Raw genomic sequence first — 124,456 nt, 5'->3', positions numbered from 1 at the left:
ATGTTCATCTGCTCAGGTCCACAAAACATTTTGACAGCGCTCTTTAAAAAAGAAAATTGACAGTTTTGGAAATATCTGCCATGGCAGAATGAGCGCCATGGAATTAAATAACGGGTTTAATTAGCAACGAGAATTGGCTTCAAATTAATAAACTGAATGAAGTGAAGTTGGTTGGAGTTTGAGGCCCCAACTTAGTTGGTCAACTGTTGGCTCACTTCTTATCAAATTTATGTTTAAGTGCCGTTTAAGGCAAAAAGAATCAATTCAGCGGTCAGAGTCTCAAGAAAAGTCCATTAAAATAAAAGGAAATAGTTAATTAGCAGCAAAAACTGGTAACTAATTGAGAAAAGAGTTAAAATGAAAACTTGCAGCCATATTAGCTCTCCAGGAGTGGAGTTGGAGACCCCTGGTCTATAAGGTTCTGATCTGCCTACTCTCAAGTACTGAGTAACTGTGTCTCTGAGGCTGTGTCCCTGCACTCAACATCTGCCTAGATGTTCTACCCTCCCCCTTCATGTTTTTCCAAGTGACAGGCTTTGTCTTTTATATAAATCATTTAGTAGGGATTTGATTAGCAGTGATCTCATTGCTACTGAACAGGCTTTTTTTGTCACTGTGAAGCCTTCTCGGGGGCTAGTCAGCTGCATCTGCTATGCCTTTGGTATTTAGTATTTACTGATGGATGCATTATCTTTGCCAAAAGCACAGTTATAATGAATATGGTCTAAAGTATATATGAATTATATTTGGGAAATTAAAAAGGTGTATGTGGCTCATAAATCGGAAACTACTTCAAATACACTATAGTGTAGTTATTCTGAGATTCAGTTTAGTTTAACATGTCTAAGGCATTTAATTCTTTTGTGGTTGGTAGAATTGTGCTGTGCCTTGGGATTTTATTGGGTTACAAAAACATGCTAGCACAGAAATTGTTACCTACACCTTTGCGTCTGGCACCCTAAAAAAACTCTGTAGGTGCTGTCTCGCTTAAAAACTAACACTGTGCATTATGTAGATGGTTATGCAGCGTTGTTTGCATAAAAGGACACTGTAAACTTGAACATGGGTAGGGATACTCATTACACGTCTGTTTTGTACAATTTTGTCATTATATTAGGAGTACTCAGCACTGTAAACTGGCTGGCAGACTGGTGAGTTAAATACAGAAATACTAGTGACTTATTTTGGTTTTAGGGCCACTCAAAGATAACTTATTTAGCACTTATATGATGTGACATTGAACTGATCATCTTACAGAAACATTAAATAATAAAAAAGTGTTATTTTTACCTTTGGAACTTTTCTCTAGCAATTACATCAGGAGTGCCATAACTTTCCTCTCACTTTCCTGCACCCATGTCAGTGTGTATAAATCAAGAAAATGGAACACCAGTGCTATGTATTACCAGGTGGCATATCGTTGTGAACCCTGTAATATGAAGTGTTAAACCTATAAATATAAATTTTATAGTAAAAAATTTTAAAGGTAGCATATAAATATGGTACTGGATGTGTATGCTATTCTATAGGTAAACACTAAACTTTTATTTTGTATTGTTTCATAATATTAAAAAATATAAATTACATGAAGATGCCACCCTGACCAAAAAACTGTCTGACGCGATCGCCTCATTGCCAGCCTTGGATGTGACAATATATATATATATATTTTGAACACATTAAACACCTTCCCAGCCTACTTTAAAATAAATGTAATTTTTCGTGTAGGATAAATGCAGTGTTTTATCTTACAATTACATATTTGATAGTTTTTCATATTTTAAATGCAGTTACATTTGAATTTCCCTTTGGGGATTAACAATGAATATTTAATCTACCATTTTGTTTTTTTTATTTATTTAATGATATTGTTATTTAATTAAATGAGTAAACAAATATGACTCAAAAGAAAGGAAAATGGGAATTTTCAAAGCAGTGTGTAACAGTAGGGGGCACTATCGCTCCCTTGAACCCTCAGGTACCACGCCAAACACCCGGTAAAAGTCCAATAATTATTTTTATTATAATAATTACGTGCACCAAGCACCCTCCACTCCACACTACTCATTAATTAATAACAAGACTACAATAAACAATCCTCCAACTCCAACTGAAATACACAAATTGATCATTTTGCTGATAGCAAGGATCCTGTAACCTGAGTGAAATAAATGATAAAGGGATCTCTGACTAGTGAGAATTACAGGGTTGCGAAGTCCTATAGGAGACTCCCTTAATTAACCACTATAGCTCCTGCTCTGAACTAATAAAGGCTCCATGTACAAAGTGCTTGTCCTGTTTTTGTGTTATTTTTATAATAATCACCATATTCCATTTTTAAAATACAACTTTTCAAATCTACAGAATGAATTATAAAACCCAGGAACCATGCCATTTCTTCACCCTATGTGCTATGGAATACAGTCAATGCCTTTACACTCCTCAAATGACTACTTTAAAATGGTGAATTTTATTTATCAGGTTTTTATTGGAACAACTAGCAGAATACCCGCGCTTCGCAGCGGAGAAGTAGTGTGTTAAAGAAGTTATGAAAAAGAAAAGGAAAATTTTTAAAAATAACGTAACATGATTATTAATGTAATTGTTTTGTCACTGATATGAGTGTTGTTCTCATATCTATATATATATATATATATATATATATATATATATATATATATATATATATATATATATATATACACTGTATAGCAAAATACCCACGCTTGGCAGCGGAGAAGTAAAAAGAAAAGGAAACATTTTAATAATAACGTAACATGATTGACAATGTCATTGTCATGAGTGTTGCTGGCATATATATATATATATATATATATACACACATGTGTACATACTGTATATACACACACACATATACTATGGGTTGCCAAACAGGCAAATAAATTGATTTTGTAAATATATAAAGTCGGCGTCAGAATATATAAAGTCAAAACTTGAATATATAAAGTCATTCCCGAATATATAAAGTCAAAACTTGAATATATAAAGTCAGCGTCGGTATACATAAAGTCAAAACTTTTTTCTGAATATATAAAGTCAGCGTCGGAATTTATAAAGTCATTCCTGAATATGTAAAGTCAAAATCTATTGATTGAAACGACTCTGAACTGAACTAAGTGAACAAAAACGTATTCAGAAAAATAAATTAAAAAAACACTGTTCGGTTAATGTTTTGAAAATGATGCATGTGCCCTGCCCAAGATTGGTTCCTGCCTTGCGCCCAGTGTTGGCTGGGATTGGCTCCAGCAGACCCCCGTGACCCTGTGGTCGGATTCAACGGGTTGGGAAATGGATGGATATTCCAGCGCTTACTTTATATATTCAGGATTTGACTTTATATATTCTAGCGCTTACTTTATATATTCTGAAATATTCCAACGCTGTCTTTATATACTCAGGTTTTGACTTTATATATTTGGGAATGACTTTATATATTCAAGTTTTGACTTTATTTATTCCGACAGTGACTTTATATAATCAAGTTTTGACTTTATATAGTTAAATGTAGTCATCATTGCATAACTTTTTCTTTACCATAGAAATTTAAAGACTAAATTCAACTTCCATTCCTAACAAAGATATTTCTGGTGACTAAATAGAACCTACTTATATCCAAATTCGGGCTATTGAGCTGTCGCCTGCCTGCCTGAATAAGTCACCCTCGCTTCGCTCTTACTTTTTTACCGTTCATTTAATCATGGCTAGTGACGGAAAAATTATAAAATGGAAGGAGGATTACACTGAGTATGGCTTTACCAAAACAATTATTGATGGCGAATCGATTATTCATAAAGCTTCAATTGGTGATCTGTTTTTCTTGTGAACCTCATATTTTTTCATACTTCTTCTCAAACTAAGGTGGTGGGAGGGTAAAATGAATCGGGGAAACGCTGATCAATGTAATCGGTGTACCAGGAAATCATGCATTGACATAAGTTCCCCTTTTCTTGTATTGCAAAGTGTGATTAAATGCGTGATTTTTTAACGCGTTATGGAGCACATGCATCGAAGCTTCTCAGCTGTGCTTGTGCTAAGAAAAGGAAACATTTTAAAAATAACATAACATGATTGTCAATGTAACCTTTTGTAAGTAGTGCCTGGAGGATTCAGTGTGGAGAAACTCTAGAGACAGCGTGTGTATTAACTTGTGGATTTTTCTGTGAGTATTTGGTGGCAGCGTCACAAAGTTGCTTCCGTAACACTGCGTGTGTTAGCTGCGGAGCTCAGCTCAGAGCGAAATGAGGTGAATGGGAGGGGAGATGATGACGTGACTCCCCCACCCGCCTTGACTGTCAATCCCCCCACAAACACAGTCTCTTGGAATTTGCATAAGCACAGCCCTTCACGTGCAATTTTAACTTAGTTGCAAAGTGATCAAAACTCTCGTTTATATCCTGCGTCCTCTCATTAAAGTTGTATCCCGCATTACCCGTGGGCAAGACAAACGCCAGCGGCAGCCTGTCTATGAACTTAATTTAAACTTTAGGTTTACACCTTGCTTTGTTTCCGAATAGCAGCACTCATAAATATGGTTGTATATGTCATTCGCTCGCTTCTTATTGTTTCGCTGCCTTCTCAATTGTATAATGCATGTTTTCTTGAGCGCTTTTTGGAGCTCTTCCTGGTTTTCTACGCCCTGCATTGACAGTCAGTTCATGTGATTACGTGGGAGGCGTGATGATGTCACACGAAACTCCTCCCCCCCACGGCTTTCGAGCTAAACTCCATTACAGTAAATGGAGAAAAATAGCTTCCAGTTATGACCATTACGCGTAGAATTTCGAAATGAAACCTGCTTAACTTTTCTAAGGAAGCTGTAAGGAATGAGCCTGCCAAATTTCAGCCTTCTACCTACACGGGAACTTGGAGAATTAGTGATGAGTCAGTGAGTGATCAGTGAGGGCTTTGCCTTTTATTAGTATAGATTCCTTACCACATTATAGATGCTTAGCTCCAAACTCAATCATTATTTTAATCTTCTCACTGCTGTTTCCTCACAGAGAACAGTGAAATTGCTCTTAGTCTGAACAGTTAGCACAAGGAAAACAACATGAGCAGTACAGCAACGAAATCAAGTAGAGTTTGCCTGTAATCAAGTATCCTCAATTTTGCACAGAACCTCTGACTGCTTGTGGGAATTTGACTCTTGATGTTGTCTTCAACTGAACCAGATTCAATTGATATAACAAAATTTGACTTCTCACTATGAAATCTTGAACTATTGTGTGTGTGTATATATATTATTGTGGAACGTGGCCCGGACACAGACAGGCGGACAGCGATGGTTCAACCCACACACGTTTATTATACATAATTATTTACACAAGTGCACACAAACCCCAAATTCCAAGCCTCACACTCAATGCCTCTTTCTCTTCAGGCCGCCTCCACTCCTCTCCTCCAAGACCTCGTCCTTCTTCCACCCGACTCAAGCCCACGAACGGAGGGAGGCGGCCCCTTTTATCCACACATGGACGAGCTCCAGGTTCTTCCTGAGAAGCCTCTGCAGACACTCCCCACTGTGGCGGAAGTACCAGTTGCGTACCCTGAAGCACTCCAGGTGTCCCTGGTCTTCATCCCCCTAAGGGCCAAGGGCTCTTCATGCATTGGGGCACCCCCCTAGCGGTGACCACAGGCCCCTATAGGGTTGAGCTTCCAAGTTCAGGTCCCGTGGTCCCCAAAGCCACCAGGGCGGTTGCCCCCTCATGGTCTAAAGGAGGCGCAAGCCCTACTCCGGTTCTCCTGTGCATCCCGGCTGGGTAGCAGCCCCAGCCACTCTCCTATATATATATATATATATATATATATATATATATATATATATTGTCACACACGCCGCATGGGAGGCAGCTAAAGGGCTCGAGTGAAGGCAGTTCTGAGCCATGCCGGGATGTGGCAGAGCGCACTAACTCTCTTTCTCACTTCCCTGTAGACCTAACCCGGGAGGTTCCACCTGTCTCTCTGGACGTCACTTCTGGGACCGAGCCAATGGAGACAGACCTTGCCAGCTCCGCCCCTGATGTCACATCCGGGACTAAACCAATGAACAATGAACACGTGCCCGACCCTTATGACCTCACTTCCTGTCTCCCCTTTAAAAGCCTTCCCTTTTCCCTTCTGTGTCAGTCTTGTTTTGGACTCTGTTGTAAGCACTTCAGTGCTGGTATTTGAAAGAAAGCGAAGTTGCAGCCAGGATACCAAATTACATGGGTGGCTGCCCCAAACCTTTTCTGTCTTTGACTCGTTTTGTGACAGTGGCGTAGTCGGCAGGATGGAGAAGTCCCAGAAGAGAAGGGGACAGGACCTGCAAAACACCCAGGTGGGAGCGTACCGGGGCCGAGTATTCAGGCGGGAGGGTGCCCGTGGTTGGCGAGACCGGTGCGGGCTCCGCTCCCAGCACGCAGAACTAGGCCGCCTAGAGAGGCCAGGGAGTGTGCGGGTGGGGCTCACCAATTGGGCTGCCCTGGAGGGGGGAGACAAGAGGGACTCAGTATGCTCTCTTGGGGGAGAGTGCCTGCCCCCCAGTGAAACCACAGCCCCTTTTACCACCTTGGGGTGCCCCAGACTGGCAGGTGAGTAAAATAACGAAGTGGAGGTTGGACCCTGAGAGGCCGACCAGTAAACAAGCCTGGTCCTTATGGGCAAAAGTATGGCAGTGGCTACGGCCCTTGGAAAACAAGCCCCACCAGGTCATTGAGCAGGTAGCGTGCTATCTGCTCCTGAAAGCACTTCCCCAGGGCTTCACCCAGCCGGTCTGGGGCGTGCAGTTTAAGAACATGTCTGAGCTCATAGAGCTTCTGGAAACACAGAGGGCGGCCTCACACTCTGGGAGAGCAGAACCGCCCTTCTGCCAAACTCAGCCGGGTATGTCCCAAGACCTAGCCCCTCCCTGTATAACCCGGAGCTTGCATCGGCGTCCGGCGCGCTGGCACGCAAAACCGCTTGGAGGCGAGGAGGAATGCAGGTGGAGGGGAGGAGGGCTTGGTGTGCTCTGACAAACCCGTTGGACGGTCCCGCATACAGGCGTGGTGATCGTTAACGGGTTTAAAACTTCCGCTCTGCTCGATTCCCGCAGCAACATTTCCATTGTTGCCCGCCGCTTTGTGCTACGCGACAATGGCTAAAATTCAAGACCAGTATAACCTGTGTCCACGGGAAACCGCTGGTACAGCACCGCCGCTTGTGTCATTAGCTACGGAGGATCAGTCCAGAAAGTAACCGTGGCAATCCTTCCTGATCCTCCGCACCCGGTGATACTAGGGCGGGACTGGTCTGACATTAAAAGCGGTGAGACACATACCACTCCGGGGTTAAGTTGGGCCTCGTTATGGACGGAGATGAACCGTCTCAAGCTGCCTCCACGCCGTGTAATCAGCCGGCAGAGAGGTGAAGCAGCCGTCCTGGCTGGCGTGGCAACTCCCGGCCGTCGCAGGCTGACCGTCATCCACCAACGCCCGCGGAGCGGGAGGAAACCACGCCCATTGAGGTCGGCGCTGACCCTCTCTCCGTGTTGCGGTTTCAATTTAAAAGACGCCGGCTTCTTTCAAAGGGAGCAATGGAATGACGACTCCCTGAAGTTTGTAAAAAATGCAGTGGTCCTTGTCAATGGCCAGCGCACTAGTCAGTCGATGCCACAGGGCCCCTACTTTGTGTTAGATAATGACCTCCTTTACCGTGTAGCAATGCATGACGGGCAGGAGACGAGGCTGCTGCTAGTGCCGCGTACCTTCCGGCGGCAGGTCTGCGAGCTAGCACACGCCCACCTCCTAGGTGGCCACCTGGGCACCGAAAAAACTCTGGAGCGGATCAAGCTCCGTTTTACTGGCCAGGAATTAATGAGGAGGTTCGTCGCTTTTGCGCTTCCTGCCCGGAGTGTCAACTGCGACAGATTCCTAGGAGGGACCGTGCTCCTCTTGTTCCTATTCCCTTGATTGACGTTCCCTTCCACAGAATCGGGGTCGACCTGGTGGGACCTCTAGAGCCCTCAGCCCGAGGACACAAGTACATTTTAGTCCTCGTGGATTATGCTACACGATACCCCGAAGCTGTTCCGTTGCGCTCAGCTACCTCTAAAGCCATCACGGGAATTACTAGGGGTATTGGCGTGGGGATCCCCAAAGAAGTCTTGACAGACCAGGGGACCCCTTCACCTCGGAGACGTTCAAGGAGACTGCCAGATTACTGAAAATAAAGCATTTAAAACCTCGTGTATCATCCTCAAACCGACGGATTAGTAGAGAGGTTTAATCAAACTCTCAAGCAAATGCTACGTAAGGTGGTCAGCGAGGATGGAAGGAACTGGGATCAGCTCCTCCCCCTCGTCCTTTTTGCCTATCGGAAGTCCCACAAGCCTCCACGGGTTCTCCCCTTTGAACTACTGTATGGGCGACAACCTCGGGCATATTGGATATTTTGAAAGAAGGCTGGGAAGAAGAGGCTCTTCCCACCACTAACATACTGGAGTATATCGCGCAGTTACGATAGATTTGGAAAGATTCGCCTGTCCTTAAAAGTCACATGGAGGAGGCTCAAGCAGCACAGGTTCGCTACTACAACCGCGGCACGTCTCTTCGGGAGTTCCACCCGGGAGATCGGGTCATGGTCCTAGTGCCTACCTCCCACTCTAAGTTGCTTGCCCACTGGCAGGGCCCCTACGAAGTTAAGGAGAGGAAGGGACTGGTCGACTATTTGGTGAGTCAACCCAATCGCGGCCAAAGGAGCGGTATATCATGTGAACCTGCTGAAACCGTGGAAGGACAGGGACCCTGATCCCTCCTCCGGCCAGCCCGCTCACTCTTCGCTCACACACACGACCTTAACTTTGGCGCAGACTTGAGACCCAGGCAACGGCAGGAGCTGGAAACAGTTATCCGGACCGCTCGAGAGGTAGTCAGTGAACACCCCGGAAGGACCTCTCTGATTGAGCACAACATTGTGACAGAGCCCGGGGTTGTTGTCCGAGAACGCCCGTACCGTCTTCCCGAGGCAAAAAAGGCTGAAGTGGAACTGGAGATCAAGCGCATGCTGGAACTAGGTGTAATTGAGGAGAGTTATAGTCCCTGGTCCAGCCCCATTGTGCTCGTCGGTAAGCCTGACGGAGTTGGAGGTTCTGCAATGACTTCCGTCGGCTTAACCAAGTCTCCCAATTTGATGCCTATCCAATGCCACGTGGGCGACCTCCTCGAGAGGCTTGGACAGGCTCAATACCTGACCACACTTGACATGACAAAGGGTACTGGCAGGTTCCTTTAACGGACTCCGAAGGAAAAACGCGCTTAGTACCCCTAGCGGACACTGGCAGTATCGTGTCCTTCCATTTGGGTTACACGGGCTCCAGCAACCTTTCAGCGTCTGGTGGACAAAGTGCTTCGGCCTCATAACTCATACAGTGCTGCCTACCTAGATGACGTGGTCATCTATTCCAGCACATGGAAGGAACACCTACAGCATGTCCAAGCGGTATTACGGACACTTGGTGAGGCCGGGCTCCGGATTAATCCCAAGAAATGTTTCTTTGGATTAAGCGAGGCCAAATATTTAGGCTACCTGGTGGGTCGGGTACCGTAAGGCCACAGTGCTCCAAAATTGATGCCATTCTGAAATGGCCCGTCCATGAACCAAGCGGCAGGTCCAAGCCTTTCGGGTTAGCGGGTACTACCGCCGGTTTGTACCCGGTTTTCGGAGAAAGCGCCTTGACTGATTTAACAAAGAAGAGGGCCCGAACATTGTGGTATGGACTGCAAAACAGACGCTGCATTTGGTGACTTGAAGAAGGCCCTTACGTCCGCACCTATTTTGATGGCACCTAACTTTTCTTTGCCTTTCATCCTCCAGACGGACGCCGGACACAGGCCTGGGAGCCGTGCTGAGCCAAAGTGTCGATGGTGTGAACACCCGTCATGTTCCTGAGCCGGAAACTGTTGGACCGGGAGACCAGGTATGCGGCGGTGGAGAGGGAGGCTCTGGCGATTAAATGGGCGATCACTCAGCTGAGGTACTACCTGTTGGGCCGTGAGTTCACCCTTGTCACGGACCATGCACCTCTACAGTGGATGGCCCTGCACAAGGAGTCGAATCCGCGGGTCACCCGGTGGTTTCTTGACCTGCAGCCGTACAAGTTTTCGCTCGTTCATCGCCGGGTGCTCTCCATGCCAACGCCGATGCTCTCTCGGGTTTACGACCTCTCGGTTAAGGTCGCCCGACCCGACGGGTCTGGGCTGAGGGGGGGGCCTTGTCACACACGCGCGCATGGGAGGCAGCTAAAGGGCTCGAGTGAAGGCAGTTCTGAGCCATGCCGGGATGTGGCAGAGCGCACTAACTCTCTTTCTCACTTCCCTGTAGACCTAACCCGGGAGGTTCCACCTGTCTCTCTGGACGTCACTTCTGGGACCGAGCCAATGGAGACAGACCTTGCCAGCTCCGGCCCCCCTGATGTCACATCCGGGACTAAACCAATGAACAATGAACACGTGCCCGACCCTTATGACCTCACTTCCTGTCTCCCCCTTTAAAAGCCTTCCCTTTTCCCTTCTGTGTCAGTCTTGTTTTGGACTCTGTTGTAAGCACTTCAGTGCTGGTATTGGAAAGAAAACGAAGTTGCAGCCAGGATACCAAATTACATGGGTGGCTGCCCCAAACCTTCTTCTGTCTTTGACTCGTTTTGTGACAATATATATATATATACACACACACACACACACAGTAGACCCTTGACATACGACCCACCTGACATGCGAACAACTTGATTTACGACCAAAATTTTTGCTTTGATTTACAACCAACATCTTGCGTTACGACCAGAATGCGGTCACGTGTATCCGCTTGTGCGATTGTAAACAAACAGCCGAGAGCGTTCGTAAGCGTCAGTCGGAGCCCAGATACATGCGTTTGTGGACGTAATTTTGTATATATAATTCACTAAGACCATGGCAAGCAAGACGCATAATTGCTAAGGAAGGAAGAGAAGGTAACGAAGGTAAAGTGATTGTTAAGGGATGTTAGCTAGTGGGCTGGCGCGGCACATGATGATGTCATCGGGCTGAGTCGGCACCGGCTTGCTTTGGAGTGTATTATTACAGCAGTTCACAACACGGCCAGCTTTGAACTGAGTGCTCGACTACTGTCATTATTAACTTGAAGAAGGAAATTGTGCGGAAATATGAGAGTGGCATTCGTGACCGATCTCGCTAATATGTACAGCATGTCGAAATTCACCATCTCGACAATTTTACAAAGAAAAGATTTGCATAAGGAGGCTCCTTCTAAACAATAACCACCTTCCGTTTCATTCTCCTCCTCCTACCTTCCTGCAGCCCAAAGATGTCAAATTAAATGGTGAGTACAGTGTGAAATTGTTGTTTCTGGTAGGCTAGGCACTTTTTATAACTTTTGGTTAGTACATTAGAAAAATTATTGGTGTTTTGGTAAATTATGTGCATTATACAACCCTTTTTTATTATGAAAAGGTTAAGTAAGTGTTGCTGTGGGAGGTTCGGAGCGCATTATGGATATTTCCATTATTTCTTATGGGAAAAAAATAGCCTTAACTTACAACCAACTTGAGTTACAACCAGCCCTTGCGAACGAATTGAGTTCGTAAGTCAAGGGTTCACTATATATATATATATATATATTATACAGTAATCCCTCTCTATATCGCGCTTCGACTTTCGCGGCTTCACTCTATCGCGGATTTTATATGTAAGCATAACTAAATATATAACACGGATTTTTCACTGCTTCGCGGGTTCTGCAGACAAAGTGTCTTTTAACTTCCTGTACATGCTTCCTTAGTTGGTTTGCCCAGTTGATTTCATACAAGGGACACTATTGGCGGATGACTGAGAAGCTAACCCATCAGAGCACGCAGTTAAGTTCTCCTGACTGAGAAGCTAACCAATCAGAGCACGCAGTTAAGTTCCTGTGTGCTGAATGCAGTGTTAACCAGGAAGTCTCGTCTCACTCATTCAGCATCAACGTGTTTCACTATGTAAAGAGTTAACTTTTGTGCTATTTTGTGTTTATTTTTGTTCATAGTCAAGCCCTTCATTATGGCTCCAAAACGATCTGCTACTGCTTCAGGGGCCGTGCCCAAGTGCCAACGGAAGATGTTAACGATTGCCGAAAAGGTAAACGTTTTGCATTTGTTGAAGGAAGGGAAAAGCTACACTGCTGTAGGACGCAATTACAGCATCAATGAGGCTACGATTCTTTTTATTTAAAAAGTAGGAAAGGAATATAAGATCTACGGCTGCAGTGTCCTTTTAACCAGGGTGCAAAACGAGTTGTAAGTGGATGTAATAAGGCAGTAGTCTGGATGGAATTTGCTTTAGGAATTTGGATTAAAGACTGCCAGAAGAAGAACAACGGCGGTGCTACACAATCGCCTGAAGTGGCTTCTTTAGAAGAGCTATAACGCTCTCCTTTGTTGTGCAGTAAAATTAAACTCATTGTTATCGAACAAGTCATCGTGTCATTGTTGGTGAGTAACCATAATTAATTTTCTACTTACAGTATTTAGTACATGTACGTACGTTTAGTGTCACTGTACACACATTTACTGTATACTATTTTTCTTGCATTGTACGTATTTATTGCTGATGGCCTGTCTATCGTAATGGCTGTAACATATGTGATATCGGAGACACTCGATATCTTTAAAATAATATTTAGGTTTTACTGTATATAAACAGTGTGTTTATATACATAATTTCAATGAATCTTACCTAATATCTAAGAGAATACAAAGGGATTATGCTGTATAACTGTGCAGGGAATATTTATAAACAGTGTGGGAGAGTTTATAAGGGCTTAAAATATATAAAAATAACCATACAAACATATGGTTTCTACTGGATTTTCACCTATTGCGGGGGGGTCTGGAACGCAACCCCCGCGATCGAGGAGGGATTACTGTATATACATATATATATATATATATATACATATATATATATATATATATACATATATATATGTGTGTGTGTGTGTGTGTGTGTGTGTGTATATATACAGTATATATATATATATATATATATACATACACACACACACAACATACACAATTAATTTTCTCCGTTTGTGGATTTCCAGCTACAAATATACAAACTGTATCACAAACCTTCACCTCCATACTTATACACTGATCTGCCACAACAGGTGAAATGAATAACTTGATTATCTCATTACAATAGCACATGTTATGAGGTGGGATGTATTAGGCAGCAAGTGAATAGTCAGTTCTTGAAGATGATGTGTTTGAAGCAGGAAAAATGGTCAAGTGTTAAGGAGCCGAGTGTCTTCAACAAGGGCCAAATTATGACAGCAAAACAACTGGGTCACAGTACCTCCAAAATGACAGGTCTTGTGGGAAGTTTCTGGTATGCAATGGTTAATACCTACCAAAAGTGATCCAAGGAAGAGTGAACTGGCAACATGGACATGGACATCCAAGTTTCACTGATGCCTGTATGGAGCAAAGGCTAGCTGGTCTGGTCTGACCCCATAGAAGAAGTAGTGCAGCACAAACTGCTGAAAAACTTAATGCAGCTTTATGATAGGGGAATGCAAAGCCACCGAGTGCCCATGCTGAACCCTGTCTACTGCCAAAAGTGCCTATAACAGGTTCATGAGCACCAGAACTGGACCATGGAGTAACAGAAGAAGGTGACCTAGTCTGATGATTCACATTTTCTTTAAGGCTATGTGGATGGCCATGTGCATGTGCACTGCTTACTATAAGAAGAAGGCAAGCAAGCAGAGGCAAAGTACTGCTGGAAATCCTTAGATCCTGGCATTCATATGGATATTGCTTTGACACATAACACCTACCTATAGATCGTTGCAGAACACGTACACCTCGTCACGGCAACGGTATTCCCTGATGTCAGTGGCCTCTTTCAGCAGGATAACGTGCCCTATCACACTGTAAAGATTGCTCAGGAATGGTTTGAGGAACATTACAAAAGTATTCAAGGAGTTGACTTGACCTCCAGATTCCCCAGATCTCAATCATCTGTGGGATATGCTGGAAACGAAAGTAAGATCCATGGGGGACCTACCTCACAACTTACAGGACTTGAAGGAACTGCTGCTAACGTCTTGGTGTCAAATATCACAGGACATCTTCAGAGTTCTTGTGGAGTCTACACCTCAGTGGGTCTGAGCTGTTTTGACAGCATGAGGGGAACCAACAGAATATTAGGCAGGTAGTTTTAATGTTGTGGCTAATTTGTTTATACTGTACTGTATATCTGTACAGATAAGGTTACTTGGCAGTTCCAAATTGGTTCCCTTTGAGTGAGGATGTCTGTGGGAATGTGGCCCATGTGATGGACTGATGCACTCATCCAGGGCAGTCTCCTGCGTTACAACCAGTCTGCCAGGCAAGGCTGTGGCCGCTCGTAACGTGGAATTGGAATAAGCAGGTCGGTGTTTCTTAAGAAAAATAAAAGTGATATGTGACAGGATATGCTGTCTGTTAGCGTTCAAGGCAACTCTCTGGATTGTGGTGTAGGAACTGTTAGCAGAAGAAAGCTTGTGTGTGCCATGATACTCGCCATCCACAAATGCCACAGTACCACCAAGAATTGCTTGGTTACTTATGGGCCGATGCAATTGCGACATGTTCTACCTTCTTCTCAACCCTAAAAGTGAATAAAAGAGACTTAGAAAATGGATTGAGAGATCGATGGACACATGAAACGCGCCATTCACAGGTACGTTACTTCCCAGTCTAATCTTTTAGGACCATTGCTGGTCTATACATCATTTTAATTTTTTTTTTCAATTTGTTTTAAAAATCAAATACGATAGGCGAACTGCAATTCGGGAATACATCGAGTATACTGTCAATGATTCTTCCCACATGAAAAACTATTTTAATTAATCTTGGGATATGGCAACATAAAGCCGCTTATGGGCTATTCAGAAGGGTTCGTTTATCTCACGACAGAATGGGAAACAAATCAGAAGAAAAATATCAAAAAACCCTCAGTTCGACGCTTTTCATGTTATTTTGACCAACTTGCCGCAGGAGGGCATACTTACTTGGAGCTAAGCGAGAGTTGCAGGGAAACATTTCAAGTCTCAGTAACTTGAAGCCGGTCACAATAAGAAACAAAACTGACCCGCCCACTTCCGTTCAGCTTTAAGTTCGAGGCATTGTTAAGTTTGCACCAGTAAGCAGTAATATACGTGACTGGGCTGGTGCTAGTTCACGTCTTTTTTTTTTCCACGAGTCTTACCGTGACCATTTCTGACCGAGAAATCATTCTCACACCAAGCCAAGACTCGACGCTCGCTGCAAGCCGTCCGCACGCCGCACGTGTGTCTTGTTTTTGTTCCGGCACGGGAGGGTTCACGTCAGTGATGTCACTGACCCGGCCCTATTTAAAGACACGGCGCCGGCTAAGGCAGAGTCGCAGAGTTACGGCAAGAGGCGCTATGGGACTTAGCTGTTGCTGATGTTCGCAAATACCCCTCGGGAACTGCAGCGAGAAACGCGTTGAATAGTCGAAGCAACACACACGAACGTTCTGTCCCGGAGGAAAACCGCCATGGAAAATTCACCGTCTAGCAACCGCTATCGAGGCCAGATGATTCATGGTAAGCAGGGCAAGCATTTTTTTCTTTTCTAACGGGACTCTTGTGTGTTTAACTGCACACAGCACTGTCAATTTACACTTCATGCGGGAACGTTTAATTGGCTCTCTCCTCTCCCGGGTGCCCCAAAGCATTAGCAACGCCACAGCAAGAAGCGAGAAGCAAGGTGCGCAGTTAACAGAGGGTTGCGCCTTATGGGGCAGTATGCCACCCAGCGAGTGAGCGCCCACCGCAGCGGACCCCAAGCACTAGAAGCACCTGGCGAGTCGCATGTAATATGAACCCAATGAAGTGCATTTGTTGTTTTTGGGGGCTGTTCGGACAATTAGATAAGAGACTGGATTCTTTCTGATTGCTCGTCAAATTCGTGTGTGCGCCTTTTTCGCTTTATATTTGATAATCTCTACAAGCTCTCTGACGCCTTTAATATTCAGTTGTTAAGCATTTCTCACTTTGCAGTTTCCGATCCAGCCAGTATTATTTATTCATGGATCAGGTTTTTACAAGTACTGACAATGTGCTTACAAAATGAAAATAAACAACAAACCAAACATCCTGTTTAATCTAACTTGAAATCCGAGCCTGCCTTGCCAAAACTGGGCACAAGGAGGACTGCAAGAAAATTTAAAAGTACTTGTTCCTAGTGTAGAAGTATGGCATTCTATCTGTGTAGCATTGCACAGATGTTTGGTTGCCAGCATGACACAATCTCAATTTTTATCTTGCTGTCCATCTGGCACCACCCAAGAAACTCTGTCATTGAGTGTCCCTGCAGAAGGGTGTCCAGTTATTTTCTCACAGTGTCTTCCTTCCCCAGACAAGGTCACAGTTGTGAAGAAGGGGCTCAGTGGGCTAGAAATACTGCTGTCCGGAACCACTTTGCAGCACAAATTATTTAATTCACCCAAACTCATGTTTCTCTCCTTGTCCATGCCACTTTGACACTTTGGTTGAGGCCTGTCATTTTCTTTAGCACCTTGTCTGCCAAATTGTGCCTTTTGTCTTTTCCTTGGGCCACTTGGAAGGAAAAAGCTCTTGTGTACCAGGGGAATGTGGCTATATTTGCAACTCCCAACACTTTCCTTTTCCTGCTATTCCATTTCCCCTGACTGTGGGTCCCACAGATTATCATAAAATACAAATTCTATTTCTCTGTGACCTTGAAAGGTTTGGATGCAGTGGGCTTAGAAAGTGGATGGGTGTGTGCTTGTGGTTGAGCCATAAGTTCTCATTCTTCTGTTGTACCCTTCGTGCCACAAACATACATGAATTTTATGACCTTTCTGCAGTTGTTCTGTTGCTATAAAAAAAGCTCAGACGAGCAGGAATTCTGTTTGTTTTACTCTATTGTGCTCCTCGGCTTTTCTTTTTATTTCTGTTGCAGTCATTTCCTGCTCATTAGACACAACAGCCCTTCTGATATTTGACTGCTGACACCCTGTCCCAGCTGAAAGCTGCAACTTTGGGCTCAGTCCTGGGAATGTTTTTCTGTTATTGTCTGTTTATATAAAAAAACAAATTGCACAAACATCTGTGCACCTGAACACTTGTGGCTCTGTGGCATATGTGGCCCCATTTGACTATCCAAAAATACTTCTGGAGAGCCATCGCCCTCTTTCTCATGGGTCACAACCATCCAGCTTTTTAACCATCGGAGCCTCCCTTTTCTTAAAGCCTCAGCTGAAGACCACCTCAGAAGGAAAATTATTTAGCCTGCAATTCTCAGGGGGCCAGAGTTCCCTGTGTGGCATACTGCAGACATTGCCATTCTGAGGCAGTGGTGGTTTCGTCAACCATTCCTGCCTTTAATTAAACTATGTGAAATAAGCCGTCTGCTCAAACACAAACAAGCGTGTAAGGCTGCAGTAAAAGAGCCCTTCTGGGGTGCTGAAGGGTCTGTGATGGGAGAAAAGGAGCTGAGCGAATAAAGAGGAGGCTGATGGGCAAGGCAGCAGGTTGAAAATACCTTAAACAGTGAGTGGCAACTCTTGGTTTAGAATGCATTGCTCTGTGTGGACACCAAAGATGGTGCAAGGCACAACTCTCGGCTAGGTGACAGCAAACTTTACACCAGCGTAAGAAAATGCACAGAGAAATGTAAATCTAAGGAACCAGATGCATACCTCCGAGGAATCCCTTGATGTTTAGAATGTTGAGAACTGTTTTGATACTTTCTCACACACCCATGCTCGCTTGTGGTGGACCAATTTAGAGCTTGATCTTGCATTTTTGGTATGTGGGAGGAAAAATTGGTGTACCTGGAGAAAATGTGAAAATCGTAACTACAAGCCAGAGTTGGAACCCAGGACTCTGCAGAAGTGCTAAATGTCAAACCTGTAGCAGTTGGCAATTCTAATAATGTGTCCCCTCCATTGCTCTAAATGTAGGGTGGTATAAAGTCAACTGGTGAGTACAAAAGTTTTGACCTTGGACGATCACAAACACAGCATCGCATTGAGGATTCTGAGCGGACTTGCTCAAGTAAGCAGCAGGTGCTGAAAGTCTAGAGGTGTGAAGTATGTGGTCATTGCTCAGTCACTGATTCAATGATGTCAGTATTGCTTGAACATTGTGACATCTAGTGCACACTTGCACACCACAAGGCAGATGAAATGTGAGTGGTTGCCGATAAGGCTCGCTAAGTAAGAAATGAGTGCTCTCAGTGCCGTGTTAATCGCCACCACAAAAATTCTGACAAATCATTTAAATTTGGGCAAGGATGCTATTTTAGCAAATACGTGCATCCGGAAAGTATTCACAGCGCATCACTTTTTCCACATTTTGTTATGTTACAGCCTTATTCCAAAATGGATTAAATTGATTTCGTTTTCCTCAGAATTCTACACACAACACCCAATAATGACAACGTGAAAAAAGTTTGAGGTTTTTGCAAATTTATTAAAAATAAAAAAACTGAGAAATCACTTGTACATAAGTATTCACAGCCTTTGCTCAATGCTTTGTCAATGTACCATTGGCAGCAATTACAGCCTCAAGTCTCTTTGAATATGATGCCACAAGCTTGGCACACCTATCCTTGGCCAGTTTCGCCCATTCCTCTTTGCAGCACCTCTCAAGCTCCATCAGGTTGGATGGGAAGCGTCGGTGCACAGCCATTTTAAGATCTCTCCAGAGATGTTCAATCGGATTCAAGTCTAGGCTCTGGCTGGGCCACTCAAGGACATTCATAGAGTTGTCCTGAAGCCACTCCTTTGATATCTTGGCTGTGTGCTTAGGGTCGTTGTCCTGCTGAAAGATGAACTGTCGCCCCAGTCTGAGGTCCAGAGCGCTCTGGAGCAGGTTTTCATCCAGGATGTCTCTGTACATTGCTGCAGTCATCTTTCCCTTTATCCTGACTAGTCTCCCAGTTCCTGCCACTGAAAAACATCCTTACAGCATGATGCTGCCACCACCATGCTTCACTGTAGGGATGGTATTGGCCTGGTGATGAGCGGTGCCTGGTTTCCTCCAAACATGACGCCTGGCATTCACACCAAAGAGTTTAATCTTTGTCTCGTCAGACCAGGGACTCCTGGTCTGAGAGTCCTTCAGGTGACTTTTGGCAAACTCCAGGTGGGCTGCCATGTGCCTTTTACTAAGGAGTGGCTTCCATCTGGCCACTCTACCATACAGGCCTGATTGGTGTGGATTGCTGCAGAGATGGTTGTCCTTCTGGAAGGTTCTCCTCTCTCCACAGAGGACCTCTGGAGGTCTGACAGAGTGACCATCGGGTTCTTGGTCACCTCCCTGACTAAGGCCTTTTTCCCCCGATCACTCAGTTTAGATGGCCAGCCAGCTCTAGGAAGAGTCCTGGTAGTTTCGAACTTCTTCCACTTAAAGATGATGGAGGCCGCTGTGCTCATTGGGAACTTCAAAGCAGCAGAAATTTATATGTAACCTTCCCCAGATTTGTGCCTCAAGACAATTCCTTTGACTTAATGGTTGGTTTGTGCTCTGACATGAACTGTCAACTGTGGGACCTTCTATAAACAGGTGTGTGCCTTTCCAAATCATGTCCAATCAAATTGAATTTACCACAGGTGGACTCCAATTAAGATGCAGAAACATCTCAAGGATGATCAGGGGAAACAGGATGCACCTGAGCTCAATTTTGAGCTTCATGGCAAAGGCTGTGAATACTTATGTATATGTGCTTTCTTAATTTTTTTTTATTTTTCATAAATTTGCAAATCTCAAACTTTTTTCATGTTGTCATTATGGGGTGTTGTGTGTAGAATTCTGAGGGAAAAAATGAATTTAATCCATTTTGGAATAAGGCTGTAACATAACAAAATGTGGAAAAAGTGATGCGCTCTGAATACTTTCCAGATGCACTGTACATGAACAGTGGCATTTTAATACTGCTCGCTAAGCAATGAGATTTGCAAAGCAAGGGAGTCTTGGCATATCCCAGCAGCACTGGACACAACACATGAACAAACTGGATGGGACAGAGGCATTTTAGCATTATTTATTCAATTAACACAATTGTATTTTTTGATGTGGGAGGAAAATCTAAGTATACAGAAAAAGAACAAGCAAACTTCTAATTGACATCATCAAGGCACAGGATTCAAACCCTAGATGCCTTTATAATGAGGTGCTTATGATCATTCAAGAGAAATTGTCTGTTGCCTGTTCATCACAGTGTGAAGACATAACTATAAGTAATAATCTGCACAAAAACTCTAAAGTAACTGATAAGAAAGGGAATATTTAATAACTGGCCTGTTTTTCATGACACACCCATCTTTCAGTTGAACAGATGCCTATACATGTTTTGATATAGTCAACTGCACACGATTCACTGCCTAAAATAGGGATGTTGAACTCTGGGCCGCAGTGGCTGCAGGTTTTCATTCTAACCCTTTTCCTACTCGGTGACCAGGTTTCACTGTTACGTAACTTTTCTCTTCATTTTAATTGCCCTGCTTGTAAGGATTCAGTCCTCTGAATTGATTCTTTCCATCATTAAATGGTAGCCAAACAGAAATGAGACATGACATAAGCTGACAGATGACCAGCTAAATTGGGGCTTCAAAGTCCAACCAGTTGCAATCCAACCAATTTCTTAATGAGAATCCACTTCTTGCTGTTAACTAAACTCATTTAATTCCTTAGCTTGTTGCTGCTCTCATTCAGCTACAGCAGACCTTTTCCAAAACTGTTGATTTTCGTTTTTTTTGTAAGAACACCACCAATGTTTTCGTGACCTTGGAGATCAACCTTACTGAGACCTCCACCTTTCTTTATTTTCAGATATCGTGTGATGGGCACAGGTGAGCTGGTCATGTGGCGTCTTGTTTTGTGTCTCATTATTGTTTGGCTGCTAATTAAGGAAAAAGAAACAACTAAGGGGCCTGAGTCACATCAATTAAAACTAAGGTAAAACAAGTTAATCCGCAGCAAAAACTGGTCACTAATGAAGATAATCAGAATGAAAACCTGCAGCCACTGTAGCCCTCCAGGATCAGAGTTCGACATTCATGGCCTAAAAGGTCTGAACATAGCAATTTAAGAGCTGAATGTTGTATACAAATGTGTCCCCTGAAACAATATTTGCATTTGGTTTTGCAGTGGTTTGTCTGTGTGATGTGTATTTTAACAGTTTGAGGCCATTTTTCTTCTAGTGACTGTTATTAAGCACACTTTGTGCTACAGAAGTGAACTTGGATCAAATGGAATTAGTCAAGAGTTTTATTTTTTTATTTAAGTTTGTAGCTCAGATAGAAGGATCTGATTATAAATAAAAAAACAAAAGTAAAGTGATGCTTGTAAATGAGAAAGGAGTATTGTTAAAAAGAATAAGATTAAAGTAAATACACTTGGAATGGGTGGATAAATATGAATATTTATGATTTTTTTTATAAAGAATAACTGTAAAATGGATCTGGAAATAGAAAACAGATGGATTTATGTACTCTGTTAAATATCAGTTAAAGTGGGGTAGAGTGGAGAGAATGACAAAATTACACATTTTATAAGTTCTACAAATTTGTGTTGGGTTATATAGCTGGCTATGATGGAAAATCATAGTGGAATAATTCAAGCAGCAGAAATGAAATATTTAAAAGAGTAGTAGGAAAAACAAAGCTGGACAGAATTAAGAACACAAAGAATAAGGGAAGAATTAAGCCAAGAACCTCTAAGGAACCAAGATGGTTTGGTAATGTGTTAAGAATTAAAAATTATGGAATACCTGGAAGTGTGCTATAAGAGAGAACATGATGAGGTAGAAAGAGAGGAAGATGTGGTTAGAAAACAGAAACCTTTTGTGAGAGCAGGTGAAACCATGAATAAAGTAAAGTTTGGTAATGGAGGGAAGTATAACAAAAGTGGTAGCAAAGCCCTGAAGTTGTAAAGGCGTAAAGGGAGAAATGGAAAAACAAGAGTGTACAATCTCGCATTGTGGACATAAATGTTTAATACTGTGTCTTGTCACTTTAAATGATTGTGATTCGGGTGGCTATTTTTATTTTAATAACCTGATCATTGCTCCATTTTGAAGCTCTTGTATGGATTTAAGCAAAACCATTGGAATTGTTCAGTTGCAGAAATGGATCAGTTTGTAGTGGAAATGCAGTCACTGATCTGGTAGCATTTTTACTGAGATCTAATACCTTGAGAACCACCTCACCACTGTAAAATGAACTTCATAATAGTGACCTGTACATTGTACAAATTATTTACAGATTGTATTCTGGTTGAGTCTTTAATTTGACTGAAAAGTGATTTATTTTTATTTAAAGACTCCCATTAAATTCTACTGTTACAGTGTGGCTTTATGTATGTATGTATGTATGTATGTATGTATATAATATACATACGCAAGTTGTATTTTTGAGGATTAATTTTTAATATGGAACAAACACAGTGCTATCAGTCAATCCAAAATGTTGTTAAACCTGAAACCTGAATGTTTCACAATGGAAATGTGAGTGTGAACATCATCAGGGGAATACATATGTGCGCACAATTATTAGGCAACTATTAGTGTGCAGATTTATTATGCAACTAAAGGAAAAATGAAAAATTTCCCATCTCGCTTGTTTGTTTTCATCTGTTCTAGTGAGAATAATAAACAAACACCTCAAAATTTACAAATATCTCTGACATTTCAAAAAAAATAAATCAATCAATCAATGACCAATATAGCCACCCTTCTTTCCAATAACCGTCATAAGCCTTTCCATTCATGGAGTCTGTCAGTTTCTTGATCTGTTGACGATCAGCTTTTTGTGGAGCAGTGACTACAGCCTCCCAGACACTCTTCAGAGAGGTGTATTGTTTTTCTCCCCCGTAAATCTAGCGTTTAAGAAGTGCCCACAAGTTCTCGATAGGGTTTAGGTCAGATGAGGAAGGGGGGCCATGTCATTATTCCTTCATCTTTAAGGCCTTTACTGGCTGGCCACGCAGTTGAGAACTTCGATGCAAGTGATGGAGCATTGGCCTGCATAAAAATCATGGTCTTTTTCCTGTATCACTGTTTGAAGAAAGTGTCTTCGAAAAACTGGCAGTAGGTTTGGGAGTTGATTTTGAGTTCATCTTCAATGCAAAAAGGTCCAACTAGCTCATCTTTAAAAATACCAGCTCATACCAGTACCCCACCTCCATGTTGGAGTGGAGCTCTGTGCCCATTACTGATCCACAGGTCCATCCATCTGGTCCATCAAGAGTCACTCTCATCCCATCGGTCCATAAAACCTTTGAAAAAAATCTGTCTTCAGATATTTCTTGGCCCAGTTTTGACGTTTCAACTTATGTTTCTTGTTCAGTGGTGGTTGGGTTTCAGCCCTCCTTACATTGGCCATGTCTTTGAGCACTGAACACCTTGTACTTCTGGGCACTCCAGGTAGGTTGCAGCTCTGGAATATGAAAGTACTGGAGGATAATGGGTTCCTGGTAGCTTCACGTTTGATTCTTCTCAAATCTTTGGCAGCTAATTTGCGTCTTTTGTTCTCAACACGTTTCTTGCGACCCTGTTGACTATTTGCAACAAAATGTTTGATGGTTCTGTGATCACACACCAATATCTTAGCAATTCCAAAAGTGCTGCATCCCTCTGAAAGACAATTTTTGACTTTTCAGATTCAGTTAAATCTCTTTTTTGGCCCATTTTGCCTGAGGAAAACTAGCTGCCTAATAATTCTGCACACCTTGATATAGGGTGTTGATCTCCTTAGGCCACAACCTCCCTCATTACACAAATACACATCACCTGACGTGCTTAAATCCAATAAGCATTCAAGTTAATACAGCTTGGAGTTGGAATATACGCATTAAAAATGATGATATGGTCAAAATACTCACTTGCCTAATTGTGCACACAGTGTATGTGTGTGTGTGTGTGTGTGTGTGTGTGTGTGTGTGTGTATATATATTTATAAAGGTTTATAGATAAAGGACTCTAAGAGGCAAAATATAATTGTGCAATAAACAAAATCATGAGTTCTTGGTGGGAAGGAAGAAAATAAATATTTGTCATGTTTTACAATTAATGTTTAAGATCACTTTGTTTTGAGCGTTGGAGCAAAACGGATGTAATAGTTCCTATACTGTAGAATTCTACCCATGAGTAGGATAGACCAAAATTTAGTTTTCCCCTAAAAAGCTGGAGTAATCCTGGGAAGAGCAGAGTGCAGTTTAGAACACTGACACTTGGAGTCGCACAAGTAAATCCTTTTAGGGTTCAGGGAAAAAAAAATATTCATCCATCCCACCCCAATCCCTAAATAAAGCACATCATCCCAAGAATATCCGTGAAATCTGACATTAGTGTTGGCTGACTTGTGAGGGCTATCCACCACACCAAAAATCTGCTTAACCCCTTGCCACTTAACAAATTCTTTGGTATGTGAAACCTGTTTCAAGGGAGCTGGTAGCCCTTAAGACCCCTGCAGCTCCTGCTTTTGGTTGTAATTTCTATTTACCCACATAGATAGAATATGAATACTTAACATTGTCAAATCCAGTTTACATTTGCAGGCGGATGATTTGATCTAGGGTGCGTAAAATGCAAAGCAAGAACCAGCCCAGTAGAAAGGGTTAGGCTTTAGTTTCACTTGTGAAAATGTGAATGTCAATTTGCAAACATTTTGTGTGACGGAATGGTTTGCATGACCTGTGAAGATGACCCCTTGATAAGGCTTGCTTGCTGACAATCCAACGTTGCCCATTTATGTGTGCAAAGTCAGTTTGTAAGCAGTCTCATGTTTTCAGGGTATGCAAGTTTTGCTTGTAAATGACACTTATTTATAAAACACATTTTCATATAAGTATCTCTAATTGCTTTGCAACAACAAAAATCAGCAATAATTCTTAAATTTAAGAGAGCTGCAAAAAAAGTGAAAACTAAAGAGCAATTTATAACACTTTTGTAAGACTGCAAAAGTGAGAAAGTCCAGCTTTAATAAACAAATATTGGTTACACTTTAGGAGCCCATTACAAACCAGCTATTAATCAGAATTACATTTATTGGCCAAGTATGTTTGGATACAAATCCTTTTAATTGACTCTACCAAGGGTAGTTGTATGACAGACTTATGTATTTGATAAGAAATTAAATATCTTGGATAAATACAAGATAAAAGAATGTAAACATATGCATGTAAAGTGCAATACAGTACAGAGCATACTAAATTAATACTGAATTATGCACTAGCAATATGTAAGAATATTGCATGATACTGTGAGCCTGGGCTGAGCAAGGGCAGCTGAATTAACCATATATGACCTTGATGACTTGTGGAAAGAAACTGCTCTTGTATCTGTTGGTAGGCAACCTTGGGGTGGTGATTCATGATCAGCTATCTATCAAGGACCATGTTACTACAATCTCTCACTCTTGCAGATTCATTTGGTACAATATCTGCAAGGTCCGACCATATCTGACAGAATGTGCAGCACAACTCCTGGTCCAGGCTCTGTTTTTGTTTTTTTTCCACAGATAGACCACTGCAATTCTCTGCTGGCAGGAGTACTCCTTTGTGTCACTAGACCACTGCAGATGATTCAAACTGCAGCAGCACCTCAGTTTTTCACTCTGCTGAGGTGGGCATGTGTAACTCCTCTCTTCAGATCACTACACTACATACAGTTGCATGTTTTAAGATCAAATCGTTAATGTCGCCTACAGAATGGTCAGTAGGTTTGTGCTCTCTCTCTCTCTCTCTCTCTCTCTCTCTCATACACACACAAAAGAAAATCTTGAGACAAGATTTATTTTTTTCCAAGTCTCGCCCTCCTCTTAACCATTTTCAACCACAGCCACAGTCCTCTCACCTCTCATTTGTGTGAATGCTTTTGTCAGATACAGTTCCTGCATTCTCGGCTCTTATAAATTTTTTACATTTTCCTCACTTTAAGTTCCCAATAAAAGAGGACTTATGTCCAAATCTTATTGAAGAATTTCATCCCAAAGGGTTATTAAAAGAAGAAATGAGTGCACGGGCAACCCTATCACAGAGAAACGATGAAGTGAAACGAATATATGTGAAAATTGATGATCGGTTACACGGCAAAATGGTTAAATGCGTATCAATAGACTATGCTGGAACAGTTGGTGTTGATTTTTGTGGAAGATGAAAACATCAACTTACAATATCCCATAGAATATCTACAACCGTTGAACACTGTCCGGTCTTCCACCGGCCAAATTACTGTTGAGAGAAGGATGTATCGTAATGTTATTGCGTAATTTATGTATGAGTGATGGGCTATGCAATAGGACAAGATCCGTTGTATTCAAAATTGGTCAAACAATTCTGACATGTACAATTTTAACAGGCAACAAGAAAGGTAATGTATATATTCTGTGGATAACCTTAGACACCAAAGGAGATCTTGATATGCCATTCGTATTAAAAAGTTTAGTTTCCCATGAGAATAGCTATTGCTATGACAATTAACAAATCACAAGGACAAACCTTTAAAAAAGTCAGTTTATTAGAGAGAAAGAAACTATATTCACTCACGGGCAGTTATACATTGTGTTGTCATGATGCAAGTCCAAACTCTGAATCAACATTCAATGTGATATTGACAAAAAGTTAATGAAAAAAATTTGTTTTTACTGTAGTTTTACAGTAAAAGTGTAAGTTTAAAAATTATTTGCATGTTGATTTCAAAGCCAAACAGAACAAAACGTATAATACAATTAAATACCTCTAACACAACATGAAACATAATTTTCTTTCAATTTATTACGTCTTACTATTCTTTACTATGGTTGATTACTCGCTGTAATGTAAAAGTTAGTTCTATTATGTATATGTAACAATTTCCATGAAAATAACAATCTATTCAAATTGTACATCCGCTTCCCCATACATGAGCAGCAAATCCGCGAAGTGGCTATATACTAATTTTATATAAATCTTAAACACAATTTTTTTTTTTTTTTTTATGGTACACTTTTGTGGTCCTATGCTTCTCAACCACTGAGATCTGTTTATGAATGTGGCCTGGTGATGCCACCTCTGCATGGTATCAAATTTCAGCCCAGGCTATTTTTCATGTGAAGCTCCTTGCTGGGGGAGCAAGCTGCCCACCTCCATTCGATACTCTGACTCACTCAAAATGTTCAAGAATTGCTTGTTTTGTGAATTTTTATCTTAGCTGAGATTCACTGTTGAGTTTTGTTAGTCTGGGATTTGTAACTGACTTGTATTTTGTTCTCAGCACTTCACTTGGAATGATCAATTTTGTACCTTTGCCCTATTACACTTGTCCCCAGACTGATCTTATTCCGTTATGTTGCCAACTTTTTTTTTTTTTTTTGGTAAGTGTCCAATAAGAAAGAAAATGCAAAAGTAAATCTGATTGTTTTTGTTTAGCTTAGTCTATAACACCTGTCAAATCGGAGAAGGATGAGGCCTGGATGCAAGGGGTTTATTGATAATTTTCCCTGCCCATTTTATGAAACTGGAATATTACAGGTCTTTGTAAGGTGGGAAAACTAGTGGCAGTGATATTTTCATCAGACCTGACTATTTGTTGTAGCCTGTTCTTGTTTAGCTGCTGATCCAAAATGCACTGTAACAGATGAGCTTAGGAGAGCCTCCATGATTGCTGTGTAGAATTGAATCCGCAGCTCTGTGGAAGATTGAATTCCCTCATTTGTTGCAGGAAGTACATCTGCTGCTGTGCTTTTTTAATGGAGTCTCAGTTGGTCTTTCATGTCAAGCCCCAGATAATAATTAAATCCCAAAAACATGAAGGTTTCCATAACCGATACCTTTAAGTATAAAGAGGAGAGGTGATATGGGTGGGAGGCTTCTGAAGCCCACTGTTATCTGCACATTTTTGAGTGTGTTTTTAGCTTCAGATTGTTCTGACTACACTAAAGGGCCACCTGCATACTCTACAATCTGTATACGGACTTGTCTCCTTTAATGAGTCCAATGATGATCATGCTGAGGAGTTATGGCAGGTTTATACTTCACGCGATGCATGCTCCAGCAGACGCTCCTACTAGGCAAGCATTTTACTGTTTATACTTGCGCACGTACTTTACATAAATCTGGAAGAATCCACCAGGTGACAGTGCAAGATATTATCACGGTGAGAACAGGTTTGGCTTCACTGTGTTGTGAATTGCCTGAAACGCCCATTTAAATTCTGATAACACCTTGCCGCAATATCTCTGAAAAGGATGTTTAATGATTAAATCCATCAATCCTGGGATGTGCCTATTCCAGCTAGCATTGGACACAAGGCAAAAACAATCCCTAGACTGGGCAGGAGCTCATCGCAAGGTGAATACAAGCACTTGCATACACTAGTGTCATTTTAGTGTCGCCAAATCTGCACATCTTTTGGAAGGAAACTGGTGCACACTGTGGAAACCAGCAAGAAAACATGTAAACTCCAGGCAGGGAATACCAGCGACGTGACTCCCTGCGAGACAGAAGCACTACCGCTCTGCCACCATGTCACTCCATGTGTGTAATTATTAACAGAATTCATTATTTAAACAAAATTTAAAGATTTATCTGTAAAATATAACATACATACTTTAATGCATAATGAAAGTGATATCAAGTATAAATCTAAGGATTCTAAATGTGCAGAGAGTTGGACAGTTCAAATATCATACGTTTAATGTGTTCTGTGTGGTGATCTATTGATTGCCACTGCTGTCAGGTCAGGAGGAAGCTCCAGATGCTCGTAGCGATTAATAACTGGGATAACAATTATGACGGTCTGCTTTAATGACAAAGTAAACTGCGAGGTTAAAGTGGACATTCTGAGATTAAAGCTGAAATTTCCACTTTAATCACAAAATATACCTTTTCACCATGTCCTTTAATTTTTTTTTTTCTCTGTGGCTCAAATGCAGTACATTATGTTGATGTTGTGAAGTTGCACAAAAGATGGTATGTGAGGCTTTTAAAATGTATCGTGTCATTACAATCGGGAATATGCGATGCTTGAATACAAAAGCACCACGAATGCATTTGTATGTCGGCATTTTGCTTCACCACATCGAACCATTTATCAAGCATCGGAGCGCGCACATCGATCCCGTAGGATCCGCATAGCGGCTTTCTGTCACATGTAGATAGTAAACAGAGACTCTGACGTCACATTCCAACTTTTATCACACTGTGACGACCCCCCGACTTTTTGCTGGTAATGCATCTCACATACGCATCGCGTGGTCAGAGGACCCGTCAAATGAACGCGTGGCAGCCATGATGCGTGCACGTACGTGTTCTGAGAGTGAAGTATAAACAAGACCATAGAGGTGCAGTCATTAGTGTAGAGAGGAAGAGCACACATCCTTGTGGGGCACCAGTGCTGATTGTACCAGAGCTAGAGGTGAGTTTCCCCCGCTGTTTCCTATTTGACAGGAAATTGGTAAGCTACTGACCAGTCGAGGCAGGAACAGAAAACCTGGTGGGTTTAGAATGGAGGAGTTCAGGGAGGATTCTGTTAAAAACTGAGCTGGTCCATAAACAGAATACTTGCATAGATTCCTGGGTTTTTAAGATGTTATGTAATGTATTGCAGACCCATGTTGACAGTCTCTAATCCTTTTTATTAACTATGCTATTAACAATAAATTATCAGCAAGAATGTGCCTTGAAACATCTGTTCCTTTTAGTTTTTCTCTTGGTGTATCATGCATAAAAGGCTTACAATATATACTACAACATTAAAGATGTTAATCTGCTAATAATGGATGCCTAAAGTAAGGTTTTACTCAGATATGGCAATGATTATTGATTATATCAACAGGAGGTTTGCTTGTGGCCCTGAGGCCAAGAGTTTGCAACTGCCATACTGAAGTGTGCTACTGCAGCTGTGGGTTTCTTTAGCCTGTAACCCCAGCAGCTGAAGCAACATTGCTGTGTAGGTGACAAATGGGGTAAGAGCCACAGTGCCAAAGTTCACAGGTGCTTGTAAAACAGCCTTAGTTTTCTGTAGTCCTGAAGCTTTCCTTTTTATAATGTGTTTTTTCCCTGTCTCTCTCTCTTTCTCCCCCCTGACCCCCAACTCCTCCATTGTCTGGTGATTCGACTGCATCTCAATTCTACTGTTTTCATGTGGAATGCCATCCTTCTCCCTCAGACCAAGAGGTAGGCTGCTGGGATTTGATACTTTTTCTTTCTGCTATTGGATGCGCCTGGTAGGTGATGGCCAATGTCAGTTGAACATAGCCTTCTTTGTAAATATTGGGCTGTGCACTAGGGACACACAAACTCTTCATAGTTTTACTACTGGCGCCCCCAGCTATCTCCAAAAGTAGTGGCTTGTGCCAGCAATTGGATTTAATTGAGCCAGTGGGGTGCTGTTCTGATCTGCCACTGTCTAATTTAAGATGCAGGCTCTTGTTGCTGGGGAGCTTGAGTGGGGGCTTTGTTTCTGACAAATTAAGTTTCTTGGCAGAAGTGCCTATCTGCATTGGGGTACAGGGTGGCCTGTTGAGTTCTGTCTTTTGTTAGTGTTATTTTGCCAAAATAAATCAAATTCTTCCCCAGTATGAAAGATCACTTTGCTTATGCACTATGTGGGTGCCCATAGATTTATTAAGACTAGAGCAATGACCTTTGCAATGGGTGTAACCTCAGAGAAGATCTTCACACCTTTGAATTGTTTTCGTAATGTTGGCTACTGGGGGGAACAAGATGTGGGATTTGGTGCTTCTTCATTTCTCTCTCCCTCTCTGTTTTAATTGACAATGGTTGTTTCACTTTTTTCAAGCACTTTGAGCTACATTTGTATGAAAATGTGCTATATAAATAAATGTTGTTGGTTTTGTTTTTGTTCTCAAGCAGCTTTTTGAGGTCCTGGGGTTCGAAGCACAGGTGGAATAGCATTTTAAGTATCTCAGAACATTAGTCAGTGTGGGTCTGGTCTCTAAACAGTCAGTAACTGGTCATTTCAAAGTAGACATGACCCACCCTTGACCTGTGATATCTCCCTGTCTGTATATCTTCTGGCCATCGATTCAGATCTGCTGTGCTTTTTAAGAAATAAACTTATTAGTTAAAATTTAAAATGCTGCTTCATATAGATGTTTTACTTAATCTAGTGTACACCTTGAGATATGTGTTTTAATTAATCATGTTCCTCTTCTGAGGAGTAAATTTGTAAAGGTCTATGTGCATATGTGGCTAAAGTACTGGACACCAAGGCTGCTTTCCTCCAAGTACTTCTACCTCAAAGTGATCCTGATCTTACTCGGCTGCTTCTTGGGGCTGTTTTATCCAAAGAAAACTCTGCAATCTGTTGAGAGCTGACAGTGAACTTGGTAGTTCCTCTTATGTATTGCATAGTGTTTGACCTACAGATGACCTGGGTCTTCTCACATACATATGAAAAAGTTTGGGAGCAAAAAGATAACAGTGGTATGTCTTTCATTTCCTAGGAACATCTGAGTGCTGGGGTGTTTTCCAAACAAAGATTTTTAGTGAAGCAGTATTTAGTTGTATGAAATTAAATCAAATGTGAAAAACTGACTGTGCAAAAATGTGGGTATCCTTGTAATTTTTCTGATTGGAGTGCATGTAACTGCTCAATACTGATTACTTGCAACACCAAATTGATTGGATTAGCTCATTAAGCCTTGAATTTCATAGACCGGTGTGTCCAATCATGAGAAAAGGTATTTAAGGTGGTCAATTGCAAGTTGTGCTTCCCTTTGACTCTCCTCTGAAGAGTGACAGCATGGGATCCTCCAAGCAACTCTCAAAAGATCTGAAAACAAAGATTCTTCAGTATCATGATTTAGGGGGAGGCTACAAAAAGCTGTCTCAGAGGTTTAAACTGTCAGTTTCAACTGTAAGGAATGGAATCGGGAAATGGAAGGCCACCGGCACAGTTGCTGTTAAATCCAGGTCTGGCAGGCCAAGAAAAATACCAGAGCGGCATATGCGCAGGATTGTGAGACTGGTTACAAACAATCCACAGATCACCTCCAAAGACCTGCAGAAACATCTTACTGCAGATGGTGTATCTGTACATCGTTCTACAATTCGGCACAATTTGCACAAAACATCTGTATGGCAGGGTGATGAGAAAGAAGCCCTTTCTGCACTCACGCCACAAACAGTCGCATGTTGTATGCAAATGCTCATTTAGACAAGCCAGATTCACATTTGGAACAAAGTGCTTTGGACTGATGAGAAAAACAAAAGTGAGTTATTTGGTCATAACAAAAAGCAATTTGCATGGTGGAAGAAGAACACAGCATTCCAAGAAAAACTCCTGCTACCTACTGTCAAATTTGGTGGAGGTTCCATCCTGCTGTGTGGCAAGTTCTGGGACTGGGACTTGTTAAAGTCGAGGGTCAGATGAATTCAACCCAATATCAACAAATTCTTCAGGATTCAAACATCAGCCACAAAGTTGAAGTTATGCAGGGGTTGGATATTTCAACAAGACAATGACCTAAAACACAGTTTGAAATCTACAAAGGCATTCATGCAGAGGGAAAAGTACAATGTTCTGGAATGGCTGTCACAGTCCCCTGACTTGAATATCATCAAATCTATGGGATGATTTGAAGCAGGCTGTCCATGCTCAGCAGCCATCAAATTTAAATTTACTTTGAAAGTTCAGCCAATGATAAACAAAAATCCAAAGAATTAAGAGGGGTTCCCAATCTTTTTCATATGACTGTGTAAGGGCACATTTAATATGGCTTCTCTTCTTGGTTAGTGTATTCTGGCCTTTGTCTATCTGACCTGGCATGTAAGAGCAGTAGTAATGTCACATACACAATTAAATTCTTGGGTGTCCAACTATAGATGTTTGTTCAAAGGCCAGAAGATAATCCAGCCTATTACCTAGTGGTCTCCAATTAGACCCTTGGCTTGTTTTCCTATTACTGCTTTTGGTTCCTAGTTGCAAATTTTCTACTTCCCAAAGCTTGCATTTTACCTATAGCTCCTCCTTCAGATGTTTGATCTTAAAAACCAATTTGCTCATACGGCTTACACAGACCCAACATCACAACCCACTACTCCCTTTTCTATGTATCACTTCCAGGCCCAAGGAACAGCATGATGCCTTTTTACAGTTTGTGTCTGATGTAGATTATCCTCATGCACTTGCCTTGCCACCTCACTACAACTTGCCTAGTTCATTTGTGTTGCTGACCTACCTCCAGGTTAGAGATGCTCCAATCGATTGGTTGCTGATCTAAATCGGATGATTTTCACTAAAAACAACTTGATCGGTAATTTGGCATATCACAAAAAATGATCTTTTCAGCCCCTGCTTTTTTAGGCTTTACAATAATTTTGTTGCAGTGTTCCTTTACGCAGGGTATTATGGTAATTGAGCCAGCCAAAAGGAATTGGAAGTGTTCCTGTGCAACTAGACATACGACAAGAAAAATTACTTTAATGAATTCATACCCTTTGTTTTCTCCTTTAAGTCAAATGGACACTGAGTTTGGAGAGCAAGCTTTTTTTTAAGTGCATTATCTTACATTTTTATTTGGGAAAACAAAATGGAGGAGATGAATTTAAAATTGCTGCTTAGTAAACAATAGGCTTGTTCTTTCTTATAAATCTATTAAACATGTTAGTCTTGTATTCTTGAACAACGTATGCACACTTGATACATTTGTGGGTTTTTTTTTTTTTTAAGGATGTGTATGGTGTAATTTGTTGCTGTGTATCATACAGTATACATTTTGGTAAGAAATAAGTACTGGAATGTTAAAATTGTAATCCATGTTTACAATTGCACTTCAATGATTATGAATTATGAATGCCTAGCTGACACACTGAAGAAAAAAAATACACCTGTATAAAAACAGTAAATGTATACTTTAGCAGTAAAAAAAAAAGCTGTACTACAATTAATAATTAAATTGTATATATGTGCATGTATAATTGCATTTAAACAATGTTTAACTGCCAATACCAATTGTTTTTGTGTATGATGGTATTTTTTTTTTAAATTTTTTTTGGCTTTGTCAGAGAAATGTTGAAAACCACTTTTTGTATGTATGTACATTACAGGAAAAAAAATCAATGTTGTAGCTTGTAATTATGAGAAGCATTTTTTTTATTTTCTGCCTTCGGTTTTATAGGTACATACTGATAAAATATGTACAAATATACAGTATGTATTTTAAAGAAAATTTTCAGTTACTTTAATATTATATGGTCACTGAACAGTAAGTCTACAGGATTTCATTTTCTTAATAAAAATGAAAAGTTAACATCTGTAGTCTAGTTTTAATTATAAAAATACACTTTAATATAGCACATAAAGCTTCTGTGCATTTTTTTTTTTTTTGCGTTTGTTGTTTGTGTGGGGTTTTTTTTTTTTTTTTTTTTTTTAAGGGATAAAGGAAAAAGTCAGTATCAGCCAATCAACATGAAATCTGTGATTAGTATTGGCCTTAAACTTGATTGGAACATCCCTACTCCAGATTTTTGGTTTTGTTTTGTCCCCACTGTGCTACCTCTTTTCTTATTTCCTTTTTGTTGCTTGTGGGCCTTCTTTTCTGTTACTCACTGTGACTCTCCCCAGGGTGTGGTCAACAGGCAGCTGTGGTTTTGGGCATGCTTTCCGAGGAGACTGGGAATCAAATGAAGACAGGGACTTTAGAGAACCTTAGCATTGTAATGTCATCTGTTCTACAGACGCCTTTTGGGTGACCCAGCTGATCACAGAAATCCAAGTTTAGTACTGCAATTCACTAAACACTTTGTGTAAAGATGTTTAGAATGATCCATGTCATGGAAGGTGCTATATAAAATTAGGACCAAGGTTGATCCCTGCCATTATGTTTGTTGGGGACAAGGATTTTAGTCTTGTAAACTTCCTGTATTAATCTCCCCCAGGTTGCTTATCCTGACTGTATTGTGAGAATTTTTTTATTAACTTTAAGTGACTACTTCTCACTGATATTTTCATAGGTAACATGGCCTTAAACATAAAGATGCCCACTGCTGCTTTCTGTCCAAGTGCCTTGCCCTTTGGTTTACTACCTTGTTCTGCTGTGTTACTTTGTTTGGGTGTGAAATGTTTTACTCTTTTGACATTACTTTGTGAAAGGAGCATTATAAAATAATGAACTTTAAATATCAGCAAGGGTCTCGGGACAGTGGCTGTCTGTCATCTAGTGAGCTGGTTTCAAAGTCTGTGAGTTCAAAGAGCTGACTTAGTGCATTCAGTCTTCACTGGGTGGTATTAAACACAGTCAAGCAGTTGAGGTCCCTGAGTTTTCTTTTGCCTGCAAGGGATTCCAAGAGGATTAAGCACAGCTGAAAGTCTACGGGCATTGGGAGTAATGAGATTTGACAGCATGGATGCTAGTAACCCTTGCCTCACTGCCTTGCCCTCTCTGCATTTAATGAGCTCTAATAGAGCATGTGAATGTGCTGCATTGGAGATTTCTGAAAATGGCTTAACCTGCTTGTGCCAAATGGACAGTGAAGACATGGTTTTTATCCTTTCAGGTTCCTTGTGTGTTTGACTGTTACGTTCTGTGAGCGGCCAATAGAAAGCATGTGCTTGGGAAAATGAAACTGCTCCGAAGGTAGCTTTAATGCTGGTTGTGATGTGATGTAGTTTAGGAAGTGTCTTGTTTGACACCTCATGGAATCACAGATTTGGCATTACTCATATCTGTTTTTGGAAAATCAATGATTAATTGTGTCCATATTGTGTGACTTGAGATATGAAGCAGGAATGTGGTGAAAAGCACCAAAGTTGGTTAAATGCTCAGTGTCGTGTCTACATCCTTCTTAATACAGCCATTTGGCACACAAGTTGCAACAATTTTTTGATGGCCAATGGGTCACTCCTGGTAGCTCAGGGCATCTTTTGGCTCTTGTATATGGCCACTCCTAGAAGTGAGGTCTTTTTCATATGCCAAACCTTTGAAATTATTTAGCATACATTATTAACTGGGAGTGCCCGGAGTTGTAAGGGGTGAAATTCGGATTGTAGGAAAACCACTCCTATAACCAGAGGGCTGTGTTGCAATTGAAAGTATTTCATCCTGTGAAGGGAAAAATATTGACCAAATCTGAAGAGATGTTATGTATGGCTTGCAACAACAGACTAGACCACTCTTGATGTTTGATACTAATGGGCATGCCTCTAGTGATATCCACATTACAAGTGTCCAGGACCAAGCCATGTGCCTTAGTGAGTGACAGCCTGAAAGGCAATAGGCCATCCTGCTGACCAAATACTATAAGGGTAACGCTTACCATGCCATAATTCCACAATCAAAATACTGAGGATTTGATTTGCTTTGAGAGCCAAATTTGACATAATCCACTAAATCTCTCACTTTAGCTGGTGAATGATTGGGGCTTTGTAGGCGACTAACCCATGTTATGCAGCAGTAATGGATTAAGCTTGGAGATGGCCTGTAAGCACATGCCAAAGGTGGCCGTGTCCTGTCTCTCAGCCTGGCTCTGTGATTATCTTTCTAACAATACTATGAGCATCTGGTGCCATGTGGGAAGTCCTGTTTTAGCATAGCCTCCTGGATAATTTTGGTACTTTGTATAGATTTCACCATCATGAGATTTTAAATAGCGAGTGGGGTGTTTCCTCATTTTACAGTGAGAGCTTCTTTTTATAAGACCACTGTTCTCTCCCAGATTGGCGCTGTGTAATCTCTGTGCTGCTTTGTAGCTCTTCTCATTTTCCCAGCCTTCTCACTGGGAGTTGCCGCTCCCTGTGTGAAGAGTTTCCTCGGCTGCGATCTGTGGCAGCTCAGAGTTAAACGCTTACAGATGTAGAAGGGTGGCCTGGAGAGGAAACGCCAAGCTGCCTGGAACTTTGCCTGCTGCACACAGGTCTCTTTCTGGGACCAAAGGAGAAATTATCTGAGCCCAGCAAATGAACTTATATTGCTGTCCTTCTGCAGGACTCCTTTATTGTGTAGAGAGTCTTAATGTTTCTGCAATTGAACATGTATATTTCATTACTCTCATCCGAAGAAAACTAGTAGAGAATCTGTTCTGAAGGATACAGCAGACATGGTGGGCAGTAAAGTTGTAAGGTATTGATCTACTGGATCGTATTCCATGGTAAAGAGGGTATAGGATGATGAGATGTGATAGGATCATGCTACTATGACAGTGTGCTGGGGATGAAGGAACAAACTAAAGCAAGGTTTAGAGTTCATGTCAAAGGCAGTTGACTGCACCTAACCTTCCTCAAGTAGACTTGGCCTTTTAACTTATCAAGGCCTTCCAGACAGCCACAGTGCAGGCTGTTGTAATTGACGACTGTAGTATAAAGCGTTTTAATTTTGTGTTGCATTTTTTTTATGTCTAATCGGCAGGTGAATTATGAGATTGAAGGATTATGCATTTCCTTCTTTTTGTCTTTGCACATGGCAGATTTTATTGTATTCATTTTTTTAAATAAATATTACCCAAGTGACAAACTTTGTAGGACTGAATTAAAGCTTCAATGAGAATGTAACCAGTATTCCTCATTGTAATGTACTACAGATGTTGTGTCAAACTGTGAGCAGATATGTTGCCAGTACTGTAAGTGAAACTGGAAGAGCAATGCTCACAAAACTAACATAAGGAGCGAGTGCAGCAGACAGCCTCCAGGTGTGGTGATTGACACTTGAACTGGAAAACTGCACGTCACAATGATTCAAAATTAAATAGCACATACAAATCAAATATAGCATAGAGTCCTTCAGAAAATGTGTTCTCAATAGAGACAAAACTGATCAGAATCTGACTGTAGATCTTCATTTTCCCTGTCACTAGCGTTCTGTAACTTTTTTTTTTTTGGTCTTCAACTGTGGTTTTTCTTTTTAATCCCCAGCAGAAACTTCAGGTCTTGTTGCGCATCAACTAAACAATAGTTGTCTATGCTTGGTCATTCGGATTACATCACTGGAATGCTTTGAACCTCCGCAATCCAATAGTAATGAGACGTCCACTGTATGTGGCTCATCATGCATGGGATCTTGGATAAAAGCGGCTTCACAGAGCTGTGATGCACTGCTCGACTTGGCATATACGTGTGAAAATTGCATATTTTAGTAATGAGAGAGAGAACGGGTGACAAAGTTATGATTTATTTGAAAGAAGACACCATTGGGGATGTAAAAAATACCATCATTGGTTTTGATTGACTTGTGGGTTTGCTGCAATGTACACAGACAACTTTGGAACACAACGGTGTCTGACACTTTGTGCATAAGTGACTACAAGTAACAGCATGTGCAGTTGACACCATTCTCCCAGGACTAATACCAGTCCTAGTTGCTCAGCGATGCAAAGTTGGACTGTGTGCAAACCATGGGCCATGATAAACCCTGTTTCCTATAGCTACTTGACAGTGTGAATTTTGACAGTAAACTTGATCTGCTTGAAACGCAACTTGACTGCTTCCTTCGGGACGCGTGTCCAGATGTAAACCTCTTGGCTTCCAATTAGTCAAGTTAATCCGGGGCATGCAGGATGCACGTAATGCTATAACTAATACACTAGGCTCTCAACTCAGGGGCTTAAAGAAAAATTGTAAAAATACATTCTGTAGAAGAGGGCTTTGGCAGTTGGGATCATCATAATGGTGCCGTTTTGTTTACTTATTTTTTGTTATTTGAAGGATGGAGGCTGTGATTTATGTTAAAATGACAATTAAAGCAAGGCTGTGGTTTCTGTTTGTGAACCTTTCACAATTATAACCTCAATCAAAGCTAAAGACACAATCTTTCTAGACTTTTTTTTTTTTGTTACTGGGTTGTCTGAAACTCTTCAATCTGCTTTAATGTCCTGTATCTTTTTTATTTCCGCTGATTTTTTTGGTTTCTACAAAGCATTGTTTTCTTGCTGTTCAGCCTCTTCCAGGCTCCTAGTGTTTACAAATAATACATGCTTGTTTCTCCTATTCATTCAGTTTTCATTTTTACCACACTGTTTCATATTCTATGTGAAAAGTGATTGTTTTGTTTTTTCTGAGAAGAATTGCCTTTGTGTTCAATGTTATATTCTAAAGTGGCTTTGCAGTGTATGTGTAATTTTGCTGTATGAAATACAACCAAAGGGTTTCCAGACTTTGCAGTGCTGCAGCAGGAGAGACTGTCATTCCAAAGAAATGGTGTGCTGTGCTGCTTTTCAATCAACCTGCTCTGCTGTTCAAAAATGCTGCCAGTGTCTAAAAATTGCCTGAAAGGCATTCGCTTCAAAAGGGCTTCTTGGGCTACCTCCTGAGATTCAAGCTCCGATTTCTGAATATTGCTGAAAATGAAATGGGACGGTTTGTTGGTGGCAAGGGTACAGCTGAGCAGCAGTCTTTTACTGTGCAATAGTGTGTTTTCTCTCTCTCTCTCTCTCTCTCTCTCTCTCTCTCTCTCTCTCTCTCTCTCTCAACCCCCACCCCCCTTTATTAATAAAGGTTGATTATGCCAGTGCAGCTGCATATCTCATGAATAGTGCATTGGATGGCATGGTGTGTACAGACTTTTTAAGTTATGGCCTATCTTAACCTATGAAGAATCCCTCTGCCAATTAGAAAGTGCCACTGTAACATTCAGTCCCTTTCATAGGGAAAAGTGGCACCACCACCTTCTGCCATTTCCACATTGATAGAGTAAGGTAAAGAGAACTGTCTGTGCTATTTGTTTTTTTTTTTCCTTTTTCAGCACTTCTGAAATCCAAGCTTCTAAAATGGTTATGTAACCCTATTATGTGTTTATGTCCTACTGTGCAGCTTTGTCCCAGTTTAGTAATCCTTGTGCTGAACTGGTATTTAATAGTGTGGCACACACTAAAACCAAAAGATGCCGCTGAAAAATTGGCCACTTTTGTACTGATACCCCAAGGGAAGGCAGAACTTCCCTTGGTGAGGCGCTGCCAGAGTGCATTTTGATTAGAGTGTTGGGGGCAGGGATGGACTAAGGGCAAGATGATGAAAGTGAACTCAGTACTGGTAATCAGAATACAAGTCTCCAAATTCCATACTACCAGTAAGTCTTTGAAATCCTCTGGGAGAGAATTCAGTGCTGTCTGGGGCAGGAGTACATGGAAAGCCAGCATGAGAGATGAATACACACACACACACACACACACACACACACACACACAAATACAAATGAATTCTCACCGAATGAATACTCATGTGGATGTACAAGAGAAAACTGTGCCGTTGTACTGAAAGCAGTTCCCACTAGTCCTGGAGCAGGGCTCTTCAACTGGCAGTCTGTGGGCCGCAACTGCGTTTTATCACCACAGATTAACAGCTTGTTCTCTTTGCCCCCCACCCTTACTGTCACACCAGGTTTAGACACTTCTGAAGTGTGCCCCTCAAAGCTTTACTAGGGGCCAAGGTTCCCCTACTCCTGTTTTCCAAATATCTACAAATACAGTGGTGTGAAACTATTTGCCCCCTTCCTGATTTCTTATTCTTTTGCATGTTTGTCGCACAAAATGTTTCTGATTATCAAACACATTTAACCATTAGTCAAATATAACACAAGTAAACACAAAATGCAGTTTTTAAATGATGGTTTTTATTATTTAGGGAGAAAAAATCCAAACCTACATGGCCCTGTGTGAAAACGTAATTGCCCCCTGAACCTAATAACTGGTTGGGCCACCCTTAGCAGCAATAACAGCAATCAAGCGTTTGCGAGAACTTGCAATGAGTCTTTTACAGCGCTCTGGAGGAATTTTGGCCCACTCATCTTTGCAGAATTGTTGTAATTCAGCTTTATTTGAGGGTTTTCTAGCATGAACCGCCTTTTTAAGGTCATGCCATAGCATCTCGACTGGATTCAGGTCAGGACTTTGACTAGGCCACTCCAAAGTCTTCATTTTGTTTTTCTTCAGCCATTCAGAGGTGGATTTGCTGGTGTGTTTTGGGTCATTGTCATGTTGCAGCAGCCAAGATCGCTTCAGCTTGAGTTGACGAACAGATGGCCGGACATTCTCCTTCAGGATTTTTTGGTAGACCGTAGAATTCATGGTTCCATCTATCACAGCAAGCCTTCCAGGTCTTGAAGCAGCAAAACAACCCCAGACCATCACACTACCACCACCATATTTTACTGTTGGTATGATGTTCTTTTTCTGAAATGCTGTGTTCCTTTTACGCCAGATGTAACGGGATGCCAGATGTATCAGTCCACAAGGTATTTTCCCAAAAGTCTTGGCAATCATTGAGATGTTTCTTAGCAAAATTGAGACAAGCCCTAATGTTCTTTTTGCTTAACAGTGGTTTGCGTCTTGGAAATCTGCCATGCAGGCCGTTTTTGCCCAGTCTCTTTCTTATGGTGGAGTCGTGAACACTGACCTTAATTAAGGCAAGTGAGGCCTGCAGTTCTTTAGACGTTGTCCTGGGGTCTTTTGTGACCTCTCGGATGAGTCGTCTCTGCGCTCTTGGGGTAATTTTGGTCGGCCGGCCACTCCTGGGAAGGTTCACCACTGTTCCATGTTTTTGCCATTTGTGGATAATGGCTCTCACTGTGGTTCGCTGGAGTCCCAAAGCTTTAGAAATGGCTTTATAACCTTTACCAGACTGATAGATCTCAATTACTTCTGTTCTCATTTGTTCCTGAATTTCTTTGGATCTTGGCATGATGTCTAGCTTTTGAGGTGCTTTTGGTCTACTTCTCTGTGTCAGGCAGCTCCTATTTAAGTGATTTCCTAATTGAAACAGGTGTGGCAGTAATCAGGCCTGGGGTTGGCTACGGAAATTGAACTCCGGTGTGATACACCACAGTTAAGTTATTTTTTAACAAGGGGGCAATTTACTTTTTCACACAGGGCCATGTAGGGTTGGATTTTTTTTTTTTCTCCCTAAATAATAAACATTTTAAAAACTGCATTTTGTGTTTACTTGTGTTATATTTGACTAATGGTTAAATGTGTTTGATGATCAGAAACATTTTGTGTGACAAACATGCAAAAGAATAAGAAATCAGGAAGGGGGCAAATAGTTTTTCACACCACTGTATGTCTCTTTTCCAACCGTAAAAGAGAAGAGTCAACGATGAAAATAGGCAGCTTAATAATTGGACTGAGAAATACTGTATCTATTTGCACTTGGTTTAACAAAACCAGAATGTCTGCTCTTTAACTAATCTGTTGCTATCACGAAAAAAATACAATTTGAGAATGCTCTTTAATACAAAGCACTCAAGCTTTCACACATTTTCTAGCAGTTTTCAAATGTTCGTAGACGTAAACTGCAAGGTCAAGTATTGGGCTATGAAAGCGGACAAACTATCCTGATTTAATCCTGTTCTGAGCAAGAAAGGCTACGTCAGCCACCCTTCATGTAGCATGGATTCTCGGGGGGGCAGTTCACTGACTAAGACTGGAAGAATGCATGTTGGCTACTGTAGAGGAGGTAGTGACAGACGATAAGGCAAGGAAGAGCAACTTCATCCATTCAGAAAATGCCACTGCCCGATAGCACAATTATGAGGAGAGCTAAAGTGCTAGCAAGTGATGTTTTTTTTTTTTGAAACCCCTTTTTAGAAAGATTGAAAAAGGCAAATGTAATGTCACTAGCTGTTGATAAATCCCCAAATGGCGGTGAAATCACATAACTATGTCAGTATGTGAGATTTTTCAATGAGGAGTGCTTTCGCAAGGACTTGCTCAAATTGCACAGAAGAGACAGAAAACGGGGGGGAAACCTGACTAGATTAGCAACAAGTAAACCTACTAGTAACAGATGGCACCCCTTTCATGGCGGGACAGGTCCTGCCTGGCTTAATTTGCACTGCAAATGAAGTCTTTACATTGCCCTATACATCAAAGCATTCTCTGCACAAAATGAAGAGCATATATATATATATATATATATATATATAAAAAAAAAACACACAATAGAAAGTGTTATGTTAATGATCAATTTCATCAGAGCAACTTTGAGCCTACAGCATCGCTTGTTTCACAAACTCCTGTCTAATATGTCAACCAAACACAACAATTTCCTTGTGCATAACGATGTTAGGTTGGTAAGTAAGGGCAATATACTTAAATGGGTTTGTAAACTCGGGTAGGAAATTATTGTTTTTCTCTGCAGCTGTGTCTTAAAGCAGAGGCATTTATTTACATCCAAAATGCTAGACAAGAAGTTCATGTTATTCAGGAAGAACAGCATTTTAAATGCACTTAATCTTAGTTTGCAAGGAAAGGACAAAACGGTCAGTGGTCTTATGGAAAAACTTAAATGATTTAAGAAGAAACTGGACTTGTTCTCAAATGATTTAACGACAGGGTAAATGCTTCATTTAATAATGACTTAATAAATAACTTTTCATCTGCACAAATTACCATAACCATGCCAGACGTTTTAGACAAGTTTAGGTTTAACAACTTTGACATTCCCATGAAGGTAATGCAATTTTTGAAGAATCTGTTTTACAACTGATGTGGGAGGAGAATTTGCATCACAAGCCAAACTGGTGCTTGTGTCACCTGATGAAGTTTCCCGGCAGTTAGAACGGATAGACTTGCAGGAATCCTCGGAACTGAAATGGGTGCTTCAATCTGTGGGATGTCCAATTTTGAGCAGAACTGAACCAGGCCTAGTTCCCAAACCCTGGAAGACTGGATATTTTTCTTCTAACAACGTTTGCCACAGCATATACATGCGAGTCAAGCTTTTGCATGTTAATGTAATAAAAATGAGCATTCGTTCCCCCCGCCGTACAATCACCCACCCCCATCGATGTCTATGAATTGCTCTCACTTCATAGGAACCTAACTTTAATGCTCTTGCAATATTAAGTAAGTGCAATTTTAGTCATTTAGAAAACAAATATAGTACTGGCTGTTAAATGTGTATCATATATAAACGGGGTATAAGAGAAGTAAGAATGAGTTTTGACTGATATTTGGGAACATTTAGTTATTTAACATGTGGTCCTATGGATGTATTCTATTTTCCTAAAATTAAAAGTGATTGTAAGAAATGTATAAAATGTAATTATAAACTATGTAACAAAAAGTAATACACTGTATAGTGTCAAGGGGCTATTAGTCCAGACTATTGTTAAATGGCATTTAAAGGAAATTTGAGATTTTTTTTTTCTTTCTACTGGTGTAATTCATGTTGATTTAAATATCAGTAATAATAATATAAATAATTAGGGGGTTTATTGACATTAATACTGAATACCTATGATACATGTTAATATATTTAGTGTTGTTCATCATGTTCACATGTGACTGAGAGCCAGGAATTATGCCTGGCCCTCCCAACATTTTAACATTTGGTAATCTGCCCATAAAGAGAAAGTAGTTGAAGAACCCTCTCCTAGACTGTCAAGTACTGTTTCAGCATATACTCACAAGACCATCTGTCATGCAATCTGTCATTGCTCAACTTGTCATTTTTGGCTTGCCTTTCATTGTCACCTTTTAACTTGCTGCTTATTTGTACACAAGCTGTTTCCCATGTTGGTCCAGTATTCTGAAGAGGCCGCAGTATGTGCTAAAGACTTAGTTTTCCATGTATTTTTGTCCTTCACAGTTGAGTGACAAACAGCTTTTTTTCTTCAACTGCAGGCACTCCCTTTAGTACGGGGGCATGAGTGCATCAAGTTCCTCTTGAGAGAAAACTCCCAGTAGGGTTAGCTGTCTGTCTTGTGCTGTGGGATTCTGATGCTTCCCATCTTATTCATTTTTATCAGTTTGTTCAGAATAACAGACTAGTCTTGTGAGGAAATATATTACTTCCACCTTGACTTCTGTAGTCCCAGTGAAGTACACCACTGCCTCTGGATCCCGCTAATATTAAGGCCTGACACAACTGGATTTCTGCCAGTTTGTGTGTTCTACCTCAGCAGTGCAGCTGGAATAAGAAAAAAGAATTTGGGACCTCTGCTGTGTGGCTAAAAGAGCTGAAGGGTTTATGATAGCAAAAGTGATGAGCTGAGCTGAGCTGCTTGGCCAGAGTAGAGCTGCTTGTGCACATGCTGTCTTCAAAAGAAATGAAAGAAATTTGAACCACACTCAAAAGAGATTTGAATTGGATCACGCTTGGTCAGATGAAAAAACTGACCATTTGAGATTTATTAAGGGAGACTAGTTCTGTAGGTCTACGTCTATAAACTGAAAAGAGCAGACTGAGGTCTATAGTCTGACTGTAGCTGTCTGAACAAATGACATGAAAGGGCAACCTTCCAAAGACATACTACTTTAGTGCTCTAGAAAATTTAACTTTTTGCCTCAGTTTGCTAAAATTACTCTTTGAAGGGTTAGACGTATGTGGTCACCATCTTAAAGGGTAAGCCATTCCAAGAATGGATACAATGTGTTCTCCAAGACGCCCTCAGCGTTTTTACGTTTTTATATTGAATGTTCAAGCCAAGACACCCTTGAATCATGGTTAATAATAAGGTGTGTACCAGGCAATGAGTAAATATATAATAATGTAAGGACTATAGAAAGAGTGTGCATCTGAAGATATACTTTATTCCTTGGGCTCTGCTGGGAGAGTGGCTGGGGAAGAATTTTTAGTTTTGCAGACACATCTTGAAAGTCAAACAATATTATCCAAATGTTGCAAAGGGTGACGCCATACCCTGGCATGTTGTGACCCTCACAACCATCATACTCTGGTCACATTAGAACACCACAATTGCTGATCTGTACAATCCTAAAACTTTTGAATTGTTGACCTCCCTAATCTTCCACACTCCAAATTGCTGCCCACTCCTACACTATCTGGAGAAGATAACAGCCAACGTTTCTGTCAACTCCTAGCTTGGTCCCCCGATAGAGCCTGTTTCTGAAATTTATATGCTGACAGACTCTTCAATGCTAGATAAGTATGACATTTTTATTTGTGTCGTGCTTGATTTGTGGCGCTGCAGTTGTTTTGTAACCTTTTGTGACTTGGAGGTGGTGCTCTAAGTGGACAAACTGTCCACAGTATGATTTCCAGAGGCAGCGCTTCTTGCTGGACACATCCACACGTACCCATCCATCCATCCATTATCCTAACTACAGGGTCACAGGGGTCTGCTGGAGTCAATCCTAGCCCACACAGGGCACAAGGTAGGAAACAAACGCCGGGCAGGGTGCCAGCCCACCGCAGGGCGCACACACACACACTAGGGACAATTTAGAATCGTCAAGGCACCAGCATGTCTTTGGACTGTGGGAGGAAACTGGAGTGCCTGGAGGAAACCCACGCAGACACGGGGAGAACATGCAAACATCATGCAGAGAGGACCCGGAAGCAAACCCAGGTCTCCTAACTGCGAGGCAGCAGCGCTGCCACTGCGCCACCGTGCCGCCTCCACACGTACAAATTGTGTGAAATGCAAAGCTACACAGCATGAATGCACAGTTGCTAGATACAACTGACATTTTGTTTACAGTTTGTTGCAGGAGTTGTATTAATAACATGGACTGAATAAGAATGGAGGAAAATTTGATGGGCACAATTATGTACGAAGTACTTAAAGGATCTCTTGGAGTTTATGTAGCATGATCTCGCCACATTCTCAGTTTTTCTGTTAACTTTCTAAAGTTCTTTTTTATTTGGCATGCATAACATTCCAAACTTTTCCAAGCATTTTTTCACTACTATATTTTGGTGTTGCAGCATATCTGAGTAGAGTTAGATAGGCTTACTTCCTTGTAACACAAACACTACCTTAAACTTTTTCATTCTTCTAACGTGCACCTCTGGGATAGGGGAAGGCAATCGAGAAAATTCATGCAATAATTGTACAGAGTCTTCACAGTGACTGGGTCTGTTTAACACAGTATAGTGATAGTAGGTGTTCATTCCACTGAAGGTGATGCAGAGTTGACCTTGACCCCACTACATGTCTGAATGATGCTGAAGAATTTGAGGGCTTTAAATGGATTTAAACTTCCTACCTCATCCCCCACCACCCAGTCCACCTCAAGCCTGGGGCACGAAAGAGTAGCCTAGAGGAGCTATTGTTCACGCACGGAGCAGCTGCATTGATGTGAAACTGGGGCAGGAGCACAAGGGGACGGGAATGTTTCTGCAGGGCTTGACTCTGCTCTCAGCACACTCGTATTCCCACAGACGTCATCCTCCTGTTTCAAGCAGCTACTCAAAAAAAAAAAAAATGACCCACTTTCAATGGTATGCTGCTTCCCCCTCACCCTGCCCCAAAGTAGTGGCAGCTGAGGATCAAATGGTAGCTCTAGTATCTTCGTCTTGTGCCATGCTGTTGGGTGAAGGTTGTTTCAGTATCTGCTGTGATGTGGAGTCCTTGAGTTCTGGTGTCTGTATCCTCTAGCCAGTCATCTGCACCAATAAGTAATGTGATGTGGCACAGATTGTCATGTTTGCTTTGCTTTAATTGCGCAGTCTGTGTTTTAAGACTTGTGTAAAACAGATATAAAATAGTTATTGTATCTCAAAGCCATTGAGCATGCTGCAGTCTGGTGATGGGATGGTGACCACTTAAACAATGTAGTGTTCCTGTCTAGCAGCCTTCCCAGAAGCAGACTGAAACTGCTGTTCAGTTCTTGGACTGAGCAATCTGACAGCCCCTCTGTTCACACTGCATCTAATGTTGCCATAAGGAGAAACTCGGCTACATTCCACCTTTCATGGGATGACATTTTATAATGCAACAAAACGTGATCTGCTTGCATTTGCAGCAACTTGAATCAGTTGTGGGCTGGATGTTTGGCCTGCTTGGTAAGAAAGTGATCTTGGAAGGATAGGTAGTGAGGAACCTGCCTCTCTTCAAGCCAGACATGACAGAGTCCTGCTTGTGACCTGAATTGTGGTGAATAAAGGAGATTGGTATCTCATCCAACACATGTTCTCCCTCTGCGTAGAGTCTGGAAAATACACAATAATTCCATGGTCCTCATTGTTTAGTTTTAATCTGAGCATTTTAAGATCGTGAAGTTCCCTTCTGTGCCAATGTGACATTCTAATGTTTGCTCTGTAAATTAGTTAATACTAGTACAGTCTGTGCAGTAATATATGTATTTAAAAAAAAAAATTAAAAAAGTTGCCTTGGTATGTTTTTTCTTTATGTTTACACCCATACTGTCTGAAATTGAATGCATTTAGATAAACATATGATTGTGCAGTTAATAACTGTGACTTCCTGTAACATCCCAAAAATGTGCACTGACTTCCCTGTCCATGTAATTGAAAAAGCTGGTTTCAATTTAAAAGTGACTTTTTTTTTGTGGGGCAGGAGTCCATAATAAATGGTTACTTGCGAGAGAATGAGACACATGATCCTCAATAACACTGATAATGTACGTAAGCCCCTACCATATTGTGTGCCTTCAAGTCACACACTGGTTGTGTGTTACTGTAGGTGTTCTCTCTGTGCCTACTGAGCCAGTACATGAATTGGATTGTGCTATCTAGTGTCATACTGCCAGAGGACAAGGCAAGTAGGTCACGAGTTATTCTTAATTGCTGTTGAGAGGCTGGCACTATATGCCAGTGTTGTGACAATACCATGTGGTATAGTGGCTAATGTGGATGGACTCATTCCCAGCTTCAGATGTACAACATGACACTGAGTAAGTTCTTAACTTCACTTTGTTTTTTTTTCAATTTTTTTTTTAATACGTAAAGAATTAAAATAAATGTTGTTGTGATCTTGTAAGTTGCCTCGGGTTATGGCATCTGAGAAATATAAATTAATAATAAAGGCAGCAACAGCTTTGCACATCTCCTTGCCTACTTTTTTGTCTACTTTCATTGAAGGCACCAGTGCACACAAAGCTGGGTGTTTCTGTTGTAGACTTTAGTGTCTTGTGCATGCCTGTTTTTTTTTTTTTAAAGATTCTTTAATGCAAATGGATTTGGGAAGAAACAAGTTGGTCTCCAGAGCTCTAATCCAGATCTAATTTTAGATTAGCAGAAGAGGGAGCACTGTGTATTCCGCATAGGTCAGGAATGTTGGCTAAAAATCTTCTCAGAAGAGATTTCTGGGAAATTGAAATCCTGCTCTTGTAAGCCCGATTGACAGCAAGAAGGCCCATGTTTTTGAAATATGTGCTTCGCCCCACATGTCAAGCTAGCAGTTAGCACCCCATGAGTTGAGCTGTCACCCTACTTCCTCAATGCACTCCTCGTTTTACATCTAAAACTGGTTTGGCCTACAGAAACACCAGTGGCATTGTTGCATCCGCCTCATGTTGGCGGACTATCACCTCTGTCCCTCACACCTATTGTCAAGCTGCCATGGTCTTCCTAACCTTAACTCCTGAACTAATGACCTACCACACTGAGCACACCACACCTGTGCCACTCATTTGCTACCAGTTTCCCCTTTTGTGCTTTATTTCCCCCCCCATACTAATGTTTCATCCATTGTCCACTACAATTTTACCTCTTGGCCCCATCATTCCTGCCTTTTACCCCATACCATTTATAATAGACACTCTGGAACTGACCCCCTGGCCCTCTTCAGACACTGGTTTGTACTTTACAGTATGCCTAGTCCTTCAGACAAGCCCTCCCTTCTCCTGTGTGGGTTCTAGCTGCTAGTATACCTCTGCAGAGAACTTTGATATTCTGCACCCATCCTATGGGGAGACTTGGAGAGAATATTGCCTTTTCAGTCATCTGAATCCTGTACTTCTCTAAAATGTGTGGAACTGCTTGACCCCCCCTGCAAGAACCCCTAGTTTTTTGGTTTTGAACATTTTCATACCCTTTGTATTTGATTTTGGAATTTTGTGAGTCTGTAAGCAGCAGACTATGCAATCTGTGACCAGATGTAAATGGCATCTCAAAGACCTAGTAGGGGTTTGGCCCTGTTTATTGACATCTGGCTCCCAGTGCATTGTGGTCACAGCTCTGTATGGAAGAAACTTTGATACATGAAGGCTTTGTCCGACAGATGTGTCCAGTAATTCTACATTGTGCCAGCAACACAGTGATACCAGCTTACAAAGCTCTGCGACGCACATGAAGCTGCTTTGTTTTCCTCAATGAATGCTGTGCAAAGTTGTTTTTCAGCTTGGCTAGAGGGCCCAGGCTGTGCCGTAAAGAAGCCTAATGCAGTAATTTTGTTCAGAATAGATTTCCTGTGCAGATAAGGCACTCAAAATGCATACTTGCTGTAATGGGTTTTCCTTTGAAGCCGTGTAGTGTCTTTCTTCAGGGTCTCTCTGTCAGAGTGGGTCTTTTTTTGTCTTAAGTTTGGGTGCTATAGTGGGAAGTGCTCACTAGTGTGTGGTCTGGGGTCTGTGCAGAGCAGTTTAGCTATTTTGAGGAGCTTCTTGTGGATAGGGACAGGTGTAGGAGTAACAAAAGGTGGACTCTGTACTTTATGCCACAATTGTGCTCTCTGGTTAAGAAAATAAAGGCATTCTTTAGCTAAACTATATACTGTAGTTAAGAGGAGGTCACCTAAGGCCAGTCGGCACAAAGACACTGGGGAGTGTACAAGCAGAATGAGACCTTGTGTTTATCCTTGAAGTGGTGCCTCTGCTTCCTTTCCGTACCTTCAGTTGGTTTGATTCCCCCTGCTGTGCCCTGTAGGAATTGTTGTCTTCGTTAAGTTGTGAAGTTGTTTTTTCAGTTGTGTCATGTACAACTGAACAAGAAGCCAGAGAGAAGAGTGCCTGCTTGCACTTTGTCACACCTACTGTACCCCAAAGGCACATAAATGTATACAATTTATGGTTATATTCAATTGGCCTGTGGCTGTAAGCTTTACTTTCCCTCTGCTTATTATGATGACACAGTAGTAACACGATGGACTGAATTGTGCTCTCAGGCTTGTTCTTTTAATTAGTAAGTAGAGAAAATTACCATTGGTGTGGATGGGGATCTAAATGGTCCAGTAAATGAAACACTTCATCTGAGGGATTAGCTCCTCCTCAAACATAATGGAGTATTACCAAACTTAGATGGGACAACTGTTGTTCTTGGGCAGGCATACTATTGAACAGCATGAAGTAATGTATTTTAATATATTATTGTTTATTATTGCTTCAGAGAGTGGTTATGTGTTGCATGTAGAAAGTAAGGAATTTAATGTACTCTGTACACATGACAACTACATGTACTACTACTGCTACTTCAGCACCATGATCCAATCTGACAAAAGTTCCACTGGTATACCAATTCAGGTACACTGTATACACATTGTGGCATTTACCCTCACTCATAAACAAGAACATGAAGTACTCCTCCACATTGGGGCAGCTACTCACTCCTTACCTGTAGGAAAAAAAGCAGCATTTCTACCAACCCCATAGTAAATTAAGTCTGTGTGTGCTGGAGATAACACATCTAAGGGAACATCACCCACAAGCAACAGAGATGTAAGCGAAGGCTGTAAAAGAGGAAATTATCTGAGCCATGGATTTACCTTGATATCCTCTCGATGAAAATCATGAACATGAGAAGACAGACCCATCAGCTGGATCAGGCACTGTTGCTCTGTTCAGTGAAGCAAAGTTCAACTGGACTCCAACCATCCAGGAGGTTATGAGCATTCACATCTTTCTTTTGTGGCAATTCCAGAATAGCATAAAGAACATCCTTGAACAATAAGATTAGTTCCAAAGCCAATGGTGTGCAAAGATGTGTGTTCAACTCTCTCTACCCAGTATATCTTGTCCTCTTGCAAGAGCTCTCACCTCACACCAAAATGGTAACTTTTTTATGTCCTATGAGCTAATTTCCACTGCTAAGATGTAGTATGCATGGGCTTTTTTCACTTACTCCTACAACACCATGGTCCCTCAGTTTGGTTCAGGTATCCCTTTTAGGAGCACACATGCACCAAAAGCATAGCTCTAAGTATCACAGAGGCACACAAGGCCCTCCACCATTCCAAGGTGACAGTCCTAGTTATTGCTACCAGAGAATGTGTTCTTAGAATATTTGACTGCCAACGAGCCTGGAGTGAGAAAGGGGAAGTTTTGTACATATGCTGAAGGTTTAGAAGCAGGCAGACCATCCCACATATCATACTGTTTTCTGTTATGCACAGTCCGTATACCCTTTGATTGTGTGCAGTGACCTGTTAACCAATTTCATGGAAATGTAGAGAAGAGGAGTCCCAATAGAAACATTGCTGTGTATAAGCATAAAATCACAGATACTACACTCCCCCTTACACAAGATTAGATATCTATCTTGAGCAACTGATCATGTGTGCCACCCTTCCATCCTGTATCCAATGATGGAGTCCTACATGAATAAGCTGATCCTTGAACCCAATATTTTGGCTGTGTGATCCTGCATTACGTTCTTTTATATCCATTGCTTGTATTTTGTTTTCAAAATTGTAACCTTTAATGTGTTAATTTGATTGATATACCTTGTGTAAAGAGAGACAAAGAAAAAGGTTGTGATATAAAGGTTGTGAAAAAGATCTGTGTGATACTCTGCTGAATACTCTGTCGAGACAAACGAGGACTGACTGCACAGCAAAGGTGATAGGCTTTCAAGGCTGAGGAAATGGAAGAGGCGGCACATCTGGAGGGGAAGTGGAAGTGATGTTGTCCGGGGGTGTAGTCTGGAGCCGGAAGAGGACTAGGTCTTACTGCACCTGTAAGAATGGGAGCACACCTGATTACCCTCTGCTACCTTCCATGAACATGTGTGTGAATCTTGCTAACCTGTTAACCTAACCTACACATTTTTGTCTCCCTGTGGAAAAAAATGCATACAGGCACAAGGGTAATATACAAACATATAGACAATGACCAGGCCACATTAAGCCACCCTATAATGAGCCCACATGTCAAAAACTGTAAATTTTCTATTGAAAGTTTGATTTTATTAGTTGCAGTCCAGGGGCAGAATGTATCCTGTTTTTCCATATTTCATTAATTGTAATGATCGGAATGAGGCAGTGAATGGATTGGTTTCAGCATATGGCTTTTATTGCGATTACGTGTGAAGACAGAGTGGCATTCCAACAAGGGCTGGTTTTCTGAGTTGTCCTCATTGTGGCTGCAAGCCTTTCTCTTTTCCTACTCCTTGGCAGCTCTATCCTTGGCATCCTTCTACCAATATACCCAGCATCTCTCCTCTGCACATGTCCAAGCCAACTTAATCTCGCCTCTCTGACTTTGTCTCCCAACCGTCCAACTTCAGCTGACCCTCTAATGTACTTATTTCTAATCTTATCCATCCTCGTCACACCCAGTGCAAATCTTAGCATCTTTAACTCTGCTACCTCCAGCTCTGTCTCCTGCTTTCTGGTCAGTGCCACAGTCTCCAACCCATATAACATAGCTGGTCTCGCTACCATCCTGTAGACCTTCCCTTTCACTCTTGCTGAATACCCGTCTGTCACAAATTGCTCCTGACACTCTTCTCCACCCATTCCACCCTGCCTCTTCTTTACCTCTCTTCCACAATCCCCATTACTCTGTACTGTTGATCCCAAGTATTTAAGCTCCTCCACCTTTACCAGCTCTACTCCTTGCATCCTCACCATTCCACTCACCTCCTTCTCATTTACACACATGTATTGTCTTGTTCCTACTAACCCTCATTCCTTTCCTTTCTAGAGCATCTCAAGATCTCCATCTCTCCAGGGTCTCTTCAACCTGCTCCCTACTATCGCTACAGATCACAATGTCATCAGCAAACATCATAGTCCATGGGGACTCCTGTCTAATCTCGTTTGTCCACCTGTCCATCACCATTGCAAATAAGAAAGGGCTCAGAGCTGATTCCTGATGTAATCCCACCTCCACGTTGAATGAATCCGTCGCTCCTATCGCAGACCTCACCATGGTCACACTTCCCTCGTACATATCCTGTACAACTCTTAAGTACTTCTTTGCCACTCCCGACTTCCTCATCCAATACCCCAGCTCCTCTCGAGGCACCCTGTAATATGCTTTCTCCAGGTCCACAAAGATGCAATGCAATTCCTTCTGGCCTTCTCTAAACTTATCAGTCAACATCCTCAGAGCAAAAATTGCATCTGTGGTGCGCTTTCTTGGCATGAAACCATATTGCTGCTCACTAATCATCACCTCACTTCTTAACCTAGCTTGCATTACTCTTTATAATAACTTCATGATGTGGCTCATCAATGTTATTCCCCTGTAGTTACTGCAGTCCTGCACATCCCCCTTAGGGCTCATTTATACTTCACGCTCAGAATGTGTACGCGTCCGCATCATGGCTGCCACGCGTTCCCAGCGTTCATTTCACGCGTCCTCCGCGCAGGTCCTCAGAAATTAACACGACGCGTGCGCGAGTTGCAGTACCAGCAAAAGTCGGGGCGAGTGTGCTAAAAGTCGGAACGTGCGTCAGAGTCTCTGTTTACTATCTACATGTGACAGCAAGCCTCTATGGAGATCCTTCAGGGATCGATGTGCGCGCTTGCTGTTTGATGAATGGTTCAAAGTGTTGAAGCAAAATGCCGACATACAGATGCATTCGTGGTGCTTTTATATTCAAGCATCGCATATTCCCGATCGTAATGACACGATACATTTTAAAAGTCTCACATACCATCTTTTGTGTCGTCTTTTTTAATTTTTTTATTTTTGCAACTTAACAACAGCAACATAATGTATAGCGTTATATTTGAACCACTGAGAAAAAAATAAAGGACACAGTGAAAACGTGTATTTTGTGATTAAAGTGGAAATTTCTGCTTTAATCTCGAATTGTCCACTTTAACCTCGTAGTTTACTTTATCATTAAAGCAGACCGTCGTAAACGTCATCCCAGTTTTTAATCGCTACGAGCTTCTTGGACCTGACAGCTGCGGCAAGCAGCAAAAGATCACCACACAGAACAAATTAAATGTATGATATTCCAACTCTCTGCACATTTAGAATCTTTAGATTCATACTTGATATCACTTTCATGATGAAATGCATTAAAGTGTGTATGTTACATTTTACATATAATTTCATTTAAATAATGAATACTGTTAATAATTACACACATGGGGGTGACACGGTGGCGGAGCAATAGCACTGCTGTCTCGCAGGGAGTTACGTTGCTGGTATTTCCTGCTTGTATTCCACACTGTGCTCCGGTTTCCTTCCAAAGATATGCAGATGTGGGGATTTGGTGCCGCTAAAATGACGCTAGTGTATGTGTGCTTGTATTCACCTTGCGATGAGCGGAGACCTCGTCCAGGGATTGTTTCTCAGTCGTGCCCAATGCTTGTTGGAATGGACACATCCTTGGATTGATGGATTTAATCAATAAACTTCTTTTTCACAGATATTGTGGTAAGGTGTTATCGGAATTTAATAGGTGTTTTAGGCAATTCACAACACAGAGAAGCCAAACATGTTCTCACCGTGATAATATCTCGCACTGCCACCTGGTGGACTCCTCCAGAATTACGTAAAGAACGTGTGCAAGTATAAACACTTCAACGCTTGCATAGCAGGAGCGTCCGCTGCAGCATGCGTCGCGTGAAGTATAAATGAGCCCTTATTCTTAAATATCGGCACCAGTACACTTCTCCACTCCTCAGGCATCCTCTCACTTTCCAAGATTCCATTAAACAATCTGGTTAAAAACTCCACTGCCATCTCTCCTAAACAGCTCCATGCTTCCATAGGTATGGCATCTGGACCAACGGCCTTTCCATTTTTCATCCTCTTCATAGCTGTCCTTACTTCCTCCTTGCTAATCCGCTGCACTTCCTGATTCACTATCTCCACATCATGAAACCTCTTCTCTCTCTTGTTCTCTTCATTCATCAGCCTCTCAAAGTACTCTTTCCATCTGCTCAACACACTCTCCTCGCTTGTGAGTATGTTTGCATCTTTATCCTCTATCACCCTAACCTGCTGCACATCTTTCCCAGCTTGGTCCCTCTGTCTAGCCAATCGGTACAGGTCCTTTTCTCCCTCCTTAGTGTCCAACCTCTCATACAACTCATCATATGCCTTTTCTTTAGCCTTCGCCACCTCTCTCTTCACCTTGCACCTTATCTCCTTGTACTCTTCTCTACTTTCTGCATCTCTCTTGACTATCCCACTTCTTCTTTGCCATCCTCTTCCTCTGTATACTCTCCTGTATTTCTTCATTCCACCTCCTTTTCCTCCTTCCTCTTTCCTCTTTCCAGATATCACGCCAAGCACCCTTCTTGCTGTCACCCTTATTACATCTGCTGTAGTTTCTCAACTGTCTGGTAACTCTTCACTACCACCCATTGCCTGTCTCACCTCCTCCCTAAACTGAACTTTGCAGTCTTCCTTTTTCAACATCCACCATTTGATCCTTGGCTCTGCCCTCACTCTCTTCCTCTTCTTGATCTCCAACGTCATCCTACAACCACCATCCTGTGCTCCTCAACTACACTTTCCCCTGCCACCACTTTGCAGTCTTCAAACTAAATACCCCAAAATCTGAAAAAATGCATTGCCAGGTTTAATTGAAATTTGCTGACATTATAGAAAAAACAAAATTGGCCAACACTTTTTTTTTTTTATTTGTTGTTATGTCATTAATAATGCTTCAGCAAATGGGACATTCTAATGCAACACATGGCTTGTTTCACTACAGCACTGACGGTTATCTCACGGAGAATGGGGTGTGCTGGTTGTTTATGCAAATGAGGCCACTTGTAAATTTTGTGGAACTGATCCAGTAGGAAGTGTATTTAATATATATTAACCCCAGCCCGTCTCATTTTATCTGCAACCTTGTGGAAATGTCAAAGTGGGGACTACAATTCCCATCAATAAAAACGTTGTGTCATCAAAGGCAGCTATTACAGTATTTCTTACCAGTGTCACCTTTTTTAAGTGCATTGACAATCTACAGAGAGCATTTATCCCCTTCATGAATCAAGCACGATTAGAAGAGCAGGGGAGGTAATCCTTTTAGTGAACTGAGCGTAGTTAGAAACGGGGAAAAATATCATATATCACTGTTGATAACATCAGTTGACTGGGGACACAGTCTGACAATAGATCTTGGATAAACTGATTACCTTTTTTTTAATCAGTATATAGCATTGTATTTTTGAAAAAGCCTACACTGTTGCCCACCTTTCATATAGTCATTAAGTTCACAATAGCAATTAACGATCAGTGTTAAGCGCTGGTAAAAAAAAAAAGAAAAGACACAAGTTAACCGATGAAGCCATGCCACTATTGAATAGAATGAAGTGAAAAGAATGAAGTGAGATTTTTTGTTTTTGTTTTTTTCCATAGCTGATGGAGATGCTGTTTTACAGAATGTGATAAGAAGATAATAGGATGGTGCTTTGAAGTGAATAAAAGTAATCAGAAACTTTAGTTTTTTTTGTTGGTAGAATTTACTCAATTCCACTGCATACTTAGGCAGTACTAATTTTAGACTTTGACGGACAGTAGAGATTTTTAGCATTGAATAAATCAAGTTTGAATGCCCTTTGTAACATGACAAAATACTGTTTTAATAAAGAGGTCTACTGATGTATTTTTCATACAAACACACAGTTAATCAGCTCAAGTGAACTAACACTATTAGCTCCGGTTTAAAAAAGAAAATTACAAATATTGTATACAGAAAAGTACTTAGTTACATAGTACTTCTGATACATCCAATTAATCAATAGCACTACAACTGTGGCCCACTGGCTTCAAAAATAACTAGTTTAAAAATAAAATAGAATTATATTTGTGAAGTAAAAGCTAAACTAAAACTAAAAAATCAATTATGAAGAAAAAATAAAACTAAACTGAGTTTCCAAGTAAGATCAGCAATAATATAGTAATAAAAATTAACCTAAAAAGAAAGACCTTTAATAACCTTGATTCCAACACAGCTTCTTCTCTGTGGCATCTGCTGTCCAGTTCTCTGCATACGTTTGACTGTGTAGCTTTTTCATTCTGAACATTCAACTAAGGAACTTTGTTTTTCTGTATTGTATTTTAATATAGTTGTACTTTTATCCATCAGAGGAGCCTAAGGAGCCAAAACCACCCATCATGACAGTATCACGTATTAGGCAGGAAACAAGCTTAGACGGAGTGCCAGTCGGTCAGAGGGCACAACAGACAACTTTATAGAGTTGTCAGCCTAAAATCTAGGTCTTTTATATGGGGCAGAAACTACAGTACTGTACTCTGAGAAAATCAGTATGGACATGATGAGGACACCTAAGATCCACAATGACAATACCTTGCAACTATGTTGCTCATGCTAACCTAATCTTGTTCTTTTCCTGTACTGTTGAAAAGGGGATTAAAACTTTCGATTTTTTTTTTCCAAATACTCGCCATTTATGAGTGATTTATTTAGATTAATAGTGTTGAAAATTATGAAAGAAATTAGTACAGTGCATCAAAAAATGATGAAATGAGTTCATCAAGAACACATTTCCAATACAGTTGGAAATTTGTTACAGACAAATTTCACACAAACATTAGGAAATTTTTCTTTACACAGAGAACCATAGATACTTGGAGTAAGAAACCAAGTAGCGTGTTAGACACTACAACTTTAGGGACATTTAAAACTAGACTTAATGTTATTTTGGAAGAATTAAGTGGATAGGAGTGGCGAGCCTTGTTGGGCAGAATGGCCTGTTTTCTTCTAAATTGTTTTATTGTTCTAATAAGGTGTAGCTTTAATGTGAATAAATTGTGTGACCAAGAATATAACTATACTATAGATAATTTTAATTGTGTATATGTAACCAAAATTATTTTAAATAGCATTATGAGATGGATGTACAAATATAAATTAAACGTAAGAAAGATGTATCATCTGTGTTTAGGATTAGCTCAGATAAACTAACCAGTGTGTTTATGCTCGTAAGAAGATGTGAAATACAGGCTTTTGAGGAATTTACGGTTTCATTTGTATCTCCTAATTATCTTAAAGTAACTTTAGATTGACAAATATATACCTTACTACAAATAGCCAACGAGCCACAGTATTATAAAAGACACTATACTGCCATTAAGAAAGGCAGATGCCATGCTTTTTGGGAGAGCAAACATGATGCAGATGAAATACAGGGATGACAATGTAGAGCTGATATGGGAGAGACAGTCCTGAAGCCACGACAAACCATTATGTTATGAAAGTGCAGCAGCAGCACCTAAAATGCACCCTAACGAAAGCAGATCAATGCTGCACCATGATATTTTTAAAGAATAGACTATTTAATTTACATGAATACCTCTTTCCTGGTTGTACTCGAGCCAAGCTCACTTTTATAAACATTGATTTAAATAATTCAGGTTGTGTTTTCTTCTACTTTTAAATTATACTATTTAATGACTGGTTTCTCTGCAAGTAAACATAAGTAATTATTAAATGAATGAAAAAAATAATGAAAGTTTGAATATTTCCTGACTGAAATTTACCTTGTTTATTAATGTCATTTGCACAGTCCACTTGTTTGAGTGATTTGTTATTTATTTAGTTCTTTCAGATCTGGCCTTGTTGAAGTATGTCTTGAAGGTTTGCTCAGGTGTGAGGTATGCTTGTTCTGTTAGAATTGTGCAGCCCTTTCAGAGGTAATGATGAGCTAGTCAGCTTCCGGTCCCCACTCTTAGTTATATTGCTCTGTATGATTTGTGCTAGTCTCATGCTTAACTGGCAGGTCCCAGTAACAGTGCAGCTCTTTTAAATGGCTCCTGGCCTTTCCTAAGGTATTCTGAAGTGTAGCCCTTGAAGGGTAAGTGCCCATGGCAATGATAGGCCCCCTGCTAAGTTCTGAAGTTTGACCTGTGGCCTGGCAGGGGCAGTGACAGGCCACTGACCATTGTTGAGTTTGAAACATGAGTGAATGTCACATAGGTAAGCAATACAGAGTGTACACATAAATCAAGGCTAATAATTTAGGCATTTCCAGTATTAACTTATTCACCAATATAAAAGAGCTATAGCAGTTAAAATACCCATTATGAACACTTTTATAAACCACACCAACTGTCCATGCAGTTTAGACTTTAAAATAAGTTGCATTGTAGTTAATGCTTACTGGATCTCGTGCATTGATCTTTTTATTTGCTTTATAAAGTGTGTTTTTATGCTACTTGCAGTGAAAGGTACTGCATGAAGTATAAAGATTGATGGTTTGAAATTTGGAACCAATCTCCTTGAGAGGGGTTGGACTCTCTACCACTCTGGAGTTGCCCCCGGTGAGAGGCGTCGAGCAGGTGTGGGCATACTTATTGCCCCCCGACTTGGAGCCTGTGCGTTGGGGTTTACCCCGGTGGACGAGAGGGTGGCCTCCCTCCGCCTTCGGGTGGGGAAGGGTCCTGACTGTTTGTGCGTATGCGCCGAACAGCAGTTTGGAGTATCCACCCTTTTTGGAGTCTCTGGAGGGAGTGCTAGAGGGCATACCTTCTGGGATTCCCTCGTTTTGCTGGGAGACTTCAATGCCCTCGTGGGCAATGACAGTGAGACCTGGAAGGGCGTGATTGGGAGGAATGGCCCCCCGATCTGAACCCGAGCGGTGTTTTGTTATTGGACTTCTGTGCTCGCCACAGAATGTCCATAACGAATACCATGTTCAAGCATAAGGGTGTTCATATGTGCACTTGGCACCAGGACACCCTAGGCCTCAGGTCGATGATCGACTTTGTGGTGGTGTCGCCGGACTTGCGGCCATATGTCTTGGACACTCGGGTGAAGAGAGGGGAGGAGCTGATCAACTGATCACCACCTGGTGGTGAGTTGGCTTCGATGGTGGGGGAAGATGCCGGTCAGACCTGGTAGGCCCAAACGTGTTGTGAGGGTCTGCTGGGAACGGCTGGCAGAGTCCCCTGTCAGAAGTAGCTTCAACTCCCACCTTCGGCAGAACTTCAACCACGCCCCGAGGGAGGTGGGGACATTGAGTCGAATGGGCCATGTTCCGTGCCTCTATTGTTGAGGGGCTGACCGGAGCTGTGGCCGCAAGGTGGTCGGTGCCTGTCGGCGGCAATCCCCAACCCGTTGGTGGACACCGCGTGAGGGATGCCGTCAAGCTGAAGAAGGAGTCCTATAGGACTTTTTGTCCTGTGGGTCTCTGGAGGCAGCTGATAGGTACCGCAGGCCAAGCGGAATGTGGCTTCGGTTGTTGCTGAAGCAAAAACTCGGGCATGGGAGGAGTAGAGGCCATGGAGAACGACTTTCGGACGGCTTCGAGGAGATTCTGGTCCACCGTCCGGCGTCTCAGGAGGGGGAAGCAGTGCAGTGTCAACACCGTATATGGTGGGGATGGTGCGCTGCTGACCTCGACTCTGGACGCTGGGTCGGTGGGGGAGTACTTCAAGACCTCCTCAATCCCACTAACATGCCTTCCAATGAGGAAGCAGAGCCTGGGGACTCTGAGGTGGGCTCTCCCATCTCTGGGACTGAAGTCACCGAGGTGGTCAAAAACTCCTTGGTGGCAGGGCCCGGGGTGGATGAGATACCGAGTTCCTTAAGGCTCTGGATGTTGTAGGACTGTCTTGGTTGACACGCCTCTGCAACATCGCATGGACATCGGGACAGTGCCTCTGGATTGGCAGACCGGGGTGGTGGTCCCCCTCTTTAAAAAGGGGGACCGGAGGGTGTGTTCCAACTATAGAGGGATCACACTCCTCAGCCTCCCTGGAAAAGTCTATTCGGGGTTCTGGAGAGGAGGGTCCGTCGGATAGTCGAACCTCGGATTCAGGAGGAACAGTGTGGTTTTCGCCCTGGTCGCGGAACAGTGGACCAGCTCTTCACCCTTAGCAGGATCCTGGAGGGTGCATGGGAGTTTGCCCAACCAGTCTACATGTGTTTTGTGGACTTGGAAAAGGCATTCGACCGTGTCCCTCGGGAATCCTGTGGGGTGCTCGGGAGTATGGGGTACCGGACCCCTGATAAGAGCTGTTCGGTCCCTGTACAACCGGTGTCAGAGCTTGGTCCGCATTGCCGCAGTAAGTCGAGCCCGTTTCCAGTGAGAGTTGGACTCCGCCAGGGCTGCCCTTTGTCACCGATTCTGTTCATAACTTTTATGGACAGAATTTCTAGGCGCAGCCAGGGTGTTGAAGGGGTCCGTTTGGTGGACTCAGGATTGGGTCACTGCTTTTGCAGATGATGTTGTCCTGTTTGCTTCATCAGGCCGTGATCTTCAGCTCTCTCTGGATCGGTTCGCAGCTGAGTGTGAAGCGGCTGGGATGAGAATCAGCACCTCCAAATCCGAGACATGGTCCTCAACCTGGAAAAGGGTGGAGTGCCCTCTCAGGGTTGGGGGCAAGATCCTGCCCCAAGTGGAGGAGTTCAAGTATCTGGGGTCTTGTTCACGAGTGAGGGAAGAATGGATCGTGAGATGACAGGCGGATCGGTGCGGCATCCGCAGTGATGCGGGCTCTGCATCGGTCTGTCGTGGTGAAAAAAGAGCTGAGCCGTAAGGCAAAGCTCTCAATTTACCAGTCGATCTACGCTCCTACCCTCACCTATGGTCATGAGCTATGGGTAGTGACCGAAAGAACGAGATCGCGAATACAAGCGGCTGAAATGAGTTTCCTCTGCAGGGTGTCTGGGCTTTCCCTTAAAGATAGGGTGAGGAGCTCAGTCATCCGGGAGGGGCTCAGAGTAGAGCTGCTGCTCCTCCGCATCGAGAGGAGTCAGATGAGGTGGCTCGGGCATCTGATCAGGATGCCTCCTGGACACCTCCCTGGTGAGGTGTTCCGGGCACGTCCAACCGGGAGGAGGCCCCGGGGAAGACCCAGGACACGCTGGAGGGACTATGTCTCCCGGCTGGCCTGGGAACGCATTGGGATTCTCCCGGAAGAGCTGGAAGAAGTGGCCGGGAGAGGGAAGTCTGGGCTTCTCTGCTTAAGCTGCTACCCCCGCGACCCGACCTCGGATAAGCGGAAGAGGGGATGGATGGATGGTTTGAAATTCATTGCCGATGGGCCTTTGACCAAAAATGCAGACATAAAAATAGATGGAAGGGTGGGTGACATTCACTGACACAAGTTTCTGAAGGTTTGGTACTGTGATCTGACCTTGCTATTCTTCTCTCCCTATGGTGGAGCAGTCTGACAGAGTGATGCTTCTGCCAGAATCACTGGGACATTTTTCCAATGGTTTAGAAATTATTGATCCACAGTGCCAGTCTAGAGTGCTTTTGTGCCTACAGGCTTAGAAGAGGCCATCATCAATAGCAGGCTGCATTTTTCATTCATCCTGTCTGCAAAGTGATCCCTCTTTCCAACTGTGCCAGTAACCCATTAAATTCAGATGCTGTTTATACATAAAAGGGCTGCAGGGAGCTGGAGCCTACGTAAGGAGTACAGACCAAGAAGCAGGAATCAACCCTAGAAAGGACAAACAGACAATTGCAGGGAACATACAAATCAGTTTACACATGGTAGACATTTGAAAATACGTTTTTAGTGGTGGCCTACAGAAAACTGACAAAAACAAGAACATACATACTCCAGACAGGTGATGACTAAACTATTTCATGTGCCCAGGGGTCTGGAGCCATAAAGAAGAAGTGTTACCCTTATATGAGTACAGTATATGACAGTTTCAAAAATAGGTTATCTTTGTATTATATAGTTAAGTAATTCAAATTTCACACTAGTGGTACTGGGCACACACCATGTAAACTAAATGTATAGCGCACATCCAAAGGTAAAAACTAAAGAGACCAGAAGGAGAGAAATAAATGATAAAGCAACAGAACAAAACCCTCTCCCTTGGGGCCTTCGCATAACCATCTCTACTAGGTGAAGTAGCCGCCTCACCTCCAAAATACCATAAAACACACCTTTTCAACAGTGGCTTTTATTCTTACTCTTCCTGTTTACACTAAAACTCTCATCCAGATTCTGACTTCCCTGCGGCTTGAAGCTCCTATAATATTACTGTGGGTTCACTTCTGCCTCATCCCAGGAATCACTTTGGGATCAAAGACCACCAACCCCCAACCCCGCCGTCTAGAACAACATGATTGTACATGTGCACCAATCCAATATTGTTCTGAGAAAAAGTTAGATCAGGTCTGCTGCCACAAAGCCTCTTCCTAGTAAGAAACTGCCATCTCTTTCTCTTACTGCATATTCAAAGCCTGTTAGCAGCCCATTTTTTTTAGGTTATTCCTGTTTTGGATGTGTCAAACCTGAACAGAGCATACTTTCAGTGAAACACTCCTCAGTAGGCTGTTTTGGTGTAGAGAAACTACCTTATTGACAGAGAAAATAAACTGCCACTATGTCTGTCTCCTCTGGTTTTGAAAATCCCTTGTCTGTTCTATATTTCCTGCTGCCATGCACTAACCAGTCCTCAGTGCCCCTTAATGATGCAGTTACCTTTTCTAGTTCTGGACAGTACAACACCATCACACAATTAGACACACAATAAGAAAAGACAACACTTGTGTGACACTGCTACACATGCACTTATTCACACCAAACCAAATCTGAGTTGATAATTAACATGTACATTATTTGAACGTGGGAGGAAAACTGACATACCAATAAAACAAACAGACACACAAAGGAGACCTACACTCTCGCCACAATCTGCGCCTTTGGCTTGTTGCTGGATGAGAAGAAAAGAACCAGTTAAAATTCTGTATACTTAGCAATAATAATTGACTCAAACTAAATCTTTGAGCCACTGTGGCCCACCAAAAGCAGAATTTGATACTCCTGCACTGGAGGGACAGCCATATTTTGCCCCCTTAGTGAATGGAGGGAAGACAGTTGTTTCCTTTAAGTCATACTTGTCACCAGTTTTCCCAGTTAGACATATTTAGCTGCCACCTATTGACCAGAATGGCTTGCGGCGACCAGCCAATCCTTCTTGTTATGTTAGATGCCTTACATTATTATTATGGATAACTTATCAGTCTTTACCTTTACCATTACCCGGAAAACCTTTCTACCCTAGTGTATGCCAAGTTGCTCTCTCCCCGCCAGTGTGAATCTCATTTTAAACTACCCTTTTCAGCCTTAGTTGTGGCCTTGCCCTGACAACGTCTTGTTAGCTAGGCAATCATTCACAAACTCAGTTTGCAAGTGTGAAAGCTTTTAATCAGGTTTAACCAACTCCATTTTACAGCCTACTAATTTTTTTTCTGCATCCTTCTTGGAGCCAAAACTGACAGCCAAGTAGCTGGTTTTCATTTTTTTTTTCACCACAAGGTACTTCTGCCCCTGAATGAATTGCAGATGTTCACATCATGACCACATGAATGATGGAAGATTATATTCTTCCAGTCAACCTCATTCCATTTCACACTTGCTTTCTGCTCAGTATCTGCAGACCAGGGATGAGATTATAGAGTCTGTGCTAAGGAGCCAAGGCCTACTGACTGTACAGACGTAGTTCTATAAGAGCAAACACTGCAGAGGTTTGCCAGCATGTGACCAGAGTGTTCAGAGCAGCCCGCTCTTTCCAAATGAGAAAGAATGCAGCTTACCAGCTCATTCAGGTGAGCATTTTTGCTGACAGCATTGCAGTGCTCAGAAAGCAAGAATGACACACTCTGCATATGAGGGAGGGGATGTTGCAGCACATATTGAAATTGCCTACAGGGATGTCCATGTGCAATAAGGTTGAAGGACACTGTGTCCTGATTGGGCAATTGTGCCTGTGATTTGTATATATAAGAGTGCAGCTTACGGCACTAATCAGATCTGTAATAGCGAAAGAAGAGACATGAATCCCTGGTCAAAAGTGAAGAAAAAGACAGCTATTCTGCGAGTGATCAGGAAGCCCCAGACAGAAGGTGAGATATGTCCTTTGTGTGGTTTATAAGTGCAGAGGTGCAAGTACTTCTAACTTCCTATGTAATTTACGCAGTCTCAGAAGCTTGCTTTTTTGAGTTAAGTGAAAATGTGTTGTGTACACAAATGGTGGTTGTGGTGGCTTGGCTTGGCAGAATAACACAGTGGCAAAAGCCAGTAACTGTATATGTGGTGACAGTTCTCTGCAGTATGATTGGCTTTTTACCAGAATGTGTGATGCGTCACTTCATTATTATGTAGATCTTTGCAGTGGCCATCACACCTAGTCAGACCTTTGCACAAGCAGAAGCAAATGTACTGATGTTACGCCAAGTCACATGGTTGTTCAGATTAGGACTGACAGCCTTAGCTTCCTGCAGTAGAACTCTTGAGATTTTAGTATGGTGACTTCTCTAAATCTGAAACACACAACTGTGTTTTCTTCGCTCTTTTAATGTGTCAGCATTAGTGGATACATTTTCTGGTAATAAAGCTAGGTTCATGTTTATCACTTCATCTATTTGCTTTTTTTCCCCACTCCGCTCATATCATCTGAACCTGTGTTTGTCTGGACATTTGTCTGTTGCTTGCCCCTCTTTTGTAATGTCTGCCTTGAGATGGCAGAATGCCCCCCTGCTCCACCAGGCTTTGAAGATGATGGCAATATTGTGGCACCATTGGATGGGCTTCAGATCTCTGGGGAATTATCTTGGAGCAAAAGTGACCTCTTCATGCCACCAGGTGGTGGGCAAAATCAGGTATAAGGACTTCTATCCAAGAAGTGCATGCATACCACCTAGAGACTTGTTCTACCTGATCTTCTCCTTTACTGCTATAAGACTTATCTCTTTGCTAGAAAAAGCAACCAATTCTCATCACATATGCATTAATATCTCCACATCCAGCTTTCCCTTAAACCTAGAAGTTCTTTGCTGCATCCCTCTTAGTCACCTCCTATCCCAATTTCCAGTGTGGTTTTCCTCCAACCCCAATTTATTAGCCACATTGTATTTCACAGAAAGACTGGGTTATATTTTTAAATATGCCTCCAAAATATGACCATTATATGTCAGTCTTGCCTTAATGTAGATTTTAAAAATTTTGTTTTAAGTGCTTATGTATTGTAATGCAATGGCTATACTTTACTCTTCTTCCCTCTTCCCACATGAATACACAGGAAACAGGCAACACAGATCTCTGAACTAGAAGCTGTAATAATCAGTTAACAGAGAATTTTGGTACTGCTCGCCTAGTGTAAAATTAAGTTTTATTCTTAGGAAATCAATCTCACTGAATTGTAGTTTGGGCCAGAAACCACCTAACCATTATGGGAATGCTAGGGTGCCACTGTAGGCAGATGAGAGCCAGTCATATTCTAGTGTCTCCAGTTTCAGCCACCCATTTGGAGTCAGGAAAAGACTGTGGTGTGGGCAGAGCATCTGACAGAGGGAGAGAAAAAGAAAATGCGAAGAAAGACGACAGTGGCTACAGCAATGTCAAGCAACAGGGAAAGAGGAGTAGATTATTCAGCCCTCAAGACTTGTGCAGGAAAAATCATATAAGACTATGCAAGGTCAGGAATCTGTCTCCAGTACGCAACTGATGAGGTCAGGTAGTCATGTTGGTGATGCCCATTAGATTTTTGTGCTACAAAGTGCCACTAAGCAGTCACACTTCAACTGCTATTTTGTTTCAGCATGCTTCAGTTGGTTGATGAACTCTTATTTTGATCAGGGTGTCAAGAACCTGCTAGGGTTAATTTTGGCTTGTTGGCTGTTTAGTTCAGGGCTACCTTTCACTGCAATTCCTGAGTCTCTAATGTACTAAACCAAATGACAATAGTTCTTCTCTAGAGTTTAGGGTAGCAATCATTCTAATGCTTGAACCTGCTTTTTCTTCTGACCTTTTTAACATTTTCTTCTGTTTTCTTTCTTTTACCCTAAACATCTGTCTATTTACAACCTTATAGCCACATTCCTACTTTATGAAGGAAGATACAGAAGATGCCGAATTAGAGAGGATCATGAAAGACTTTCACCAGCATGAGAAAATTCTCCCCGATGGGAATGTGGAAGGGACTAATAGTCCAACCTTGTTGCGACCTCCAGTGTCGGGCAAGGCTGGCCATGAGCCAGTGTTAGACAGCGAACAAAGATATCGGGGGCAGTTGAACTCGCAGATGCCAGTGGCCCCACCCAGCCCTTCCCGTCCAAAGAGCCCCTGGGCCCGGTTTGACCCATATGACTCTGCTGAGGTAATGCAGGCAACACTGATGTTACTCTAATTGGCGCATCATTGCCGATCTTCGCTTGCTTTACTTTTTTAGACTCAGGGGTGGGGGGTTTAACAGTAAGATATTACATATTTTTACATATCATCATCTGAGTAAAGCTTAGTAACATAATGTCACTTGTGGAAATTTCACAACTGTCAACCATCTAGTCTTCGCCGAGGAAAGTCCAATAACTAGTCAGTAAGGCTTCACACAAATATGCAATCAGTGGAAGAAGTGCAGGAATCATAGGTATCTATTTGTGCTTTGCATTTTGTAGTCCATTCATATTAGTCCCATTGATGATGTCCAAATGTCTCTGACGTCTGTGGACCTTTGCCATTCTGCCCTATTTCATATGGTATAGCTAGTAAATCTGTCAATGGCTTGGTTTTACCAGAGGTCAAATTTGCTTGATCTCTGGCTCTGTCTACTTGTTCCAACAGCCCTTTGCATAAGGCAGGAAACAACCCTAGATGGACTGACATTACCAATTAACCATACATGTCTTTGACATTTGATATGACACAGAGAAATCCCCCTCTCACAGGGAGAATGTGCAAACTCCACACTGTCAGTGGCCAGGGAAAGGAACTGAACCATGTTTCCAGGACCTGCATTGCACTAACATTAACTACCTCTTTTGAATTTTATTTAACAAAGTATAAATCACAAGTTTAGCCAAAGTGCCTCTGTTGTTGATATGCCCGTTGCAGCTGGTTGAGGGCTGAACATGAACTTTACAGCACACAACTGAATACCCTCCAGCCTACCCATTACTTTCCTTGACAGGGTGGCTCTTCCTTTCAATTTAAGATAATTACAGGAATGTCTCTATTTCTTTTCCTCAACTCACTTAAAAATGTAAAAGGAGGCTGGATGTCTCAGTGGAAGTGTGGTGCATTTGGGATAAACTCAAAAGCATTTTAAATGAGGGGGTGTTACAAATCAGGTAATGGCTTCTTTGTCTTTGGTGGCACAGTACAATACCCAGTAAAGAGGTAACTTGCCTTCTAGGTAAATTGCATAGTCTGCCCAAAAAAACAGTATAGTTGCAGACTGCTGGAGTGACTGCAGAACTCTATCATAGATATATAATGATCATTTCACCTCCAGTTGATTTGAGAAAAGAAAAATAAAATATATAAAACTTGTAGACAAATAATGCAGCATATAAATTAAAAAGTCTATCAAACATTCCACTCATTTTAGTGTTTCTCCTTGGAATGTACCAATCCATTCAGAAATGCTGGGGGAATATCATATTAGGATCACTTTTCATTAAAAACTGTATTTTGTATGATAACACTTTACTACAATATTAATTTCAAGCAAACAACTGTGTATTTATAAACTTGTAAACATCAAGTGCATGGTTCAGGGTTGTGTAGGTCCTTGCACTTGAGGTCTATGACACTGTGGGCTGTACTTCTGGGATCTCAGTCAGCATGCTGAACATAGCACAGCTATTTTAGTCTCTGGATGTACAAAAGAAAAAAAAGTGTTTGTTTCTTTTGCACCCAGTATTGTGCAACACATTGACGCTTGTCATTCTTTTATTGCCGGCAGGACCAGGACAAGGAATATGTGGGATTTGCCACTCTGCCCAACCAGGTGCATCGCAAGTCTGTCAAGAAAGGATTTGACTTCACACTTATGGTGGCAGGTAACTGGTTCCAGACTGAAGAGATCCTGTAACTTAAGTATTTTAACAAATCAACATAAAGCAAACTATAAATTTCATACTGTTTAGAATGAAAAGTAATATTTGTCGGCAAACTGAAATTTTAATTTACGTTTTTAGGTAGAAGAGTACACCATCCTAATGACAAACAGCCACAAAAACAGAAATTGAACATAGACTACTAAGTAGTCAGTTTTACTTTAGTGTAGTTTGCAAGGATTTAGAGGTAAATATGATGAATTTTACAAATGAAAACTCAACCCATTAATTAGCTGGTAGGTGGACTTTCCAAATGAGGTGGCTAAGCCAGTGAACTTTAAACGCCATGATTTTTTCCGTTAGTTCCTGCCTCTATCTACCTGCGGGACCCTGAATAGGGCACTCAACTTGTCTCTGTTTCAGCTGTAAAAAGTATCTGTAAACAACTGTGAATAATATTAATCTTACATGAGTAAACATGAAAAACTTCTACACCATTACAAAACACACACATACAGTACATGTGTGTGGGTATACAGCATACTGGCAGTGTAAGCTGTAGGTTAACATGTAGGACTATAAATAAACAAACTTGTTTGCACTACTGATTTAATAACACAGAACATCTCACTTCCCTTACCAGTCCCCATTTATACTAATTTAAAAACAGTGGTTTTATATTGTACCTGTAAAGGAAGTTTGGATGGTATTTATTCACTTTAAGAAAGTTTTATAGAAATCTACTCAAATTACCCAGTATTCCCATGGTGAGATAATGAAAAAAAAATTACAAGTGATTTAGTATCAAACTATTACCCCTAAACTTGTTGAAATTAAGTATTGTTAGTGTTGAAAACCTTTTTTGTATGCAATATTCTTAGTTTTTTTTTTTTCTAAGAACACAAAACTCAGGAGACAGCATAGCCCCAACAAAAGCAGATGAAGGCCATGACTAGTGAGATAAATGCTTGATTAAAGAAAAAGGTCAATATAATTGGTAGAAATTAAACCTGGATTTCTTGGTAGTGAAGCAGGCGTGTTAACCATCACACCACTAATGGCAGTATAGTTTCTTTGTCAATGGATCACATTATAATATTTCTAGCCACTTATTCTGACCTCAGACTGCCCATTCTGGAAATAATTAAAAAGTTATATGTAAAAAAACAGAATTATGTTGAGAAATACCTGTAACAATGATGTGCATAAAGAACAAATAAAAAGAGATTATGCTTTATACAGTAGATAACGAGATAAAGTTTGTTTCAAGTTTTTTCTTGTGATTTTAGGAGAATCTGGCCTGGGAAAATCGACACTGGTTAACAGTCTTTTTCTGACTGACTTATACAAAGACAGGAAACTACTGAATGCTGAAGGTCAGGATTCCCAATACCTTAGCCTTTCTTTTAGGTTTTCTTTTTCCAACTGAGCCCACTCTGCTTCATTCAAAGTAATAATTTTTCCTTCTGTTTAATTCAGAGAGAATCACACAGACTGTTGAAATCACTAAGCACACCGTGGATATTGAGGAGAAAGGGGTCAAGCTTAAACTGACCATCGTAGACACACCTGGCTTTGGAGATGCAGTGAATAACACAGAGTGGTATGTCAGCAACGATTCTCTTGAACAGATGTCTCCACACATTTTATATAAAAGCTATTCAGGAAAAGAAAATATTGGCTCCCTAGGCAAAAAGTACTTTGTTTTTACAGTTATAAAACAGCTAAGCAAAGTGGAGTTCTCGAAGCTGGTCTGCAACTCTCATGTCACCATGCCAGCTATGCCAGATAGCAGCTAGTTGTGCAAAATTGTATGGTCTTGTTCTGGGCCTGTACTTGCCTTGAAAGAAAATATATGTAATTAGGAATTAGAGGGCAGGGTCCCACTGTCTTAATGTTTTACCTCAAAGCAGCAAACACAAAAGGTCAGAAAAAAGACGTGTTTATGCAGGCAGCATAGGTCAGAGGAGAATATATTCCCACTTGTATTAATTATCATCTGAAAGGCAGCTCTTTCTCTTCTACTTAGTTGGAAGTCAGTTGCGGACTACATCGACCAGCAGTTTGAACAGTACTTCAGGGATGAAAGTGGTCTAAACCGCAAAAACATTCAAGACAACCGAGTACACTGCTGCCTTTATTTCATCTCTCCTTTTGGCCATGGGTAAGACATGATACAAGACTGTGTTAGTTGCCTTTGCAGAAGTTGCTGCTAGGGGGGTTACAAGGCATGTCAAATACTCCCCCAGCTAAGTTTTACTGCACACATTTTCAGTGTAATATCATCAACAGTCACAGTTTTAGACAAATGTGCATTTATATAAAATGGTCAGCATATTCCAGTTTACAATGTTCCATGTTTTTTTCCCCCCCTATCTACAGGTAGTTGTATCCCTATTGGGTTATGTTCATAAATGCATATTCTACACGAAGAAATTATACACTAGAGCCAGAGCTCTGTAAATTAATTGCAAAATAAATTCAACTTTTGTTCCCCAGTATTGAAGTATGTAATTGCTGAAGGATGAGCACATAACAGCTCAATTTAGAAATAAATGTCTTGGAAGGGAGAGTTTACAGTTTTTTTAAAAGCAGTTTTCCAGAATGAAAAAAACACCATTTTTTTTTTTTTTTAAAAGATGCACCAAGTGGCTGCTGTGTAAGTTTAGGAACATTTCCAGTAATCACTACAGGGAATTCTCTTAACTGAAATAGTTCATTTTCAAATTTAGAATTTTTCTCAAGATGGCAATGTAGATTGTAGACAACACATATTTACCAATATTGTCAGGGCTGTCTTAACAGTACCTTAGGCCCCGGGGCAAAGTAGTGCACTTGGGCCCCTGTTTTGATAACAAAACAGAAACATTCATAGGCATCAGAAACATCGTGACCCCCTGTGTTCCATGGGCCCCCTGCCAGTGCCCGTTGTGCCCATGTTTTAAGACAGCTGTAAATATTACAGTTAATTTTGCATATAGCTAAGCATTACCTTGTGTTAAGAATTGTAATATGTAAAATGGTTCAGTTTATCACTGCTGCATATGCAAAAACATACTGGTATATAGGATCCCACTATAGATCAATAGAGCCGAGACTCTGTCAGACTTTGGCCCTTATCACACAGCTAGCATATAAACAACTGTACCTAAATACTATATATTATAAATTTGATTCCAACTGCTATTAAAAATAAAATTCACAACCTTATTGTGTATAATAAACTGTCTTTATGCTATCAAACAAAATGTATAAAAAAACCAAACTATGAAAGCCTTGTGCCATCTTTAATCTCCTGAACCCACTAGCAGTAAGTTTTGTGCTCCATTAGCCACAGCTGTTCAAGATCATAATGTATTGAAAAATTAAACAAGCTTGAAGAGAAAGAAAAAAGAAAATGTGATTGACAGAACAAGGAATATTGCACACAAACACTGGAAAGATAAATTCATAAACAGAAATGGAGGACTTGCAGCTTGAAGAGAGCAGGTGAAATCCTCAAAATCTTGTGATTTCAACCACTTCAGCCGTCTTTATTAAACATGGCCGCATAATAAAAAAAAAAGTTACTTTTTTAGTAAACTGATAAAAAAAATACAACCTACACAAACAGAAGTACAAAAATGACTAGTGATGTCACACCTAAAAAAGTATCAATATATTTGAAGGCAAGTTTACTTTGCTCACACATTTCAGAATGTTACAATTCATTTTTAAAAAGCATGATCCTGTGTTAGGATATAGCGGGTTGGATAATGGATGGATGAATGGATGGCAGCTAATTATGGGATTCCACTAGTCTTAAAATATACAAGTGGTAGTAACAAGCCTTAAAACCATAGCAATTGTAAGACTGTCCGGCCTGTTGTCCCCCATAGATTTTATCCAACATTGTAATAATATAAAAGATACATATCCCTTATAGCCTTATGAACAATACAACTACTCTTAGCTGCTAGTCTTGCTAGTACACCATATTCTTCCAAAGAGTACCATTAAGGATGCAATTACATTTATTTCATTGGTTTTTACTTTATTTTAGATATCATTATCACAGGAAACAAACATTACTTTTACTTTCCTACAAAGTTCACAGAATACTATCCCTTTCAGAGTGATAATCTAATTTTTATTAATGCGTTACTGAAGAATGCATTAACAGGAAACAATAGAGAAAAAGAAGGGATATAAAAGCAAGGCACTTGCTAAAAAAAAATAAATAAAAAAGTTTTGCATTAATGAGCGGATTCATTCTTGTAACACTCCAGGAACAGAAACAGAGCACAGTCAATGTTATCCTATACTTGAAGCCACAGTGAAAGCTGATTGATCAGTTTGTTGTTTGCAAATGGTCTTTTGTTTAATTCAAGTCTATATCTAATTCTGTAAACTTGAATCATAGATATGTATGCACTGATAATGACATTATGCGATTTCTGTTTTAGGCTTCGGCCCCTTGATGTTGAATTTATGAGGGCTCTTCATGAAAAGGTTAATATTGTACCAATTCTGGCAAAAGCAGACACTCTGACGCCTTCTGAAGTGAAGAAAAAAAAAATGAAGGTAAGAGAAGTTAACTGCATTTTAACTATACATTACAGCTCTTTCTCACCAAGATGTCTGTCTGTCGATATGCAATGCATGGAGAGAAATAGTGCACAGAACAGGATAAAGACGTGTTAGTTCAAACATGAAGATGGATAAAATTTCTTTTGAATGAACATTATAAACTTGTTCTTTAGCAATAAAATAATGTTCACTGCAAAGCAAGAAAGTTAGTTCAGTGCTAAAAAGCTGAACAAAGGTAACCATCTAAAACCTTTGCCAGTCAAAGCAAAGAAGGCTATAGATAACGACTTATTTGAATCCAATCATGATGCAAGGTAGTTTAATGTGGTCATGTACTGGGATAGATTGATTTTATTTTATAAATTAACCTGTACTTTTGTCTCGTTTTCAGATCAGAGAGGAGATAGAACAGTACAGTATTAAAATTTATCAGTTTCCTGACTGTGACTCAGATGAAGACGATGAGTTCAAGCAGCAAGACCAGGAGCTTAAGGTGAGCAGAAATGTCAGTGACTGAAGCCACAATTACAGTATACAGAATTGGTGAGGTTGGTTTGGTTATGTCTCATTTATTATCTGGTTGATTTAAAAAAATATATGAACATAAGTGAAGCTATAAATAATGTTACCTGTCTGCGTGTTACTCTTAGGAAAGCATTCCATTTGCTGTGATTGGCAGTAACACTGTGGTAGAAGCAAAAGGAAAGAGAGTGCGAGGCCGTCTCTACCCATGGGGCATTGTAGAAGGTAAGGAAAGGAGTGGGGGAGGCTAAAAGAAAAACTCACACACAGCACAGCATAACCTGTTGGATTAAACATTTTCCCCAAATACAGTAAATCTAGACAGTTGTGTACAATGCAGTGGGACAGTTGCTGGATTCATAGTAACAAAGAAAGGAATTTTAAAAGACAAACCCACTACAATTTTATTTGTTCTTTGCACCAAGATCCTATGAGTTCCCTAATTCCACAATGCAAGTCATGGCACCGAAGAAACAGATGTGCAAATGTGCCAAATAAGGGAAGCCTTATTGATATGGAAGGGCAGTAGTAATAACCCTTCATTGCAGTCATTCTGATAAAGTCAGTTTGGACTACAAGTCTAGACTCCCTGACACCAATGGTTTTCTCCTATTTTATAGTTGAGAACAGCGCACACTGTGATTTTGTTAAGCTCAGGAACATGCTGGTGCGCACTCACATGCAAGACTTGAAGGATGTAACTCGAGAGACACACTATGAGAACTACCGTGCCCAGTGCATTCAAAGCATGACCAGGATGGTGGTCAAAGAGAGGAATCGCAAGTAAGAGTTAAAGTGCTGTTCATTTGTAGTGTTTTATTTTTTTTTTTCTTTAAAGACATCCCACAAGTTTCCTTTACAAAATAATACTGTGCAGAGTATGCACAATTACGTTAAATTAATAGGAAATCAAATGCAAAAACAAATGTTTGTCTTTCTACAATGGTATCTCTTGATATTACAGGTTAGAAGTGTGCTATTTAAATATGTTTAAAGTGCAAAAAGAAAAAAGGTCCCAAAGTTGGAAATTTAGGATAGCCACCATATTGGGTTTTTTTTTTTCTTAGAACTTTAGCAGTCATTAGATTTAAAGCTTTGTTATTTGTTGCAGAAGGCAACACCATCTTCACGATAGAAAAATGAGAAAGAAGGATTCAGTGGATTGAAACAGAAGTTGCAACCTAAATTAAATTCCAAAGAAAGGAAACCAATCAAGGATGATAAATAGGGTCTTATTGTTTGCACTTGTGCTGTAAACTGTAACTCTCTTCTTATGTCTATATACAGTAAATTAACACGCGAAAGTGGAACTGATTTTCCAATTCCTGTGGCCCCTGGTGTAACAGACAATGAGACGGAGAAGCTGATCCGACAGAAGGATGAAGAGGTACAGGATAGTATGGACTGATTGTTATGTGCAAGATATCAGTCTCAAATTTTCAAATCCAAGAGATCCTATAGTTTTTACATTTCCTACTCTTAAATGCTTCTTGAAAATTTCTTGCAAATACATTCATGTTTTTAAGAAAATATGCAGTAGATGAATTTATGCATTTAGTTGCCATATACTAGGCATGAAAAGTAATTTCCAGATAATTCTCCTGATTCATTGAAAAAGTACCGTAGAACTGAAGAAATTACGTCTTCTCCCATCACATTGTCCTGGACTTTCTAAGATTCCTAACCAATACAAGCAAATAATTTGTTTTTAGGAAGTGAAACACTTTTATAATACACCTGCTGGTAGATAACAAGATACATGCAAGCTATCCTTCAATCATGAATCTGTTTTCAGGGAGCTGAATACAAATTACAGTCCTAAAGGTTTTGAATATTAATAGATCGGCAGCAGTGCGCAAGCCACTTTCTTATTGGTTTCAAATGATGTCATAACAACATAGTCCACTCTAAACCCTTTTAAAAAAATAAGTGATTTACATTTAAGTTCCTAAAAGCAATAGCAAAAGGGTACCTCTTCTTATTTTGGTCTGCTTTATGGTGTTACCCATCATTTTATGCTAAATACTAAGGTACAATTTCAAATGGTGATATTGCTATTGAGGCTGCTGCTTTAAAAGCCTTCCCCATTCCTGTAACTACAATCATAAAATGCTCTCCTTAGTATCTGTAGCTGCGGGTATGAAACTCTGCTTAATATCAGTCAGGTCTGGTGTTGTCAGTGATGTACCCTAATGGAGAGAACACTGATCTCATCTCAAAAATGTGGTGCAAGTCAAAAATCATGGACAAGCAGCAGCTTTCAGCAATATGGAATCGAGTCAATGTTTATCAGGACTGACCTCATAAAGACTACAGCCATGACAAGTTTCTAGGTTTTTATTTATTTATTTATTTTTGTATGAGTGGACACAGCGAAAGTGTCCTTATCCAAGAATGCTGGATACCAATTCTTTGTTTTCATACATTCATAAAATCCAATAAAACTTGTTGCACGCTTTATGATCTAGGAGATAGATATCTGTATCCCATATAGTTCAATGCTGTCAAAAAGAATGAAGGTAAAAGCATATTCCATCCAAAAAACTGAAAAGATAGTTAAGAACACAAAGTTTTAGGTGATGGGCCTTCATCATTTGTGTCATGTTTGAGATTAATCAAATAAATGGAAATTAATGCAATGGGGGGATGGGACTAACAGATACAAAATGACCAACTACTAGGACTCAAACTCTGCTTGGGATCTGTCAGGGTGGTGGATTCAGTGATATGATCACTATCCATTACAGTACTTCTCCCTCCTGCAAAATGTGTCACGAGTCAAATCATGGGCAAGAAGCTATCCCCATCAGTAAGAATTTGAGTCCATGTTTATTGGAACTGACCTTATAAAGACTCAGCTTTCATAATGGGTTTCAAGTGTAATTATTTGTCTTTTCTCAAATGCACACTGAGATTTTTCTTATCTAATACTGTATTTCCAATGCTGCTGCACATTTTATGATCTAAAGAATCATAAATAAATTTAATTCATTCCTACAATAATTGAGTGCACAAACATTTACTGTAAACAGAATAGATGAATAGATGTATTGCTTGTCACATTTTTATTTTTTACATTCTGACTTAAGATTTTTTTTTACAATGATTCTCATATCCACAAAAATGTCCTTTAACTTTCCTCTTGCATAACCAGGTACCTGATGATAATGGATATATTAAAATATTTAACAGTAAATAAAGACCTAAATTAGAATAAAGTTGTGTTAGTATTAATAGGCAAGATATTAATGGGCTATTTCAGTATATATGAATAACTGTATAACAACATTTCCAGGCTCTAAAGTCAGACATTTGGAGCAATTATGAACATAACCTCTTAAATTAGGAAATACTTTGTAAACAAGACAAGACCTTCATTTTCACCAACTCTGCCTCAAACTAAAAATACCAATATCAGAAATATCTGTGGGGTGTCACCGCATCACCACAGGCTTAAAGCGGAACACTGTTATACAAAAAATATATTATATTTGGGTTTCTTTCAATTTAGTCAGTAACTGAAGGTCCACATTGAGAAATACTCATATAGTACTGTTTTTGTCATTTTCTGTATTGTACTGCAGTACTAATGGTACCTTCATTACTTTACTGGAGGACAGGTATGTTCAAAATTCAGCAGCTTTATTGCTAAGTTTCACTACACCTCACTCACTCATCTGTTTCCATTGGTGGTGTATGAGAAGTTAAAAATGATTATGTGAATGGCAAAATCTTTCGTACTCTTATTCCCTCCTCTTAACGAAAGTCTTAGACATGGCAGCCATTATTACATTTTATCTTATGTTCTTCTGGAGAAATTATACTACATAGGGTGGGGAATATTAGTATTGACTGGGTGACATTTTGCACTGTAGCACCCAGGGCCTGGGGTTCTCTGTCTCCTTTCATACAGGACAATAATAACCCTATAAACCCATCTGCCCTTCCTTTATTACAGACATTTGAAACACCTAAGACTTGAATGTTAAAGACACTGTAGTGTAATGTATGCAGTACTTTTGGAGACAAGAAAAGCTATTTTAAATATTTGTGATATTTATTAAGCAAAGATAATTAAAACCATTGAATTAAATATTGAAGAAGATGATGTGGATTATCATGATTTTCATCAATCAGTGGAATTAACTAATTAAATCCAACTTGGATGCACAGATATTCTTCCAAAGTACTTGTATACATGTAGCTCACTAAATATACATTTCTGGGTTAAAAATATACCAAATAAACTGAAATAACTGGAAAAAAATATAAACTTTCAAAAATAAAACTGCCTTTGACACAACTCCTTCAATGGCAATGGTCAGTTTCACAAGTTGTGGAAAATTGATTTCATCAACAGAGGCAGTCTTTATATCCCACATCAGCCTCTAATTTATATGTTTCTGTCCAAATGTAAGACTCAACCAGTCAAAGCTTTTCATTAATAAAAAGCATTATGAATTGACCAATTAACTTTCAGTCAAATATAGCATTGAATGTGTGGTGGATCTAAGAGGAACATTTTGATGTAACAAATGTGCTTGCCTTTACCCCCTTTGAAGAAAGGGATTATTCTTCTTGATAATCAAATAAGGCAAAACCCCACAAGCTATCCTACAATGACGAGTTAGGGGTCAACGAAAAGATGATAATACAAGACAACTACAGTACAGGCTTACATAGCCCTTTCAAGCATAGGAATGTAGCAGTCACTAAAAAGAAGTTCTTCAATTGCAAGCACTGAAAAAGTAACACTCCGCTGGACACAATAGACTGATGCTTAGAGTGGAAAGCGTCCTCCAAGCATTCTCAGTAGAACTGCACAGTTTGATTTGCTGAAACCCTGCATTCATGAGTTTTTATTTTCCTGCATTGGACGTCCAGAAAATGTTTTAAATCCTCTTAATCCGCTCCAGGGTCACAGGAGGCCAGAGGCAATCCTTGCAGCACTGGGCATGAAACTCTAAAGAGGGTGCCAATCCATTACATGGGCCACTCACTCACACTAACATGGGGCAGGGGGATGGGGTTCACTTTGGATTAGCCATTCAATCTGATTAACACATCTTTGAGGATATGGGAGGTAAAATTGTCTACAATAATATTTTTGTCACATATGCCAGCTTCTATACCACCTAAAACTAAAAACATATATGCAAATACTTGTGCAAGTTGCGGGTTCAATTAATGCTGCTAAAAAAATGCATGATTTCAGCTATATTACTAGGTGTGTTGAATTTAACCAAAACTGAACCCTTAAATCTGATGCTTAGTCTGGTCATTTCTTCCACTACTTTTTTGATAATTTACCCCAGTTGAAACGATTCAATTGTTACACCTGTGTCTGACCACATGACAAAGCAAGAAACCACATTAATGTAGTTCAGCAGACCAAAGTTAACAAGAGTCCAATTCCTTGTTTTTAAGTTTGTTAATCAAGATCAGCCTATCAAAACTTAGACCTACGGCCTAAGTAAATCTAGTACAGTAGTATCTTGGGCACAAAACATCTGGCAACTGTTATAACATTACTTGAATGATTAAACATGAGCAAGAATAGCTGAGAACAAAACTAAACAATGCAGAGTTAAAATACAATTTTACTTCCTGGTTCAAAACGGTCTCATTATGCCAAGGATTAGCAACCAAAAATGCATATACAGACAGACATCACTTTAAATACTTTTTAGCTCAAACTCGAGAGGGCTAAAACATGTATAAAATCCAGTCATTCAGATGCATAGCCGTTTTGGAAAAGCAATGCTTAATATCTGTTTAGCATGGTCTTGGCACTTAACGGCATTTGCTCAAAAAATCTTCACATTTCAAAAGTGATGAGTTTCAACATAGAAAGTCAATGGTTATTTTACAGATCCAGGTTTTTTCAAAGTCACAAACTCCAGATGCACACTCCCAGTCAAAAGTTTTACAACACCTCAGTTTTTACAGTTTTTTATTCAAATGTAATAATTTAAAATGCAATGAATGGCCTAAAATTGTGAACATGTAAGCAGTAAACTACCAGAGGTTTAAATTTAAAGTTTAGGTTAGCAAAAACTGAAAAAGGAAATTTCAGAATATTACAAATGGGCCTTCTTTAGGGCACAACTAATAGGTTACAACCTACAGATATTCAGCAGCAATTAAAGTAAATTAAGCCTTAGAAGTTGAAGCAAACAGTTTGCACGAGTGTCCCAACTTCTGTTGATAACTTAAAAACCCTCTGTCAGTCTTAATGCAGAGCTGGAACAGACTGTGTTACTACACCCATTTGGATAATATTACACTGTAGAAAGTTATCAAATTCCAGTGATAATGGCAACAGAACAGCAAATAATAAATCAAATAAGACAGAATAGAAGTGCAGGTCTTTGATTTAGAAAAAAGAAAAAAATCAGTGTCAGTGAATGCCATATCCTACACAATCCAAAGGCAAATGGAAACAGGAACAAACTCTGATAGGAAGAGGTCTGGCAGAGCCATAGTCACAAGCCAATCAGAATAAAAGTATCTGAGGGTCACCAGCTTGCGTGGTAGTTGCCTCTCATTACAACACGTTTAAGCACAGTTTAAACAGTGGTCAAAAATGCAAGTCTCAGTTTCAACTGTGAAGAAGAGACTTTGTGCTGCAGGGTTGACAGGTCAAGAGGCAGGAAGAAAGAGATCCCTTAAAAAGGACAAAATATGGCCTAGAAATACTGGTTATGGACTTCTGCAGACTTGAAGAAATTCTTATGGACCTACAAATCAAAATTTGAACTCTTCAGCTCATCACGCTGGGTGTTTATATGCAGTTGAGTTGGTGAAAGGATGGTTCCGGAGTATGGCTGTTATATCAACATAAGGAGGCTACATTGATAAATCAAAAATCTGAATAAAATTTTATACACGTAATGATTCTTTTACTTTTTTTTTATTTTTTTATTTGCCATTGCTTATTTCTTCTTTGCCTTCATATTTCATGAAACACTCAGACATTAGACCATGTGCACTTTCATAAAAACTGAAAAAAACAGGTATTCTAAAACTTTTGACCAGTATTGTATGTTCATTGCATCAGTACCATTAAAAGATTACTATTTAAGACATTTATTTACTTCCTAAACAGGTATGTAACTAGCTAAGGATTTTCTTTATAGGTAGAAATTGCTATTGCACTGGTAAACAGCCTAAAGGGTAGATCCACAGTGTTCACACACTTCAGGGCTGACATTGCTTTTAGTAAAAGTATTGTAGCTTTACTAATTTGTCACAGTCCATTTGTGTATCTGGACAGTGTCTGGACAAGCCAAAAAACTCACTTCAAACCTAAACGTAACACAGTTTGAGAGGAAGCAGACACTTCACAAGCCTTGTGAAAGCTAATTCTTAAATAGGATACCAACTTTAAGTAGTAAGAAAGCTTTTAAATATTGTACCTGCCATAACATCATTGTGTTTGAGATTTATGATTTGAATAAGGCCTTTGTAATCTAGTATAAACTGGTTTCTTTAATTCTTCGAAGTTACCATATTCTTCTTAATGACAGAAAGGGCACTCATTCTCAGTACAAGTCCAACAAGATATGTATCTGTGCTAGAAAAACTATTTGTGGATTGTACTGTACATATACTGTACTTACTACCTGTGAAAACTATGTTTGAATTGTTGCCACTGTCAAGGAACGGTCATGCTTTGTACTTTTTGATAAATGGATAGGCTTTAGCGCCCTGTGACTGTCCACAGGAAAATGCAAGCATGAAATCTCCTTCTGAACATAGTTTTTAATGGAAATAAAGGCTCCTAACAGTGTGCCAGAAGTGCTGCTAGCAGCTGAGCAATAACAAAAATACCCACATACTCTTCTTCCTGTTAGCCACAAAGCCCGATTTCCAGTATGGTTCTACTATAAGTAAGCACAGAAAATTGTATACTATCATAACAGTTGCATTGTTTCTAATTTTTTAAATGATGTATTTCTTTCTTCCAGTTGAGACGAATGCAGGAAATGCTTCAGAAAATCCAGGAGCAGATGCATGGCCAAAAGGAGTATTAAACCTCACCAGTAATTCAAGGGATTTGATCTACCTTTTTCATCCCTGCATTGAACGGTCATGAAGTATAAAGGAAGGACTGCAGAGAGAGAATAATTTTTTCTAATGAAAAAAGGCACCTCTCTACTCTCATATTATCTCCCATGGCATACCATGAGCTACAAAGAGTTGTGGCAGATTTAAGCAGAAAACTCAGGTTTTAAGCAAGAAAGTGGTACCTCACGAGTCTTCTTGTTGATACTGCCAGCCCAAGCGTTCTTAGGTGGACTGCTTAAAAACAGCTGCAGTGTAACAGTTCAGCAGTACATGGTGTGTTCAGCATCATCCAGGCTTCCCAGTTACTGATTTGTTCCTTCTAGGTGCTTAAAAACTAAGAACATTTTGCTGACGATCAACCATTTAAGTGCACTGCAGTTACAAGCCACCTCTAATTGGTTGTAATGCTCATATCTGTTTACATTAAAAAGAATCGATCATATATGCTTCAGTAATGTATCAATTGTCAATAGAAACAAAAAAATGACCTTCTGCTAATGTCTTATGTATATAGCAGGTGTATACAGATTTAAAAAGAGTACAGAAAGTACCATTCCGTTGGCACTCATTTGTCAATATTGATGTTCACCAAGTTCCAGTTTGGCTGTGGATTTCAAAAATACATGTTGAAACAGAGCCAACACTACATTCATTCTATACACTGTGCAGAGCCGATTTTCCCTTGTGCACCTGGCATCATAACCACATAACCATGGCAATGAAAACAGGGACAAGACTGTTATCTTAAAATGCATGTTTTATAGATATTGATTAGTCTTTCCATTAAAAGAGTAACTAGCAATCATATGCATTTCTGTTAATGACACCAAAATTTGAAACACACTTAAAACACCTATCCAGCAGCAATGCAACCACAAAATAAATCAATGTAGATAAATTTACTAAAACAAATCCAGTGTGCTCAGCTAATGCACAGTTTTGCCAGTAGATGGCACTCCCACACTTCTGAGAAATACACTGTGAGCCAAATTAAATACTTTGTCTGTACAGCCAATAAGAATCACAAAAGAATTCACAAGTATAACCCCTGCTGTTCTCAACCTGTTGAGTTTGTCAGCCAGGCTATTTTTAGCACTGCAGCACAGAATGCTGCAGGGATGCCTCCTACCACCAATGGTCAGTATCTATATCTTATTCTGCCATTACCACTGATCGTTTTAAAAGTACGGTCTTCCTTGTAAAGGAAACAAGTCAGGACACAGTAAAATTGCTAAAATGTACTGTGTATCACCTTAAGAGAAATCACAAAGCTTCAACATCAGGGGGAGCAAATGAAGATTAATTTGCCCTGTAATGAATCGCCATTTACCCTGTGTCTTCTTGCTCTGCAAGGATGCAAGTTTTATTGCCGTAAAACAAGACTATTTCATATTTACATCTATTGTGATCACATCTGCTTATTTGTTTCTGGGGATCACATCTCTACGGAGGGTTTAGCAAACTTATAATCATTTTATTTTATTAAAAGACTTATTTGTCATACAAAAATGCATTTATGAATACTTTCATGTAACAGATAACTTTATATATATTCATATAGAAATGTTAACTATTTCTACTTGCAAACTATTGCATAAAATAAAGAGGTTAAAAAAAAAAAAGTGTTTTTTTTTTTTTAAAGTGTACTCTTTAGCAGTCTTATCAAATTGCTTTACTCTTGGCAACTAGCTTTGTGGTTTGAGTCCAAGTATTCAGTTTTATGAGAAAACATCCACGTCCTCTTCCTGGAATCACTCAAGTAATAATAAATATTAGACTTTATAAATCTGACTAGAGTCACGTGACCTAAGCAAGACTGCATTAAATGAATGAAGTCAATGAATGTATATGCCTGACAAGTCAAATTTGTGAAGACTAGACAAAAATAATATTCTGTACACATCCAGGTCCAGCAATTCTCTGCAATCTACTCTGACATAGGGACAGTCTTTTGCAACAGGAGCTCAAAAATTTAAAACAGTGCAGAAGTCTTATAACAAATTTAAGACAACATATGGGCACCTGCTTTTTAGCTGAACCCAGATGTAACCAGTTTTAAGAACAGTGCAGACTTGTTCCTAATCATAGGAGATGTTTGTCCACTGTTCAGATGCAATACTGAAACCACCCCGTAACAATTTACATACTTTTTGCAATCAAGACCTGTTGCTTATCAAAAATCACATCTTACCAAGGTGACTCACTCAGAGCACATTTACTTTTTTTTTTGTTTAACAAAAATACATATTTTTTCACATCCAAGAAAGCTCCTGAAATATCCCCATCTTGAAGAACATACAAACAAAATGTGTTCCAATGTTTTCTTCTAGGCTGGGCAAATTTTATGCCCTGCTACTCAAAGTCACTTCTGCGTTGGCAAAGATGCCCTGCGTCAGACCAGATCACTGGCCTCTTCGTTGTCGTTTCCAGCAACTAATAATGCCGTAACAGTACTGCTTGCCACAACCCCTGGCTCTGCAGAAAAATGGGGAAATCAGTTTTGCGTCTTAAGTTCAGGGATTGGACCATGAACACAAAATATGGAGAACTAGCTTGTGTTAAAATGTGTGGTAGAACATTTATGCAGAACATAGAATCTTGTCTATCCATCAGTGCCAACTCAGCATATACCAAAACCTACCTAAAGTCTCCTTCCCAACTAAACTCCTGGCATTTTTGTTAGGTTTTTACATTTCCTCCAACTATGTTTTAATTACTTGCCAGGATTTGATGAGTGAAAGCGCTCTCCACACGTAGAATCACAACACTGGCACACTTCATCCAAACCCTCCAGTTCTTCCCATCTGGGAAAAGAAATGATTAACATTAAGTATATCTTCACTACCATTGGATATCAATAGTCATGCCAGTGATACCCACTGACTTGTATGATGCAGAACTTTAATCCTTATAAAAAGATACCTCTGTGTGACTTGGTTATAGGTGCAGGACTTGGTCATCTCTGTTGGTGGATGATTATCTGTCAGAACCATGGAACAGTGAATATAAACCTAAAAGGGCAAAAAAAAAAAAATCTTTGCTACAGCCACATACTAATGTTGACAAATGTACACAAAAACTGCACGATGCACCCTCTTTCAACTCAGAAACAGAAAAGCATACTTTCTGCCACTTACAGTAAATTGAAATGGATATATACAAGTATTAAAACCAAAGTCCTTTATGAGAACTTGACGATTCTGCTTCCAACAATAGCACAACACGTTAATCTATGTCAAAAACTGCAATTTTTCTCAACACAGCCGAACTGAACACATGTGCAGAGAAACCAGTTATTTTCTTTATGACCATTATGCACACTCTGTGTACAATCACATGGGCAGTATTAACCTAATACTGAAAGATCAATTTTGTATCAAACTCCTACCTCAGAATTTGGTTTTCGGTTGAACTGAAAAGCCTTCACATCCAGTCTAATCATGTTGTACTTTCGAGGGGATACAAAACGTGACTGTCCAGATCCAAACTTACTGTCCACCAAGCATCTGAATGAAAAACAAATGTATTTTTATAACCCTAATACAAATGATTTAATATTTCTAGAAAAGTAGGAGGGCTTTTTATTCATAGGAATGTCAGGCTTGAAATGGCTATACGAGTTTCTTAAAGTCTTGCAACAACATTAATGACAAGGCAAAAATTATTTTGTATCTCTAATAGAGGTGGTTCACTACCAACAAGTGGCAGCTTGGAAATGGAATAGCTTAGGAGGTCAAACAGAAAATGGACAGACAAGCTGGGGATGGACTATGGAGGTAGCATACAATATAAAAATGGAAAATAAATTATGGTAAAAGTGTGATTCTTGTCTTAAGACTTGATTGCAAATTGTAAATGATCAGTGAGGCACTAAAGTCTTACCCATAATTATCAACCAAGACGTACTGAGGCTTTGAATGATGATTTGGAGACATTGTTGCAAAACAATACTTGACATAAAGCTTTTTGTTTTTATCATCAAGATTAATAATAGCCTGCAACTGCACGATTTGTCCAATTTGGTATTCCTTCTTCCAAGAATCTATCCATGTGCCTGGCAAAGAAAATTCATTATTTACAAACGGTAAGAAACTTGCTTTTTCCGAAAAAATAAAAATAAAAATAGACATTGATCTTCAGTATAATAAAGTTTACATTCAAGAAGCACTTCAACTGAACAGCTGCCACTCTGTACACAATTATTTTATCTATTAAAAAAGTAAATACAAGCTTTTCATTAGCAAAGGCCAATGCAACAGCTTTTTTTTTTTTTTTTAATAATTCAAAAACCATCTTTTACCACTTATAGTACAGCCAAAATTTATTTAGTCTTTTTTTATATATGTCAGAGTATATTTGAATGTGAGAGCAATTAGTTGTTTCTCTTGTGTACAAGAAATTAGAAGGCAGTGGAATAGTCCTGGATTCACTAAGTGCAACCTCTTATTGACAAAGTAACATGTTACTCTTGTTTGACTTAAAAGTGAATAAAGCATAACATCCAAATGGGATGTCTAGAAGTTCAAGGTCAGTAATATACAGTCAAGTGAAAAAGTACACCCCATTTTTAATTTTCCATTAACATATGCAGACATGTCAAGGATTTATCTTCATTTAATCAGTATCTCTAGATCAGGGGTCTCCAACATGTTGCTTGTGAGCTACTGGTATCACGCAACCCCTTTCCAAGTAGCTCGCCAAAGGGTTAATAAATCCTACATAAATTTGAACACTTTATTAGTCAAATTAGGGGTGGGTGATCCAAAAAACCATATCAACACAAAATCCTTTTAACACAAAATCACGATCCACAATCTGAATTGCAATCTCTCTTTTCAATGTGGCATACACTTAAGAGAATATATGGACTCAAACTCATCAAGACCTAAGTAACACTTTATTTTAAATATTAAACAAGGTTGAATTCAATTGTTCTCTCATTCGCTAGTTAAGCCGAGTTAAGGAACACGCCCCGTAGTTGGCGAGCGAGTGAGGAAGGTCCCTCCCATTGGCTCGCTGCATGTTTCTCGGATTCAAGCAAATAAATTGTTACCGCAAGCAAACTATGATACATAGCGAAATGAGAAATGTTGCAAAATCAACCAGAATGTTCAAACAAATCTATTATAAAAAAAATCCTGGAAAGGAGAAGCAGGGAGATGAGACGGAATCTTCTCGGAGGTTCTCAGAAGACACTTAAAACGACCCGCGAGACGCAAACAATATCAAATAAGTGCATGGCCAGCAAAACACTCAGTCATGTAAAGGCACGTAGCACACACAGATCCTGTGCTCTCAGCACATAAAGCGTATAAGGACAATACATTCTAGATGAAACGTCAACGACTAAGCAAAGAAGAAAGAGCAGCGCGGAGAAGAGAGACCCAAAAGCGTTGGAGAGAAATAAAAGGAAGATAAGAGATTATGAAAGCAGTGAAATTCGAAAGGCTCAAACAAAAAATGTCGCGATACACCTGCAGAGAAAGGTAAAGAATATGAAAGCAGTAAAATTCGAAAGTATTGTAGCGTCCTTGCCAGGTTGAAGCCTTTTTTGTTTTAAGTGACTGTCAGGTCCGATTGACGAAGGGCGGAATACAGCACAGAAGACTGATAACAGGGTATTGATTTACAGGGGGTTGTATTGGCGAGGGTGCTAGAAAGTTGTGTTTGGGGTTACTAAGTCGGCCATCCCCCGTGGCTTCGCTGGCATATTAGTGAAACAGGACAGTGAGGAGGGCATAGCCCAGCTCTCTATTCCTGACGTCACTCTTCCTCCTCCCCTCGGCCTGCAGACTGTGTCTTGGATTAGCACGAATATGTCGCTCCTGCAAGTGAACTATGATTCTTAGCACAATGAGAGAAGTCGCAAGACCAACCATAATGTTCCAGCAAATCTGTTAAGTAGTTCTCTTGTTTGCTAACTAAGTGGAGTTGAGGTTATTCCCCGGGGCAGACATGTGAGTGAGGAGGGCCCTGCCTCCCTCCCCGCAGCCCGATGAGTCTCTCTTGGATTCGTGCTAATAAATCAGTACCGCAAGCGAACTGCGATACTTAGCGTGATGAGAAAGTCGCAAAATCAACAGAATGTTCAAGCAAATTATATAAAAAAAAAAAACTGATCTAAATCTGTTAAGTAGTTCTTTCATGAAAAGCAGACAGACATACAAACGGGTCTAAAAAAACTAAGAAATTTCATGCTTGGATCACGACATATTTAAAACTGTTTCTTAGTGAGCACCTATGGGCCAAGGGTAACCTACATTCCAAATTTCAAGTCCCAAGTCCTCATGGTTTGGGAGATTTTGTAATGAGCGAGTCAGTGGTATTAGGCTTATATATAAAATATAAGATTAGTAAACCTTCCGAATAATGTGCAGTTAAAGTCTCAACAGCATTCTCTACATTTCTGGAGCTTAGTAGAGCCAGATAACTATAAGAATCTTCAACAAGCAGCTCTGAAAATGTCTGCTTTGTTTGGGTCTACATACATCTGTGAGTCTGCCTTTTCTGACATGAATGTCATGAAATCAAAGTACAGAGCAAGACTGGCAGATGAACATTTAAATTACTCCATAAGAGTGAATCAAAGTGGCCACCTTTCTTGTTGACTCCATGCAGTGCCAGTCATCTCACTAACTAAAAAACACGTCACACATGCAACTGGACATGTGAATACTCTTGTGAAGTGAAACGCTGACATGTAAAAAAAGGACAAATGAATAAGTAATGTCTGTATATTTGTAATTGCATTCTTTTGTTTTGACAGCATTCATGTTTTAATTCAATAGTGTGAGATACACTAGAAAATGCATACAGTCATACAAAATACACTTGCAGGTGAACTAAATATTTTTTGCAATGTTTTAATGCAAAATGTGAGTTGTGAACACCAACATTTTGTAAATGTTCAGGCAAAACAAGCTTATTCAGTTTGTTTGGGTTGAAATAAGCTATAAGAATAAACGTTAGAAAACATGAGTAGCTCTCGGTCATTTTCATTTTGTAAAAGTAGCTCTCAAGGGAAAAAAGGTTAGAGACCCCTGCTCTAGATAAAGCTTATGTAATTGAGGGAAAAAAACAACAATGAAAATTTGACTTTGCAATGATATAGACAATGAAAAACAAATATACCATTTGCATCTTTGGGAAAAGTATCCATCCCCTTGGTTCTAATAGCTTATATTGCTTCCTCTGGCAGAAACAACCTCAAGTAGGAGCTTCTTATAAATGACTAGTCCCTGACATCAACTGAGAGAAAGATTAACCTACTCCTCCATGCAGAATTCTTACAGTGGTGCAATGTCTTGAAAGATGTCTGGTGTGCGCAGTCTGTTTCAAACCTTTACCAAGGTGTCCATGGGAAACCTTTAGCCTTGCCTTGTTCTTTCGGACAGCAAATGTTTCCTGCTGGCACACTTCCCATGTAGATCAAACTTGAGCAGTCTCTTAGTAATAGTAAACTCATGCACTTTGACATCAAAAGTGGCAAGAGCTACCTGTAGGTTATGAGATGAAATTGTGGGGTTCTTAGAGATTTCATTCTGCTTCTGGGCTAAACTTCCCAGAGTGGCCTGGCCAATTTGGCAGTTTAAAATCATCTCTAATTGTAGAGGACCTTCTGGGGAGTGATATGGTTAGTTTCCAATTGTTTGAAGATATTTTTAAATCCCTTCTCAAGACCCACAAACATCTATTACCTTCCTCCTGAAACGCCTCAGAGAGCTCTTTCAATCTAGGCATGGCGACAACACACACGAAAAATAGCAAGTCAAACTAATGTCTGATATTTAAAGACGACAGATTAAGGCAAGATCCTCTTTTAATGTTGTTCTAATCATTTTCACCTGATCTGGTGCACATTGTTCTTATTTTAGGTATCTGAGGTAGTGAGAAATGTAAAGGTGTACTTATTTTTTCCAAATGTGAAATCTGAATTTATGTTTATTTAAATTACACACGTACAAAATGTAAGCGTGGAATGTTGTTTGTTATACATGTTAAAAAAAGGAAGAAAAAACATTTCATGGAGCGTTCTTACTTTTTCTCATGACTGTAGTCTGCAGAACAGCACAAGCTCTAATCAGTCTGTAACTGTAACATAACAAATGTCTTACTAAAGGATTACTAGGTGCCGATCTCACAAATAATACAGGAATCAAACGTGCAGAGAAAATTCATGGCCGGTTTCAGGAATCTTAAACACAAAAAATAAATAAATAAAGTGGAGGAGTTGAAGTCCGGTTCTAAATTTCTAGTGGAAAAGTTGCTTTCTATCTTTCTACACTCTACTAACTTCCCTGGAATACAGTAACAGATTGCAGGCTTTGGCTCTATTGCTAAATTGTTACCACTAGATGACAACAAATTCCACTATACTTACTGTTCATTAATTTCAGTTGAAAACCAAGCTGGCTTTCCAGTGCTTTGGCAACAATTGCAGTTTTAAAAACAGGGTGTGCCACCAGCTTATAAACATGATGAAACCTAAAATGAAAAAAACAAAAACAAAAAAACTCCATAAACAATACTCATCCGGTAGTTCAAATCAGTAACTTCTAGTGTGCCATTCATTTATTTTCTGAAGCTTTTTCCCCCACAATAAAAGAGTTGTGAAGAGCCAGAATCTATGCTTAGAAGTATTAGACTCAAGATAGGAACAAACAAAAAATCAACTTCTAAAATAATTCTTAAACTAAAGGCAACCAAAACAGAAACAATACCACTTAAGAGTGCAGGTTACTTGACAAAATGTTGGAAAGAAGGCAAAACAGAAACTGACCATTGAACAACTTGAATCACATTTCGTCTGTTGTCAAGAGTAAGGTTGACACAGTTTTAGGCATGAAGATACTGAAGGACAGCAAAAACAATATCTAAATGGACTTCAAGTTAATAAAACTGGGGTGGTGCAGGGACCTTCAAGAATTTGGAGAGTGAGCATATCCCAAAAACTGAGATTGGACATAACTTCTCATCTTTCCATCCACTTTTCCTGGTGGGGATCACTATCTCAGCAGGCCAGTCCAGACTTCCTTATCCCCAGCTACAGATTCCAGCTCTTCTTAAGGAATTCCTAAGCACTCCCAAGCCAGCAAAAAGATATAATCCCTTCAGGGTGTCCTTGGTCTGCCACAGGGTCTCTGCCAAAGTGGGATGTGTGTGGTGCAGTTCTAGGGGAAGCATTCTTATAACATTCCCAAACCATCTCAACTCGCTCTTCTCAGTCACGAGAAGCAACAACTCTACTCTGAGGCTCTCCCGAACTGCTGAGCTCCTCACTCTACCACACAATGTAAACCCAGTCACCCTATGGAAGAAACTCATTTCTGCTGCTTGCACTCATAATCTTGCTGTTTCTGTCATTACCTAAAGCTCATGACCATAGACGAAGACAGGGATGTAGATCGAATGGTAAACTGAGAGCTTTCTTTGTTTTTAGACTCAGCTCTAGCTTCACCTCCATGGAACAGTACAACACCCACAAAACAGCGGTCGCCACTTCAATCCATTTGTCTATCTTACATTCCTTTATTCCAGCACTCAAGATTAAAACCCCAACACTTGAACTCCTCCACTAAGGGCAGTTGTCCCCTACAATCTCATCTAGAGAGAGCAATCTACCCTTTCTGATTAAGAACCATGACCTCAGACTTGAAGGAACTAATCCTCATCCCAGCTGCTTTACACTCGCCAGAGAATCGCTCAAGTGCATGCTGAAGGCTTTAATGTCAGATGAGACAAAAAGAACATTCTCTGCATAAAGCATCAATACTACATCTAGCCCCCCATCTGGACACTCTCACATCTTTGGCTGTGTCTTGATATCGTGTCCATGAAAGCCACAAAGAGTGGCGAGTGGTGACAAGACACAGTCTTGATGATGTCCGACACTCACAGTGAATGAATCTGATGTAATGCCAAGTATTCAGACACAGATCTCACGGCGTTCATACAGGGAAAGAATAGCAGGCAAGAGCAGCCCTATTACCCCATATTCCTGAAGCACCTCCCACAACACACGGGACTGGGTTATCACACTACCCTGCTCCCTCTAACAAGAGGAGCTGGTCTACTGATCCACAGCCGGGATGGAATTCACATCATTTCTCTTGTATCTCTGGCTCAACTAATTGGACAGATTTTTCCCTCCAGTACCTTTGCCTTACATGGGAGGCTGAGAAGTGTGCAGGTGGAGCACACCTTCTGGTCTTTTTTAAATATGGAAACCACCACATCTGTGCTTTACTTATCTTCCAAGCAACATTAAATAGATGCATTAACTACAATATACCAATAATATCTAGAGTTTTCACAATCTCTGGTTGGATTTCAGCAGCCTCACCACTATAGATTCCACAGACCACCAGAGTGACTATAGCAACTGCAAAGAGATCCAGAAACCACTGGGACAGGACGTTTCTCACCTCACTCTGCAAATAGTAGGGAACTTCACAAACAGAAGTCTCAATCAAATATTTCTGGAAACATTAACTGCTTATCCAGGCTTCCCTGCTCTAACTGGCCTACGCCCCTTGCTTCGGATCCAACTCACTTCCAAGTGGTAATCAGTTGACACCTTTGTTCCTCTATTCACATGAGTGTCCAAAAACATATGGTAACCTATCCATTGTGGGACATTACAAATATTTCATAAAAAACTGGAACAACTAGGATATGCTGTGGTGACCATATCTGGATGCTGTGAGAAAATGTTTCTTACTTGTAATAGAAGCACTCAATGGGGATGGCAACTGAATGACTCCTCCGAATAATTCCCAAATTTTTTCTTGGGACATAATTAAGCACATTTTTATAGATCACCTTGCCAGGAAGCACCTAACAAAAAAAGTTACATTACATCATTCAGCTCAAATTTCCATGAGGACCTTTGCAAATGCCATTAAAAACTGTATATGTTAAACTTGAGGAACAAAGAGAATAGAGAATACAGAATTCCAGGGCTACATAATAATAAACTAGTAGATATTGTAAAACATCAGAGTTACAACATAAATATCAGCATTGCATACAGTCGACAGCTACATTTACTTCATTGCAAACATCATTGCCAGCCTTGGAGAGAAAAGATGGTTAATGACAAGCTAAAAAAAAGGTTTGAAACACCTGCTTATTTATGGAAAGAAGTTTCATTTATGTAATAAAATGCTTAAAAACTTTTTTTTTTTTTTTCCTTTTCAAAATGACCTGTTTGAGCATTCCTAAATCTGACAGTAAGGTTATTAACAAAACAAATTCTATTTGTCAAGAATCATAGAGAAACAGAAGTACGGATTTGTCGGAAGTGTCCTGTTTTGCTACCCCCGTTGAAATGAATGCACTAATTATTACAAAGACCTGGGCGTCAAACTAGCATTTGTTCCTTGTTTACATATAGGTCATACTTTGCCAGTATTTGGTGTTTACGGGCAAAAAACCCACCAGACGTCTGGTTTCACAGTCCCGCAGCGGGTAGACGAACAACAAATCTCCTTTCTCTCGGTCCACCACGTTGCTCCGACAGTGAGACCCTAGCTTGAGCTCCGAGGCTACACAGCCCACGCCAAGGAAATTCTTCCGCACTCGGACTTCCATCATGACTGCTCCACACTTTACCGACACGCTATGATGGGCAGCGGCCCCGGGAAGCAAGACAGGTTGAGTGAGGACGCGTCGCACCGCCACAGGCATCTCGTCACCAATTGGTACTTTCACTCGTGGGCTGATGAGACGCAGTGGGAAAGGGGTAACCTCAAAAGGAACGACTAAAGAGCGAGGCGGCGCATTAGCATTTATAGTCTGCCACAAAGCAGCCAGCGCGACATTGAGCAGAAAACAGCACAAGTACATTTTGCTTTACGACGTTGAAGAGCTTGCACTTTGTTATTATCAGCCCGCCCGCGCGCGCTTAAATGAATCTACGTCACAACAACGCGAGGATTTCTGCGAGAGTTCGCTGCTCGACGTTTAGCTGAAGATTAGAGTAAACTGGGTTTATGCACAAGAAGTCAAAAAAATCTCACGTTAAGGCTCTATTTGTAAAACAGGACTGGAAACAGATATACAGTACTGGATGTTGAGCGTGTGAGGTAAGTGTGAGGAAAGGGTTTAAATATATTTTTAATCAAGTGATTTCGGTATTAATTTGCAATATACAAATTACAGATCAGCGGGGCACGTTATTATGAATAATTTCCAACAATGATTCTATGCATATGGAATTACATATTTTAGTGTGGCTAGCGCTGTTGCTATATAATGCCTAAGTTATAGTTTAAGATTCTTGACAGAATTCTTTATGTCCAGTTTATATGTTCTCCCCTTGTGCATGTTAAAGTTATCCCCTGGTACTATTTTGTCCTTGTAAGAGATACTTAACGTTTTGAAATCACTTCAAGTTTTTTTTTTTTTTTTTTGCCCTTCACCTCCTGATACTGAAAACCCCGACATATGATATACCTTTTGACTCATCTTTATGTCTAGTTATTCAAGACATCAGGCTTTTTGGGATTCTTTCCTATTTTTGGCAATCTAGACCCTAAAAACCCTAATTGTTATCCCATGTTTGGACCTTATTTTATGCAGGAAATCGCACACCTTATGATAAAGAGTAGACCGATAGATGTCCAGCAAAAATGATCAGAAGGACTAGAGGTTACGTATGACACATCAACTGACCCCCAAGGTGCCCAACCTCATTAGAGTTTCACCCTCTAATGAAATACGAGAGGTCAAAGTCAGTTCTTTTCACAAAACTTTGAAAAACTGTGATTGGTAATATAGGCATGTGAAGAGATGTATTATGGTATTTCGTGGTTGCTGATCACAAATATGATAATACTAGCAACAGCAAAATGTCTGTTTAATAAGACAAACACAAAAGTACAATGGTAAGTGCATCTATTTCAATGGCATTGTGCATTTAGGGACCTATTTTCACTGGATATTCTAGCCCTTACGTCCCTTTTTCTTTATGTGCTTTATTGCCTTTGTTCATCTGACATTCCAACCCCTCTTGTGGATGCACTAACAACTGACATTTTGTCATTATATATATATATATATATATATATATATATATATATATATATATATATATATATATATAGAGCAAAGATTTTTGATTCTGTATCTGCAGTCCTAGCTCACTAAGAGCCACTTCCAAAAGGTTAATAATGACAAATTTCAAATATAAGCCTGTTGGGTATCGTTTTAGTCTGTTTCAAGGTCACTAGATATGTAAGTGATGTTACACACATTTTAATATTTCAAATGTTTGACACATTTATTCTTGTTTATTATGTACTTCAGCCTCATGAAGTAAATCATTACATTTCTTATGAACACCCTGAACTAGGGTGGCTTATGCTAATTCAGACTTTTTTTTTTTTTACACTTACCAGAGGCACACTTGTTAGGTTATTTGTTATTTGTGAATTCTACAGTATGAATGTTTGTGTACATGAGTGTCACTTTAATAGACTGGCAGATGGTTTTGGGTAGGCTCTTCCCTTGAGTGCAACTAAGCCAGGATTGCACTCCAATATGGCTTGTCACCCTCATATTTTTTGGTTTATTTGCAATTTTTTTAAGTATTATTAAAAAGTATGAAGTAAAAATTGAAGCTCCCAAGCGCACTTCTTTTAAACATCCCATGTATAGCTTATGTGAGTTTGAATATATTCTCCGAGTGAAGCATTTATTCAAATACACGTTCCAAGTATGCCCTGTATCGTCCTTACTATCGTCTAACCTCGTCAAGTTTGGATCTTTCTTCTTTCTTCCAGTTTTGTTCCTAAGTGCACCCACACCCCTACATCAAAGAAAATTTACAGTCACTAAGTAAACTAACAAAGGTATTTCATATGTGTTGGGACGCCAAGGTACACAGGGAAAATCCATGTGTGGGTCGAATATTTAAATTCCACATAGTTTTGTTTTTTGACAAGCAAGGGATTACATGGTCCATATCTAAAGGAAAATATGTAATGTATGGTTACTAAGTAGGTCCTGAAGAAAGACTAAAGCAGTTAACGGTATTATATTCTAGAGCACCAGAAAGTAGACGTAGGATCTTGAAATGTGTTCTGTTCTTTTATTAGTGACTTGTGTAGAGGTAAGAAGACAGGAGTGATACCAATGGATTTTCCTGTTTTTATAACAATGTACTGTATTTTTTTGAACAGATTGTATCCTCCGAACAGTTTTTATTACAAACAAGCAGTAAGTTAAAATAATAAAGTCAGGATGATATAAAAGCATGCAACATTCATGAAGAAAGATTATCTAAATTTTTGTATGATCCTAAGATCATTGTCACAGTACACAACTTTAAATTGGAGAACACAACTTCAGCAGCTGGATGTTGTTGTTTTGAGGTTTTCAACTAGGAATCACAGTTGATAACCACTTATGAGAGTCTGACATAACTTTCCACAACTTTTTTGTGGTGCAAATGTGAATCTGAAAATATTGCAAGGTCAGTTAACATGAATTAATATGGAATAAGAAGTGGGAGAATACCCAGGTAGTAGTCACTGATCCCATTGTTGTCTTTGCCTTCCTTTGTAATGAAAAACAAGTAAGAACATGGATGCATGCCATAATATACAGGTGCATTCGGCAACTAAGTTAACTGAAGAACTTTGGAAGGGACTGATTTATTATATAACTGAAATAACCACAGATGACATTTATCTGAAGATATGGACGCAAAAGCAGTTCTTCATGTACAGATAAACTGTAACACACCCTCAATCTACTGTATGCTATACTGCTAAGTAACTCTTCTAGCAAACTGTAATCCTGTCCTTGCTATGTGCAGCATAATCAGTCTCTTTGTACACTGTGGAAACTGTATACCATAGCAAAGTCCTTGTTCTGTGCCCAGCAGCAGCAGATCAAATGCAGTTCCTTTTCCCATTAAACTAATTATGTCAAACATTATCAACACGCAGGAAAACAATGTTGTTTTTTTACAATAATAATTTACAGTTATTAGTCAATCATATGTATATACACCTAAATAATTTCCTCTTCCATTCATTTCCAGAGAAGTGACTTTTTTTGTACTTTTATAGTTTACTCACCTAAGGCAGCAGGAGAAGAGCGCTGCTTGATAAGCTGTTTGTGCATGTGTGCACTCCTTTTTCCTGCCGTATTATTATGGATCAAAGAGGCTGATGGATAAGTAAATAAGGAAAATATGCAAAATATACAAGATGATGTAACCGCTCTCAAGGTAAAATTGAATCAGTAAACTAATTCATAGATGAAGTTGCAAGAAGTCTCTATTTTAAGACTGAGTAGTTTGCAGATTCATCAATGCTTTTCCATGGAGGATTTTGCAGTTTCAAAACTTTGTACATCACGATCTGTTTGAGATATCTAAAAAAATTAATTTGTCCCTAGAAATTTCTTTGAAGAATAAATTTCAACAAAATTGGTACACGAGGAGGTTTAGTTGTTTCATATGGATAGACAGGTAGGCAGGAAGACAGACAGACATGGCTATCGCAGCAGGTGATTCTTGCATTATATGCAAATGCACCTGAAAAAGATGATGTATTAAAAAAGCTGGTGAAGAGCACATTGTTTGGTTGTAGACAACATAGTTGTATGCATTTTCGTTTCAGCTAAGGACTCATTGGATGTGGCAAACAGGAGCCTGAGAGGTAGACTGGCACTGACAGAAGTATAGGTTAATTCCCATTTTCTTCACCTGCTAAGAAATGTCAACACAAATACCTTCATATTTGTTGTAGTTTACCTGCTAATGGGAACCCCAGAGGAGACATAATTGCAGAGAGAAACAATTGAATTCTCTCTAACAACATAACAATAACATGACTGCAGACTAGATTTTCAGTGGAGAAGGTCTACAGGATGGTAGTGAGACCAGCTTTGTTATATGGGTTGGAGATGGTAGCACTGACCAGAAAGCAGGAGACAGAGCTGGAGGCGGCAGAGTTAAAGATGCTAAGATTTGCACTGAGTGTGGCGAGGATGGATAAGATTAGAAATGAATACATTAGAGGGTCAGCTCAAGTTGGACGGTTGGGAGACGAAGTCAGAGAGGTGAGATTGCGTTGATTTGGACATGTGCAGAGGAGAGATGCTGAGTATATTGGGAGAAGGATGCTAAGGATAGAGCTGCCAGGCAAGAGAAAAAGAGGAAGGCCTAAGAGAAGGTTTTATGGGTGTGGCGAGAGAGAACATGCAGGTGATGGGTGTAACAGAACAAGATGCAGAGGACAGAAAGATTTTGAAGAAGATAATCTACTGTGGCAGCCCCTAACGGGAGTAGCTGAAAGAAAAAGAAGAAGAAGAAGAAGATAGTGTTGACCGTTGGTTGATTTTTTCTTTAAAGCAAGCCTTGTAAGACTTACCTGCAAAATGTTGTTATAAAGTTTGCAAACTCTCCTACTGACAGTGCATCACAGTGGACTGACAGGCCAGAGGCAATTCTGATGAGAAACAACCAGAGTTAATCGCCTTAACTGCTGAATGTTATGGTGTACGTGTTGGCAGAAACACCGCAAAGTTGTCCTAAGTCATGGCAAGGACCTAATTAACATGCTGAATGTGTATGCTGTAGGTGTTCTGAGCACTTGCACAAAATCAACAGCAAGGGGGGCATTGGGACCATCAAAATGAATGTTAAAATCGCTCACAACAATATTTACAAAGGTGGGACATGGTGAAGTCAGCATCTATAAAACTTGGTGACAAGTGTAACATTACCCATAACTTACAAGACAATGCTTCTTTATGCTTGTTTTGAAGATTTTGGGTGCAAAGTGTGCACAAGACTACTGATAAAATGAGCTAAACTGCAGAGAGTATCACAGACAAAAACAGAGACTGGATGTCTGGTAAGAGACCACAAGACGTCCAAGTCACACGGTGGCTTGCACATGGTTCTCAGTCATGGAAGCTGACATCATGACGCCCATATACACCTAGTACCCAGGAAGACTTGGAAGAGACAGTTATTTTGGCATTCAACTGACTAGAGGCAGCACAAAGTTCTTTACAGGAATGGACCCTCTTATCTTTTCATTGCTTAGTGTTCCTGTTCATCATTAGTTTAATTCTAAAAGTGAACCTGGTTTGTTACTATTTCCTTCTTCAATACCATATAATTAAGCATTTACTTTTGCAGTTGTGTTCAGAGGCTGTTGAATGCCCAAGGTGTTCCATGATGAACAGCTTAGTTTATTCTAGGATCATTCATGTCATGCTGTCATTTTTGTTTTTCAGTTATCTGTGGTCATCAACCCTTTAGGGTGTGCTTAATTTTTCATTGTAAATTTGATGTTACAGTTACTCTTGATTGCTGGATTTTTTTTTTGGTATTTGGTTACAATATTACACTCATGTAGCTGAGGGAAATAAATACCTAAAAACATCTCTGATAAATCTAGATCTAGTCGAGAATGTATTTTGGCTTTCTAAGTTAAGATGTGCATGCAAAGAAAAAATTTAAACTGAATTACACCAACCTGAGTGCAAACCAAGGAAGAGTGTATTCAATGAGGTGTTGACTTCCATTCAAGAACAAATTTCTGACTTTTACACATTGTTAACAGATGTGTTATTATGAAAATCTTTTCAGTATTAATAATGTATTTTGAGACTCTGTAATGATTAAATAAGGTACGTTAGAAAAAAAAATTGTGTATAGAAAAATGTCCAACTTACATATAAATACATTATGTTTTGGTGATTGTTATATTAATGGCACTACTGTTCAAAGGATGGAAATACAATATTGATGTACACATATAGGTCTCTAAAGGTATCATACTATGAACTTTCCATGTGTTAAATGTAGTGTATTCTAAGTGTTGTGGGTGATGATTAAATTATAAATTGCAGATTTCTAGAAAAAAAAATAGAAAATTAAGCAGGAGCATGATTCTTTCTGTTTTTGGTCTCTTAGTTTTTGTTTAAGATGTTCAATTCTACCATTCCATAAACACAAACATACCTGCATTCAGTTTTATAAAGAAAGACTTGTTTATGTAAATTGAAATATATATATATACAAAATATTTATTGTTGAATTTTAGATATGGTGAGGAAGTAATCAACTAGTAAGAACTTACTTTACATGTTCTGTTATTAAACTTAATTTTAAATATTTAAGATGATGTGTGGCAGTGTCTTCTAGATATGAGAACTAATGCAACACATTTAAAGGAAGTTTGACTTACGTATGTAAGTATTAAGTATAATACACTTTTGTTTAAGTTAATCTTAAACTCGAGTTTGTGGAACACATCTATTGCATTTAAAACATATGGATGTATACAGTAATCCTCTGCTAGTAATAATGTATTGATTTGTTAGTAGACCATTAAGATATATAGACTTGTGATTGAGGGGGCGGGCACGGTGGCGCAGTGGTAGTGCTGCTGTCTCGCAGTAAGGAAAGCTGGGTTTGCTTCCCGAGTCCTCCCTGCGGGAATTTGCATGTTCTCCCCATGTCTTCATGGGTTTCCTCCAGATGCTCTGGTTTCCCCTCACAGTTCAAAGACAGGCAGGTTAGGTGCATTGGCGATCCTAAATTGTCCCAAGTGTGTGCTTGGTGTGTGGGTGTGTGTGTGTGTGTGCTGCTGCCCTGCCCGGGGTTTGTTCCTGCCTTGCGCCCTGTGCTGGCTGGGATTAGTTTCAGCAGACCCCCGTGACCCTGTAGTTAGGATATAGTGGGTTGAACAATGACTGACTGACTGACTTGTGATTGTGTTGTGATAGAGACTCCTGGATGGTTTGGCCACAGGAAGCAAAGAATTATGACAAAGGGGACTTTTTCAGAATTAGGTGATGTTGTAAATGGAGCCACTGCTTTTTTTTAACATGCATAAATGATCAAGGCAAAAATATAAACAACAGGCTCGTTACATTTGCAGCTGATACCCAACAAGATGGAAGGGGTACTGATAATGCAGAATCAGCTAAATTGTTATAGGGAAAGTTGGGCAGAATACAGGTCTGGACTGATTTGTGTAAATTAAATACATGTAAGCTATTCATAATAGGTAATAAAAATGTTAGATATGAAAAAGCAAAGAGAGGTTTGAAAGTTGAATGTACCCCTTATGAGAAGAATTTTGAATTCCCTGTGGACCTGTCACCATGTCAAGACAGGGTACAGAAGCAAACAAGAAGGTGAACTGGATTTTAGGTTATGTATCACAATGCATTAAGTATAAATGAGATGAGATTACATTTAAGTTATATAATACACTAGTGAGACCTCACCTGGTATATTGTGTATGCAGGTCTTCTTATTGCAAAAAAGACATGGCAGTTTGAGAGAAAAATCCAGAAGAGAGTGACTAGGTTGATTCCAGGACTGAGAGGAATGAGTTATGAAGAAAGATTGAATGGGCTGAACCTTGTCAGTTTAAGCTAATGGAAATTAAGAGGTGAAATGATCAAAATGTTTAAAATTATGAAGTGAATTAATACAGTAGATAATAATAGTAATACTATTTTTTGATTGTAGAAGTCAATCTATCTAATAATATAGAAGGTGGAGAAAGCACAGAAAATTATCTAGTGAAACTGTTTCTTAGTTCCACAGATTCTAATGGAGAAGTCACTTTGACAAGCTTCATGTGCAGAGCTCAGCATTAGAATGTGCGTCTATGCAAGATAGGATCACAGATCATATCATTAAAATTAAAATTCTGCACTTTTTTTAGACTTCAAAATTGTGTAATGCCAAATTAGATTTCTGCTGGTTACAATGAATAATGATAAAAAAAATCCCCACTCCTCATAATGATTTTATAATGATTAACAAAATGCACGAAAACTTTGATCCAAAAACTTTGACACAGGATGTACTTCACCTCCATCTTATGTAAGTTTGGATTGATGACATAAGATGGGAAGTGGCTGGCAACAAGCATAATTTGGCTGCATCCATGCAAAACCACAAAATAATGCTTCATGTTGTTCAATTAGTGTGATAAAATGACATCAAAGAAATTCCACAGAGATGACAACAATAACATATTAATATTATAAAACAATTCTGTATAAAAATACAAATATTGATTCAGTATAATCTATAACCCAGAATCTAAACACGTTTGATGACATCAGGTCACATATTTCTAATATTGTTATATTTTTCCTGAGAGAATCATTTAAGTGATAGAGAAAGAATCCCATCCTGTGTTTTAAATTCACCTAAAAACTGGCAATCATGTAGTTATGCAATGGGAACCCTACAAAATCATCATAAATGAACTTTATCTGGCTGATCTTAATCAGAAAGAGCTGTGGGTAATTCTACACTAAGGCTCCTTTACTATAATATAGCTTTCAGTTCATTAAATTATTCCAACCTTTTGTGTCTGTGTTATTATTTATTGATTCATAGCCTATAATTCATAACTGATTTACACTCTAATGCATTTGCATTATTAAGTCTTCTATGGTCATTTCAGAACTTATATGCAAAAGAACAGTATATAGATATAAGAACCTGAGCTTAAAGGCTGGCCTTCCTGCAGCAGGTTTGTTTATGATGACTGCCACAGTACAATTAATTGACTGCAGGATATAACTGTAATGATCTGAAAAGCGTGACAGGGAAATATTACAATATACAATTTTACTTTACACAAATTAGTTAACTTGCTTTCATATAACATTATATTTGCCTTTTTGATTGAATAGTGAGGATGCAAACAAGCATTTTAGGATTTGACAGGAAAGGAGTTAGTCACAGGTAGGATCAGTAAGAGGAGAATTAATGCTGTAAGCCAAAACACTAAAACCATTGCATTAATCAAGAGCCAAATTTGAACTCAGAAAAGTACAAAACAAGACTCTAACAAGTCTTCTCCTCGCAAGGCATTTGTTCTCTTAATTATTTTATAGTTTGCTTGATCACTAGTCTCTTGTGAGTCTTCAATAAGCTTTTCTCACTTGCTTAATGTGTGGGGCCATCTTGTATATCATGGCTACCATGCTATCTTGGGTCATGTGGCATGTGCCTCACATACTTTGCAATCATGCAATATTGTTACAACCAGAGACAAAACATAATGGCATCCATGAAAACTAGATGGACCCCAGGGGAACAGGAACATTTGGCTTTTTTACAGAAGCTCTTTAAATAAATAAATTGATAGATCTATATATATATATATATATATATATATATATATATATATATATATATATATAATATATGCTGCTCAAAAAATTAAGGGAACACTTAATCATCACAGACTAACACCAAGTCAGTTACGCTTCCGGGATATCAGTCTGTCCAGTTAGGAAGCATAAGTGATTATGAATCAACTTCACCTGCTTTGGTGCAAATGAAAGTGACAACAGGTGCACTGCTGAGACAACAGCAAGACAACATCCAAAAAGGGAATGGTTTTGCAGATGGTGGCCACAGATAATTGCTATGTCCCTATCCTTCCAGAATAATTCTTATCTAGTTTTATGTTTTTCCAGTGTCGTTGTCACTTCTGGTAGCATGAGGTGGTACCTGCGGCTGACTCACTTTGCATGGAAGTCCAGCTCCTCTAGGATGGCACCTGTCCTGCTGTCATAAGAAGGTTTGCGGTGTCTCCAAACACAGTCTCGGGAGCATGGAGGAGCTATCAAGAGATGGGCAATTACACAGGCAGAGCTGGACAGTATCTGCTCCTTTGTGTCAGGAGGAACAGGATAAGCACTGTCAGGGCCCTGAAAAGTGATGTTCAACTGGCAACTGGTGTGCATGTTTCTGACCAAACTGTCAGAAAAGAGACTTCATGGGTGGCATGAGGTTGGCATAAGGGCCCAGCATCCTCTAGTGGGACCTGTTTTCACAGCCCATCACCGTACAGCTCGGCTGGCATTATCTAGAGAATACCACAATTAGTAGCTCTGCAATTGACACTACATTCTCTTTGCAGATGAGAACAGGTTCACATTGGGCACATTTGACAGACGTAAAGGAGTCTTGAGACACAATGGTGAATGTTATGCAACCTGCAACTTCATCCAGCATGACTGGTTGGGCTGTGGGTCAGTGATGGTCTGTGGAGGCATATTCTTGGATGATCCATTTGTTAGGCAACGGTACCTTGACTGCTGTTATGTACCGGGAAGAAATCCTTGGAGCCATTGTCAGACCTTATGCTGGTGCAGTCCACTCTGGGTTCCTTCTAGTGCAGGACAGTGCCCGGCTTCATGTGGCCAAAGTCTGTAGGCAGTTCCTGCATGACGAAGGCATTAATGCTATTGACTGGCCTGTATGTTCCCCAAAGCTGTTGAATCTAGCCCTCAATGGATTGGTGATTTTGGTTTCCATTGACCGTTGCTACATTATTTTGTCCTCCACAAAATACACAGTATTACTCACTAAAGATTTTCAACTTTAATTTTTCCTTCTTGAAGACCTGATCTGTGATTCAAGTGTGTTTGAGCAGTATGTATGTATATACTGTGTGTATACATTGTGGTCCTGGACGCCCAGGAGGACCGGAGGAGGGCTTGTGCCTCCTCCAGACCGAGAGGGGGCGTTCGCCCTGGTTATGTTGGGGGCCTCGGGTAAAGGGCTTGGAAGCCCAGCCCTGTAGGAACCCATGGCCACCGCCAGGCGGCGCCCCAGTGCCTAAATATCCCGAGAGCCCAGCACTTCCGCCACACCAGGAAGTGCTGGGGGGAAGACTTTGGGAGACACCCGGAGAGCTGCCGGGAGGACAGCCGGCACTTCCGCCACGCTGGGGCGTGGTCAAGGGAGGAATGCCGGGAACACCTGGTGCTCATCCGGGAGCTGTATATAAGGGGCCGCCTCCCTCCAGTCATTGGTGGATGTCGGGTGGAAGAGGACGGAGCTAGAGTGAGGACTGGAGGTGGCCAGGGGAGAGAGAGGCACAGAGACTGTGAGGCCTGGACTTCGGGGAATCGGTGCAAGAGGCACTGGGATTGTAAGTGCACGAAGTTTGTAAATATTTGTAAATAAACAGTGTGTTAGGTGATGAACAACATGTCTGCCTGTCTGTGTCCGGGCCAGCGTCCACAACATATACACACACCAGAATGACTAGAAAGGCAGAAAATTAAAGAAAGAAAGACTTCTTATTAGCATATGACATTGATTTTCAGATAAAACATCCAGGACCGGAGAGGGATACTGCTTAGAGTTCGGAAGACATTGATATTTATGTATGACAAAGAGAAGTTGGGGACTTCCACTTGGGGTTTTCAGGCTGTTGATAATCACATATGACAGCGAGGACCTGGGAATCAGTGACTGGGCATAATAGAGCAGGGGTTTAAGCTCCACCCTCCCGACGCCACTGCATAGCCTGCCATCCACATCCACAGAAAACGGAATTCATTGGACCAGTTCAGCTTTTTCCATTGATCCAAGGTTCAGTTCCAATTCTCACCTGCCCATTGTAGTTGATTTTGATGGTGGACTGAGGTTAGCATGGGCAATCTGACCTGTGGCTGTGTAGTCCCATACACAGATGGGTTTGATGCACTGTGTGTCATGACTGAGGTAACTATCATTAAAATTATCAGCGGTTTGCTGCGCAGTAGTCTTTCTGTTGGTTCATAACAGATTATATAGTCTTGATTGACCTCTTGCATTGATGCATTTTGGCTGCCCGACACCCTGTCAGCACTTTGTGGTATTCCTTCCTTGGAGCACTGTCAGTAGGCACTCACCACAGCTGACTTTTGACCTCTCCACAAGCCATGCCATTTCAGGAATGCTCTGACCCCGTCAATTGGCCTTAAAGATTTGGTCCTTCTTAAAGTCACTGAGGTCTTTATACCTGCATATATCATTCAGTATGTTAGCTACAAGTACCTAATATCCTCTTACTGTGTGATATATCCCTGCTCTTGACTTGCACCATTTTTACAAGATAGTCAACGTCATTCATGTCATACAGGAGTAGTTAAAATGTTTTGGCTTATTGGTGTACACCAAATGGCCAAAAGTACTTGGGCACCCCTCCAAATTATTAAATTTGGGTGTTTCAACCATACCCATTGTTAACAGGTGAGTAAAATCAAGTACATAGACAGGCAATCTCCATTGGCAAACATTGGCCATAGAATGGATCATGCTGAAGAGCTCAGTAACTTTAAATGTGGCACTGCCTTAGGATGCCACTTTTGCCACTAATCAGTACATGATATTTATTTCTACTCTGCCAGATCTACCCAGTCAATTGTTAGTGCTATTATTGTGAAGTGGAAGATTCAAGGATTAACAACAGTTCAGCCGTGAAGTGGTAGGTAGACCACATAAACTCACAGACCAGGGCTGCTGAGTGTTTAAGGGCATAGCACATAAAAATCTCTGCTGCATCACTCATAACAGAGTTCTAAACAGCCTCTGAAAGCAATGTCAGCAAATGACCTGTGCCAGGAGCTTCATAAGGTGGGTTTCCATAATCTAGTAGCTGACACAAGCCTAGGTTGACTATGTGCAATGCAAGGTTATTATTGTTTTGCCTTTTTATATTAGTTTTTATTTCTATATTTTTTCTGACCTTACTTGAAAATTCAGTTTAGTTTTAGTTTTCATTCATCGTGCATTTTCAGTTTTAGTTTAGTTTTTATTTCACAAAGACATTTCTATTTTATTTTTATATCTATTAGTTTCCGTTTTAGTAATTATGGCATGGAGCTACTACGGAGTTTAGTTTTGTGTCCCAATCAAGCAGAACTGTACACTTAACAGATTTGGATACAAGTTTGATGTTCGTGGAAGCTTACTACATGACATGGTTTACTGGTTTGATAAAAACAAGCATAATCAAAACTAGATACTGAATATGAACAATTTTACACAATTTTATAATTTTTAAAATATTTTCTCATGAAAATCATGGGGGCTTAGGAAGAACAGGGCTATTAGATATAAATCCGTGTGCAGACCCCACCTAGCTGTATTGAGGGAAATAAAGAAAAACAAGAATGAAGTGTCAAGGTTAGGGGTGGTGAGACTTGAATAGCCCACCATAAGAACAGTAAACCCACAATGAGCAGAGGAAGAGCAGGTAATAGGAGTACGGACAGGCATAAAACGACAGAGACAGCATACGAGATTAAACCTGTTTATCCAGAGCAGGATCGCAGGAAACCTGGAGCCTACCACAGCAGGTTTGGATGTAAGGTAGTCAAAATCCCTGGTATGCAATATGTATGATATGGCTGATGTTATGAACAAAAAGAATATGATCTTTCAACTATCTATTTTGAGAGAGAGAGAAAAACATTGAAAAAAGGAGACAAATATTCTAAAATATAATTCTGCTAATGGATTACTTTCACAGTATTAGGTATTTTGAGATTTGAATATGAACTAGAAAAAGATAAATTAATAAATATGGAATAAATACAAAAAAACATTAGTATGTTTAGTTTTTCATCACTTAGCAGACTCTCTTCGCCTACCTACTTTTGTTTGTATCGCTTCATTGATAAACGATGTTTTTAAAGCAAAGGTGATTGGTCAGCAACAATACGCTGATCTTGTATAATGACCTAGTCAGTCTCTCGATCAGTGCCGTTTTACTTTCAAAAACCTGGAGTGGTCTCTCCTCGACTTTCTTGTATATTCCGATATGGGGATGGATATTTGAGGAGTAAACCACAAGACAATGATTATATTTTTATATTATGTACATTAAGGAACCATCAGCAACAAATCAGATTAATAATATATTGAACAATTGTTATAAAAGTAAAGTTGAATAAATCGGACTCCGCATGAATAAAAAAAATAAAGTATGTGTTCAGGTAAAGTACCACTTCCGGGTGATGGATTTGGCCCAAAAGTTAATACAGATCTACAATTATGGTGTAACAACCACATGCCGAATTTCATCCTTCTATCTCTGTGAAAGGCAACCTTTTTCGAGTTGCGGCGCACCAAGTCCAAAAATTTTCTTTCGCGGCGCACCAGAGGGACTGCCCATAAATAAAATCGTGACGACACAATCTATGGACAATCCCCAATACAAACATTTAATTTTACAAGTTTGAAAGACATAGTATTAATAAAGGAATCAAATGGTAAATCTTAAATGTAATTAATGTGAACATTGAGATTGTTTTTCAGCTCATATGAGATTGATGCGAGGATCAATTTTCGAAAGACAGACGCGCATTTCCTTGTCGATCATTTGAAGTCTCTCGCGTTTCTTAGACTTCATTTTCGTTAGTGTTCCGTTGTTTTTCCAACATAAAATATTTTTTTAAACATTATCTTTTTAATCAACCAAAATTTCAAAAACACTAGCAATTTTAAATATTTTAAAAAGTTTTCGCGGCGCACTGGTTGCCCGACAATGAATCTAGTTACATTTTTGAGTTATCGTGTTTACACACACGCGCGCGCACACACAATTCCAAAAAACGGTATATTTGGACTCTGGGAGGTCTGTAACGTCAAGATTCATCAAAATATGAAAAAAAATGAATTTTTTCATGATTACTATAATATGTGAATTTCCCCTTGGGATTAATAAAGTATCTATCTATCTATACTTCCTATATGAAAAAGTAAACACGATTTCTCCTGTGCGAAGTGGCAGGTGAATTGCTGTCAACAAAAAGCAGTCACCTGAGAAATAAAGTGAAACGTTACTCGCTCGTGATTTTTCTGTCCATATGGTAAATGTTTTGTTGACCAGCACATTCTGATTTCAGCCGTTTGAATTACATCTTGATATACAACAAGCGCAAAGAAATGCGGTACAGTAGATCGCTTTCTATTTCACATGCTTTACGCGCCCGCATTCAGCTCGCCCTGTCACCGCAAATGCTGTGTGAACAGCCGCCCTCCGTCACCGGCAGCCATTCACTGGATGAATATGTGCGGGCGGCTCGTGGTGAATGACTTTCTGTTTTAGAGTTAAAACTTACAGGGGTTAAAGACTAGCGGCAAGAATATTCATTCAGAAACCAAAACTAAAAATGTTTTAGTAAATTATTTTATTTCAGTTAGTTTCCAGCTACTTTAATAGTTTCGTTTAGTTTTTCATTTCGGTTTTGTTAATTATTTTATTTCAGTTTACGAAAATGTTTTTTTAATAATAGTTTCAGTTTTGATTTAGTTTTCGTTAACTATAATAACATTGGTGCAATGCCAGCTGCCTGCTGGGATGGGGTAAAGCATGCCCGCCATTGAACTATGGAGCAATGCTACATTCTCCGAGTGATGAATCACGCTACGCTGTCTGTCAGTCTGATAGACGAATCTGGGTTTGGTAGCTGCCAGGATAAAACACTACCTTCTGGTCTGTATGGTGTCTACTGTAAAGTTTGCTGAAGCACGGTTAAAGGTCTGGTGACTATTTTTCAGGGTTTAGGCTAGGCCCCTTCATTCCAGTGAAGGGTACAATTAATGCTACTGCATACAAGGACATTTTAGACAATTGTGTACTTCCAACTTTGTAGTAACGGTTTGGGCAAGGCCTTTTTCTGATCCTGCATGACAGACCTCTGTACACAAAGCCAGGATCACACACGCACACGGTTTGACAAATTTGGTGTGGAGGACCTTGAAGCCCTGAGCCGAACCCTGTTGAACACCTTTAGGATGAACTGGAACACCGATTGCTAACCAGGTCTTCTCATGCAAAGTCAGTACCTGACATCACAAATGCTCTTTTGAATGAATGGGCACAAATTCTCACTGACACACACCAAAATCTAGTGGAAAGCTTTCCCAGAGGAGTGGTGGCTGGTTATAGCTGCAAAGTGTGGGCCAAATTCACATTAATGTCCATGTCAAACAGGCTCATATAGGTGTGATGGTCAGCTTTCCACAAACGTTTGACTATTTAGTGTATAAAAGCAAAAAGGTGCATGGCTGATGGCTAATACGTCTTCATTCAGGAAAGAGCAGAGGACTGGAGCACTGCACTCAGCCCGTCAGCATTTCTCATCAAAGAGATGCATGGCAGTGCTGGCAATAATTCCAAAGTAGCAAGTAATTTACATCTGTAAAAGCATGGAACACAATTTCTGTATCCACCACCCACCCTTGATAGTAATTCAGTAAGTTATATGTCTATAATGCCGGGTATGTCCATCTGTGTCAGGCGATGTTCACTTTGTGCTGCTGCTTATTTTCATTCTGCTTTACACGTTTGTCTGATGGCTGTGTAAAGTCCAGCCTATTGGCTGGAGTGCTGAATGATAAATTCTAATAAGAAGTATGACTTGCGGTGTGAACCTGTGCTTGTCAGTTTCCCTGATGATGTTCCACTTGTAAAAAAAAAAAAAAGGGAAAAATGTATTGAAATATATCAGCTTTTATTTGTGCTGCCTTTGGTAATGACATCTGCCAGATAAAAACACTAACAGCATCACAACCTTCATCTCATTTATGAGCTCATTAAACCGAATGTTTGGTGCTGTTTGAAGGAAGCAAATCCAGGGTAGCACTGAAATCCCTGCTTTCTAGTAAAATGACGTATATGGCATAAGGGAGAAATAAAGCCTTTATCTAATCAATTTTTTTCATTTAAAGATCCATTCCATAAAATTGTGAAAAATAAAAAGCACAGAGGTGTGACACACTTCTTTTCTGGTTTTAAAACCCAGAAACACGCTGTGAAAAAGAACAAGTCTAAGTGTGGTACAGCTCTATAATGTAAAGCTTGAACTGACAACCTCACTTAAACATACAATAAGATCATCCAGTGGAGGAAAGCTGCAGTCTTCATGTGCTTATGCAGCTTGCTGATGTTTATGTCCTTTGCACATGATGGCATAGATGTTTTAACCAAGAGTCATCTAAAATCGGAATAATTTGACAGAGCTTTCTCACTGAAATGGTTCTAAGCCATTTTCTTGTTTCTTGTCAACCTGAAATGTGAATCTATTTGTTTTATATTGTTTTGCAGATTGAAGTTCATTTTCCGGAGGGATTTTCAAGTATTACAGTTTATTTACTTCTCTCCTTTACTGAAACGCTTTCCGGTTTTTATCAGTAAAAATCATTCTTTTATTCTGATGTTGGCACTGCAATGCTTCACTGAGGATGGTGTTAGCTTGCTGAGATTCTGTGCTAGACTTATACTACACTAGCAAAATACCCGCGCTTCGCAGCGGCGAAGTACTGCCTTAAAATTTTTATTAAGAAGAAAATTAAACCTTTTTAAACTGAGGGAAAATATACCAATAATTATTTGTTAAGGATCTCTTTGTATACCACATTGTGAGTTCGGCCCTCTAGTTGTAATATGACCAAACTGTGCGCTGAGCTTACTCTTGAGCATGTAACGTACAGTTGGCCATGTGAAAAGTAATCTTGTCTCAAATCTCACAGCTTGGATTGCTGCTGTCATAATCGGTTTGAGTTTCATGGTTTGTTTCAATTACGACTGTATTTGCAGGATTTGTGTTGAAGAGACATTCGGCATCTGTCAAGCGTTGTAGGCACACAACCGGTTTCATCAATAACTTCACATCCAGCTTTTAAGAGTGTAAACATTCATAAACATCAAAGTGTCTACTACTCAAATCGTTACCTGTGAATCTAAGATGTTTAAGAGGCACTGGCAGTTGTCCAAAGGTGTAAAATATTTGGACATTTCAATACACTTGAAAGCGACAACCGAACAATTCAGCGGCAGCCATCAACTCACATGCAGAACCATAGGTGAAGGGCTTAAACATTTCACTCTTATAGTGCTCCTGTGTAGTATAATTATCTTTTGTACCGTCATCAGTCCACACCTTGAACCTGTCACAGTCATTCAATACATAAGACACAATGTTCCTCAAGATATCAAGAGTGAGCCTGATATGGCCATGCAATATGTAACAAAGACAATGGAAAAGGCAGGTGCCATCTCCGGGCATGGAAACCACTCGGTAAGTGACAGTTCTTTGATCGATGGTGATCACCTCGATAGACATGTTAATGGGGAATGCGGTTGGAGCGATAAAGGAAATGGGTACATGAACAATGTAAAGTAAGTCTAAAATACCTACACAATAACTATAATTGTAATAAACGAACAATAAAACAGAGGAGAAGCCGTGAATTAAATAAAAAGGCTGTAGTTAATAGCAGAGAGATGTGAATCCTGTGGCGAAGCAAGGAAGGGAATGTAGAGACCGGAGCGACGGACGGCCTTATATAGGCAGGCAGCCAACAACGTGGGAGGTGTGGGGATGGGGAACCCAACGCCGCCTCACACGGTGACCGAACTGCAGGCTATGGACGTATATATGTACGTAAGTAGGATCCAGTTAGCGTTGGGAACTCGCATACCAAATATCTTGAAGATGGGCCCATAAGTAACAAAGACCATTGGAAAGTTCAATATGGCGGCCGACAGTGGCATCATACCACCGAAATAAGTACGTATATTGGTTGCGGTTAGCGCAGGGAAGCCGCCTACCAAATTTCGTGAAGATGGGGCCATAAATAAGAAAGTTCAATATGGCGGGCGTTGTCGACCGTTATGACCGTTACGTGTAGAATTTCGAAATGAAACCTGCCCAACTTTTGTAAGTAAGCTGTAAGGAATGAGCCTGCCAAATTTCAGCCTTCTATCTACACGGGAAGTTGGAGAATTAGTGACGTTGGAAAGTTCAGTATGGCGGCTGACAGTGGCGTCATACCACCAAAATAAGTACGTACATCGGTTTCGGTTAGCGCAGGGAAGCCGCCTACCAAATCTCGTGAAGATGGGGCCATAAATAAGAAAGTTCAACATGGCGGACGTTGTCGACCGTTCTGACCATTATGTGTAGAATTTCGAAATGAAACCTGCTTAACTTTTGTAAGTAAGCTGTAAGGAATAAGCCTGCCAAATTTCAGCTTTCTACCTACACGGGAAGTTGGAGAATTAGTGATGAGTGAGTGAGTGAGTCAGTGAGGGCTTTGCCTTTTATTAGTATAGATTTATTCTTACAAAACACGTTGTGATTGTAATAATAATAATTTACATTTATATAGCGCTCTTCTCAGTACTCAAAGCGCTATCCACATAGGGAAGAACCAGGAACCAAACCCACAATCTTCCACAGCCTCCTTACTGCAAACCAGCAGAACTACCACTTCGCCACCAGTGAGGACGTATTTGTTGTGTAAGGCGTTATATAAAAGTAGCCCTGTTACCTGTCATGACAGGTAATAGAATGAATTTAAAAATACTTGATATCTCTTGCCCTAGAGGTACCTTCCGTGCATTTCCTTGGTATTCTGGTGTGTCACAGCCTCTCTTGCTTGGTGCTTCCTCTCTCGATTGTACAGTAGACAGAAAGATGATGACTGATGTAGACATTTAATTTAAATTTCAATGGATTACATTGTATTTTGCAGTAAATAACATGATGTGCACAGTCAGTTAACTGACCCAGGAGGGGTGAATTTACCCTGTAGGTTTATCAAGGGGTTGTTCCCACCTTGCATTCATTTGTCCGTTCTTTTTTAATAGTCTCTATTAGGATACAAAATTCTACAGGGAAAAATACAATTAATAGGAAAATGAGAAAACAGTGTTAAGAACTTAAAAAAAACAATTGCAAAAAGTTTCTCAAACATCTTCATGTAAAGATTATGCTACTCCTTTTGCTTAAAAGCAGAGTAAAAGAAGAAAAATCAGCTGATCAAACAATGAGATGCGTAGAGCAGACATTGTATATCATACTGTATGAAAAAGAATAACATATTCAATGCAACTACATTTTATTTTACAGCTTTACTAAAATGAAATAGGGATGAATACTACGTACAGCTTATACAATATAAACTATTGCTTACAGGGGTGATCTTGAGACAAGTTGGGTAGATCGTTTGATTGCAAAGGTTCAAGGATTGTACATGTTGTGAAGACCCTGCATGGTCCACCTGTTTTATGACTGGCTAAGGAACTGCAAGCTGTTGAAAACGGCTTTGGGGGTGGCTAAGAAGCTCCATGGCTTCCATAACAATACCATGATACAACAGGACCTTGCATTTTAAATTTATTTGCATGATAAGCTCAGTGTTACAGGCTGCATATTTTGATATGATAAACTGTGAAAGATGGTTACATAAGTACAGAAAGGCTTATGACATTTCAAACCAGTGTCTGTCTTTAAATATTAGAAACAGAGGATTCAGAAAGGATTCAGACCCCTTCACTTTCTGCACAATTCATTGTGTTGTAAATTTAATTTTAAATGGATACATTTGAAATTTTTGCCCAACAGTCAACGCTCAGTAACCAAGGCCTTGTTCACACGGGCGTTAAGTTTTTGAATAAACGAACTTGCTCTGAACGTCCTAGACGTTTATGTTGCATTTTGTGGTGGCGATCGATTGACTTCTACACCGGCGTTCGTTTGTCTCTGTCTAACGCCAGCCTGCAGCCCAAATTGTTGTTTGTGTGTTAACCTGTGGAGGCAGTGTCGGGAACTGGATATGAAAGCCCTTGTCGTTTTATTTGAGGTGCCTCCTTTCAATATGGACCATTTTGCTATGTTAGATATTAATCTTCTTGTTTTAAAAATACTCGTAATACGGCGACGTAGGGAGAGAAAACATCGCCGACGCTACTGGGTTCATCCTCTGACTGCACAACGTCGGGTTAAAGGAAGTTTTTTTGTGCTTTATGAAGAAATGCGAAAATTTCCGCGCAAGTTTTTTAATTTACTGTCGGATGTCGGTTTCCACTTTTGATTGTCTGCTGCAGCTGGTGCAATGCCACATTGCACGCCGATCAACCAATATGCGACTTGGTGTTAGCCCCAAAGAGAGACTACTTGTCACTTTGAGGTAAGGAAACAGCAGTCGAGTGTGCGCTTACACCGGTGTTATGCACTGAAATGCCCCTCAACCGCCATGGATTGCCCCCCCTACATAATCGTTATCAAATATTAAATTAGAACATAACTTAATAGGTTCATGGTTTTACAAATTACATGAGACAATAAAATAAAATAAGCAATATAAAAATATATATGTTGTATATGAAAACATAAAAATATCCGGTCCTCCGAAGCGTAAAATAAACGCGCAGAAAACGAACTAGAAGCGGTTTCCTTGCGTTCGTTGGGGTTTGAACGCCAAGAAAAAGCTGCATGCGACGTTTTTTTGATGCCGTATAAACGCGCAGCCGGACAAACGCACGTCACCAAAGCCCATGTGAACACTCTCATTGACTCCTACGTGTAGAAAACACTCGGCGCTTGATCCGCGCTCACCGGACGTTACGAACGCAAAAAAAAACCGCTCGATTTTAACGCCCGTGTGAACAAGATGACAAAGTGAGAAGAAGTTTTCAGAAAGGTTTGTAAACATATTCAAAAAGTGAAACTGCAAATTGTGGTCAAGTTCATGTTGTTTGCTTTACCTGTCCTTTAGACGTGTCCAGAACTCGACTGTAGCAAACTGAACTGCTTGGACATCATTTACAAAGGCACGTGTGTACCTGGGTATATAAGGTCCAACAGTGCACACTGTATGTAAAGGGGAAAAAACAAGCCATTAAATCCAAGGAACCTTCTGCAGACCTCAGCAATCAAACTGTCGTGTGGCATAGATTAGGGCAAGGAGACAAAATCATTTCTAAATCTTTCAGTGTCCCCAGGAGTGCAGTGGCTTCAATATTTTTGAAAAGGTAGGAGTTTGAAACCACCACCACCACTCTTACTAGTGTTAGCCATCCAGACAAACTGAGGAAATGAGCAAGAAGAGCCTTTGTCAAGGAGGAACCCAACGGCCACTCTTAACAGAGCTTTACAGGCACTCTGCTGTGATGGGAGAACGTGTCTAACTTTGCAGCCATTCTTAATTCTGGTCTTTCTTCATCACTCTCCAAATTCTCAAAGAATGTTGCTTACTTTCACCTCCGTAATAACATCCACTGACACTGAGAAGCTGGTCCATTCTTTCATTGCTTCTCGGACTGATTTCCGTAACTACTTTAGGGCAGGTGCCCATCTAATCTGTTATCTGCGCTTCAATTGGTCCCAAACTCTGCAGTCAGACTTGCAGTACTGTGCACATGCCAGGTGTCCGAATGAATCTCCACTGACTCTGTGCAGGGGCGGCACGGTGGCGCAGTGGTAGCGCTGCTGCCTCGCAGTTAGGAGACCCGGGTTCGTTTCCCGGGTCCTCCCTGCGTGGAGTTTGCATGTTCTCCCCGTGTCTGCGTGGGTTTCCTCCGGGCGCTCCGGTTTCCTCCCACAATCCAAAGACATGCTTGTGGATTGGCAATTCTAAATTAGCACTAGTGTGTGCTTGGTGTGTGGGTGTGTCCTGTGGTGGGTTGGCACCCTGCCCAGGATTGGTTCCTGCTTTGTGCCCTGTGTTGGCTGGGATTGGCTCTAGCAGACCCCCGTGACCCTGTATTCGGATTCAGCGGGTTAGAAAATGGATGGATGGATGACTCTGTGCATCTTGTAAGGCTGGTTGTAAAACCCTGCTGCTTTCCTTTAGAGCATAATCTGCCTTGGACCTGATTTACATTAGCAACTATCATTAGCCTCCTGTCCACTGTGGTGCCCCCAAATAAGCTATGCTCCATGGATGACAGACCACCCTAAAATTAATAATTATTATTTCATTCATTAAATCTCTCAGATTCTTAAAAGGGAAGCATCCAAATTCATCTGTTAAGAAAGACATTTCACTTGTGCTACCATTCTTACCCCCACTGACCAGTTCCCCATCATTTAATTCTAGATCTACAGTATGTTTATATTTTTAATTTGTCTTATGCATTGGAAATTATGTATTACAGTGTATGATTTTATTGTGCTGACCAAGAAATGCAGTGTACATTTAACTGTTCATTTGATTTCTAATTATTATAGTATTAATAGTATTATTTACTGGTTTCATTTCTTAACTCTGTAAATCTGCTTCAGTTATTCCAATTTAAATGTTTTATTTCTTTGAGCATTAGAATGTTACTCTACAAATAAAAAATATTACTATTACTATATAGGGCTTTTTATGTACCCACGTATGAAGAAAATGCAGCTAAACTGCCAGCCTACCAAATCTACCGTAAACTGTGTAACAAACTCACACGTCACAGCTAATGGCTTCTTTGCTGGGAAACACAACCACTTATTTTTTATTATTTTTAAATTTTTATCATTATTATTTTTTTTTATTCTAGACACATCTTCAGCGAATTATGGATGTGATAAGCAACTGATTTTTTGGGGGCCCTTAACTGTGATCCTCTGCCACATAATACAGTCTCATTGAATGTTTTAGAACTTCTTGTTGGCGTCAGTCAAGTAAAACAGATACCACAGAGAAACTGAAATTGCTACTACTGTGACAGAAGGGTTGCCCTGGAAAGTCAAACATGCAGACTTTTAGAGTTTGTAGATATTTATTGTTACATGTCTCATATTTGCAAATATATTGACATTGCAAATGCAGAGATCCAGTACTTAGTTCATTTGCTATTTGATGAGCAGTTAACCATTTGATTATTGGGTCCATACAGAGTGGGATGTGTTCCCATTTGACTCCACAAATATCAGAGGAAAGCAACGGGTTTTATAAACCGACAGTGCTAAATCTATCTGCTGTAAATGGACAAACACACAATTGAAAATGGCCACATTAGTCATAAATGTAATAAGATTTATTAAGGATTTTCAGAATTTTCTTTTTTTTTTCTTTTTCAAACATACTAGACAATTCAATCTAAATGCAGCCCAAAATTTACAGGCAATATATAACTTAAACTTTCGCCATAGGGAAAACACACATTATTTTATATATATGTATATATATAATATTAATGAGGAAAGAGAGGCCTGTGAATTCAGCCCCATCGTTTACAGTACTTTACATGGTCCCAGAAAGAAAAATGAATTTGAAACTCTCAACAGAGAAATCAGCAAAATCTACATGCAAAACAAAACAAAACAAAAAAACAAAAAAAAAACAGGCAACAATAAAATTGAAAAATATATAAAAATGATTTATTTGACACCAACTTTTGAAACTATGCATAAAAAAAAAGTTATACAACATTAGAAAAAAATATATTATTCTCTTTTTTTTCATGATCACACACACGCACACAACACAGGAACAAATGTCCTTGTGGTTTGCAATCAGCGCCGCTACACACAATTGTAAAACTGCTTTGCGATTGTGGTGTCAAACAGCAGCAATCACAGTGCTATTCTTAAAATCGCACCTCACATATGTAATTATTTATATATTTATTTATATATATATATATATATATATGCATGTGTAAATATACATTTCTATACACAGTTAATTTTATACAAATTGTGGAATGAACAAGCAAGCGGCCAACTAATTTCTTTGAGACTTTTAATATGTTTTGCTGTACAGAAGGCTGAAGAGCAGCTTTATGTAAAATTGTGCAGCATTTCATTATTTTCTATTTCACCAGCAACTGGCCATCAACCTTTATTAGTTTGGTTTCATTAAAAAAAGGAGATGTGAGACACATTTTCTGTACATAACAACCAAAATAGAGCATGAAATGTCTGGCCTGAGTCGTTACAAGCGTTGGTCTGTGCTCAGTTACACTCACATAAACTTAACATCTGCACTCAGACATGTACAAAACAATGCACACACACACACACACACACGCACGCACACCCGTCACAATAACATGGTTGATTCTAATGAAGCCAAGAGAGATGACCATAGTGCAACTGTTCTTTAGCTGGTTTTGGCACGAGGTAACCCTACGTTTGTTTACCACAGTCTGTCCTCATGCAACTGGTGCAAATTTGAGATACACAGTTCCCCAGTACACATATATACTTTTACAAAGACACCACTTTCATATTCCAGGTCTAAAAGGGACAGAAGGAAACATAACCAATTGCTACAGCAGCCATTTACTCATAAAACATTCCACCTAAATCTTAGTGTTGAGCCTTGTATGGAATAACCCTACATTAATTTGAAATGACTGAAAACTTAATTCCAGCATCAAAAAAGTGCCTTGTCTGTTGGAGCTCCACCTGCAGGGCTGAATTATAAACCATACTAAAGCTTCCACAGCAAACCTACAGGATGCAGCAGGACCCTTTCCCGGCTCACCAAGGACTGTTTACTCTTCTGCTCACCACTAAACTTATGTTTACGTACAAAGCATTTGAAGAGACGTGTTTATTCCAAAATCACAAACGGGCAAATTCATGCTTGTGCAACTAGGGTTACTTGAAAAGGTCCACACTGAGAATACATTGTAGTGACTGCTCCAGCTCAGATACAACAGTACGCACCTGTTCCTTCTCTACCTGCTCCTCATTTCATAAGGGGAGGCAAAGCAAAAAAGGCAGAGAACAAAGCCTTCGCTATTAACTTTTTATAAAACCTGGTTGAAATTCCATCTAAAAACAGCAGGGGGCAGCAGAAACCTTTATTCTACATATAATCGTATAGATGTTGGCACACTATTTATCCAGGGAGACAAACAGGTTCAGAGAACAGATTCAAAACACAACTAGTCACTTTTACAAGGAAGTGCATCAGAGAATGCTATATGACAGCAATTAGACCGAAGAATCTGCAAATTGTCACCGATATGGTTATCAAGTATACAGTCTGGGTCCAAGATGGCCTAGGTAGATAACTTACTGCTTTTTATTTGTCCCATCAACGTGGCCTATCCAAGAGAAGCAAAGAAGCAAGCACAAGATCAATCTATCTCTCTGTTGCTCTTCTATGACATTTACCACTTTCCTTTCACAAGTATACAAATAAATATGCACAACTGCAATAATGTAAAGCAGCCTGGCCCTCTCAGTTGAGCACACGAAGCACAGTTAAACTGGCTCAGTTTTTGGCATCTCTAACTTCTAGATAGTTCTCATGGGTTATCAGGCCAGCTGCAGCAGTAATGACCACCACCACTCTGTAGCCTCTTGCATATATACACACAGGAATGGAGAAAACGCAGACCTCACATACAGTTTGTCATAGTTAAATATATATTTACATGTACACCATATTACAGACAATGGAACAACGAAAGGGCAATCTTTAACAAAAACAAAAAATTTCCAGGCTACATTAGCAGATCTTGCAGAGGCAAAATTACCACTGACCCTTCTGCTGTAGGGCCCAGTGCCCCAAAGATGGTGTCCGAGGTAGTGGGGAGAACTGCACAAGGACGAAGCGGTGGGGTGTTTACTTCGGAATGTATGGAGTTTATAATTCTGTCTTTTGTTGAATTTCTTTCCACTTATTTTTTTTTTTTTATTCCACATGTTTTTTGTTTTTTTTGATTAAAAATGATCCCAAGTTCAATTCTCCATTTTCAGGCCAGTTTGAGTGTACTCACTGGAAAAGAGGGCATGGTTACCATGGTTACAGGATTTAAGACTGTGGAGCCCACTAGCTGGGGGTGATGCGTCACCACCTGGGTCCCTACTGTAGCCTGTTTTCCAACTACTGTGGCCGTTTGTTGGCCAGAAGCTGTGCCATTGACCTGGGGATGAGAGAGAGTATGGGCAATGTGGCTCATTACAGTGGGCTGAGTGACAGCTACAGGCTGTTGGTAGATGGCAGGCAAATGCTGGCTGAGGTGGTTGAGGGTAGCAGGGTGGACAGTGATATGGCCAATTGGCTGTGTGGCTGCAGCAAGTTGCACAGAGTTCGAACTGGAAGGCGCAATGTGGGCAATGTGCTTGGAGCCTGCTTGGATCACATGATTCACTGCTTGAATGACTGATGCATGTGAAGCACTAGCAGCAGCATGAGCAATGACAGTAGGCTGGACAGTTGGTGTGGTAACAATATGAGTGTGGGCAGGCATCATAGCCGGCGGAGCTACCAGAGTTTGGGCAGGAAGTGGAGCAGCAGTCACTGCAGCAGTGGGTAATACTGGCGACTGGGCTTTGTGCTGGACAGGGATGTGCTGAGACAGGATGGAGGAGGTAGGGACAGGCTTCAGGAGTTCAGGCTGGAGGCGTGGAGGCACTTTGGGCAAGGAGCTTGACAGCAGAGAAGACTTTCCATCATCCATGTCTTGGTCAATATTGTCTTCACCCTCTGAAAGATACCAAAAACAAATTTCTCAATAGACATATCCAAAGTTTTAGTAATAGTGATACTAACTTATGCAGAGTTCATGTGGATCTTAATACTTAAGATACAGTCATGTGAAAACATTAGGACACCCTTTGAAAGCATGTGGTTTTTTGTAACATTTTTAATAAATGGTTATTTCATCTCCGTTTCAACAATACAGAGATTAAAGTAATCCAACTAAACAAAGAAAACTGAAGAAAAGTCTTTTCAAGATCTTCTGTAAATGTCATTCTACAAAAATGCCTATTCTAACTGAGGAAAAAGATAGGACACCCTCACATGTATTCCCTCTTAAATTGGCTCAGATCTCACACAGGTATATCACACCAGGTGCACATAATTAGTAGATCGTTACTCTGCATGTTGAATGAGGCTTGCCCTATTTAAACCTCAGACATTTAGTTTGGTGTGCTCCTGACTGTTGAAGTGAGAGTGAGCACCATGGTGAGAACAAAAGAGCTGTCAGAGGACTTCAGAAAAAAGATTGTAGCAGCCTATGAGTCTGGGAAGGGATTTAAAAAGATCTCAAAAGATTTTGAAATCAGCCATTCCACTGTCCGGAAGATAGTCTACAAGTGGAGGGCTTTCAAAACAACTGCCAACATGCCCAGGACTGGTCGCCCCAGCAAGTTCACCCCAAGAGCAGACCGCAAGATGCTAAAAGAGGTCTCCAAAACCCTAAAGTGTCATCTCGAGAACTACAGCAGGCTCTGGCTACTGTTGATGTAGAAGTACATGCCTCTACAATCAGAAAGAGACTGTACAAGTTTAACTTGCATGGGAGGTGTGCAAGGAGGAAACCTTTGCTTTCCAAGAGAAACATCGAGGCCAGACTGACATTTGCCAGAGATAAAGTTGACAAAGACCAGGACTTCTGGAATAATGTTCTTTGGACAGATGAGTCCAAAATTGAATTATTTGGACACAACAGCAGAGGACATGTTTGGCGTAAACCAAACACAGCATTCCAAGAAAAGAACCTCATACCAACTGTGAAGCATGGAGGTGGAAGTGTCATGGTTTGGGGCTGCTTTGCTGCAGCAGGACCTGGTCAGCTCACCATCATAGAATCCACGATGAATTCTACTGTGTATCAGAAGGTGCTTGAAGAACATGTGAGACCATCAGTTAGAAAATTAAAGCTGAAGCGGAACTGGACCATGCAACATGACAATGACCCAAAACATACTAGTAAATCAACCAAAGATTGGCTGAAAAAGAAGAAATGGAGAGTCCTGGAATGGCCAAGTCAAAGTCCAGATTTGAATCCCATTGAGATGCTGTGGGGTGACTTGAAAAGGGCTGTACGTGCAAGAAACCCCTCAAACATCTCACAGCTGAAAAAGTTCTGCATTGAGGAGTGGGGTAAAATTTCCTCAGACCGATGTCGAAGACTGGTAGATGGCTACAAGAACCGTCTCACTGCAGTTATTTCAGCCAAAGGAGGTAACACTCGCTATTAGGGGCAAGGGTGTCCTATCTTTTTCCTCAGTTAGAATAGGCATTTTTGTAGAATGACATTTACAGAAGATCTTGAAAAGACTTTTCTTCAGTTTTCTTTGTTTAGTTGGATTACTTTAATCTCTCTGTATTGTTGAAACGGAGATGAAATAACCATTTATTAAAAATGTTACAAAAAACCACATGCTTTCAAAGGGTGTCCTAATGTTTTCACATGACTGTATCTAAGATATTAAGCCTACCAGATGCAGTGGAGGTAGATGCCTGGTCGTCCTCTGGCTGCACGGTCTGTCGCAGTACTCTGTCAATCTCCATAATATCCATCCATTGGCTAAGCTCATTTTTCAGCTCAGCAAGACGCTGCTGTGTGGCAAATCTTTTCTCGTGCAAGACGTTCCATTTCATGCTCATATTCTTTTTCTTTCCTCTTTAAAGTCTGTGATAAAAGACAAAGTAAAATATTAAGAAGCAATTCTCAAATGAAACACCAACATGTAAAGAATTGTTAAAACTAGAAACAGCAGCAGACATTTATTTTCCTCCTCAAATAATATTTCTGGGAGTACTCATCAGAAAGTGGATCCGAGTTAAGCATTAATCTGTAATCTACGTTTAAATGCTATCAGACTATTCAGAACGACCAGTTGTGACGTATCGCCTTCCCTCATCACTGCATTCATGTGGGTTTCAGGCCAGACTTTTCAGAGAAACAACACATTTCTATTGATGTGTATGACCACATTACCTCACCAAACACAATTCAACCAATAAAAAGGCATTTCTAGCTGACCAGGTTATAGTTTTTATTTTATACAATCGTCTTAAGTGTTAATGTCACACTTAGTAGAAAACTAAAATACCCAAATTCTCTGAATCGTGACAGTGAGAAATCTCCTTGGAACTGTCCTTATAAAAGGGATACAGGAACAAAAATGTAGTGCCATTGATAATGTGTGAGGACCTATGTCAGGTCAGACAGTAAAAGTTCTAGCCCCTTGAGTCAATTGGTCTCCTATAATAATGACCAGTACTATATAAAAAGTGTTTGAGTTGTCAGCGACATGGAGTTATATTTGCACTGTAATCCCCTTACACAGGAGAATACAGCAAACCTAGCGCAAAAGGATGAATGAAAAATACCAGCCAGATCAAATAAAACAAATCTATCTCTCAACAAGAGTTTTGG

At 40.2% G+C, this 124,456-nt stretch overlaps 3 protein-coding genes across 12 annotated transcripts in view; 1 reads left to right on the top strand and 2 right to left on the bottom strand.

Annotated features, from left to right (window-relative positions):
* Positions 1-15,414: 15,414 nt before the first annotated feature.
* LOC120531491 (septin-4) lies at positions 15,415-84,379 on the top strand. 10 transcript variants are annotated; one of them, XM_039756943.1, is made up of 14 exons: positions 15,415-15,627; positions 20,884-20,903; positions 30,200-30,257; positions 67,631-67,915; positions 69,503-69,599; positions 70,886-70,972; positions 71,076-71,199; positions 71,626-71,760; positions 74,042-74,159; positions 74,557-74,658; positions 74,816-74,912; positions 75,308-75,470; positions 75,975-76,074; positions 82,658-84,379. In XM_039756943.1, the coding sequence occupies exons 1-14, from the start codon at positions 15,625-15,627 to the stop codon at positions 82,721-82,723; spliced, it is 1,455 nt and encodes a 484-aa protein (XP_039612877.1). In that variant the 5' UTR covers positions 15,415-15,624; the 3' UTR covers positions 82,724-84,379. The 10 variants fall into 10 exon arrangements, with proteins under 10 accessions (XP_039612877.1, XP_039612878.1, XP_039612882.1 ...); XM_039756944.1 differs by lacking the exon at positions 20,884-20,903 and having other exon boundaries at positions 15,416-15,627; positions 30,200-30,207; XM_039756948.1 differs by lacking the exon at positions 67,631-67,915 and having other exon boundaries at positions 15,419-15,627.
* Positions 84,380-84,382: 3 nt separating this feature from the next.
* On the bottom strand, positions 84,383-95,165 carry LOC120531487 (zona pellucida sperm-binding protein 3-like). Its single transcript, XM_039756939.1, has 8 exons — positions 94,197-95,165; positions 93,478-93,593; positions 91,138-91,241; positions 86,640-86,811; positions 86,146-86,263; positions 85,680-85,768; positions 85,479-85,561; positions 84,383-85,232 (listed from the first exon to the last, which is right to left on the bottom strand). Exons 1-8 carry the CDS (start codon positions 94,602-94,604, stop codon positions 85,150-85,152), a joined length of 1,173 nt encoding a protein of 390 aa, XP_039612873.1. The 5' UTR covers positions 94,605-95,165; the 3' UTR covers positions 84,383-85,149.
* A 22,924-nt stretch (positions 95,166-118,089) lies between these two features.
* mnta (MAX network transcriptional repressor a) overlaps positions 118,090-124,456 on the bottom strand; it is a 24,322-nt gene continuing 17,955 nt past the window's right edge. The window contains 3 exon segments of the mRNA XM_039756933.1: positions 118,090-121,770; positions 123,513-123,642; positions 123,644-123,706. Of these exon segments, the coding sequence (XP_039612867.1) occupies positions 121,037-121,770; positions 123,513-123,642; positions 123,644-123,706 (927 nt within the window). The 3' untranslated portion in view covers positions 118,090-121,036.

Source organism: Polypterus senegalus, chromosome 6, assembly GCF_016835505.1.
Source record: "Polypterus senegalus isolate Bchr_013 chromosome 6, ASM1683550v1, whole genome shotgun sequence".
NCBI classification, from domain to species: domain Eukaryota; kingdom Metazoa; phylum Chordata; class Cladistia; order Polypteriformes; family Polypteridae; genus Polypterus; species Polypterus senegalus.
This window is presented reverse-complemented; position numbering and strand designations above follow the sequence as displayed.

Excerpts from the sequence above, each read along its gene's own strand:
- LOC120531491 (XM_039756942.1), top strand. The coding sequence starts at position 65,594 with ATGAATCCCTGGTCAAAAGTGAAGAAAAAGACAGCTATTCTGCGAGTG. Across the intron at positions 71,200-71,625 it reads GCAGTGAATAACACAGAGTG|TTGGAAGTCAGTTGCGGACT; the intron begins GTATGTCAGCAA and ends TCTTCTACTTAG. Across the intron at positions 74,659-74,815 it reads AGCAAGACCAGGAGCTTAAG|GAAAGCATTCCATTTGCTGT; the intron begins GTGAGCAGAAAT and ends TGTTACTCTTAG.
- LOC120531487 (XM_039756939.1), bottom strand. The coding sequence starts at position 94,604 with ATGTACTTGTGCTGTTTTCTGCTCAATGTCGCGCTGGCTGCTTTGTGG. Across the intron at positions 93,594-94,196 it reads ACTGTGAAACCAGACGTCTG|GTGCTTCCTGGCAAGGTGAT; the intron begins GTGGGTTTTTTG and ends TTTTTTTGTTAG. Across the intron at positions 86,264-86,639 it reads GTCTTGGTTGATAATTATGG|ATGCTTGGTGGACAGTAAGT; the intron begins GTAAGACTTTAG and ends TTTTTCATTCAG.